Source organism: Phoenix dactylifera, chromosome 8 (assembly GCF_009389715.1).
Source record: "Phoenix dactylifera cultivar Barhee BC4 chromosome 8, palm_55x_up_171113_PBpolish2nd_filt_p, whole genome shotgun sequence".
NCBI lineage: Eukaryota > Viridiplantae > Streptophyta > Magnoliopsida > Arecales > Arecaceae > Phoenix > Phoenix dactylifera.
Window position 1 is genome coordinate 8,521,065 of NC_052399.1, and position 109,215 is coordinate 8,630,279.

Here is a 109,215-nt window from a genome sequence, read left to right on the forward strand (position 1 = left end):
GAATTGTATATGACTCATAAAATAACATATAGAAAAACCCTATGCTCCATAGTATAATCCTATACTTAATCCTGACTCACCCTATTGCTCTGACAGGACTCTTCTTAACCTTTGCTCTGATACCAAGCTTTGTCACGACCCCCGCCCCGTTCCCGGCGGGCCGCCGCGACGGTCCTAGGGTGCGGGTAGGCATAAGGCCACCAGCCACCGCGTAGAACCCTACTACCTATCAATCATCAATAAATCTTGAAAATTTTGGCATGATACATGCACAAAATGATCACCTTTCCTATGGTGACCTGTCAGGATTATCTCATTACATACAACAATGCTACCTGTCAGAGCAGCAATCACATAATCTGTCACATAATAAACCTGGACAATATATAGCAATACATTATCACAGGCACACAACTGATCTGCACACATATATATATACCTGCTTCCCAATCCATCCATGGTCAAACCCATATCCACAACAGGATCTATGACTGTAACTATGCACTATATACAATAGAAGGTTTATAATACACCAAAAGGTATAAACCTCTATTTACATTATACTATACTATACTATGGAGCGGCACAGCTAGCAGGCAATCTCTAACCCTGCTCTTCTCTATACAATACCTGCCCTGCAATCAAAAACACAAAACTGGGGAGTGAGTATATAAATACTCAGTGAGTGGAGTAGAGAGTACTATGCACATGAGACAGAATATAATCATGGCTCGAGATGAAATCTCAAGATCAATAACAAGATGAACATGATCTCAACATAGAGAATATGGAGTAAATCATCAATATCACCACAATCAATATCAACTCATCTGAAGCATATATGGAATAATCAAGTAAACATATATGCTACTCATGAATATGCTCAACAGATCATAATGCTGGAACATACAAATCAGGTGTCAATATGCTGAAATCATCACTAGACAGCTATCGGGAGGTGGGTTTTACGCCCCAGGCGAACCAGCAACAACTCCCTACTGCCATATGCATATATCGAATATGACACCACACCAATATGTAAATCATCACTAGACAGCTGTCGGGAGGTGGGTTTTACGCCCCAGGCGAACCAGCAACAACTCCCCACTGTCACATGCATATGCAGGATAAGACACCATATCGATAATGTAAATGCTAGACAGCTATCGGGAGGTGGGTTTTACGCCCCAGGCGAACCAGCAACAACTCCCTACTGTCACATGCATATGCAGGATAAGATACCACACTGATCATGTAAATGCTGGCCAGTATCCAGAACAGAAATCCATCTCACATCTACATACTAAACGGCACCTCGCGGGAATTCTACATCCGCGGAAAGCCATACTGCACCTCGCGGGGTCTTACTATGCCCGGCGGCAAGCAGAATATAAGTCGTAGGACCGGCCGATCCTACGCCTAGGGCCGTGTCCCCCCCTAGGAAGGGACTGGGCTCCGCCCACCCAGAAGGCTACTATGTGCACAAAGGCCGATGTTCAACCCCCATCGACTATAGGTGTCCTGCAGATACTGCCAAGCCATGCATAAATGCCATAATGCACCCTCCCAATACTCTACTAAAAAGGAGTATAATCAAGATTACCACTCACTCGATCATGACCCAATCATAAACTAACATCAGGGTTGGGAGTGAGGAATCACGGGAGTACAATGCAACTCAATATACCATGAGAAGGGCTGTACAAGTCTTTGAAATAGAGGAAATGAAATCAATTTACAAAAGAAATCATTTCACAATTCAGATCCAATTTCATTACTCATAAAGGAGTATAATCAAGCTACGACTCACAAGTCTTTAAAATAGAGGAAATGAAATCAATTTACAAAAGAAATCATTTCACAATTCGGAATCAATTTGATTACTCATCAACCCCTCGTAATTTCTCTCAATGTTCCCTCAAATGCGTGCACAAGATAATCAAGTATGGAGAAACAAAATTATAGAGGAATCTACTACAATATCAATCAATATGCTCAAGTGGAATCAATTCACACTTGGCGACATTCATGAAAATGAATTAAGGATGCTCATGGTGCAAAGTACATGACTCCCACTCACCTGTCAATCCGGCACGGCCTCGATACGCCTCTAGAATTTTACAGTAGGCAGCAGGGGACTTCTTCCTCTTGTTCCCTAGCTTCTTGCCCAACTGTGACATGCATTTACAATACATTTAGTCTTGTATCAAGGGCTATAATCTACGTGCCAATTATAACATAGAGAACTTTAATTGATTCAACTCCCCTGTTCCCTAAATCTTTTCTTTTCTTTCTTCTTTTTCTTTTTAATTAATTAACTCACCATTTATATGTATTAGGGACTCCTTTGCATGAGTACAAGGTCCCTTTTAGCTTGATCTAGGCTTAATACTCTATTATAGCATGAAATCCCCTATTTTCCACCCGGATGAACAGTAACCCGAACTGACAGTGGGTTACTTCATCCCCGGTTTTGATCTACTTTCAGGACTCCAAAATTGATGAAATTTTTACCTAGCATTCTACACTCATAGAGGATTCCAAAGAGATAACATGCATCATCATCGGAGGCCGTTTGACCCCCTAAATAATTCGTCGAAGTTGGGACTTTGACACAGTTTTTCCGTAGTGCCGGAAAAATTTGTCAAAATCCGATTCTTCTTCTTTTAACCACCTCTACAACCCTTATCCGACCCCTCTAGACTATATCCACCCTTTGTATAGCCTAATGTCATCAAAAGACTAGATAGGGATGGATATTTACCTTTTTCTTTTTGGAAATCGAGGTCCTTGCGTAGAGGGGAAGGAGATCTACGTTTTTTCCTTCAGCTGGAAGTGCAACCGGGATCCCTTTCCTCCTTGAATCCCCTTCCTCTTCTTCTTTCTTCTTCTTCTTCTTCTCTTTTTCTTTCTTTCTTTCCTCTGTTTCACGCCTGAGAACCCCCTCCCTCTTTCTCTCGGTTTCACCAGCTCAAACCCTCCAATTAAATCACATCAAAACACTATTCACCCTTTGTTTTAATATTATTAAATTCCCATTTTGCCCCTAACACTTCAACATATCTACCGTTATGCCATTAACTTTTGATTCCTTCCAATTTTACCCTTACCACTTCAATGCATCTACAACTATGCCATTATCTTTTTGATTCCTTCCAATTTTACCCCTTATATCAATTTTAAAGGACTATTCTATCCCTTTTTATATATATAAAAAAAATTTAGGGTTATTACACGATGCTTCCAGCAGACCGAGCCGAGTTCCGGAACTTGCCGCTGGAAGAGATTGTCGACGGTACCTACCGCAATACCGCTCGGGTAAGCTACTTTCCCAATTTTCCTTAGGCTACTGGCGAACATGTTATATGTTTTTCAACTCGTAATCGCTTTACCCTTTTTCTCTTGCAGCACATCCACGAAGTCGACACCCTGGTATTCATTGCCCAAGGGTGTCAAGAAGAGACTCGGCAGCTCAGCCAGCAATTAGAGCCGACTAAGAAGAGAATTGCCGAGTTGGAGGCGGCGCTGGCCGAGGCCGAGGCGCGGAGGGAGGCGACGGAGGCCGGGCGACTAGCAATGGTCGAGGTGCTCGAGGAAGAAAGGGCTGCCCATTCCCTGGCCAAGTTAGCCCTGCGCGCTTCGGAGGCGCGCCTGGGGGAGGTTCAGTCCGAGGTCGCGGGCCTCAAGTACGAGGGCGGGGTCTTGCGCCTCAAGGTTGAACAACTGGAGGCCCGGAAAAGGAGGGCGCTCGAGCGAGCCGAACATGACGTGGACTCCTTCAAGGAATCGGAGGAGTTTCGCGACATGCTGGAGGAGGAAACCGTTGATGGGTTCCTCCGGGGCTTCGAGAACTTCCGGAGGCAGATGGCCCGGTTCTGCCCCCAGCTCGATCTTTCAACGGTTCGTCCGAGGTTGAGGCTGGGCTATAACTCTGACTCCGACGACGATCCCGCCGCCCTGGTGTCCGAGGGGGATTCGGCCGAGCTAGATGCAGCCGAGCCGGCGGTGGCGGAGCCCCTCCCTCGTGAAATCAACGAGGGCGTTTCCGTGGCGCCCGCCGAGGCCCCTGCCGTAGACCCCGAGCCCGCATCCGCTGAAGACCCTCCGGTCATCGCCATAGATGACACCGAGGGTGACGCCGACGCGACCGCCGCTCCTTAGGACTTAGATTTATTTCTTCTTTTTATTGTAATCGAGGTCGGCCTTCAAATTTTTGAATGGTCGACCTCCAACTCTGTACTTAGCCTCTTGGCATTTCATTAATGAAAAAATTCTTTTTGCCATCCCGCGTTTACCTTTCTCTTTATCTTCCTTTGTTGTAAACAAGGCCGGGACTTTAACTTATTGTTTTATTGACCCTCAACTTTGTATCCTAGCTTTCGAGCTGCTTAATAGAGGCATGTTTTTTGGCTATGTTTTGCTTTCCTGAGTTCTGATTACGCTAACTAGAGGGAGCTCCGAGCTTAGATTCTAGGAAACTTTTCTAAGTCCTGTAGCTCGGGCTTGAAGATCGCAGAGGTCGCCGTATTTGGCTTTTAGATTTTTGAGGCACCGGGCTCGGGCCTCAGACCTCCGAGCGGGGCCGTGCTAGACTTGCATAGGCCGCTATCTGGGGGTTTTAGCCAAGCTTTCGAGCTCGACTTTCGGACCGTAGGTTTATAAAAAGGTTAGTGCTGTCCCCCGAAGGGGAGCATGAGCCAATAATCAAATCGTCGCCAGGGCTTTCATAGTTATCGCCCTCGGACCCTGCCGAGGTTTCGGCGAGCAGGGTCGGAATCTGTAGAGAATACCTCGGCCTTCTTGAGCTCGATCAGTACGCCCGCGGTCGAGGTCATCTTCATAGGTCGACGTTGGAGTCTCTGTGTATGGGGGCCGAATTGGGCCCTTATGCATGAGGGTTTACATGAGTTGTCGTGGAGGTTATTAGTGGACGGAGCATGCATGAGGTCAGTGGGAGATTAGTCTTAAACTGACTTGTAGGAGCAATCCGACTTCGGCCGAAATAAGGTCCCAATTTCAATCGGGATTTCGCTGGCAATACGTAGATAAATATAACAAGGCGAGCATCAAGTGGGATGTACCTTTTGCATTTCCGAAATCGCGCACCTCGTAGCGGAGTGGGTTGCCTTATTTCCTCGCCGGCTTTCGAAGTCATTTTTTGACTTTTGGAGAGCTTGGGCTTCTTATGAACCCGATGGCGCCCGCCGAGGTTGAGGGGGTTTGGGGATGCTCCATCAATCTGCGACACTTTCCGAGGTCGAGGGAGTTTGGGACTCTAAGGTCGACCCTCGGGGCATCCCGACCTTAGTCGAGGAATCGTGTGCCAGGTTGACGGATCTGGGGACGCTTTATCGACCCGCAATGCTTCCCGAGGTCGAGGGAGTTTGGGACTCTATGGTCGAACCTCGGGGCATCCCGACCTTAGCCGAGGAATCTTGCGTCAGGTCGATGGGTCTGGGAACGCTTTATCGACCTGCGATGCATCCCGAGGTCGAGGGAGTTTGGGACTCTACGGTCGAACCTCGGGGCATCCCGACCTTAGTCGAGGAATCGTGCGCCAGGTCGATGGGTCTGTGAATGCTCTATCGACCTGCGATGCCTCCCGAGGTCGAGGGAGTTTGGGACTCGACGGTCGAACCTCGGGGCATCCCGACCTTAGTCGAGGAATCGTGCGCCAGGTCGATGAGTCTGGGAACGCTCTATCGACCTGCGACGCTTCCCGAGGTCGAGGGAGTTTGGGACCTACGGTCGAACCTCGGGGCATCCCGACCTTAGTCGAGGAATCGTGCGCCAGGCGATGGGTCTGGGAACGCTCTATCGACCTGCGACGCTTTCCGAGGTCGAGGAAGTTTGGGACTCTACGGTCGAACCTCGGGGCATCCCGACCTTGTTGAGGAATCTTGCGTCAAGTCGATGCTCTATCGTCCTGCGACACTTTCCGAGGTCGAGTGAGTTTGGGACTCTACGGTCGAGCCTCGAGGCATCCCGACCTTAGTCGAGAAATATGAGGATCACAAACGACCCGACATTAGAAGAGATAATCATAATCATTGAAAAGGGACGAATCATTATAAAGAGGAGACTGAGTCCATGTTCCTGATTGCCTAGGACCCCTAGGGGTTTCATTGGTAATACATCCGTAGATTCTCGGAGTTCCAGCTTCGCGGAATTGGAGTCCCTTCGAGAGATTTTAACTTGTATGCTCCGGGTCGTTGTACTCGGGTGATTTGATATGGCCCTTCCCAGTTTGGGGCGAGCTTTCCCCGCTCCGTTGGCTGAAAAGCCTCGGCTCTCCTGAGGACGAGGTCCCCCACTTTGAAGAGTTTGGGCTTGACTCTGAAGTTGTAGTATTGGGCCGTTTTCTGTTGGTACCTTGCCATGCGGACCCGGGCGACCTCTCGTGTCTCTTCAACGAGATCCAGATTATTTCTGAGTCGGGAAGAGTTGGAGTCGGGGTCGTAGCGCTCCACCCTTGAAGAAGGGAGGCCAATTTCCAGCGGGATGACAGCCTCTGTGCCATATGATAGGTTGAAGGGGGTCTCTCCTGTGGGTAATCGGAACGTAGTCCGGTATGCCCAGAGGACGTTGTACAAGTCCTCGACCCATTGTCCTTTTGATCGATCAAGCCTAGCCTTGAGTCCCTGCAAAATGGTACGATTAGTTACCTCAGTTTTTCCGTTTGTCTGGGGATAGGCGACCGAGGTGAAGCGGTGGTCGATGCCGAGCTCGGAGCAAAATTCTCTGAAGTGGACGTTGTCGAACTGCCGGCCATTGTCAGATATAAGGATACGGGGGAGTCCGAATCTGCAGATTATGGACTTCCACACAAAGTCCCGCATCTTTTGCTCGGAAATTCGGGCTACAGGTTCAGCTTCAACCCATTTGGTGAAGTAGTCGATGGAGACGACCAAAAATTTTCTTTGCCCGGTGGCCAGAGGAAAGGGCCCCAGAATGTCGATCCTCCACCGGGCAAACGGCCAGGGGGCGATGATTGAAGTTAGCAGGGCCGAAGGTCGGCGTTGGATGTTGGCGTTCCGTTGGCATCGGTCACACTTCCGAACAAAATCCGTCGCATCCTTCTAGAGTGTGGGCCAGAAATATCCTTGCCGCAGGATCTTATGGGCTAGCGCCCGACCTCCCAGGTGATTTCCGCAAATTCCTTCATGGACCTCTCGGAGGGCATAGTCCGCCTCCGAGGGACGGAGACATCTGAGGAGAGGAGAAGTGAATGATCGACGATAGAGCCTGTTCTCATATAGGACATACCGGAAAGCTTGGCGCCTGATCCGGCGAGCCTCTATCTCATCATGAGGGAGGGTTCCGTCCTGGAGATAGCGGACGAACCCGTCGATCCAGCTCGGCTCGAAGTCGATACACATGGTTGGTTCGGGTTCCTCCGTGCTGGGTGTCCGTAGATACTCGAGCGTTGTCTCCTTAGAAAGCTCGCTCATGCGGGAGGTCGCCAGTTTAGACAATTGGTCCGTCCTGAGATTCTTCGCTCTGGGAATGTGCTGGATGCTGAAAGAGCCTAAGGCGGACGTGAGTTTCCGCACTTTTTGGAGATATTTCCGCATCGATGGCTCTTTTGCTTCAAAGTCTCCCTGGACCTGGCTCACTATCAGCTGGGAGTCGCTGAAGGCCTTCAGATTTTCCACTTTCAGTTTCTTCGCCAATTTGAGCCCAGCAATGAGCGCCTCATACTCTGCCTCGTTGTTTGAGGCCGAGAACTCGAGGCGTAGGGCTTGCTCGGCCACCACTCCATCCGGGCTGGTGAGGATGAGTCCAGCTCCGCTACCCCCCGAAGTTGAGGACCCGTCCGAATATAGGACCCATGGTAGCCTCGGGGTTCCCTCCATAGATGCAGACGGTAGCTCGGGGTCGTCTGGCAAGGTACATTCCACGAGGAAGTCGGCGAGTATTTGAGCTTTAATGGCCGGCCTGGGCCGATATTCGAGGTCGAACTCCCCGAGCTCGACCGCCCACTTGGCGATCCTCTCCGCACGATCTGACCTTTGCAATATTTGCTTCATAGGCTGGTCGGTCAGTATGACTATTGTATGTGCTTGAAAATAAGGCCGGAGTCTCCGAGCTGAGATGATAAGGGCAAAAATTGTCTTCTCAAGTTTAGAATATCGGGTCTCAGCATCCCTGAGAACCCGGCTGATGTAGTAGACCGGCTTTTGGAGCTTGTCCTCTTCCCGGACCAGGACTGAGTTTACTGCGACCGGGGAGACGGCCAGGTATACTAGGGTCTTCTGAAAATAATTACGGCGCACTACTATACGATGTTCTATTTTTCCATAGAAATGTGTTCGCTCAAGAAAAGCTCCAGAAGATGTTAAAGAACTTCGTCCCGCTGAGGCTTTGTGAGTAGCGGGGGAGAGGCCAGAAGGCGCTTGAGCTCTTCAAAGGCCGGCTGGCATTCTTCTGACCACAGGAAGTCCTTTGGCCGCTTAAAGATCTTGAAGAATGGGAGGCAGTGCTCAGCCGATCGGGAGACAAATCTCCCCAAGGCGGCAACCCGTCCGGTAAGCCGCTGCACTTCTTTGACTGTCTTTGGAGGCGTCATCTCTTGCAGCGCTCGGGATTTTCTCGGGGTTGGCTTCAACTCCGCACTGGGTCACTATGAAACCCAGGAATTTGTCTGAGATAACTCCGAACGCGCACTTTGCTGGGTTGAGCTTCATTCGATACCTCCTGAGCTTGGAGAATATTTCGTTGAGGTCAGCTACATGGTGCTCCGCCGTTCGGCTCTTCACCAGCATGTCATCCACATAGACTTCCATATTTCGGCCGATCTGGTCCTCAAAAATTTGGCTGACCAGCCTCTGATATGTGGCTCCAGCGTTCTTCAGACCGAAAGGCATCACCTTGTAGCAATAGGTGCCCTTGTCGGTGATGAAGGCCGTCTTCTCCTCGTCTTCTGGCGCCATTCGGATTTGACTGTATCCTGAGAAGGCGTCCATGAAGGTCAGCAATTGATGTCCTGAGGTGGAATCGACGAGCTGGTCAATGCTCGGAAGGGAGAAACTATCCTTCGGGCAGGCCTTGTTCAGGTCAGTGTAGTCCACGCACATGCGCCATTTCCCATTAGCCTTCTTCACGAGGACTATATTGGCGAGCCAGTCTGGGTAGGAGACCTCCCGGATGAAGCTAGCTTCAAGGAGTTTATCCACTTTCTCGGCTGCAGCTCGTTGTCGTTCCGGGGCAGAGCCCCCTTTTTTCTGCTTTATAGGTCTGCTGGTCGGCTTCACCTGGAGTCGATGGACCATGACCTCAGGGTCAATTCCTGGTACGTCGGCGGGCGACCAGGCGAAGACATCAGCATTGTCCCGCAGGAAGCTGATGAGATGATTCCTCTCGCAGACGCCAAGGCCGGAGCCGACCTGCACAGTTAGCTCGAAAAAAAATTTTCGTAGAGAAACTTGAACGAGAAGCTCACCGGGCTCTACTTGCTTCTTCCAGAGGTCGTCCCTTGTGTCCAGGGTTTCTATGGGTAGCGAGGGGCCCATTGCCTGAATCGGCGCCTCGGTTGGTTGCTTCACTCTGCGAGTCGCCATGTAGCACTGCTTGGCAACCAGCTGATCCCCGCGGACCTCGCCTACTCCTTGGCCGGTGGGGAATCGCATGAGTAGGTGGCGGGTTGAGACCACGGCTCAGAGGGCATTTAGCCCTGGCCGCCCAAGGATAGCGTTGTAGGCTGAGGGTAGACGGACCACAAGAAAGTCCGTCCTCACAGTGCTTTCCTGGGGAGCGAGGCCGACCGTAACAAGAAAGCTGACCTCGCCCTCGACTGGGACCGAGTCTCCGGTAAACCCGACCAGTGGGGTATTAATTTTCCGGAGCTGTCCTTCTGGTAACCCCATTTTTTGGTAGGCATAGTAGTACAAAACGTTGGCTGAACTTTCATTGTCAACTAGGACACGTTTTACATCAAATTTATTTACAATCATGAAGATGACCACAGCGTCATCGTGGGGGGTCTCAACCCCTTTCAAGTTCTCGTCCGAGAACGAAATGACTTCAGCAGTATGCGGGCGCTTCGGAGAGATTCCTTCTCGGGCTGATCCTCCTGCCGAGGCTTCTCCGATTACATTGATGGTGCCGGCGATAGGCCTGTTGTCATCCGGATTTTCGGACGGTGTGGCGTTTTCCGCTGGCCTCCTTTCCTCACGTCGGTTCCTTACGAACCGATTGAGTACTCCGCGGCGAATAAGCGTCTCTATCTCGTCCCGGAGCTGAAAGCAATCCTCCGTGTCGTGCCCGCGGTCTCGGTGGAAGCGGCAGTACTTCCTGGGATTGCGGGAAACTCCCGTATCCCGCATAGGAGGCGGAGGTCGGAAGAAGTCCCGACCTTCGATTTCCACCAAAATTTCAGCCCGGGGAGCATTGATAGGGGTGTAATTCTCGTACCTCCTCGGGTGTGTCCGAGGCCGCGGTGGGGACCTAGGTTGAGGCGGGGTCCTCCGTTGAGGTTGTCCCCGCTATCGAGGCGGGCTTCTCAGTCGGGGGAGGTTCTTCTCTCGGCGGGGGGATCGGCTTCTTTGGCGGCCGCGCTCCTCACGGCGTTTCTTCTGCTTCCTTGAGGCAGGTTCAATCGCACCCCGCCTGGAGGCGATAGCCTCCTCGGCCTTAGCGTACTTCCGGGCTCGGGCCAACATCTCGGTGAAGTCGGCCGGAAAGCTCTTCTCGATAGAGAAGAGGAATCGATAAGAGCGAGCCCCAGTCTTTAGAGCCGACATGGCTATTGACTGGTCCAGCTCGCAGACTTCCCACGTGGCGGCGGTAAAGCGGTCTAGATACTCCTTGAGGGATTCCCCCTCCTTCTGTTTGATATCCAGGAGGGAGTCCGACGTCCGCCGTTGGCGTCGGCTGGCAGCAAAATTGGTAGCAAACTGCCTGCCGAGTTGCTCGAAGGAAGATACCGTGCTCGGCTTTAGCCCAGAAAACCAAAGCCGAGCTATCCCTCGAAGAGTCGTCGGGAAGGCCTTACAAAATACGGCCTCCGAGGATCCTTGCAGGGCCATGAGAGCCCGGTAGCTCTCCAAATGGTCGAGGGGGTCGGTGACTCCGCTGTAGGGCTCCACTTGAGGCATCTTGAACCTCGCGGGGACCGGCTCATCCTCGATCTGGCGGAAGAAGGGGGACTTTGTGGTAAATTCAAAATCCCCCTCTTGTCTTGCCTTCTTGCTGTGGAGCGCTTCGATCTGGCGCTCCAAGTGCTCGACTTTCCTGTCGAGCTCCCCAACCCGAGGAATCGTCACCGTGGTTTGCTCCGGCTCACGGTGGTCTGGGGCTGACTCGGCTTCAGAGGGTTGGGGTCTTCTGTTGAGACCTTCCCCCGGCAGCTCTCTCTGGGGGGAGGCCCGCCCTTCGTTGTTGGCCCTGGAGGAGCCATGAAGATTCTGGCCTTGGAGAATCGGGCCGTTGGGAGAAAACTCCGGCAAGATCTGGGCCTGCGGGGGGAGCGTTGGTAAGGCCTCCTCGCGCCGCAGGCCTTGGACGGTAGCGGCCAGGGCCTGGACTTGCTGCACCAGGGCACTGAATTGCTCCGGCTGGACCTGAGGAACTGGGTCAGCCGGAGTAGGTGAATTCTGGACGGAGTGTTCAGGACTCTGTGGGGGACGCCGGGAGATGTTGGAGGCTCCCTTACTTCTCAACTTCATGATCGCGACTCGGGCCCTTCCTCTAGCGCCAACTGTTGCTGGAAATTGGACCTGGGGGCGGTCGTCGGTTGAGGAGGGGGAGCGGTCGGTGGACACAGGAGAGTGGCGGTCCGTCGGCGAGCGGCGTCCTCCGTCGGGGTGCCTGCAGAAAAGCCGGTGGCCGGGTTTTCCGGCGCCGGCCCTCCGATGCTTAAGTCAGAGGGGGGGAAACTGCGTTTAAAGGAGAAAGGAGAGAAGTTTTTCAGAGTTTCCTGTGTTCAACCCCCCTTGAGAAGCAAGGGTCCCCTTTTTATAGGGGGGTCGGATTACCTGTGATGTGATTGGGCGAGACCGTCGTACGGCTCGGCACGTTGCTTGGACTGGCACACGATCAGGTGAATCATTGCATTGATGTCGGAGGTGAGGCCGGGGTCAGAGACTTATCACGGCTGACAGGACCCTGCTGAGCTGATTTGCCGTGGAGAGTTGAGGATCCGTAGATAATAGGAGCCATGCGCATTAATTGTTGAGTAAGCCGGAGATGCGCATTAATTGTTGAGTAAGCCGGAGATGCGCATTAATTGTTGAGTAAGTCGGAGACGTGCATTAATTGTTGAGTGAACCGTGGGTTTGCGGAGATCATGCGTAATAAATGCTGGGGCAGTGGCAGGATATGGCCCTCGGCCGGACCTCGGAAGGGTACGGCTGTGGTAGGTGGGCGACAAGGACGGACCTCCGAGGTCGGGAACTCTCTAGGTCGGACGTTCTGAGGTCGGACGTTCCGAGGTCGGGCGCCGACCTTGGTCGTCCAAGATCGGCAGACATGCAGTCTTCTAGTGGCGAGGTTGCTATGTTCTGGGGAAAACCGCATTCCCCCAACAATCACCATGTAAATACACAGAGTTCTAGAGTTGATAATAGGCATGGCTTGGGCGCAAAAAAATATCAACTTTAAATATATCCAGCCTAAAATTTGTCTAAAAATGAATATAGTTTACACTCAAGGCTCGGATTATGATCAACTCTAATCTAGATCATTTGTCTTTGAGACTTCTTAAGAATCTAATGACAGGTATGACATTTACCATGCGAAGAACTCTCTCAAGCCTCTCTCAGTACATTCAATCCAACATAAATGAATATAAAAATAAATATGCAGATACTAATCGCTTATCGCAAACAGCTTCTTAGGTAGCCAGTCCATGGATCTCATTGCAAATATACTTTTATTTATGTAAATTTGCTCCCAAGCATTCAAATGTCCATAATTTACTACCAAAGGGAGCACTCGATACAATTATCAAACTTATTTAATAATTTTAGTAGGTGAGATCATAACCATTTTTTTAAAATAAATAATATGTTAGCGGAATCCCGTCGAGCGAGATGTTCCCATAAGGGTATTTTCGTCATCTAAAAAGCTCGTGCCTTGCCAACCGAGTTCGTCCACTTTAAACGAGATCACAACCGTCGTTTTCTGATCCAACGTATCAGACGGTCGAAACCATCTCGCTATCAGCGATACAGCGAATCCCGATTTCGAACCGAACCCCCTTCGCCATTTATAACCTCCTTCCCGGGCAAGCCACAGCTTAAACACACACACACACACACACACACACACACACACACACACACACACACACACACACACACACACACACACAGACGATAAGGGCTCACCGCCTCTCCAAAGGGGGAAGAATTCGGAGGGAGACGAGAAGATCTGATCCAAACGCCGTCGATTTGGCGATCGGACGGTCAGTATCACCTAATTCTTGGAATCGTCGGCGCGTTCTTCATGGTTTCTTGATCCGATCTCCAGGTTCGATCACGATTCAAGAAATTCTCCCAAAGTTTCCCCGATTTTTCATTTCAGGAAATCGTTTTTGATGGTATATTTTGTGGAAATTGACTCGATCTTTTCCTAATTCTTTAGCAATCTAGATGTTACCGAGCTTTATTGTAATCATCTGCTACATAAGATTAGTTCTTTTTTTTTTAGCACATCACAAGATTAGTTTCCTGAAAGAGATTAGAGCATAAAGATGCTGATATTTCTCTCTGATTCAAAGAAATATTCTGAAAATTTGAAAGGAAAATCGGAAAACGATCTGGAAATCGAGGTTTGGTTTTAATTTGTTGGGAATGTTGTTCTGGTGCTCTCGCGTTCTCCCCTGAATGCCCTCAAATGCTAGGTAACATCCTCTCTTCTATTTCTTGAATAGGTGAAAAATAACAAAAGGAAGAAAAGACCATCAACTGAAGAAAACCCTCGCTCTTATCTTTAAATTATAACCTTTCATTGAATTTATTTTTTATTTTTTCATTTTTTGTGAATTCGATCATGCAGTGTACAGTATCTGGCACTTTGAGTTCATTTGGAGTTGCTGCATATATTTCTTGGGTTCTGAATTGATTTGAGTCTTTTCAGCAGATGGTGGTTTGATATCAACTGTTATAAGTTCTTGTCCTCAATTTAATAATGAATTCTGAGAAGCCTTTTGCAGTGCATCAGAGCATGATTTTTTTAGACATGACCGCAGAATATACAATCTATAAAAACTTGAACACTTTCAGGATTGTTGCATATTTTTCTTGGGCTGTTGATTAATTTTGAGTAATGTCAGTTTCCTTCTTCCCCTTGTTGAGCATTGATAGAAAGCTAAGGCAATAGATTTTAATGAGTTGGAGGCAAGTGAAGGACTTTGAAGTGTGGATTGCAATATTATGGTGTTGAAATCATTCCTTAATCACACTCATGATCCGACTCCTAGTGCTGTTCGCTGTGGCACTTTGAAATGTAAGAAACGTAAAATTTTTCCTTCATTGAACCTTGAAGCTTCTACTAGTCTTGTTTCTGGCTTCTCAGATTAACTGATAATGGATGTCATCGCTGTAGTGTTTTTTTGTGGTGACTCCTAGGTTGTATATAAGACCAATATTTATATTTATCTAGGAGCTTGCTCATTGTTTATATTGTTTATTAGCCATTCTTGAAGGAGATGAGTGCTCTAGATTTTTTTTTTGATCGTCTAAGATCTAAAGGTGTATGTAATTTCTCAATAAATAGTTGAGATATTATGTTTAACAATTTGTAAGTTTCTTTTTACCGATAGTGTTCACACTATTCTCTCCTAATTAATCATGTATTATTTTTTAATCATTGAAAATGTGGCGGAACATGAATATAAGCATATTTGTGACGGTAATGGTCTAATTCCTGTTAGAATCTTGCAGTATCTAAATTGACAGAAACATAAAGCTTTTAGGTTTGATCAGTTGAATGCTTTTGTTTGTGTTGTCATGATAGAGGTCCTTTGCAAGACAATTATATCAGTATCTGTGATCTCGTTACAAGGTAATCATCAATAAATTTTGTTGAGTCTAGACACATGAAATTTCAAACTGACAGTATAATTGTTCTTCCCAAGATTTTTTTAATCTGCACAGTATGCAAACTGGCACTGCTTCCTGTATTATTTCTCTTGGTTTATGTATCCCTTTTGCCCGCTTTCCTATTGAGTATGTAGAAAACCAAATTTTGTCAAGTGGCCAAATCTGGTCTTTGGTATGGTGTAAACACTATATGAGATATTTGATGGTCTCTAGCCCATATATCAAATTTTATACTATCTCCTCCATGTAAAGGAAAAAATACTGTTCTAGAGAGTTCTCTTGTGTCAACCAGTGGTCCATCAGCACTGACATTTCATCAGCTAAGAGGCAGTTTGTACTTTTATTGGTAAATGAAGATTTGTAAAAGCTGATCCCAGAAAGTAGTGTTAGGTTCGTGACTTTAGCATTTAGCACTGTCTCACTAAGGGATATTTAAGACAAATTTTTATAGCTGGGCTGTAGGTCTGTGAGTTCTCATATCCAAATCTATGCCCTTATTGACTGAGTAAGGTGGTTGATAAGGTCTAAAACAGAGGGCTGAATGCCAGTATGTTTTGAAGCAATAATCATCAGGCTTTTAACATTGTGTTGTGTCATATTTTGGGCACATCTAGGGTTTACTCTCAAGTACTGAACATGAGGTCTGTGATTAGCGCTTCTTTTCTAATACTTATTTTGTTTCTTTTTAGCAATGGAAGCCAGAACTTCTGCTGAGATTTCAGACCATGTCTATAAGAATCATTTCCATTTTAGATAGCATTTGCTAGATTTGCTTAAGTGGGTAGCGTAGCAAGCTGAACACAATCCAAGCTTATTCATTATAGAGCAAAAGGATAATGTAAAATTAACCAATTATTCAGGACATCTCTAGGGGAAAATAATTGAACATCTGTACTCTTGTCCCATCTTTATTATTGTGAAAAATGCATTATTTTTGCAGTGTTTTTTTTAAGCTATGATTTTGATGTACTATCCTCTCAAAAAAAAAAAAAAAATGAAGCACTACGTATGATGCCAGGAACTTACTGTAGTCAATTATAATCCATACATAGATCTGCTAAATACTTACTGTAGTCAATTATAATCCATACATAGATCTGCTAAATAAGTTACATATCTTATTGGCTATTGGAACAAGGAATAATTAATCTTGGACACAATGCAGGGAGATGTAGTTCATATTAATGTTGTAGCATGAATTTGAGTAGGGAAGGTTTATTTTTGTCAACAGGAGTGATCCCCTCTAGCACCCTAGAGTTAGTGTATTGTGTTGTATGCTGCTTCATAGTTATTGGAAATTCCTTTAGAAAGGGATGTTCATTATTTTACGTCTGAGTTATATGTCATCTGAAGTGTGGTTCTGCCTTCAAATGTGTTGTAGAGTGACTTGCATGATGTTTGGCATTCTACTAGAGGTTCTGCAAATTTTAGGACATGGGAGATTTGCAGTATTTTTGCCAGATTTGAAGAATTATCACTCATGTACTGGTTATGTTAATCATCTGTCAGGTGGATCTACGACATTTTTCACAAAAATAAACTGTTTTTATAAAAATCGCTTCAGTAGATGGTTTGGGTTAGCTGCATTATTGCATGATCAGTTTATATATAAATTATGAAGCCGTGAGTAATATTTTCTTATCATGTGCAATGTGTCGCATAAGCTCAAGAGAACAATATGCGTGTATTTTGGGTTTGTCTTCCTACAACACTATTATGATAAACAAAAGACTGCTAACTTCATTTATTACGTTTTGGTTTCCAGTTCTCTTCTCAAGCTTCGTCTACTCTTCTCTTAACATTCTTATCCACTGTTGTTGCGTTACCATTAAAATTTTAGCAATTTGTACAATCTGCTGTTTTTTCTTGAATTTTCTTCTCCATTTTGTTAGAAAAAAATACAGGCAATAAATCTAGGAATCAAATCGAATTGGCACTCCAAAATTCAATGAACCGATTCAGTTATTTTTCTGTTTCTATTTTTCTTTAAGTTTGAAATTTAAATTATCGCTTCTTTTTGGGTCTTTGTTAAAACTTGTGAATTTCTGACAGGGAGGAGGCCATTCAGGCAAGCAGGAGGGTAATTCGGTCATTTCAGATGCTTATTATCACGTCCCCTGGCTAACCAACTCGTCGTCTCGTCCTAAGTACACATATAAAGGGCATTGACGTGATTTGAAGTGAAGCGTCCCGCGGGGGAAGTATAGAGTCGATGACGGAGAGATACGTCTCCATGAACGTGGGCAGCAGCACCGGCACCGATCAGACGGCCAGCAGTGGCGGATCCGTATCGTGGCTGGACTCATCTGCCGCCCGGCTGCCGCGCTTCTCCTCCCCGACCTCCAACGCATTCCTCACCCCGGCCTTCAACGCCTGCGCCGCGAACCCCAAGTCCACCGGCTCCCCCGACGTCGACCCCTCCCTCCTCCGGTACACCCGCTCCCGCCTCCCCCTCTCCGTCTCCTCCTCCTCCGCCTCCAACTCCCCCGGCCCCCACTCCACGGCCCGGAAGCGCCTCCACCGCCTCCTCTACCTCCGCTCCTCCCTCAGCTCCCTTTCGTCATCATCGCCGCTTTCTCCCATCGAGAACCTTCCTTCGGCGCTCGCGAGGTCGCCGAAGATGTACAAGACGCCGGTGAAGGTGGAGGTGGAGGAGGACGTGCTGGTCATGGACGGGGTCCTCGTCACCGATTCCGAATCGGCCCGGCCGAGGTCGTCGGTCTCCGAGTTCGGATCGACCGGGTCGTCATCGTCCTCGTCTTCAGCCAATGATGGCGGCGGCAATAGTCTCTACAAGACGGAGATCTGCCGGTCGTGGGACGAATTGGGGTTCTGCCGTTACGGTTCCAAGTGCCAGGTTGGTCTCTCTCTCTCTCTCTCCCCCCCAAAATGGATATAATCTTGCTATCCTTGACAGGCCTCATCATAATATGGGACGCTTGACCAATTCTCTTGGTTTCAAATTTTGTAGTATGCTCACGGGAAGGAGGAACTGCGCGGCACTCGCAGTACGAGGCCAAAATCAGAGGTAATTTTAAATCTCATCTTCGTTGATGTTGCATGTTGCATAAATATTGATTTACTCGCTGTGTTCCTCTACAGCCGCTGAATTTAGAAATGAACTTTTTTCACTTTATAAAACTGCACATCTCAATAGGATAAAAAAATGTACGCGTAATGCAGTTGTAACCGATACGAAATATTCTGCACCAAATTTGAAGTGCATCTCCGAGTCAGTCCTTGCAGCAATCATGGAAACCAAAGGCAATACTAAAGTTTTTTTTTTTTTTTCTCCCGTTCCTTTAATTTAAACTATAAAGGTAGATTTTAGCTTTTAGCCATAATGAATTTATAAATTTATCCTAATAAAGAATTGCGTTTGATCCTTTTAAATTTTAAAAAGATAATGGAAATCTCTATTCAAGGTTTTTAGCTGTCCTTGTACAAGTGGTGGAATGACATTGACTTTGTCTATAAAAAAATCATGAAATCCTGATTAAACTATAGTTTTAGTGAAAAATACACTTCACACCTCATCACTGCCAGTTAGGAGCTATTGGCCGAGGGTTCCAGATCAACGAAACTGGTGCCAAAAGTCACTTCACGAAGTGAAGGCCAATAGTGCAAGCTGCTCTCCATGTGCCAATATAATAATTCCAAGTTATATAATTAGGCGCTAAGTAAAAATATGCAGGTAGCTATAGCATCGGTCTTTGTTTAAAAGAAAATGTTATTTTAAGACGAAAGTCAAAATTGAACAGCCGATCATTTGTAATTGATGGTAAAATAGCTACCATTTTGTTATTGTGTTACTTTATAAATGATGTCTGGTTTGTGTATTGACTTCATATTATCTAATTGGATGATAATTTTTCAATGCGAGTTTGTTACTTCTGCTTCACAGCGGTATAATAAATCCAAAATCATGCCTTTTTTGTTATCCAAAACCATGTATTAGAAAATGTTTTTGGTACGCACCCACTAATGTGTTATTTGTTTAATAATATTTTCATCACCTCCTATGTTGATTCTGCAATTGTAAGGAGGCACTAAAGTTGGTGCAGAATCATACCGGTTTATTTATCAATAAATAAATTGCTGATTTTGTTCATAACTAGTTCATAGTCTGGAAGAGCTTGAAGATAAAGTATGAAGATGGTACTTACACAGTTGAGAATGATTTATTTAGTACTCATCTTAGTGTATTTTAGAGCTATTTATTATTTTTAATATCTTTTATTTAAGTAATCCATGAGAATATTAGTTGAAAAACTGGTGCTTTCATGCGTCTTCGCTTGGCAGCGGGCTAAACCGGTTTTGGCGTGGATCAGTTTACTCTCTAGCGGGTCAACGTGCAAAATATATTGGGCATTATAAGCATGGCATAACGTATATTTTTTTATTTTTGTTTTTTGTTTTCCCTCCTCGCTTGCCAACGAAGTTATAATCCGTATCCTTTGTATAATGTTACAGGTGGGCGGGCAGAGCGGCAAATCGGTGCCAATTGCTGGGTCGTACGCGTACCGGAACCGATTCCGCTATCACCCCTCGGCGTTTTCGTCGTCGGCGTCGGCGACCACCAGAGCTATCGCCGCTCCCGCGGCCAAGGCCACCATAATGAGGGCGGAGGTGGGCTCCACGGCCGTGGCGGCTCCTACAGTCTCTCCAAGGCGATCATTATCAGAGCCGTCGTTTATCTGGCCGCCGACCCAAGAGGAGGAGGCGTACATAAACCAGGTGCTCTACGGCCCCAGCCAGCGCCGGAGGCTGCCCGTCTTCTGTGAGATCTGCCCACAGTGAGTGATGTTTTGCCGCGCCCCTCCATATATTGCTGCCGTGATGTCTCTCGAGTCTCTTCTCCTCACATGCACCTGGGATGTGGTGGTAAACTACACACCATCAAAAACCGCGAACCTTTTACTACTGTTGATAACCACAGTAGGTTACTCTCTCTTTATCTCGTTTTATTTCTCCATGCTCGATAAAAGAATACGACAGATTACTAGGTCTTCTGACTGTTTCCATGAAATTGTGCTATCTCTGTAAAGTGAGCTGAGTTCTATCATTGCACGTAGCGGAAGATCACGCACTCTATCAGTATCTGTTCCTTCACTTGTGCAATGCATGTCCGGTATTTTCTGTTTCAATTTCTTCCCTCGTTTTGGAGCTGTCGATTCCACCAAAACTTATCATACTGCTTAATTGTCAGGTAAAGAAAATCAGCAAGTAGCCCAGCTTTAATGTTTGATTTATAGTTGGACAAGCTGGGCTGCAGCCCAGTAGTTGCAACCCTTGTATGGACTCTTATACAGGTACCGTAGCTGGGCTGTAGCCCAGTTTGATCCCTGACTTCAAACCAGGCTCAATATTGTTTTTTTCGGGGGGTAAAGGCTCCTTATTGTCATTCACTGGCAGATTTCACATACTCTTGCAAGCTTGGATTTCCAACGCCACTCTTGCTTCGTTCTTCATTCTTCTTTCTGGTTCTAATTTGACTTTTGAGCTCATACTCTCGAAAATTTCCTGTTCTTCTTCAGTTTGGTCACCGCGTGACATTTCGTGTTTCGTGTCATGGTGCGAGCCTATCCAAGATAAATTTGATACACTATTACAAGTTTTTTTAAATCCTAATTGTACTTCCTATTCTAGAGTGGTTTCACATTCCATTGCAGCAGAAAAGAAAAAGAGTAATTTCACTCCAATTTGAAATACACGAGCCATTTCCGTGAAGAAGAAAAGGTCTCCTGATGCAACTCTCTCCCCCTTTTCACAAAAGTCCACAAGCACATCAAACCACAGAATCAATCTGTTTTTAGAATAAATTGATTGTGTTAGCAAAAGGAAAAAGAATAATCTGATTGAAAGATGAGAAAAGCCACAAGAACCATCAAAAATTACCCTCACATGCTTTATTTGAATAAAGAAACCACTGAGACAAGACTCAAACGTACACTTCCTCAAAAAGTAGTACTAACACACTACAGTACAATACTGACAGAATTAAGAAACTTCCTTGCAATAAAAAAAAATGATCAATAATACCGGACTAAAACAAACACCTTAGACAGAAAAGTACACTCCGCATTGAGAGTAATCAAACTGAGAGAATAAAAGATCGTTATTGAAGGACTCCTATTAACATACCAGACAAGCAAATATAGCTACCTCGAAAATGATGTAATTGCAAGTAGAAACAAACCATTTCAGCCAGCTCTTACAAACACATACTACAAATACAAACCACATTAAGGACAATCTATTTGAAAGGAAAGAACCATCGGAGCTAATTCCTACAAACACATTCAGCTACAAATTTATATCTAACAATCGATTTAAAGCTCTGCATCCGGGTCTCCTTCCGGCCTGGAGACGGTCCTCTTAACCTTCTCTTTGGTCTTATGCATGGCTTCCCCTGCCACCTTAGCTGCTGACTCTGCTGTATGCGCTACCGTCTCTTTGCTTTTCTCAAAGCTTCTCGTGGCAGCCTCCTTCACCACTTCCCCTGCGCTTGAGTCTCTCCTACGGTACCTTTTTTTTCCAATGCAACAGACAAACGATTCAGCTACTGCAAAACTTTCCCAGTATAAACTTAAGGAAGACGGAGAATACTTCACAAAAAAGCTCTGGAAGAATGTTAAGGAAGAATTCCGAGCTATACAAGAAAATTGCCGCTTTACTTGCACTTTTTTTATGTAATGTATTATCGAATGAAGGAATCATTGAGAAGGAAAAATTATCAGAACATATTTAGTATGTAATGAAAAACAATAAGTTGAATGTAATTCATGGCATTTATAGGTGCAGCCCTTAACACCATGCACATCTCACTTAAATTCCGGACAGCTCATGCATAAGCAAGTCGATGTTCATCAAGTCACTGAAAAATACTGCAATTATTCATGATGTTTTCAAAAATTGAAGGATAGCTTAGCTTAATTTGATGAAATTAGTTAAATAATCTCCATGATTTATTAATCCACAATTTCACGTAATTATTCATGATGTTCTCATAAGGTGCTTCCGAAACATTTCAAACTATCCAAAAATTATTATGCTGCTGCGGCTCATGCATTATGCTATAGCGATTTATCCTTTCTTTTCCCCCTAAATTCACTTACGTTGTGTTGAATGTCCTGCAGAAAGCAGAATGACCGAATTTTCTTTCTCCATTAGAAATTATGATTCTATACCACTCGCTGTTTGGCTTGTGTCATAATTCAAAAATCCTAAAAACATAAAATCCAATATTTCGACTCATTCTGTAACTCTTGATCCCTAATCTCTTGGAATTTTCCACAATTAAACTTCTTTCAGAGCCAAAGACCTTCAAAAGGCTCGATTTTATGCCCCCAAAAAATGCTCAACCTCCAAGCTAGAAATTTCCATATCAAGAAAATACTGCATTACTTACATTATAATCTTCCATAAGCAGCCATTCCATACTCAATTCCTAAATATTCCATCGTTCTTCACGATCAAATAGTCACCCATAACTATGATAAACGAAACGAGCCCAAGAACAATTCAGCAATTAAAAGCCTAGCCCTGAGCCATCTAAAAAGCGTTTGTTAACCTTGGTATGACCACAAACAAATGTAACGATCCCACCCAATCCTTGCGTAGGATAAGCAAATACGCATGCATGAGAGGGGATATATATTAATTGGAAGCAAGAACTAACTGACCAGGATTCAGGTGGCCGGAAATTCATCCAGGCAAGTTTGGCCCAGGTTCTGATGGCATCCCACCGGCTCGTGAGCGCGGTCATGCCGATGGCCCTCTCGGCGGGGTCTGGCTCCTGCTTCTCTCCCAACTCTTTGTCGACTCTCCCATCCCCGCTCCCTCTATCTCCATCTCCATGGTGGTCTCCTCGGACTGGGGATAGGATAAGAGGAGAGAGAACAAGGAATGATAGTGATAGGAGAAGAAGTATCGAAGAGAGAGAGTAGCTTGGGGTGGCGGGGGGTCTTCGTCCTCCTCCCACTCCGTTAGCCATGCCTGGTCCTCAGCCTGGGCGGCATGGAAACCAGCAGGTCCATAGCCGGTTTATTAGAACTGGATTTGCGCGAAGGACAGTTTCCTCGTAGCACGTGACACGTGGCTTGAGACGTGTCATATAGCCTCGCTCTCTCCACATTCCACAATCGTGTCGTGTGGGATCGTGCGTTGTTTTTATTTTTATTATTATTTGTATCTTTACTGCTATTATTTTTTTAAACAAATCTAGCGGGGCAAATTCCCGTCCGCTTCCTTGTATCCACGCATGCAAGGTTCAAATGCCTCGTGCGCTACCATTTGTTAATCAAGGGTCGAAGTGAGAGTCGAAGCAAATCCTGCAACTATAATTCAGCCATTCATGATTGTTTGGATAAGCTAGACTTGTATTTAAACGTGGGGAATGATTTGCTTTGCTGCACAAGAATATATATATATATATATATATATATTGGTGACCTTAGATGTGTAAACATATGGGATGTATTTGATTCATCAGAATTGGAATCGAAATTAGATTGGATCAAAATCGAAATCGAAATGGCCATAATGCCCCACATTTTTTGTTAGTAATTAGAGTCATAATTGGAATCGAAATAGGATATGATACTAAAGAAGAATGGGGATTGGGTTTGGAAGGGTTGGAACCTCCTACAATCGAAATAGGAATAAAACTCCTTCCAACCAAATGGCTAGAATAAGAGATACACATTTTCATTCCAAAGTCCAACTTCCTCCAAGCAAACATGCCCATAAATCTCTATGAAGAGAGTGAGTTTCTACTTTATATTTTTACTTTTTTCTATAATAACATAAAGAGGGTGGCGAAGACCAATGACCTCAATTACCTAGTCCAATCCAAATAATCAAATTTGGGTCGAAACTGCGAGTAGTGTTAGTTATGGAGCTGAATTATAGTATGGCTGATCTAATAGAGAAAATATTGGACATTCAACTCCAATAATGCATGGCAATCAAATTTCTTACATGGCTAATCAAGCAATAGAGCTTTAGGATATAATGTAAATGATAATATAGGGCATGTATAGAAATTTCTATGAAACCTATACAATTATTTGACAACGAGAGAAAAATCCTTATAAGAGTCTATTTAGATAATCTAGCAGAAAATTTTGGTCCAACATGAATTTTGTTGAATTTGTGGATTAGGTAGCTCACATGGGCAATCTACACAGCCCAACCTCCACCCTCCCTCCCAGCTAGTATCCTGGAGAGGCAAAAAAAAAAAAAAAACCTCTATGAGTTTTTTTTCTCTCTCTTTTTTCTCTTCTTTCCTTCTCTTTACAATCCCTCTCTCCCCAATTCCTGCAAGATATTCCTACAGGAATACCTAAACATGCCTTAAATAGGATTATTACTCTCTATATCTAATTTAATCTTATCAAAAATCTATTTCACCCGTTCTTATCATATTTCATGGCAAATCTATGTCACTTATTTTAAGAATTATTTATGTAATGGAATTGCCTGTTGGCTCAAGAAGAGAGGATGCCAAGCTGCTGCCGGACCCAATTCTATATTTTAATACATAAAGTAAGTGACACAACTCTTGCCAAAACCTAAAACCAGGAAAGTCATTCTAAGTGATTGTTACACTTATATGGGGATATCCAATCATTCTATATAAATTTTTGCAGGGCTTCTCTTGTGAGTTTTAACCAATAAGACGTTATCCCTACTGGTATAGCATGAAAACATTGGAGGTGTGACCTCACCTTAATCGACTAAAATTTCTTGACTATTGTTCTCCATCTATATGGACCCTGGCCCTTGTAAATTTTTATTTTCTTTTATCCCTTCCTATCTTAGTGGCTCAGGTGCATCATACATGTAGAACTTCTATACTTGCTAACTAATGTTAAGAGAATGAGAATTATTTTAATTTTGCATTAAAACGAGGCCTGACCTACTGATTTGTATCTTGAGCTAATTTAATAAGACTTTGAACTCAGCTGATGTCACTGTGGGTTGGTTCGTGTTGTTCTTGGTGTTGTACTGGCCAAGGTGAGGTTGGACCGAGTAAATTCGAGTGTGATGGTTGGCATAATCAAGAAAATATGAAAGGTAAGTTTTGAAGAGTTCATAAAATGTCCAAACAAACTCCGTCAAGCTATACTGATGTACGAAGAGATCACAATAAGAACGAATCAGATCGACTCGACTAATATGACAGATAGAATGGGTAGATAGTTGAGGTTATATTGTATTGATTTAGTTTGGACTTTGTCTCATTTTTGTTATCTTCCGCCGTAGATGGATTACCAATGGGAGCTAAGTCGAAGATCTCGGTTGTCGTCGTAGGTGGTTGATAAACTACGATTGCAGTTTGATTTAGGAAATCCTAACATTGTGAGGCTTAATGGACAAAGAAAACGATAGAGACTTCTGGATATATGCTTGGCATTTTAATAATTTTTACTAGAAGTTCCATTCAGTTTTATCTTCCAAAATTTTGGAAGGTAGGCATAAAGAAAGTCCATCTAAAATTATACTAGGCATGCTTATGTTCAAATGTAACTGGATTTTGTGAAGCGCCTGAGGGAAAGGGATAACATTTGCCTAGATATAACCTAGTTCTTTTTATCATACTTCAGTTGGCATAAATTGTTTGTCATAAATTGTTTTGGCTGTGGTGTGGCTTAGGTTAATCTTTTAGTCGATCACAGAAAAATTAATCTCAATTCAGAACAAGTAGGTTTGCACATGGGTTTAGTTAACATAAGCTCTCCGTGGCTTCAACTCATCAGTGGGGCCTAAACCGACATAGTTATTCAGGCCCTAATTCAAGTCTAGGTCTAAATAATGACTTGCCTACGAAATTGGATTAGGCTTAGATCGTATTTTCATCTATCCATATCAGTTTGGTCCGACTCAGCAGATATTAGGGGTCATAGCGGTAAAATATTAATCTGACTTAAATCTTCCAATCTAACTTAATTCAAAAATCCATAATTTAACAAAAATATGACTTTAAAATCCCTAACCTCCCTATAAGCCAACTTCTTGCTACCTTTGGGTTTGTATATTGAGTATTGAAGTTATTAGTTATAGATTGCATGCTTAATTGAAGTAGAACCGTGTCTCCATTATATATTAGCACTTTCTTTCAATTATCTTCATTATCATATATACTATTATCTCTTTATCTTCGAGAGGCAAAGGAATACATAATTTTACAATCTTACATGGATTACGGTTGACTCGATTAACCTATACAGACGACCGATGAATCGATCCAATCTGGCCTAACTAGCCGATGATGAGCCTGAATTTAAAACCGTGATTCGAGAGAAAACCAGATCCACATCAAGAAACACTCTCACTTAAATCCTCCTTTTTTTAAAAAAGATTAGGTCCCAAGCCATGTGGTTCCACCACCTCCCAAAAGGGGTGGATGGTTAGGTGCACCAGAAAGTAGGTGCCCAATCTGGCATAAGGGGAATGTGGAGAGTGGGTGCAAAGAGTATTGCTATCGTCCTCCATGGGAATTTGGAAACTGGATACCCTGAGAAGCTTCCCGCTGCCCTCTTCGCAAGAATTTCCGGTTAGAAGAGCTGGCGTGGAGATGGAACGCGGAAGGGTGCCGACTTGGGATTCTGCGGAGATTCCTATACCCTCCAACGCTGCACGACGCGGTTCCGTCGGACGCCGTCTTGGCTGCTTTCGCCGCTCGCCCTCCTACGCTGTCATCTCTCTCTCTCTCTCTCTCTCTCTCTCTCTCGGCTTAACTCATCGGCTACGGCTAGGACTGCTACGTTTCTTTTTCGTCATATTAGTACTTGGTCAAGGCCTGGGAGCCTTGCTGCAAGCGTAAAACAAACTCTTTTCCTTTTAATTTGTACGATTTTAGAGCATTCATTACATCGTAGAGTTAAACCATGGCTGCTAATAAAATGAACATTCACCCATTGCAAGTTACGCACCAACCATATCTCGTAAGGGTACATCGATTTTTTATTTTTCGTTTTTTACTTCGATTGATGTGATATCTGCCCACAAGAAAATTATTTGTTAGTCATGGTCTCAAGATCCACCAAATTTTGTATAAAATTTATATTACCGCTAAAAATCCGACCCGATGGACGAGTCATCCTCCTTGATTGTATTGTAGGAGCATAACATGTCATTGGAGCTATTCTGTAACTATAGAAAATGATTGAAAAATCATTGGAATGTGTCCAATTAGAAATATTTCAATGCTTCAAGCAGACAGAGCTCCGAGAATAAATATGAGATATGAAAGAGAGATAAAAGTATAAGGGTATGATATTCAGATTTCTTTTTGTGCTTTCAGGATCCCTCTATATCTGATATTTATAGAGGAGAGGATGTGAATCGTGTGATTTGGATCGCACAATTCGCGATGAGCAGTTAAGCTCTTTCCATATCTGTTGATCGGGCTAGTTAAGATATTTCTTTGTAGATGCACTATGAACGGGCGCTTTTGTTATTTGCTGTCCGGTTACGATATTCCTTTTCGGTCACGTTGAGATTGCGTCAAGCTGTTACCAATCACGCTGATTGTTCGGAGATTTGAAATTTTGCTAAACGAGTATCATCGCCTGATTGGTGGGCTGAGCTGTTAGGCGAGATTTTAGGCGTGATGAATTCGATCCACATCAATTTACAATGTCTTAACTTGTAGAGACTGCAAGCACCATGAAATATATGCGTTGTTCTAAGTCTTGGCAACACTTTAATCATTGCATCACCAAAGGTCATTTATTTAAAATCTCATGCTACATCCGCAGCCTACTAGGAGAGTGTGACTCCTACCAGGCCCCGCATATTTACAGGGAGGCAAACTGTATCGTTGACTGAGTTGCTTCTTTTGCTGCTTATCACTCTAGAGGATTTATTTGAATGGACCACAAGTCTGCGCCAGAGCCCCTGTATAAACTTTTGTTTTCTGACCTTTTAGGCCGCATGCACACACATAGGGTGTGAGCCGCCATTGTACCCAAAAAAAAAGAAAAGAAATATATGTGCTAGGATGGTGAAGCTCCCATTTTTATCAATCCTGAATTCAACGATACGTGGTGTTCATTTAAAAGGAATAGTGAGAGTTACAGTCATTTGTGCAACTTCTTTGCATTAGTTATGGCATGAGCTATTATTAATAAATTCCGAAGAATCTTATTATAGTTATAATCTGCTTATGCTTCACCATAGACTTAAAGATTTATGAAAAGCATCTGATGATAATTTTTATAATCTTAACGTCCATCATGAATCCCACTTAAACCCATTAAAACTCCTGGGCACGAGTTATTTCTACAAAATTCAGAAGAATTTTATCATAGTTATAATATGCTTGCGCTTCAAGACCAGACTTTAAGAGTAATGAAAGCATAGGATGGTAATCTTTATAATCTCAACATCGGTCACGAATCCCACTTAACCCTATTAAAACTCCTTTGCTGCACAACAAAACTATAGCATTGCCAGTATATTTGTCGTAGTTAATAGTCATAGAGCCAATAGATTAAAATAACCTTACCTTCTTATAATTGCCATGGGAAACTATCAAGATGGTAAATCAAATACATATGTATATCTATAATAACATGTTTAGTTTTTCAATATTAATATCTTATCATTATGGAGTAGCATATTAAGGCTTTTCTCTTACTATACGTAAAGCATTATCTCGTTATATGGTAACATAAATTATTTATAGCTTGTTGAAGATGCTAATCAACATAAATTATTCTGTTCTTGGTTTAGTGCCGGAGGGCTATGCATTGGTTAAATCCTAAAACTTATTTTTTGAAATATATATATATATATATATATATATATATATATATATTTGGTACAAATATATATGTATGTATGTATGTATATTATTTTCATAGCCAACCAATAGCATGCCAATGGACTGCAATGATGTTTGCTGTTCTAACTAGAACAGGGCTTTATCTTGCCCTTGGCCTGGTGGAGCCCAAGCCGATCCGAGCCAAGCTATATAAGCCGTTGTTTTCCGCTGGCCAAGTCCACACCGCCCTCCTGCCAGTCCAACGGCTACCATGCCAGCTCATCATGCAAATAAACCCCCAAGAAATGGTAAAAAAAAGACTATCATCCTTATAAATAAAAACCGACCGTTGGAGTACTCCAAGCACGGAGAAACCTGAGGAAGAGAACAGAGAAGAAGAGCAGCAAAACCCGTAAAATTCTCATCCAAATGCCTTCTCCGGCCAATTCGATCGCCGGCGCTGGTCCCATCGGCTGCTGCGTCTTCCTCCGCTGGCCATCCTCTTCGTCGCGGCTCGGCTACCGCGCTCTCCCGCCGGTCGATGGCTACAACGGGGAGGAGGATTCAACGGTGAGGGTGGTAGTGGGGAAGGAGAGGAGGGTGTTCCTGGTGGACCCTTTCGTTCTAGACATGGCCCCCTTCCGGATTCTGCTGGAGATGGTGAGGAAAGAGAGGAAGGGGAGGGAGTCGAAGAGGAAAGATTCGATCTTTGTCGACATCGACGCCATTCTCTTCGAGCACATGCTGTGGTTGGTCTACAATGACTGCTCCTCCTCCTCTGCATCCATGCTCCAGCTCAACTTGAAGGAGATCATAGAGTTCTATTCCCAGGATAATTGATGAGGTTAAGAGGTTCTCTAAAAGTGTTATCTTTTAGCCTTTAATCTGATTTTATTAAGCAGTGTTGTTCTTTTGGGTGATAAGGGCTCATGGTTGTTTAATTCTTATTGCCATGAGGATGTACATTTAAAGGGTGAACAGAGGTTCTGTTTTCTAGTCAGTAAATAGATAAATAAGTTGCGAAATTGATGTAATTATTGTTTCTTCAAAATATCCCTCTCTCTTTGGTCAGTTAAAAAGAAAAGAAAAGAAAAGAAAAGCCAACGGTCTATTCGGAAATTGGAATCTGGATTATAGTCCGCATAATTATAATTGAAGATGTTATGCTTTAATCCATATCTTCTTTCTTGGATTAGATGGCAGATATCGCTGATTTTCTCATGTTTTTTTGGTAATTATAAGCAGAAGGGATGATTCTATTACATCATTTTAGTTGGATTCTCGGTTTAAATTTGATTGACATCTATCAGTTGAATGAAGATTCACATTTTAAGGAAAAAAACAAATTTAAGAATTTATATCCTTGATTAGAACCAATATTTTCATCTTTCGATGATAGATTATCAATCATTCTCTCATTTTTATTTGGTAAAATTGGAAGGGAAAGTGCCTATATTATTTCCTGGTAATTATGTAATTGTAATAATAATTGCTATTTGAAGTCCCAATATGATCTACAGTTATATATTCTTTGATCCCAATTTGCTTCATGTAAGCATATTGATGTCATCATTTAGACAAAAGAGTAAGATAAATCTAACATCCTGCTTTCATTAGGCAAAAAAAAAAACATAGTATATATGCATCTAAATCTACTTTGTTATTGCTGCCAACCTGTCTCATAACTAAGTTTGATTAGATCGAAGTTTTTGTGAACTAATATTATCTAACACATGTTCATAATGAATTCATGAGTACAAATATTTTACAATGATATCAATAAAACTATCTTCTGATACTCTGAAAGTAATTAGCAGTAATGTATTCTTGAGGCATCAAGCTCTCTCTCTCTCTCTCTCTCTCTCTGTCTCTCTCTCTCTCCCTCCTTCTCTAGGAGAAAGGAGGCATCAAGATCTGTTATCATATAGGTGGTTGAAAGATCCATACCAAACTACAAAATTCTAAACACGCATTATTCATATGAATGCATAGATGGATGTATTTATTAACCAAAAATTAGGTTATTAATTTAGCCTAATTAGAAATTCCACACAAAACAAGAGTGGGATCCATATTTGCTAACTATTTTGGCTGCATTCTTGCAGAATGATACCTAGATTTTTTTCCTGAGCAAAATATAGAGGACCTAGAGTTGCCTACATAGAGGGATACCTTGTTGCTGTCCTATTATTAAGATTCTAACAGAGCTCGATCTCAAACTTAGGTTCTTTATGAAAAGTTGTGTGCTTACCAACCTAAAGAAGCCAAGTTGCAGACGACACCGTCAAAAAACTTCATTGAGTCCTAATCTTCAAAATTTTGATAAGTGTAGGTGCTTCTATCACGAATAAAATAAGGCCTCTCACCCTTCAACTTGTATTGGAAGTCCAAAACCCACACCATTTGGCGACACTGAGAAGGCAGGCCAATTACCAAAGTAGTTTTCAGAGATTGACTTACAAAGCTTGAAAGTGACGATTCAGAAATTTCAACTTCGGTACATACATCAAGGAGGGTGCCAAATAGTTGAGTTAATGCCATATCGTTTGGATATCTATCGATGACTTAAGTTTGATCTTGCCATCACTCAGAAATTTTGATATAGCTTGATGGTGCCAATTAGTTGAGTTGATTTCATTTGGCTTGTGTGCATGAGAAAGAGAGAGAGAGAGAGAGAGAGAGAAGAAGTGGTGACCATTCAGAATTTTTGACATAGCTACATCCAGAAAGGTGCCAACTAGTTGAGTTGATATTAAGTTTCATCATGGCGAGTCTCAAAGGCAAAAGAAGTATTTGGATCAGATATCGATGACTTGAGTTTGATCTTGCCATCACTCAGATTTTGTCCAGACTTCCTCCCATCCTTCTGTGGATGAGAGAGAGAAGAGGAAGATCGCATCAATATTGCAAAAGCAAAACCATACCCTGATTGAGTTGGCAGGGTTGTTGAATTAATTTCGAACTTAAGGCTGGACTGAAACGGGAGGTGATTGTGCTGAAGTTCACCTCTGATTCTTCAATTCCTATTGGACTGTGTTTAAGTTAATATGGTAGATCAGTCTAACCGGCCAAATGGTGCGGCGATACCTTTTTTTTTTTTTTTGGTACACCGGCTCCTCACACCACACGCATATAAGTACAGTCAAAAAAATAAGAAAAAAAAGCTGACCCAGCAAGTAGAAAACATCCACCTGGTTCACCCGAAAAAAATCTCTCAAGTGATGTACCGCGTAGAAGGCCATCCAGTCAACAGCTATATACAGCGATGCCTTCGGAGACTACATGTAGGATTTTGGGTTGTACATTCAGACACTCCAATGGTGGTAGTCATTTGTTCAAATAATAATAATAATAAAAGAAATGTGCCAAAATAAGATAAAAAACATCAGCTTATCTGTTTCCATAATCTGTCAAACATATTAGTGGCAGCTTCCAGATTCCATACATGACCTGCCAGATATTAACAAAACTCAAACTCTACATAACCAAAAATAAAAAGTAAAGATTTAAGAAGCTGATTCAACAAGAGATGCACCCTCCAAGGAGCAGCAGAAAAGGACTATAGTTGACTATCAAATTACACAGCCAAAGAAACAAGCAATACATTTCGATGGAAACATCTCCATCTTCTCTTAGATTCATTAGCCTTGCAAACTGATGATAATTGTCTTGCTTGTTTGATCTTCGGAGCAGTGCCACAACTGGCATTATAGACAAAGACCTACATATCGATGTGAGGGCTTAAAACTAGTCTTTCAATGGTCTTGCCTCCAACCCCCCTTCCTGGCGGGCGACCAAGGCGTAGGGCATGCGAGTGCCCAATATGTTGTCCCAAATAGAAAAGAAAGGCTGAGAGTAATTATACTTTGTGCCTTGAAGCTGATGGTGGATGTCATGGTAGGCAGTGTTGTTCTGGAAGAAAATGTGAAAGATATTACCAGGCAGCCAGAGGCCGCAGTGATCATCAATAGTCTTTATCACCGCAAAGCAGAAGAAAAAAACAGATGTTCGTGCCGTCATCCCTGAGATCAGGAATGACATGGCCCCACCCAAGGTGTCCAGAAGGAGACCCTCCAAGGGATGGTTGTAGAGGGCTCCAATTGCATAAGGAACTACCAAACGGTGATGTTGGGAGTGAATATGGCGGTAAAGGAACTTGTTCTGATGCATGTATCGGTGCACAAAATATTGCCATGTGTCCATCACTAGCATTGCCACAAAGATCTGGATCAGTTGAACTAATATGGATGGCTGAATTGGAGTCCCTGTTGAACTTGAAGTTACCTGAAATAAGAAATGGAAAAAGAATTATATAAACGCAATACAAAGTTCATATCAGCATCTGTTGCTGGCAATATCTTCGAAAAATGTTAATGCTGGTGCCTAACGCAAGAAAAGAGCCATAAAGCATGCATGTCAATCATATAATATTGAAACTCTATGTTGAAAAATACCACTTTCTCAAAGTTTGAATTCATTAACAGGAAGGATGCAACCCCGACACTCCTTGGATACAACAGAGAGGAGAGAAAATTGAGGAGAGAAAAGAAGAGGAGAAAATAAACTCTTGTTTGGATGCATGAGAGAGAGAGAGAGAGAGGAAATTTATTTGAACTGTCCAGTTTAGGGGCAAAGGCAGAATAAAAGAAAACTAATATTGAGCATCTGGTTTCTTTTCTCTCCGAATCTCTCCACTTAGGGGTAAAAGAAATTTGTAGCTTTGGGAGGAAAAACTTCTCTCTGTTTCTCTTCTTTTCTCTCCACTTTTGTGGCTTTGCGAGAAATAACTTCTCACTATTTTTCTTCTTTTCTCTCCGCTTCTTCCCTTATTTTTCTAATCAAACAAGAGAAAACTTGATCTCTCCTCATTTTCACCTCTCCATTTCTCTCAATCCAAACATGCTGCACATGTTTCAAAATTCTCATGCTTCGAGAACCACAACCTAAGGAGCATCACCTAAATTGTGACTTCTAGAGCCCAACAGGTCCATTAGTCCAAATTTGAGCACTTCTGTTGCGCGTTACTTGATTTTGGCTTCTGTAAGATCTACCATGTTTTTTTAACTCAAGGCTGATCATATGCCACAACTGCTGTATGTAGACATGACTATCATTGGAGATGATACATTGCACCAAAGGGCAATTGTCATGACACACCTATTTACTAATGATGAATCTCTATCTAAAATGTGCTTCCTCCAAACATTACCAAAACAATCTTGTCTTCTCATCACCTTACAGTGTGCATTTCATTCACGTGTTCTCAAATTCTGAGCTTTGTCACAACATTCTTCTTTGTTCATTCCCCGATACCTTTGGAGATCATTACTTGCCTACTCTCCAGTATACCCTCTTCACAAACCCCACAGACTTGAACCTAAGCATAATGAAGTAAAATCCTACAAAAAAGAACTCGTGTTTAGGAATCTATCCTCAATAAATAGCCTTTTATTATTTCCTTCTCTGCAATTGCAATGGCAAGTAAAGCTTCACTTGCACCACATTCATCATCAAGTTCCTCAAATAAGGAAGAAATGCCCAAGAAAGTTACCTTCTATCTAAGCTTCCTATGCTTAATATAACATTGCAAACAACCCAACATCTGGGGGACATGGCAGGTGCTTCTGATCCCTCTAGAGTTGAAGATTTCTTACTCATTACTTTCTAGTGACAAAATCTTTGCTGACAAAAACTTCTATACCCTATATTTATTTTAATCTAGTACCAAAGCCCATTCTTCATCCATTCTACACAATAAACTCATTTAACTGGCAAAATTACTTTTCTCCTACATATGACTGCCACAAAAATGTTTTCCCATATCTGAGGGTAAGAGAAACCTGGGCTATTGTGCAAAGGCCCTTATGTTTATTTCACTCTTTGCAACATATGCACCCTGCATTTCATGCATGGAACAGAATGTACACCCAAAGATCAATTGTCAGAAACAAGTATCAAAACCCCCACAGTATGTACAACAACAGACCAATCATAAAATTCAAGTTATAATAGGATAGCACCCTACTCTACATGCATTGTAACATATTGTTCCGATGGAACCTTCTACGGGGGATTGACCGTTGATACACGACCCAAACCATTAATTTCTTTTAATTACTTATTTTTTACCACATTACTTCATCGTGGGCGGATAGCGGGGATCGAACCAAAACAGCATGTCGTAATAAAATATTATAATTTTATTATTTAATTTATTATTTAATTAAATATTATTTAATTAAAGTAGAACTTTGAGTTTATCCTTACCGGATCGTTACAAATTTTTTTTTCGGAACTTACCCGACAAGGAATTTCGCTACCTTAGGACCGTTATAGTTACGGCCGCCGTTCACCGGGAATGTTTAGGACAGTAAAATTTAACTATAACCATCAGGTGTTGTCCCAACTATTTAATTCAGCTCTGTAACTCCAACAAACATTCCTAACAAGGTCCAGGGGTTAAGCCATCATACTTTATGGGGCCACGCCATCCAGTACATACCATGGTGAAGAGGTATGAGCATGGCAGAGTTAGGTACCTCGTAGCATTTACGTTGATCCATGACAGTGCATACTGGTACCTCATACATGGGAACAGACTATTTACTTTCCTATGTACCGTCACAGGGTGACAAAGCACCAGGCACATTCACTGCACAGCAGGGAGCATTATGGTACCTTTCCATATTACCATGCCACCCCATGACAAGCATGGGTTGGGTCCACCAATCTGTATCGTTACCTCCAAACATGGCACAGATCTATTTTCTTTGCTATGTGCCTTGACATAGTAACACATATTCAGGCACATAAAAAGCACGATATATTTCAACATGCTGTACAGGTCATGCTAGTCCATGATGAATACATCACCCAGTAGTAAAATCCTTGATTAAGGGCTACCTTTCGTGTGTCATTGCAAGCTTTGCAAATCCATTCCCAACAACTTCCGTCCATGTTTAGTTAGGCATTTCTCTATGCTTTCCTGACTTTCAATATATATGCTTTAATTGTTTTGAATGATGAGGAAGTCCTTGTCAAATACATACAAACACTAATTCAAGACCGAGTGTAGGACTTCAGTCTCACTAAAACTTGGATATGAATCATTTTGCAGTCTAAATCAACAAATATGAATATCAAGTGATGCTCTCAGGCGCTCGATACACAATCCCTTCTTTGACGCATAAATTCTTATGCATGTGCATATGGTTGCACACGTACATTCTAGATGATAACAAAGTGACGAGATCATGCTTCTATGTTCAATGAAATAATGGGTGAAAATAATTTCCAATGAAGGAAATATACATATAAATGTGCAGGCCAACAACATGTAAAAATTGAAAATAGCAATACTTTCTTAAAATATTGGGAGTGGAACCTTTTGGTCCAAAAAATAGATTACAACAAAATCTATACTTTATCAAAAATCAGGTCCTAAGTTGTCAATACGTGCACAATTCCTCCTCTCTTTGTCTCTATCTCCCTCCCCACCCCCCTCCCTCCCTCCCTCCCTCCCTATTCCCCCACCCCAATCCAAAAAAGTAAAAAGAAAAACCTCCACCCTAATCCAAACAAAGTAAAAAGAAAAACCTGCCACAACCCATGGGGCATGAAATTTAAGACTTTCTGTCCATCTTTGTTAAGGTTGATATCAAACTATCCAAATTGCACCCTCAACTAGCATGAGAAGATCAAATGCAAAAACGTGTCATCATCATAAACTCCACATAACATCATCAATAAGATAAACCTTCGCATTCTGATCGCACAGCATGTGTTGTCAACATTGTCGTCCTCTTGATGGTTTATCAGGGTCTAGAGTCTTCTGAGCACTAAATAATCCCCAACTCTGATTCTGATGCTAGCAGTGTGTTATATTGGTGGCAATCCAAGAGTAAAAACAAAATAATGTTAGGTGATTGAACCCTTAACATGCGTGTATGTATGGTCATGTTTGCACACATACTTCTCAATATTGCCACTGTTTGGGTTGTGACTTCCCCAAGCGGCAATCTCTAGCCTGCTTAATGTAGTTGCACTATGAAGTGATAAATGTATTCTCGTTTGAGAGATGAACTTCCCTATCTTTTTATCACTATAGATCATGTTTGGCTTGGGGATAGTGCAGAAAGAACCCCATTTATTATATTTTTATTCTATTTTATGACTCCAAATAACACTTTCTGCTCTGGAATAAAGTCGGGGGAGGGACATAACAAGGTTTCAAAGAAACTTGTTAGCCATTTATTCCTCTTAACACAGATAAAAGTATTCTCAAACTAAACAAGGCCTTAAACATATTATGAGGAGAAATAATAACGGAGAGTGTATACAACATAATTGGGGCATAGTCAGAACGCCTTTAATCTATTACTAACAGAAAAGCTTCCAATGGCATCCATTTACTTGAAGTAGACCTGGACATTGATTGAGTCGGGATAGTCAAGAGCCAACATGCTATTTGTAGCATGGCCCAGCCTAATCTTTGACAAAGAGCCTTTAGCTGGAGGCTGATCCACTAGATAAAATTGAGGCCCAGGGCAAACCCAGCCTAACCTGATGAACATAGGGACAATTTAATCCCCTTTCATGACTGCATTTTAGTGGGGGAGGGGGGAGGGAGGTGATGGCAGTGATGAAATGATGGTGGCTATCATGAACAAGGATGTTGACAATGAGTAGTTGGCAAGGAGCCAGGAAGAGGGAGAAAAAGAGGGGTAAAGCAAACCTGATCCAGTATTTTGTCTTCCAGTTGTGCTGGAGTTGGGAGAGAGGAAGAAAGAGAAAGAAGTGTAGGGGGTGGAGGCATGGAAGTGGGGCAATGGAAATGGGATGGTAGAAAGAGTTTTATCAAAAGAAGAGTGTAGGGGATTTTTTATTTGGATTTCAAGAAAGAAAAGGAAGGGTTTGAATAAGATTGAACTGGGTAAATATTTAATATATTAATTGATGTATATAGTTTACTAGATAAGTACTCTAATGTTCTTAAAATTTCAGGTTGGGACAAGCAAGGTTAATACAGCTTTTAGCCAGCCTGGACCCAGCCTAAAATCAGGCTTGACCTAATTTACAGAGGTTCAATTTGATGTTAGATGCTCTGCATAAAACCAAGCAACATGTGCATTTCACTATGCCCATAGCAATATACAAAAATCAGATCAACATTCCTATAGCTCAAAAATACAGCACGAACCTTCCAACACTATAAGAAACCCAAAATTACATGGCAATGCTATTTTAAAGTATAGAGAAAAACTGAGGCGCAAACTAACCGAGCTAAGGCAATTAATGAAATTCTCAAGTTTAGTTGAACTTGGATATAGCTTGAATCTAGCTCGAGCCTATCCCAAGCTTAAGTAAGATGCTCAAGGTTGCTTTGCCTATATATTTTGTAAAGTTTTCAAGTTTGTCCTCAAGCCTTAGTGATTTATTTATGTAGTCTCATCCAGCTTCTATTATATGCTAGACTCTAGCACTTCTAACTTTAGTAGTAAGATTAGTAATCACAAGGCTAAGGCCAACTCCAAAACTAACTCAATTCTTCATCATAGTCCAATGATTTTAAATGTCCTACCATTTACATTTAAAGAGTTCTGGAGCAATTTCTTGAGGTATTATGTTACTGCAGTTGAACCTAACTGTCCTCAAGCCAAATCCAACAGAGCTTAGTGTTGGTAACTAACTGAGCTTAAAAGTTAAAACTTAAGTTTAAGCTTGGATTATTTAATTATTCAATGAGTTCAAACAAGCTTCTCAAGAAGCCAAGCTCAAGCTATTCATAAACAGCGTAGTTAGTTTGCAGCTTTAGGACTAGTTGGCTAACTATGAGTATCATATATTGGACCATTACTGACTAGCATTGCCTTCATAATTCTGAAAAAGCCACAAAGCCCCACATATCAACATAGACCTAGAACAAGATATTCAACATGTAGATTTATATATTACTAACACTATGTTGTATCTATGTCTAGGAAAAGCTTTTGTTAAATAGTAGAATATCATGGTGAAACACTATCACATCACAAACCATGTGAATACCATTTATGTTTGTTTTAGTGCCTACAATATAAAAACGTTGGCAAGCCTAGCATACCATACTAAGAGAGAATTTTGCATAAGAAGAACGGACAATGCATCAGAGACAAAGTCCTACAAGAGGAAGGAGGAAACCGAAGATTGATATAAGAATATAGACTATCTCCTATGCACAAGCAATCTCAAAACTCCAAATGAACTAGAGTAGTCTTCATGCTGTTTGCATGGGAAAAGGAGAAACACTCGAACAAATCATGCTAAAAGTAAAAATGGTTGTCATTGCATCTCATATCAGGTAGCCTAAGCAACACCATTGAGATCAGGCATCAAGATATAAGTCTGTCTAAAACCATTTGTAAACTAATCACACTTAATCATTAAGCCAACAAATTTTTTTTATAAACATTCAAAGTTAAGCCTCGAAAAGACAAGTAGAACTGCTCAATCTAAAGTCTAAGCATGTTTCCTAAGCCAATTCATGTCAAGTGATCCATAATGCCAAAATAAAGCAAAGGACAAAATAACAAATATGGAAGTTTCAGTCACTGCTTCAATTATGGTTTTCAACTAGATTTACAAGTAGGCCACCTAAGTTAGAGGACAGAATATTCTTCTAATCTACCCACCAATTCATATTGTAAAAATGAGCAAACATGAAAGAGCATCCAGCTGTGCACACTATTATTACATTTTTGCTTGGCAAAATTATTTCCAAGATTAGCAGGCCATTATCAAGTAGTATCAAGTGATTCATGCGCAAGCTCATAATCATATTGAAGAATTAACTAAGAAATACACCAAAACAAAATGCAAGTTTTAATTATTCTAACTAGCAAGCAAGAAAAATGGATCAAAGGAAATTCTAATGGTGGTCTAAACCAAAATCAGAATGCTTCAACTTAACAAGCATGTATTATGAGGCCAGCAGAGGTCGCCCACAAACTAACACAGGATCAACAGAAAACAGACTTCAAGCTATTAGAAAATCAACATCATGAGGTTTTAAGAGAAAAAAACACTATAATATTGCATAATAGTGATTGAGAGAAAAATAGACATATAGAGAAATCTTATTCAATTGCTGTAAATAAGCAGCCAAAGTGGTTATCTTTATAGGCTATTGAGGTCTACCTTACTTCTAGAAGGACCCCTTACTCCTAGAATCCACAGGCATGGCTGAGAGAATTGAGCTACCCCAAGCCCAAGCCTAGCCAAAAATGGTTGATCTAGGTCCGTATATAATAACACAAGTTAGATTAAGCCCATCTTCTGATCAAGAAGGCAAGGCTTAAGCCCAATATGGGCTACCACAAGAGGAAAGAGAAAAGGAGAGAGAAAGGTTGGGTTGTAGGCGTAGTAGGTTTTCTGAAGGCTAGGAAGAGTGGAACTTGAGCATAGGTGCCTCACATAGTAGTTATAATGGTCAAGCGTAGGTAAAAACATGGCAAGCATAGTTGCTGAAGATGGGCAGGCTTTGGGTGCAAGAATTGTAAGTATAGTGGCCGGAGATGAGTATTGTGGTGGGTTTGCAGATTAAGTTTCAATATACAATAATATGAAGGAAGTGGCTTAAGAGGTGTGAGCCTCAAGTGTAGGCATTGTAAATGTGACAACTAGAGAGTGGTGGAGTGGTAGGGCTGCAAAGATGTGATAGGAGGGTGGGAGGGTGAAGGAAGAGAAGAGGAGAGGAGGATTGGGTAGGGAGATGGGAAGAGATGAGAAGACAAGGGTAGAAGAGAAGAGGGGAGGATGAGCATGATATGGATTAGGAAGAAGAGGGAGATTGACTAGGTTAGGGCTAGTTACAGGTTAGGGTAATATTATAATGCTATATATTTTTTATAAATACTTGATAATATAATGAAATCTAGGCTTTAAGCTAGGGTTGCGCCAAATCACACTATGCTTGAGCCTAGTATGAAGCCCTTTTTTGGTTGCCCAATCCAAGTCCATTAGCAGCTTTACTCACAAAAGAGTCTTGAGAGAATGCCTAAAAAATAAAGATTACTAAATGAAAGGACATAAAAATTAACTTCACACCTACATTCCTACATTAGTGAAAAACTTATAATCTTTGACACTTTTGACCAAGGTTCTCAATCTTGATACTGGACTGCATATCGATAGAAAATCGGTGTGATATAGTACTGTACCATACCAGTACACTAAAAAATATATTTTTATTTTCAAGTTTTAATATTTTTTATTTAGTTTTGATTGAAAAATAGGATTTTGTGAATTCATTTTGTATGTTTAAATATAATATTGTTTGATTTTTTGTGTTACATACCCTTGCAATCTCTCCCCCTCTTTCTCCTCCTCTCTTTCTCCCATCTTTATCCTCTCTTACCTTGAAACAGAAGAAGAAAAGGGTATTGGATCTCTTTCTCCCCAAATTATTGAGGTCCCGAAATACGTTTGGGGCCCTTACTGAGCCAAACCGCTCATACCCAAGCGGTTCCAGACGATTCGGCCCGGTAGGACCAGTTCGCACTAGTTTAGGCAAAATCCTATACTGAGATGGCAAACCGCCTTGATTCATGGTCTATATGGTACGATATCGACTATACCGGGTGGTTTGATATGATAACTCTTTGATGTACATATTTTCTTTGTTTCAACTTTGTTTCACATTTTATCATTGAAAAGCTTGCTTGTATACACTAGTCTCAGCTTCTGACTCATCACATATTTATTGAGGAAGTTATACTAGAGTTGTTACTTTTGGTTGACTAAATGTGGTCTTTGGTATCGCTTGTCTTCAATTACCATTCTTGCTTGCTGTGTTAGATGTGTAGTTTGCTAGAATTGGATCATAAGATATTTTGACCCAAAAATCATAAACTATAGTAACTTATGACTAATGCTAACTGCCTGACTTGTTATGTGTCAAACCCAAATCCTTTTCGAACATGATAACTAATGCATCTAGGCTAACTTTGGTCTAACGAATTGACTGGCCATCACCAAAGAAGCATCCATAGCTCCAAGGTGACATAAAAATGATAGGGTGGATGATGCAGTGCCAAAAAATAGTCATCTGAGCTTTTTGACAGTTTACAATCCACTCTCATTCCGGCATCAGCACATGTTAGCCTCCAAGTGAAACATTACTTGGGGCTAGTTTGGTTCGCGGGAAGCATTTTCTCTCCTAGGAATATGATTTCTGAGAAACAGATTCGTAGGAAGAAAATGTCTGAGAAAGTACTTTTGGCATGTTTAGTTGACTATGGAAAAGTGACAGATTTTCAGAATGTTTATATTTGGTTGACCATCTACTTTCCTGAAAAAGTTATGTGTAATTCCTATTATACCCTTAATAAAAATTAGGTCTTTAATGTCTCCTTAATGCTAAAAGGCCTCTTTGGGAAAAAATAAAAAATGAGTGATTTCCGGCTCATGGGAAAGTAACTTTTCCATGTTTCTCATCGAAAAGACTTTTCCATGAAAGGTGGAAATCATATTCTCATCAGAATATAACTTTTCCGTCTCTCCTTTGAAAACTCAAACCAAACAAGAGGCATCTCATTACTTTTCCGTTGACCACACTTTCTCCTCTTCTTTTCCCGCGAACCAAACGAGCCCTTGATGTCATTTTGATGAACAATATGGAAGTTGGACTGACCAATTCTATATTGCACAACATGCACCCTAACATCCATGAGTAAACTAGATATGTCAATGTAAGGTTTTGAATGCCATAGGCTTATGTTCTTTCAGGAACCTTTGCATGACACAAGTATCAAGGTCACATTGAACACAGATCTATACAATGATAATGATAACAGCTATGGATTACCTGTCTTACCTGGCTCATCTCTTTCTAGACCCAATAGTTTCATCATAATCTTGATATAAAACTTTGGCAAAGCACAAATCTTTGTGGTTCTCCATAATATTTTTCAAAGCGATCATATCACAAACAGAACCAATAATCAACCAGCCATTCTATTGAAATGAAACAATTATTTAACTACATTAATTTGCCGATATACACACATACTTTCCTCTAGCATAACTTGTGGGACATATGACTCAAATTTGTTTTTCAAAACCAAAAGAAAAATGAATGTGGATGCCAACAGGATGCTCATTTCCATGAGAAGAATGCCTTGAAGAACTCTATGCACCTGTCGACCTTTTCTCATATCGTTTGCATCCACAAATTCTAACTTTGTACCTATTCTATGTAAAACAAAGCCAAAATTTTCTCCAACCTATGGTTAAAGACTTAGAAGCCATACTATTTAGAAGCCAATTTCACAAATAACTGCTTTTCCAAGTCAATTCCTTAACTATAAGCAAGCTGCTATTCACATTTAACAGAGGCAAAATAGAAATGTGGCGCTGCTTCAAAACTTAAAATTTAAAAAGAAGGAAGTTCTCAATTCTCACCAGGAAAAGAACTTGCGCAACAGTGGCTTGAACAAGCTGCTGAAGTAGAACACCCTTAACCACCGACGACAAGGGCACCAAGTTCTTCTGCTCTTCTTCTTTTCTAGTGTGCAATCGGTAACGATCCAATGGGGGCAACAGCTGATACATGCCAGCGTAGAGCCAATAAACAACAATGGGGGCAAACGTGCCCATCAGCTCATCACTGACATAGCCTTCCCACAGAACCATCCTACCAAGAAAGAAAGCACCCAAAGGAATGCTTACAAGAAGAGATTAGTAGCCCATCAAGCAAAAGGAAGGATTTTGATTCAAAACAACGACACAGTGAAAAAAAGATCGCTTTTTTTCCCACAAGAAATCAAAATCCTCGCTCTATCTCGTACTCTCGTTACAGATCTAAAAACTAAGGCAGACTCGGGTTCTATTGGGCGTTTTGGAAGAAGAATACACAGCTAACGAACAGAGCACGGGGGAGAACTTGGAAAGATCGAAAACAACTCAGAAATCCAGTGGAGGCATTAGAAATCGGCAGAAAGATCGAATCTTCGAGGGTTTGAAGATAAAAATTGGTGCTCGCGATTATAATCTCAAGATTCTATCAAGATACAGGGTTCCGGGATCAAAATCAGAAGTTTGGAACGGCTTTGAGTCAAGAGGAATAAATCCGAACAAAACCCTTGAGATACCTCATTAGGGTTGCGGATGTGGAAGAGATTGGAGGAGATATTTTTTAGGATCGGGGTACACGGATGACCACAAAGGCTATGCGCTTTTTCCTACTTGCCCTGTTCTCTTCTTTTTCCGGATGGAGGAATTTATTTAGAGGCGTCTCCGTCTTGGAGACTTGGACAGGTATACCTTTCTTTGGACTTCCCTTCTGGAACTATTTTTTGGGAGAAAGCTCCACGTTTGTGAATCGTATGTTGATATTTTATATCTGGACCCCACGGTGACCGGGCGTGACTTTTTGGGCTTGACCTGTAAGGATCCCACGTCCATTGCGCCACTTTCTTTGGAGTCATATGCTTTTAGATTTTTTTCCTTTTTTTTTTTTGGGGGGGGGGGGGGGGATGGGATTAAAGGACACACTGGTTAATCTGGCGCGAGTGCAACCAAGTTTTTAGACCCTCTTTAGAGTCATCAGTGAGATTATGACTCTTTTCCAATGTCTTTTTGCGAGTACAATTCTCTCATTCTAGACATTGGGCACCATGCCCTTCGGGTTAAAAACTTTGTAAATTATATACACATGCATGAAATGAGCCAGAAGTCTCAAAACTGCTATTATTGTAGACTTTGCAGCCAATAATAGTGTCAATGAGGGATTCCTATCTGCAAAGGATTGTAGGATCTTGGTTTCGGATGTGTAAATGCATGGTAAGAAGTACCGATCATCGATTCTCTACTTTGGGATTGAATTTGAGAGGTCTAGTCCAAGATACAAACATGTATCCACTAGAATTCTAGTGCATTTTTCTGATATATCATGTAGGTCCTATCCAATCACTGGCTGTCATTTGGGGTCTCCGATTTGCAAGAGAAAGTTTGTGTTTATGTAGCATATCTTTTGTTGCTTTGGTAGTTTATACACAGCTGCATCATATAGGTTGCTTCAATGAGTACAGTTGAGTAATATGAACTTGGTGTATAAGTTAGACCTCCTTTTATTATTATTATTTGGTAGGTATAAATTAGGCCACCTTTGCTACCCTATTGTTTTGTCTGAAATTCACCATTGCTAACGGTGAACTTGGTTGGATTTGGATGATTGTGGCTGAAGGATCTGGCCATCGGAAGTTCATGTGTTCAGTTCGACCTGGTTAAATCATGAAGCTGCATGATTAGGATTATAAACTTACATTCAGTCCATGATCTAAGTAGAAGTGATTGAATTAAAATCAAGTATCAATAAATTTGGGTCCGTTTGATATTGCTTTTGTTTTCAAAAATCTAAGAAGAAAATTCAGCTAGATTGAGCAAATATGTATAATAAAACCCTTTTGTTCTTTAAATTGTTTGTAAAACTTTCAAACTAAAAGGAAAGAAGGGCAGAAGTTTTAGGCAAATGGTAGTTTCAGCATCAATCCCTATACTGAAGTCTACTAATTTATAGGGAAATAAAAACACAAAAATAACAACAATGCTAAACAGGCTTTTGTCTTTCCTTAGCTGCAACTAATCAAGAACCCCCGCATGACCCATCCAAGGTTATCTGATTGTAAGTAGCTAATCGAACTATTAAACATGTGGGAAGAAGATTCATTCTTCATATGATCTTCAACCTCTCCAATCCCTCCCTTTCCATTGCTTCTGTAGTCTTTCCAACTTAGCTGTTTCGATCTCTCCCCAACCAACAAAATAACGGACCTCTTCTTCCTCGTTTTTCTCCATGATCCAGTGGTCTGAGCAAAAATTGTCTGTAACTCGGAGAGCTCATTCATTCACCCAGATCCTTGTTGCATGGATATAGAGTCTGTCTTAACTGCCCTCATGGCCTATTTTGTGATAAAAGTGGGTGGGAGATTCATGGTTATGGTCATAGTGAGCAGCATCTTCTCATTTATTTGAAAGAAAAAAAAGAAAGCATAAGCTTACATGACATACAAATAATCAACATGCCAGAGCAATGAAGCAAATGCAATGGCCTGTTGTTCTGAATTATTCTATTACACCCAAATCACAATTACAGTGACAATTTAAAGTAACACATGCATACCAGAACCAAATACAAACACAACAAGCCTCACAATGGATGAGAGAGTTTTAAGGCTTTTCAGCTCAGAAGCTCAGTCAGAGCCCATTGCATCAAGGCACCAAATTTGAGTCTCCCCAGCAGATGCAAGTATAGACAGAAACAACAAACTCACAGCAGCTAGCTAGACACTTCAATTACAATGAACACTCCAAAACATACAAAGGACGCATGATACTATTAATCTATTCTCCTTTCTTCCTTCCCAATACATACTTCAAAGGATCGATCCACATGAGCAGAGTTCACACCAGCCCACCATCCACAGCATTCTTGAAGCTTCCTCTAAGCAGAGACATCAGGTTCCCACCATGCACCCTTCCCTCGGGGATCATAAGCCTAGAGCTCTTTGTCAGGCTTCCCACAGTCATTGATGCTGATGAAGAAGATGGGGACTTCATAGAGACGGGAACCAGCACCTGCGGAGGAATAAGAAGCTGTTGCTGTCCATCCACCGGTGACTCGGTGCAATCCGAAACAGAACTTGCCCCTGAAGTGGAGTATGAAGTGGAGTAATCCTTGTCCGTGCTGCTTCCTGCCATTGCGGACAAGGACACAATCCCTTGGAAGAGGCCTGGTCCGATCATGCTCCCACTCTTCACAGCCTCGCTCTCCTGTCGTGCCTTCATGCTACCATGAGCTGCGCACAGCCTGCACCTTCCCCTCGCAAACTTGTCGCACCCTAAGCCCCATGTGCACCGCTTCCCTCCACCATGTGCCTTGCAGAAATCTGTGCTCCCCTGTGCGCTCTTCCCGCACTCCTCAAAGTGGCACCGCTTTCCACCGCCATGCCTCACACAGTGATCAGTACGGCCACGGGCACTTTTGGTGCATCCGAGCATTGTGCACCGCTTCCCGCCTCCATGGGCCACGCAGAAATTAGTCCCTCCATGGACGCTCTTTGGGCAGACCCCGCCACTTTCGAAGAGGCACCTTTTTCCTCCACCGTGCCCTTTGCACAGGGGTGTGCTCCCCTCGGCCCCTTTGGTGCATCCCTCAAAGGTGCACCGTTTCCCCCCACCATGGGCCTTGCAATACTTGGTGCTCCCCTGTGCACCCTTTCCGCAACTGGGGAATTGGCATCGACGGCCCCCTCCATGAGAGATGCAGAGCCCCGCCTGGCCCTCGGCACTTTGGCTGCATCCCTCTACGGCGCACCTCTTCCCGCCACCATGCCTGATGCACAGCCCTGATTTCCCACGGGCTGCTTTACTGCACCCTAGATGACCACACCGTCGCCCTCCTCCATGGGCAATGCAGAATTCCGTCTTTCCCTCGGCGCTTTTGGTGCATCCGAGCATCTGGCATCGCCTCCCTCCTCCATGGGCCTTGCAAAAAGCTGTCCGGCTCTCAGCGCCTTTGTTGCACCCAGGTTTTTGGCAGCGTTGCCCACCTCCATGGGTTATGCAGAGCCGGGAAGCTCCCCTAGCACCTTTCGAACACCCGTCGAACATGCATTTCTTAAGATGATGACAAGTCCTCCGACCAAAAGGAGGGCAGCCAGAGGCAACATCCACCGAAGAATCAGCTGCAGCTATAGGCTCAGGACTGACTTGAAGCTCATGTTGAAGATGGTGATAATGATGACTAGCATTTACATCGCTTCCAAGGTCTAATAGATTACGGGTCTCTGGCAAACCTTCAGTGCAGCCTGCATCATCCAGCCCTGGAGCAAAAAGGAGAGCAGGCATGTGCCCCCCTGAATTTCTGTTGGCTGAAGTTGAATTCTCATCAACAACAGGAATCAGCAAATGCTTTTTAATGAGAGGTGACTGATTTTGGGGATAACAAAGATTTGGACTGCCATCCACCTTGGCCATCGGTTCCGCATGCCCCCTCGAGAGCCCAAGTTCTAACATTTCAGAATCTGATTCAGACCCCCAGCTTTGGCTTGTAAAAGTAGCAGATTCTTTAGTTTTACTAACTCCAGCTGCGCTATAACCTGAAAAACAGGCAGTTGGAGTTGGACCCAATCCGAGGACCAACCGACAGCCATCATCTTGTGCAGAAAGATCATTGTTGTTCAGAGGATATACTGTTTTATTAGTCTTGCTGGTGTCATAGTCCGAGCAGCTCAGATGCAATGCAATGTCTCCGAAACCATCGGTATTGCCATGCGTTGAGTTATGTGCTGATCCTGTGACTGTAGAACTCATCAGAGGTCTCTTTCCAAGTGACAGAAGATTTGTCATCATAAAATCCATTCTATGTCCAAAATAAGAGGCAACAGATGCAATAAAGGTTTGGAAGGACTTGGCAGCAGTAAGAGGGCTTGACGGCAGATGAGGTCCGCTAAATCTTTCTAGTGCTTCTTTCTTAAGCCTTTGTCGTTTAAAACAATGGAGTAAGTGAAATGGAAATACGCATGGAATGTTAAATTGCAACCTCCACTGCTAACAAAGCCTGATGTGTCTGCCCTGTCCATGTCTGCCGTTTTGATGACAAATTAACTTTGGACAAAATGTGATCGGTTTCTGCAGATATCTGATTATGTTTTGAGGATAAAAGCCTTGGAGAATAACTGATAAGGCTGCAAAGTGAGAAAGGTTTCCACGAAGCAGCACACTGGTTGGAGAGTCCTCAAACTTCATTACTCTGCAATGAAGAAAAAGTAATCCAACAGAATAACCTTGAAAAACAAATTTAATAGAATATTGTTTAATAGGCACAAGCAAGCTCACCATATCTAGGTAGCAAAATTGTCATCAATTCAGGCAATTTAAATCTGCACATGAGATTAGTTATTTAATTCCACAGGACAAAAGAAAAAAAATCACCAAGAAGATGATTTATTGAAATCAAGTTTCAAATATGACGATAATTTAATTTAGGATTTTGTGCTTGTAAAACACATTGCGGTTGCACAAAAGGATTGGCTTTGACAGCACTCTGCACCCTACAAAAGAACAACCAAACGAATGCAGAATCATATAAACAAAGAGACGATTCGTTATCTGATGCTGGTATCAAAGGTTCAGCTCCAATAACCAGGGCATGCATGATTGATGACCCAATCTGACAAATGAAAGGTGTTTAAACAAGCACAAAATAAACGACTATAACCACAAACAAACAATTTTTTTCCAGATTTTGGGGTCCAGTATGAGTCTTCCTTGAAGTATATTCCTGATAAATAGATCACCAGCCGTCAGTTCTCCTTTTAAAAAATCCTCTCATATAACTTCATTCCCTAGATTTAGATTTTCCTTCAAAGCTCTTCTCTTACTGACAAAGAAAAGGAAAAATCAGACCTCCTATCCTGATGAAGCTACTTTTTATTCATTAGACAAAGCCTACGGCATAATTATCATATCTCCAGCAAATAACTTGCTGCAACCACATATTCCTCCTGATACTCAGTTCTCACCATAACCTTTCAAAATTTACCACAGCCACCTCATTGTTATACGATCTTATGTACTTTGACCCTTCTTATTAACCAATATACAGATCCAAATAGATTGCGCAAAAGGTTCTACCCAGGAACCAAAACTTGACATGGTTGAGATACCACAACGCTGGCTAGTACATTGCGAATCTTATTTGAGTGCACCAGTCCTCATCATAATCATAGCAAGTAGGCCTCGTTTTAACCGTCTGTGTTCAAAAATATGAATAATACTTAACCTATCATCTTTGTTGGGTTTATTTTTGGCTCAAAAAATATTTAATTAAATTAGAAAAAGGAAATCGAGAAATTCTAAACAAATAGCACAACATGTTAAAAATGCATGAACGATTTATTTTCTATGGCATGCAACATATATGAAATCTTTCTTAAACACATTCTAGCTTATTGTTTACTAAAGCTTAAGAAATTGTACATGTTGAAGACGACATATGCATGATAACGAATAATTTTTAAAAAAACAAAAATTGTAAAATATTATTCAATGCTCGATCATAATCAACATGCTTGTTTGCTATGCTAAGTGAATTTCTAGAAATTTAAAGATACATTTAGCGAAACTTCATGCATCTGGAAATGTGTTTTTACATATGAATAATAAGAAAATAGCATGCCTCCATGGACCCAAGAATTTACCCAAATGGTTTTAAGTTTCATGTTAGAGGGCGGGCCTTGGCACAACAATTCAAAATTGCTCAATTGTGACCTAGGTGTCACTAGTTCAAATCATGGAAACAGCCTCTCTGCACTGAGAGGCAAGGCTGCGTAAATCTGACGCTCCTCAGATACCCTTTTTTTATGAGTTTTATGTTAAATATCACTTCTCTTTTTTCCTTCCATCCCTTTTTTCCTCTCTTCTTTTCTTTCTTTTGTAGTTTTATTATTGAAATAAGAGAGAAAAACACAATCTGTGTGATTTGAAACTTAGGTTTACCTACCCAGCAACCAGCTCAAGGCCCCAGAACAAGTTAAATCAGACCAAATCAAGTCAATGGGCCAATCTGATTCACCAGTATATTTTGAACAGTACTGTGCTTCTGAAATAGACCATCATAGCCATAAAGAACAAGCTTTATTCAAGCTATTAAGGAATGGCAATTGCACAAAATGCAGGCATATAATCATCATCGATATAATATTCAAAAGCATAATCAGATGAAAAAAGAGCTCTTCTGCAATTCATTCATGAGGGGCCAGATCAAACCACCAGGAGTAAGTCTGTCATTAGTCACATCTGAACTGTAATGCCTTGTCCCAACTACATTGGTTCGGCAACTGCATCAAGAAATATTGAGTAAATCATATCTTACATCATATGATAAAACATAACCATATGAATCAAGTTAATTTCCAATGCAAATACAGGGGCCATATCCAGTCGCCAAGTCAAGCTTAATTCACCATCAAATTTGGAAAGTAGTACGATCATTCTTAGATGCAAATTGACAGAGCACTACCATAAGAAACCATCACAGGCAAATCTTACTCAAAGAAGCTCCTCTCCATTTTATCAAGTTACTCATATATGTTAGATATGTGAGATTTCTTAGGCTATATCTGCATTTTTTTTCATTATAGAGCAAAGCCAGAATAATTGTTTCTGTGGGGTATTTGTTGATCATCATTTTGGTCTTAGGCCAGTTGATTCCAGTTGTTGGCAAAATATATATATTCTGGTCAAGATCAAGTGACTTATAGACCATTTTAGTTTGAACATAATTTTCACATACTAATCTATCACCGTCCAATCAGTTATCACAATTTCCATAAACTGCAACACCTCTTCCTGAATATTAACTGTAAGTTCATCTTAACAGGTGCAAAGAAATATGAACTATTAGAATATTAGTATAAGGTCATCATAAGAATCACTTGACTCAGCACTACTATTGCTAGCACTAGTAATATTTTCTTAACGGTTTATCCACTGGCCTGCCATTATTCCTTGATGTCCTCCAACTTACCCTCTTTTGTATGCTGCTGCATCCTTATTGTTTCTAAATCCATTTTCACTACTTCCATGAAGACGATTTTAGGCGTCCCTTCCCCTGCACCTGTTCTACACCAATTAAGCATTTTACTGCTAAGGCTTTCTTAACTCGTCATGTATCATCTAAGTTTGGTTCTCCACCATTTCATTTTCAATCATGTGCCTCTTATTCTTAAAATAATGCATCAATCATTTATCCTATTCTTGTTGGTTTTATTATATATCCACATCAATGTTCCTACCATGTGACACTCATCTACATGTCCGAGAACTCTTTTTTGATAAAGATTTTGATCCACATAAATTTGTAAAGTCCATTTCTATAATTTCAATCAAAACAAAAGATTTTAATTACCAAAGATCCCGGAGGCCCATCCCCTTCATCCAGTTTCTGTTAGTTCAATAAGATACACAATCTTCTATCATGCCATTCTCCTAGCTCTGATCTATTATTATCATGAAAATAATCACTAAAGAGTATATCTTAAGACTCAACGTTAGTGAACACCATCTTTTGATTCTTATTCCCAGTAAAACTGCATTTTCACACAGTCCACCACAGTTCTGCAGATTTCAAACTCTTCCACTCCAAAATTTTCCTCCATGATACTTATTTAAGCATTCAATCAAATACTTATATCAGCAACTAGGGTGGTATCACTTATAAGTAACATGCAGTTAGAATCTCATTGTGCATATCAGTGATAAAAGTTACAGCGCAAGGAGATTACATATTAACATTGACCTTGGTATAGAAAACTCACCTATGAAACCTCACTATCTCACTTGTCACACAATAGACCCTTTATGAAACTTTTGATGACAAGCACATCATCTAATTCACAATGAAAGAGATCTGAAACATGCGATTTTTTATGGACCCAGTAGTTCATTGTATGAAAATGTTTGTAATCAATCTTTTTGATGTAGAGTTGTAAAAATAATATATAAAACTAAACATCACATCATAGATAAGGATAAAGGTTAAGCCAAGTAGAACATATTTTTCTTTATATGGTTTTTTCCATTAAAAGATTCATTTGTTTTAAGTATCTGCAGCAAAAAAATTATTGTCACTTTGCTTAACTGTTCAACCAGGAAAAAGGCAATCAATCAACTTTATTCAAAATATCATTGCAATTGAAACTCAATGCAAGATACAGTTCTAATTGAAGTAGAAGATTCAGATTGCTTCATTTGTTACTGTATACAATTTTAATGTAATTTACCAGGTTAAAATGTGGAGAAAGAAAATGCTTGTTATAACTTACAGATGTTTTCAAAATTTAAATATCAACACCAAAAATATAAAAGTGCATATGCCTTGCATCCCACCACATGGATATAGATGCCAATACTAATTCTTCATAATATCCAAGAAGAGGTGGATAGAAAATAAAAAAGGAAATTTGTTGAATTAATATTTACAAGCAAAAATATAAGCTTTTATGTATACCATGTGAACCTACAGGAAATTAAGATTTGATAAAGCTTCTTATATTTGCCCATAACATTCTGAAGTTGCTAGCAAGACATACACACATGCACACCATGTAAAAGAAGAAGATCTCAGACAACCACATTTTTTCTCTTGCTTTTTCTTTTAACACATGAGAAATTAGACAGATCTAATTAGCATATACATGAAAGCCTAGCAGGCAAATTAAAAGTACTAAAATTTTTTGACAATCAATCACAATCACTTAAATACTCTGAGATTTGAGGTATAAAACATTCAACCACACAGCACAACTCAAATAAAAGGCAACAAATATATCATGATCGCCTCGAAAGAACAGAAGGAGAAGTATTCTTTTTAAACAAGAAAGGCAGATTTTTAAGCATTTAATACCCATGTAATCAAGCAGATTTAAGCATGTCTAGTCCATTCAAAACCTTTAAAATCATCGCCCAACAAAAGGTGTTCTATCAGAACCCCTTTCTACCATCACAAACCATATGGTCGGTACTTTAAAATTCTTCGTTTGAAGAGATAAAGTAACAAAAAAAAAGAAAAAGAAAAAAGATTTTTTTTCTTTCAGAAGAAGATCTTAGAAGTCTCGCAAAAAAAAATTCCATCGCTCGGAATAAGCCAATCCCTGACAGTGAACCAAAGCCGCAGAGATACATATCACCGTTCTAAAACATTAAAAAGAAAATTCAAAGTGAAAGAAATAAACACGAATCAAACAAAAACACCGGATTTCCACCATCAACACAGCTCCAGAAACACTCAACAATCTCCCAAATAGATAAATCCAACAGAAGATGCAACATTCAGAGCATTCGATCACAAATCCTAGCATTAATTATAGGAAGACTAGTATAAAATAAGAAAAGAAACAAACTTGAACGAAATAGGCCGGGAAACCCTAGCACCAAAACACAGCGCTACTCTCCACCATCGAACAAGAGTTCCACGAAAAAATTAACACGCAGGGAGACGAGAAGAGAGACGGAGAAAGAGAGTACCTCTGAGACCTTGATGAGATAGAGAGTAGAGACGGCGAAAAATCTCGACTTTCCCATGGAGATCAGAACTGAGAAGACACGAGCCCGCGATTTATAACGGCGACAGGGATCTAAAACCAGAGAGAGGGAGAGAGGAGACGCGGGGTGGTGGATGGAGAAAAACGACGAAATTTCTTTGAAATAAAAAAAATGCTGTTGGATTCTTAGGATGGTGGAGGGATGACGGCGGGTGCTGAGCTGGCAGACGTCACCTGCGGCATCCGGCGATCTGTGACGCGATGCGCCGTTATATTCCAAGCCTAAATGCGGCGGGGCCCACAGCGGAGTTTGACGGACGGATGCCGTTGCGTCCGTCAGCCTCCGTGTCGCGATATCGGGCGGCGCCTGGCGGCCGTTAGCCTCGCCGGTAGTTGGATCTTTCTGCCGCTGAGCGTCGCCTGTATGACGCCCAGGTAGCCTTAAGGGAAGAGAGAGAGAGAGAGCAGACAGCTGTTACCATATCAGAGCCAGTGTCTTGTTTCTCTAAACTCGGTGCCCAATAAATTACGTTTGTTTTTATTGCCCAAAAGAAACAAGTCAAACGTTAGATGTTTCGATTCCTGGTGAGAGTTGGGAGCCGTTTAAGCAGACCTTTGACATGTCCGACTAAACTTGCAAGCTCGCTTAGTCATTCTAAAAGATGATTCGGCCATAATTATCAATTGAATCTAAAAATATCCAAGAGTACGGATGATGTCCACCCTCTGCTTCGTTATATCTGAACTATGATAAGAAATAGAATGGTCTTTCTGACCAAGCGTGAAGCTAATGGAGCTGCGGATTGCATGGCCGCCTATGTGATCAGCCATACAGATAGTACTGTATGGATTGGGGATGGAGAGCTGCCTCGGGCACTTTGAAATATTTTGTTTTGTGATTTTATTGGGCGTATTCGTACTCGTCGGAAATGAATCGTCTATCCTAACAAAAAAAAAAAAAAACACATAGACGTGTTAGGGTGTAATTATGTTGAGCTCAATCAAGTGTAGATCTGATGCAATCAAACTTGGTTGAATCATGTAAATTTTGGGCTTTGTTTGAAATTAATGTTGAGCCTGTCAACTTGGTTGAAGTATGGTTTAATTAACAAAATCGAGCATGGTTTGAGCTTGTTTTATGTTGAGCTCCAGATCAATTGGTAATCTTAGATGTGTATCATGTATCACAAAGGGGCAACAGGTAGAGTTTCAATTATTATATAGCTAAGCTCAAAATAATTTATATTATAATAGTATGAATGAGCTTAATATATTATTATCTCTATCTTTGCACTGCCTTCTCCAAAATTCATAAAAAAAATGTAAAAAAATTAAATATGTCACATCATGAATTCCGAGCTAAGTAGACTCTTCTTTCCAAATTCCACCATGAAAAGGCATATATTTTCTAAAATTCTCTAAACATAAAAAATGTCTAATTTACCTTCTTAATTAGAAATTTCACTTATCCAAAATTCTTTTTGATTAGAACGAAACTTCAAAAATGAAAAAAAAATCATTGAGTAACAAATATAAATTAATATATATTATTATTAAAGTAAAAATATTTTATATAAAAATTCTTTTCTTTGTATGTGCATCATACGTGCAGAGCATTAGAAATCATTAGTCTACTCGGATTTTGTATTTTTGTTATCCACAAATATTATAGAAGATATATCTCTTATCTTATATCATAAATCCTTTCTATCTCAATCTAAAAAATTGCCATTGTCCATTTAGAGCTGCCCTATACACATTCCTCGTTTAATATAAATGAATATTGCTTAATTTAACCCTTGCTCAAGTTTGAAAAATAGGAGGAGCGCACCAAATAAAATGAGGATATTCTATTAACAAAAGATCATAGCTATCCACTCTCTCGTTCACAAGCATTGCACATATATAATACTAGTAAACATCGAAGTTAAAAAAGAAAGGAACTTCAAAGATCAGAAGAGGGTTTAGGTCCCATATCTCGATAATTTAATGATATGAAACTACTTCTCGAAAAAGATATGAAAATTGTCTTCTTATTTTATCATATTCAAGCACAACATAATGGATTCTTGTATAAATAAGGATCCTTTTATGCTATTATGCAATATTTGTTTTTTTTTTTTTTTTTTTTTGTTGAAAGAACGCCAGTTGAAGTAAGAGGAGTGTCTCCACTAGAAATAGGAGCAGCTATAGGTGATATGAGGGCAGAGATATAGGAACTCGTAATTGAACATCTAACCAAGAAGTTTATGCTTTATAATGATGAAGAAACACAAGTTCAAGTTAAATTGGAATACACATGAATAGCATCTGTCAATTTGATCGATGACTTGTCTAAGATATTGTTGTCCAATCAGGTTATGCTACACTATAATGAAAATTTCTTGGTTCTTCACATGTAAACACACTACCGTTCATAAAAAAATATTATGTATTTCTGTGTGCGCACATCCTTTTCACATAATCTTTTTCTTGGTCATGCTTGAGAAGAGCAGTGCATGCGCACACGAAAATACATAATATTTGTGTTAGGTTCCGGAAAATAAACCGGAATACCGACCAGCTCAAGCCGAGCCGAGACATCCATAGGGTTCGGCTTCTGCTGCGTTTCCACGGATGCCGAGTCGCACCGAAGTCTCTTCCACGTCCACGTGGCTGGATTATGCTTACTGTCTCTCTTCCATGTGGAGTAAAATATTCGTTATTGCTCCTACGTGGCGATCCGGCCGCCGTCGAAGTTCTGTGGAACTGCCGTCCCGCTGCTGCCCCACTCGGTCGCGTCGGCGCTTTCCAGGACGGAGCGCATGGACACGTATCAACTTATGATTGCTTCATAGAAGGGCGTCAACTTCGGCACTCAATTTGCGACGCCCCAACCGTCGTCGCCGGAATCTAATGTGAAATGACGATAATGACCTCCTAGAGTGCACTATCTACATGTTTTGTTGTATCTATGATACATAGTAGAGTGGTTCATAAAAGATTTTATAAGATAAATCCCGAGTCAAAATCGTGTATATAGGGTGATGGAGGGATTAATAATTTTATTTAAGTTCAAATTTCTGTATTTTAATGTTCAATTTAGTATATGATTTTAGTGGGCTAACTAGCTAGGGTTTAACAATTTTCAAAAGTAATAGTAAACTTGTGGCAAATCGCGGTGAGAAAGGGATGCAATATGGGAAGTAAATGACCAAATTTGTAAAAAAAATATCTGATTACTTTAGTAATAATTTTAAATTTATATTTATATTTACTTGGAATAAAATGTAGTCAAAATTATTTCAGCATTGATATAGTAATGGGTGCGAGAGTTAACGAGAGCATGCATGAGAAAAAAAGTATAACTTCAAATAAGAAAAAAGAAATTTGCACAAGACATCTAACCAATTTTTTTTCTATTCCTTTATTTGTATGTACTTCATATATAGTTCGTGTATCTATTTTTAGATTTTCTGATTTTAGTTATACCATAGTTCAATCCGATAAGAAATTAGATCTTATATATATAAAGAATCAGATCTTGATCTAATAAGATCATCAAAAACTTAATTTGCTCCATACCCGATCATGCTAAAACAATAGGTTGGATTATCAAGTTCTTCGGTAGCATTTACACCCTTGCTTGGTCGCAATATCCGGGTATTATATTTGGTTTTTGTTAGTAGTACTTTATATAATATGTTTTAAGTTGTTAATTATTATATGTCATTCATTGGATAAGATACTTTCATCTTTGAAGTAACCAATCAGAATTAATAATACTAGTCTTCTATTTACATCAATCGCAATTAGATTGGTAACCAAATAAAAAATAAAATATGTTTATCACCAACTTGAGATAATGGATTAAAATTTATGATACCATGTGAATTCTTCTTAAGATTAGCCCTTTTAAATCAAATGTGAGAAAAAACTATTTCTCTTGTTTAAATATCAAAAGTTTATAAATTATTATTTTTTTCAAGTTTTTGTTGGTACTTATGACCTTTCAAATCACATGAGCCATTCTCTTCATGTGCTCCAAATTTGGGTCATAATAAACATTTTAAAGAGAATAGAGATAATTTTTCCTCACTTCAATTGAAAGTGATATATGTGTAACTTTCTTGAATGCATTCGTGTTATCAATTCTTTTAATCTCATTCATACTTAAAGTTTGCAAAAACCAATAACAGCAGGATATTCAAGAATTTTAGCCAATAATAAATTATTAGGAAGTGTGTGCATGATTGGTTAATCAATACTTAGATTTATTGATAAAGGTCATTTGCATGGTATGCATTCAATAATTAAAGTTCTTGGTATGAATTATATACATATGCAAATTATTCTATTCATTTTAGACCCTTGCTTTTATTGAATCAATTTCACTAATTCATACTACTTGTCCATTGTATTTTTAAATAAATTTGTTCCATGGTGCTCTTTATTATACAATATGTCAGCAAATGAACAGCTAAGTAGTTACCACAAAAAAAAAAGAGAGAGAGGCTAAGTGACTCTTTGATACCCATTGGGGCTGCCTCATTGAATGTCAACATGCTCTTCTTCAAAAGAGTTGACTTGCTTTTCTCCAAAAGAGTTTTATATTGAAGGCACATTATGCATAATTTTATTGTTCAAATGAATGCATAAACTTTGCAAAAAGGTGCAAATGCACGAATGCAGAACTGACTATTAAGTAACTATTAAGCATGGTTACATCATTGATGAAAATAAATATGAGATTTGCTACGCTACTCAAAAACTTATCGTTTAGCTAGCAAACAATTAGCTTCTTAGTCTCCACCTCAACTCTAGCCCGTATGTCGATTCAACAAAGTAATTAATAAAACCAAAGACTTCATGATAGAATAGAGATAAAATTTGCAGCTGAGTATAATTCCAGTAAGAACTTCAACAAAGTTGTATAGAAGAATTTGAAGGTGCCTTCAGTTCTCACTGTGGAATAAAGGGTACAGAAAACTTGATGTATTAGGAATAATGGGTATTCCGTCTTTTTAATCGTCAATAGCCACACGTTCACGTCCAGGGTCCCACCCGCAAAAGGTGCTCAGGTCATCAAGTCCAAAACCATCAACGAGATTCTATTAGGGCTCGTTTGGTTCACGGGAAAAAGAAGGAAAAAAGTATCGTCAACGGAAAAGTAATGAGATGCTTCTTGTTTGGTTGGAGTTTTCAAAAAAAAGAGAAGAAAAAGTTGAATTCCCATGAGAATATGATTCCCATATTTTATGGGAAAGTCTTTTCCATGAGAAACATGGGAAAGTTACTTTCCCATGAGGCAGGAATTACTCCATTTTTACTTTTTTCCAAAAAGTCCCTTCAGCATTAAAGAAGCATTAAAGAGACATTAAAAATCTAATTTTTATTAAGGGCATAATAGGAATTATACATAATTTTTCTAGAAAAGTGGCTGGCCAACCAAACATAAGCACTTTGAAAATTTGTCACTTTTTTATGGTCAATCAAATATGCCAAAAATATTTTTTTAAATATTTTTTTTCTAAAAATTTGTTCCTCAAAAATTATATTTTTAGGAAGGAGAATGCTTCCCGCGAACCAAACGAGGCTTAATAAGAACAAGGCTTCGACGGGCCGCCTGCCATCTCGTAGTTCTGGGAATTGAATCGCCATCACCAGGCTTTTAGAAAGCAGACACGGTTGTGTCCTGGGTCCCACCGCCATGCCGACCACCGGAGCGCGAGAAAGAGTACATCTATATTTACAAGTCGGAATCTTGTACTAAAGCGTAGCATTATAAACAAGAGAGAGTTTGGTAATCCACTGGATATATAATATCAATCTTGATGATAAAGAGAATCTGAGTATTTTATTATGATTTCTTTTTTAAAAAAATATAACTTCTAATAAATTTAATATTTCATTTCAAACTTTTTTTTCCTTTCTTTTGGTGGTCCTACCATGGTCGTTACAACAAAAAAAAAGTCACGTTATCCAAGAAAAATCTTAATCATGTCAAGGTGACTTGCAGTGCATGAGCATTGTCTGCCTACCAAATTTAGTCAAAGTGGTGTCACATCCTCAACTTATCTTCCGGGTCGGCCACATGAATCCTATAACGTTATCTCTTTGGTCATACAAAAACTAAGATGAATAATTTTTAATATAAATTTAAATTATCAATTAGTAGTCAATTAATTCAACTAAATAAAATTATTATTATTAAATAAAAAATTAATTATAAAATTTTTAAATATTTATTGGTATCAGAAAATAAACTAGTTAACTAACTCATGATTCTAATGCTCGAACTCTATATCCACATTTCCCATGCTATATGTCCTGGGGATCAGGAAAAAAAAGAGAAGGGATAGTATGAGCTTTAGTTAATATAGATAAAATATATTTAAAATAAAAATTAACTATAAATTATATCAAAATATAGGTAAAAATCATAAAATCTCATATCGATTATTCAATATAGCTCGATAAAATCTATATAAACAAGCATCCATAAATATATGCCATCAAACATATAACCCATTTCAAAAAATATGTAAAATATTATCATACAGTGATTTTATATTTTTAATCTTCCATCTTTATCCAGATTTGTGATCAAGCAATATTTTTCTGATTTGAACTATTCATGGTCACGCTTTGGCCCATGAATGGTAAACCATAATTCCACGCTTCGGTCTGGGTAGCAAACCAAAATATTCATACTTCAGTCCGCGGTAGTAAACCAAAATATTCGTACTTCGATTTATGGTGGCAAACCAATGTATCATGATTTGGCCCATGACTGACAATCTATCCTTTGGTTCATCAATCAAATCATTCAATTTTATCCATATCAGAAAAAATTATAGTTTCATATTATATTTCATGCCCAAATTCCAAAATAATCAACATCATATTCATATAGATGATTATGTACAAGACTTTTTACCTCTACTGATGACAGATTCAAACACTAGGTACATTGATCCTCTCTTTGATCTACGAACTCATAGACAAAGTGATTTGCTCAATATCTTCTTGCCCAGATGATTGTCCCACAATAATATTAGATCTAATCATCAGAGTGGCTACAATAACCACGATCAATGGTATAAAATTATGGAAGAAATGGTATTAAATTTTAAGATTACTTGCTTGGACCCCCGGTGACCCTCTCTCTTGGTGTCCACCTGGTCAACCATAATTTACCTTGATATCTAGACCCCCTATTGATTCATAAAATATCTAGAGAGAGAGAGATAAAGAGAAAGAAAAGAGGAGAGAGAGAGCAAGAGAGAGAAAAGAGAGAGAAGGCAAGAGAGAAACAATAGGGGGGAGACAAAGCCATGGCCGGCCACCCTAATGGCAGCGACCCCCCGACTCCAAATAAGGTGGAACGAAGACTAGAAGACCGAAGAAGAGGAAGAGAAGAGATCTATAGGCCATACCTTAGCTTCTAGTGAGATATCTGATCCTTTTTTCGAACGGATGGTGGCTCATTGGAATGATTGATGGAAAAATCAAGAAAATCCCATAGATTTCACAAGCGATCGACAGGGGTTTGGGTGAGATGGTTAGAGGGGAAAGGAGAAGCATGAATTTAGGGCTCCGGCAGGCCCTACACCTTGTGCTCATCGGGTCCGGGAAGAAGTCGGACTTATGGAAGGAGTCAACTTCTGTCTCATGTGGCATAAACAATATTTTTTATTTCTTTATTTGCTTTGAAATTTGTGCGGGGCAGAGATTGGGCCTATGTGGGTCTTTTGGGCCGGTCAATGGACTGGCCCTTACATAAGGTGGTCCAGATTTTAGGTATTATGAAGCCGATGTGTTTAAAGAAAAAGAAAACCGATTGCGAAAGGGGGGAGATCAGAGGGATACTGCAGATACCAGAGCAGGAGGGGGCGCTCACCTACCTAGGCGTTCCTATTACTGGCCGGAGGCTACGGGTGGCAGAGTGCTCGGGTTTGGTGCAGCGAGTCCAGAGCAGGTTGGAGGGATGGAGGGCGTCCTCCCTATCCATGATGGGGAGAGTGACACTTGTTAGAGCGGTATTGGGATCTATACCGGTGTATCTTATGGCCAACACATTGGTTCCGAAAACGATTCTGTGAGGATCGAGCGCCTTCTTCAGAGCTTCTTGTGGGGGTCATACGGTGGAGGTCACAGAGTGCACCTGGTGGCATGGGAGCAGGTTTGCCTTCCTACTGGCGAGGGTGGCTTGGGGGTGCAGTCCCTCATAGTGAGGCGCGAGGCGCTCCTTGCTCGGCACGCGGCTCGGTTCCTGTTAGAGCCACATGGCCTCTGGAGTCAGGTGATGGCAGCTAGATATGGTCGGGGGGTTTCAGTGGCGGCGGGGGGGGGGGGTCGTCGAGTCTCCTTCATGTGGCGCGAGATCAGGAGGTACATGCCATCTGTATTGGCACATACTAGGTGTTTGATTGGAGACGGCCAGAGTATTGATGTGACCGGCAATTCATGGGTGGACTCCCTTCCCTTGAGTTGCTGGCCGACTATGGTTGATACCGAGGCAGTGGAGGGACTACGGGTGTGTGACCTCCTAGTCCCAGGAGGGGCAGAGTGGGATGAGGCCAGACTCAGGTTGTTGTTCGAGGCACACCTAGCTGCGAGGATTCGGTCCCTTCCGTTACCTGAATGTGGGGGGCCGGACGTCAGGGTGTGGGGTACCTCGAGCCGGGCCAGTGTCAGACTGGGAGATCTTTCCCGCATTATTCAGGCGGAGCATGAGCCGGGGCTGGACTGCACCTAGACTTGGAGGTCGGGACTTCACCCGAGGGTAGCTTTCTTCCTATGGAAGATATGCTGGGACCGCCTTCCAACGAGAGCAGAGCTAAGCAGGCGAGGCGGGGGGTCCCGGTAGAGTGTGAGACGTGTGGAGCTGAGGAGTCAGTGGACCATGTGCTCTTCCAGTGCACATGGGTGAGGGCGACATGGCAGTGGACTGGGATCCCGCAGGGAGCGCGGAGTGCGCGACTACAATTTCTCAGGGTGATACGACAGTGGTTAGCCAGTTCACAGACTCGCGAGGAGGGTATCAGAGCGACTTGCACAGCATATCAGATTTGGTTGGCTAGGAACGCTCGTACTCTTGGCGAGCGTAGGATGTCACCGAGGTTTGTGGCAGAGCTTGCTAGGGCACATGCCACAGAGATCAGGCCTACCCTATCTACAGACAGACCTTTGACAGCTTGGAACACCTGGGGTTCCCCTCTTGCTTCGGCAGCTCCTCGGATGGTGTTTTTCACCTGGGAGCCCCCACCCCCGAGCTTCCTCAAGGTCAACTTCGATGGGTCGGTTTTGGATGGCGGCATGCGTGGCGGTGCAGGTTTTGTCATACGGGACTCGCACGCTAGGGCGGTAGCCGTAGGTGGCTGCCAGTTGTTTGATACATCGGTCCCTGGAGCAGAGCTGTGGGCAGCCTGGGCAAGCCTTCGTCATGCACGGATTGTGTTGCGGACCAGCTCGATTATGTTGGAGGGCGACTCGACCACTGTCATCGGGTGGATTCAGAGGGGGTTGAGGGGTGAGGGCACAAACCACCCCTTGATCCGCGATATTGTGGTGATAATGAGAGATGGGATGGCCATCCAGGCCAAGCATGTATTCAGGGAGGCCAACGGGGCAGCCGATTGGGTAGCTGCCTATGTGGCCCACCATTCGGGGTATGCCCTTTGGTCGGAGGAGGGGGAGTTGCCATTGACACTCCGTGAGTTACTGTATTTTGATCGTATTGGGTGTATTCACACACGTACTGTATGAAGCACCTGGTTTAAGCAAAAAAAAAATGGGAGGGGGGGGGGAGATGTCAAACGAGCAATATAAAATTAGTTTCATTAATTTTTAACATAATTCTTTTTAATTCATTAAGGTAAAAATCTAGAATATCCCCTTCCTTCCGATGGAACCTTAGTTTAAATCGGGATAATTTTTTTTTTGAAAAAAAATGAAACTTTTGCCGGCAGCAACCATAAGTTAATTTCTTTTTTTCTTTTTTGGAAAACAAATTAATTTCTTTTAAGGGAATTGATTTCCTTAGAGGGTTTTCTTGGAAATTAAAATCATTCAGTGTTGGTGATGATTTCTTTCTCTGGAAAAAGAATAACATCAGAAAAATCCTTTTATCTAGTAAATTTTTTTTAGAAAAATTCCCTATGATATCATTTCACACTTTATTTCTTCCTCCATAATTTTCTTTGGTACAAATAATGGCAAGTTCAGAGAAAGAACAACCCATACAAAATCCCTTTAAAAAAAAAAAAAAAAAACACCTCCCGGTATTCAGTTTGGAGTGTCATTGATGACGAAATATCGAAAAGCCCGTCGTCCGGATTGTGAGATCTAATTGTTGGTACGCGCTAGTATTGATAGAATTTTATAAATACAACCTCTTCTTTCACATAATTATCATGTTCCTCTCACCAATATGATTGCATAATGCAAGGTTGCCTTGCATTACCTTCTTTGTTGGTATTGATTGTGATAAATTCCTCACAACTTTCGTTGAGTTTCCAGTCTCTAAAGTATTTGTGACGCAGTTTGAAAGACACCAGAAGATCCAAAGTTCGCTCTTGTATCCCTGAAGGCACTTGCTCGTGTAAATCCACCTGATTTAATGTTGCATTGCTGATCTTGTTCTTTCCTTTCAACAACCTTGCTTGTCATGTAATTCGGCTGTAACTCTTCTTTTCTCCCTTCTACAAAATAAGAACAAAAAGAAATCGCCACCTTAGCAGAAAAAATAATAGACGGTTTCCTCACCAGTGGTGGGGTTAGTCTTCTTTTTTTCTTTTTCTACAAAAAAAAAGCTTTTAAATGCGGAATATGAATACTTTAGGAAGAACCATGACAATAAGAACAGGATGCATACCTACATCATAATACCTTAGAGGTATTCAGGAAATGGTGGGAAGAACCTATACGTTAAAACATGCAAGGAAAGCATTAGAAAGCATTAGAACATCAAGGACTATTTATGAACTGGTCTAGAGTAATTTTGCACTACTTTCTCTATAATATCTATAAATAATTGCTGCTTAATCGTTTTAACTTCTGTTATATACATAATAGCATCAAGCAACACAAATCATTGTAGAGAATGCACTTTCTGATGTCTGTGACCCCAACGATTACGATATGTGAAATTTCTCCACTGACTTGCAAGTAATGATCCCGAAGACATAGGCGTTAGAACGTCCAGTCTATGTAGCAATTTTGGTTCTAGTACTATGGTTACACCTGACTGCCCTTTCCCCCTAGCCCTTCTTGTACGTCTCATACAAATTAGAGGCCTTTCAAGGGATGATGATGATGATATCAACTAGGAGAATTAAAACGACCTTGTATTTAAGCGGACGCAAGGCTCAAGCCTTGATCCAGGGCTCTATCATTCTCCCCACATTGAATGTTTCAAGCAACAGTCAGGGTGCAATGGAAGTAGCTAGGTTGATGGTGTGAAAGAATTTGCCATGCAAAGTGAGAGGTGAAAAGATACATAATTCTGCTGGTAATTGATTCCACCATATGTATGTATGATTTTATTTGAACATTTGTGTGTACTATGTACATATGTAAGCTTTTCATGGTTAATTACAAAGATGATCTTTAACTTTGTCCCAGGGTCATGACATGAATCATTTCCAGCGCTTCGCATTCTTCAATCCTTTAGATTTTGCCTTTGCTTGCTGAAAAGCCTTCATCTTCTGCTTCTTCCTGGCTTCTTTCTCTTCCTGTATACAAGCCAAACGGTGACACAGTAAGATTGTCGTTACGTCGTTCTGTTGACCCAAGTCTTTAGAAATACATACAGCACAGATTGAGGTGCAAGTACCTTTGACATTTTAGATTTAGCCTTTATTTTTGGAGCTTTCTCCTCGAGCTCAGCCTCACGGTCAAGTTCTCTTTGTCTAGCATCAAGGTTCTTTTCAAGATAATACTGTCGAAATAATCAAGGAGAAACTAAATTATTATACCATAACTAAGAAGATGAAGGTAACTGTAAAAACAAAATACAAATGAAAGAATATAACCTTAATAATACTCCTACCAAACTTTATGTACAGAGGGAATAAACAACAAAACAGAACCCAGGGAAGAGACCCTGAGTCCAGTAGTGATCATGCTTGGATATATCAGGGAATACTTTGTGGCACCAAATTACTGGAACAATGCAACTTTATTCAATTTGATTTGTTCTCAGTCATCCAAAAATATTTCATAAAATCTAACAAGAAATGATTAACTACCATCATCCTTTTGATATATCTCCATTATTTAGACAGTATAGAGAGACAAATATTAAACACCTTACACAAATTGCAAGCCCAATTACATAAAAGAATCATATGCAAGCTTCACGTGCCAAGCAGTTATTATTCTCCCAACTAGATGGGACAATACTGATGGACTGCATCACTGATACAGCAATTATTGCAGGAAATATATTTGTTTAAGTTCAAAAATGAGTTCAATGCTCGGGTGTTACAAATGTGAGCAGAAACGTTCAGATGCAATTCCACATTACACACAATAATGAAACTGCCAAGGATTAAGCTAACTTTGGAGATCGATAACTCATGCTTTCATAGCAAATATAACTTTTTTAGAACATTCCTTTTACAAGCCCATGTTTTTAAAATTATTTACACTTCGCACGTTTTACTTCCTCATAGGGTCTTGAAACTAATGGAGAAACTTACATTGTAATCTCCTGCATAGTCTTGTAGGCCTTTGTCTTTCACTTCTATTACTCTGTTAACAATTTGCCTTATGAAGTATCGGTCATGAGAAACAGCAATGACAGTGCCCTTGTACTCTGATATAGCCTCCTGTTTGAATATGACAGTATTTCCAGAATAAAAAGTTTCAGCTTATGCAAGCAATGCACTATAGACGCATATGAATTGCACCTAGATGAGATGAAAAATGGACCAGCATACCTCCAGCATCTCTTTTGATGGTATATCCAAATGGTTGGTTGGTTCATCCAAAACTAACAAAGTAGATGGCTTCACCATAAATTTACAAAAAGCAAGTCGTGCCTGCACCAAAATGTGAGCTGTAAGTTAAAAGTGTCATATACGAAAATTATGGACCTTAACCCGACTACAGAAAATGCAGATTCACTAAAGCGCTTGGATGGCTATCACACAACTCACTCCATCAATACTACTCTTATAAACAATCGAAACAGAAAATAAGGATATATATAATTTTAAATCAGTAAGGAAAAGTTTATGTAGCATTAAGCTGCTTCGTTTTACATTTCAGTTGCAGGTCTGATAGTTGTGCCTTGTACACAAGAAGCCAGTAGCATGTAATCATACAGCATGTGCAATATATGAGAATGAGATAAGAGGAAATGTTGTGATGGACAGTTGTGATCTATCAGACATGTTTCCTCATGCTTCTGTACATATTTGGGCACCTGTCCTTACCAAGCCTGGCCAAATCCTCATACATAAGAGTACCGATCAAACTGGCTTTGCACAACTATTTACTCCAGAAGAACTCAAAGGTTCTGTTAAGAGTATACATTTTAAATCTATTTTTCTCAATCTTGCTACAAATTCAAAGAACACTATCAGCCTTTTTTGTCCTTCCTTTCTCATCGATGAAGTGATTAAGCGAGAATAAGACAATCTAAAAGCACATGCTGATTGATTTCATCCATACTAATTCAACTGGAGGTGCATTCATTTCTGCAACCTTCAGTAAAATATGTTCGAGATAGCCAAAATAAAGCACCTAAGATTCTTAACAGTCATAAACCATGATATGCATTATCTTCAACAATTTTATCATTATCTTCAACAATTCTAATTTCTTCCAATATCATCATATGCTCACTTTAGTAATAGCAATTTGGATTTCACCTTATTTAGTACTATTGAGTAGTGTTACACAAATAGCTTAACATAATGGAGCATTCTGATGCATATCAGTTGTAAGTACACCAAGGCCTGCTTGCAATTTAATTCCCAGACTTGTTTTTGCTCCCAAATATATCATTGACGTCATCAATGTTGGCTGTCTATGCACACCCCTTTTCCTAAGCAACGACAAATTACCCCTCATAAAACTTAATCAGAATTATGTTGACTGACTATTTGACATCTAATGACCAATTTTTTAAGCAAGAAAGCATCCCTGATGGCTGATTTGTTTCTGGAGTGAAGTCAAATTTGTTACTAGATGCCACTATCATTTGCAATCACTGCATGTCAACACATCTCATGTACCAAATTTACTAAAGAGTCTTTACATACCCAATTAAGAGAATTAAACTGTTTTTTCACAATTATTGACCATACGAATTATATTTAAAAATTTTGCCTGTGTGGGCCAATAAGCCAATAATGTATGAAATAAAAACAATGGAATAGTAAAGACATGTTGGAAATTTAAAATGGCCTCCTATTGCTTCAAATGTTAATTGAGTAATGATATATACAAGGATATCAGCCCTGCTGATACCTAGAGCTATCATTAAGGACTGAGGCCTCGAACCACGTCAAGACCCTACTATACTCAATTCAAGCCCATAGACCTATGGGGCAGGCATGGGCCAAGCACCAAAGTTAGATGAATAAATTTTTTTTGGTCCAGGTCCAGGTCTAGCCATATGTGTCTCAACCTGAATGCAGAATACTCTAGGGTATGGGACTGATTTTTATGAACCTGACCCAGATTCAGACCCGGACCAGATCAAGATCCCATAGTTTACTTCGTATATAATGCATAAGATTACTCGTATACCCTTTGCACTTCTTAAACAATTATCAACTATACTTGGCTATGTCACTTACAAATTATTGTGAGGGTGTGAAGGAATTTAGCTTACTAAATAGTGGAAACCGCTCAGGACCAGAACTAGACTTGATTCACACCTAAAAAACTCCCAATGAATGTCAAGTAGGGTATGGCCCTAACATACCATGAGCTACAGACACAATGGGTCATACAAATTTTATCCCACTCAAATTGGACCTCGCCTGAATCTTACTTGGATAGTGTTTGGGTAAAATTTTAGATTTAAACCTTAGATGAGTCTGGCCTAACTGACCTGTTAACATTCCTACTTATACTCCAAAAGCAAATAAAAAAATCAGAATAACATAATAAAAGTAGAATGTCTTTAAAACACAAAAAGCAAATGAATCAGTTGCATTACTTCGATAATTCAAGGCTCAAAAGCAAACTGAGCTTAATAGTTCATTATCTTCTACAAATTCGGAGGAGAAATTTTGGTGGAACAACAAATGCATCAGGAAGGCTGAGAAAACAAATGGGAATAAGAAAACAAGCCCCCAAGGACTTATTCCATACCTTCTCTCCACCACTTAAAAGTGAAACTTTTCTATCAAGCATGTCGGCTTTGAAGTTACAACGGCCAAGAAGACCCTTTATATCATCAATCCTCCAATCTTCTGCAGCTTCTTCCACTGTTTCAAGCACAGTTTTCTCCAAGTCAAGTGCTTCTGCCTGATAGGAAATTGTAACTTTTAGTTCATGATAACTTCAATATAAACATATCATTCAGAAAAATTAACAGCACCAACTGAATTTGTCAAGGTAATTTCAAACAAAAGCTCATCAAAGTTGCATCTCCAAAGTAATATATCAAAACCTTCCAATTTAAAGCAATTTCTAGATGAAGAAGTAAATAAGCATGTATCGGTGCATGACAAAGTGGGCTGTTTACTATAGCCTACCAACAAAATTTATATCTTTTCCTGTTCATTATAGAAGTTATAATTCCAAAGTGACATCAAACATCCTGGTGTTGCATAGATAAAAAGATGTATCATTAGACAAGAAACACAAATGCAACTGAGCAAAATACAGTTACCTGGTTCTGCTCAAAATAATTCGGCAAAACATTATGCTCCCCAGTAGTGATTTCACCTCCTGTAGGCTTCTCCAAACCCATAATCAATTTAAGCAAAGTGCTCTTTCCACATCCATTTGGACCAATAATGGCTATTTTTTCACCCCTTTGAACTAAAAGATTTGCCTTATTAAACAACACCTGGAATTTGAAAGAAAAGATGCTTATTATGACAAGGCATGAAAAAGAATCAGTAATCAGAGCACATGGCGTGTGTTATTTTTTATACGAAAATTACCCATAAAAATAACTCTTGCATTTATAAATTTTGTTGTACTGACCTCATCTCCATATCCAAATTGAAGATTCTTGATCATTAAGACAGTTCTCCCACTCCTTCCACGTTCAGGAAATCTGATCTTCATTTGCTTTCTTTGAAAAGGCTTCTCAACTTGCCCTTCTTCTTGAAGTTTCTCCAATTTCTGTAAAAGTATTGTAATGAACTAAGTGGTAAAATTGTCAAAAAAAAAAATGCAAAGCTTGCAATTTTAGAATTTAAATAATCATGTCAAACTCCAACAAACTGGAAACGTTAGGAGACAAAGCCTACCAATTTTACCACTTTTCTGATACATTTAACATGCACTGATATACACTGATCATAACTAGCATCATCTCATGATGAGATGATCTCATGATCTCATCTACATAGCATCGTCAAGGTTTCACCAGATATAACGGTAATAATTCTTCAACTACCAGTCAACTATTGTTGATCAGCATCCAAACTTGAGTGTCATCAATCAGTATTTTACTTAGTGAATTTATTGATATGGTCTTAAACACAGAAGAAAATATTTTCTCTTGAGAAAGTGGGGGGAAATGCATGTTATATATATCATCATACAGGCTTCAGCATCAAGGAACATAAATAATAAATTACCCTCTTATTTGAAAAGTATGTTTGAGTGTCATCAATTGGTATTTCACTTGGTAAATGTTGTGGATATGCTATTGAAAACAATACAGAAGAGACAAAAGATTTTGTCACTTCCCTATCATGAAACAGCCTTGGTGCAGCGGCTGGAGGTCACGGGTTCAAACCATGGAAACAGCCTCTCCTCATGCGGCCAACCCTGCACTGGCAGAAGCCTCATGCACTTGGTTGCCCTTTTTTTTTACATCAGGATACAAGCTTTTCAATATCAACTGAAATGAATATAAATCAACCTAGTATTTTGAAAAGTATCTTTGCAATCAGCACTGCTTTATGAATTTTCTGTCTCACTCTTACTGCTAAAACTGGGAAAAGTGATCCAAATCGTTGATGAAGAGTATGGAGTGGAATATATGGCAAAGACTAGTCATATTCAGAAAAACCCATCATCTGCATTACAAATTGTAGCTTTACTTTGCTCTATCAGGTAAACTAGTCCCAATCCAACAACCAGAAAATTGCAAAAAGCTGCTAAGGGTGCAACTCTTCAGGACTCCTTTGTCATCTACAATACTTGCTCAACTTCCATGAATCATGAACAAAAGCTCGATGGCCAAAATAGACTTAGGAACATGGTTGGATTCATTGATTTAATACCAAATAGTTTCTTTACCATTACCCCCAAAAGATATCATCGCCAATGTTCTTGAATAACAAGTCACTGCAATTTCAGTCTTCATTTGTTTGCAAAGAAGCAATAAGATTACATAATGGTTTAATAATTACTCAAACTCCTTTGTCCATGATTCATTAGAAGATATCTCCTTTCATGCAAATCTATTGCTTAATATGCTCATCTCACCTTGTTGCAGATTCAGTCTTGGTAATTCATAAAGTAGTCTATTTAAAGCACGTATGGGGTTCATATAGACAGCTAAATAAGGGGAAAATGGCTGTAGGTAATATCCAGGTGCATGCACAAAGTTGACATAACCTAAATTAGCCTGATGAGCTACCTATGTGGTAGAACTAGGAGAGAACTAACGAAGGGCTAGGGTTTGTTTGAAGAGATGAAGAAGAGAAGGGAAAAAGAATAATCAAATTGAAGTTGTAAGGAAGGATATATCTCTGACTGCAAGTTAACCTTTAACTTGACATTGGTGAAGATTGCAGTAGGATTCATGAATCCAAGCTCAGTTGACGGGATCAGGTCATCTATTTATTAATAGCTACATCAATGTGTATCATGCAGTAAGCAGTGAGCAAGTAGGTGAGGTTTGACAATAGTTACATAGAAGATACTACGGAATAGTTCAATACCCTGTAAGACCTGATCATCAAATTACATGCTTCATATACGCATTGTTAAATTAATGTTTCCAGGTCAAAACAGAATGACAAAATACAAATTCTGAACCAATAAAATGTAAATGTGCATCCAACCCGTAATTGAAAAAAAGATTGCGACATTTCCAAGATGTATACTAATATCTATTTGAAGAGGGAAGGGGATGAATGTACCATTCATGTTTCATGACATTAGTCGATCTTGTTTTATGGAATGTTCAAAGAAACACACCTTTTCTTCACTAGATGCACGCCCAGCATTAACTCCAGCACTCAATCTGTTTATTAAGTCCTTTGTATGCTCAATCTCCTTCTGCTGCTTTTCCCATGCTGCATATTGAGCTTCAACCCATGCTGCTTTTGCTAGAACATACTCAGAATAGTTTCCCATAAATACCCTGGATACTCCCATATCTGTTTCAACGATTTTCGTGCATAGTTGATCAAGGAAAGCTCTGTCATGAGATATAATGACCATTGGCACATCTTGCTTGTTAAGATAGCCTTCCAGCCATTCAATTGTGTCCAGGTCAAGATGATTTGTGGGTTCATCAAGAAGAAGCAAATCAGGATCCTGCAAGATACTATATTTTGTATTAAATCAAGTTTAGAGAGAACTGATTATGACAAGAATCCTTAATAAAATATAAAAAATGCATGAATTAAAACCCATCCCAAAAGAAAAAGGAAATTTTTTTTAAAAAAAAGCCAGGGCTATGAATGACTCTTGACCAATTTTTTGCTAATACTGCACAAAAATCCAAAGGGATAGGATAAGGTTTGGTATTAGTCACAGTTCATATCAATCCTGATTCTTTGGAATGATTAGCAACACCCCAGTAAATACCATTACATGCACACTATTTTGAATTGGAAGCATATAAATGAAGAAGATGGCTTTAACAAAGTCAACAAGCACAACAACATGGCAAAACAACAATCACATATAAAAATTTAACAAATAATACATGCCAAGATCTTAGTACACCAACTTGTACTGCCCAAATCCTTCTTTCTGCCTACATGCTTACCTGAATTAACTAAGCAAAAATCAGGACAATGTCAAAAGCCATAATGCGGAGGTACTAAAGTTTAACTAGAGATAGAAACAATGGCAAGCCTTACAATGGGAGTACTAATACAGCAGAGAAAAGGGAAACTACATACTGTAGTTGAATCACAGAACTAATCTTTATGGCTAGTGCCACATAGAAGCCATGCATCTTCACCATGACTATGTATCAGAGTGTTCTGGTCACAGGTGCATATCTCACTTCAACTGACCTTAGTGATTCTGTTTTGTTCCCATCATCATATTTTTATCAAAGGCAAACCACCAATTTCTAGTTGAGAGTATTGGTCAAGTCAGTGATTATAAGTGATCTGGTCCCTTGATCAACATGACTGTGCTGATCATATAATGTAAGTGTATGCAAGAGATATAACATATAAATCAACATAATTCTTCATGATTTTGTCCCATTATAGCTTAAGATGTTTCAATGCTGAGTTGAACATTTTTTCCCTAAAATGAAAATGATAAGGGAGTGGATTCTACTGGGCTTGCATTCATGGAGGCATGCACAAGGACAGACACCATATCGTCGTACCAAATTGCTTTAGACAATCTTTACATCAAGAAATTTGTAACTTGGCTGATAAAAACCTTTTGCCCCTGGATCACTATTTAATAGTAGCAATGATTTTTTTTTAAAAAAAAAAAAAACTGATGGTAAGAAGCAAATATGAAGTAACTGTATGAGCAGTCAACTTATCAATTGATTTTTTTGTTTCTATGCTTGTTTGTCTTTGATAGTTAAGATATTATTCTATCATATTTGGTGTATAAGGCCTTCTCTCTATGTTCCTGTCTGTAACTAGGGAAGACTGATCTCTTTATTTGCATATCTATGAGGCTACTCATCATATGGTAAAAGGTTTAGTGCAATGATAAAAAGCTTGAGCTAATAAGCACAATGGCATGGGCTCAAGTCCTAGGGCAGCCATTTTGTGCACAAAAAAAATAAAAATAAAAATAAAAATAAATCAAAGTTTAGGTTTGTCCCTGGTCTGCGCTCCCAATACCCTGGATTGCCGGGACCATAAATGGGTCTATGGCCCTATGAGGCTGCTAATCACATGACAGATTCTGAAACAATAAGTGGATTTTACCAGGTAACTCCATCATCCAACCCTCAAGAATCAGCAACAATTTTTTTAACTTCAAGTATAAGCCCGATTTTACTTGGAAATGTTAAGTAAAAATACCTGAAGTAGAATTTTCCCAAGAGACATCCTCATCTGCCACCCGCTGCTGAATGATGCCACCAGCCGTTCAGAATCCTCTGGTGCAAAACCTAGCTCAGGCATTAACTTATTAATTTTAACATCCACCACGTCAAGGTTCACATCCTGTGCCCGTCTCTGGAGCAAGTCCAGCTCATCCAGCAGCCTCCCCATCAGCCCTAGATCCTCCACCGAAGTTTCCAAAGCCTTCTGAACCTTCTCCAACCTCTCCGCGATCTCCATCTCCTCCTTGAATGCACTCAAAAACTCCTCCTTTACCGTCCTACTCGGACAAACCTCGAATTCTTGGGTCAAAAAAGCAATTTTCATATTCTCCTTTGCCTTCACCACGTTCCCCGAATCGGGCTCCTCCAAACCAGCAATTATCCTCATCTGGGTGGTCTTCCCAGCACCATTCACCCCTACCAACCCAACCTTCTCACCTTTCTTCACCTCCCAGCTCACATCCTTCAGCAAAATCACTCCTTTAAAGCTCTTGCTGATGTTTTCCAACCTAACCCCCGACGAGACGCTCGAAGCCCCACTGCTCGACTTCTTTTTCCCCTGCCTCTTCGCCCCCTCGTCAACAGAGCTCTCCGAAAAGAGGGATTCTATGTCTGCGGCGGTCTCGGCATCCGTGACGGCCGTTTCGACCGCGGCGCTCGCGGAGATGCTAGGGTTTCTACTTCTAGGATTAGCAAAGCTAGTCTTTTTCGCTAAGGATACATGGATTCGCCAGGTTTGAGGGGGACAAATCCAGACTGGGCGGAACCGCGGCCGGATCCTCGCCTTCCCGGAGTCTAAAAGAGGGGAACCGGAGAGGAATCCCGATCGGAGGTCGATGCCCCGGAGCTTGCTGGACAGATCCATCGACGGCGAACGGAAAAGTGGAATTCGGCCCAAAAATTCCAGAAAAACGTTAAGATTCGTCAAAGAATTGGGAAGCTGGAGAAGAGAATTGGGTGTAATATCATAGAAATAACGGTTAGGAAAAAGATTTGGGGGGGATTGGGGAGAGAGGGCGGGGTTCTCTCGAGCTCTAAGTGGAGAGAACGAGAGAGAACAAAGGTCGAAGTGACCCATCGACACAACTAAATTCTGATTTTAATTTCCATCTTCTTTTGTAAATCCACTCAATCCCCTTACTCTTATGATTAATTACTAAAAGACCATAACTCCTATTGGAGTCAGAATGTAGGTAATGGCATTTTTTGTTATTATTTTGAAATGAATGAATTTTTTTGGTATACAACTTGATATGAATGTTTCATGTGGTTGGGAAATAAGGGCCGATTTTGAGAGGCAGATAACGAGGATTGCGAACGTGAGGGCTGGTAGCGGTCCACGAGTACAGTGATGACTGCCAACCATTTGTGACCTGCCACGTGTTATTCTGATGATCTCCGGGGCCCACAAGTTCCATCAGAGCCTACTTGTGGACCAGCGTGTTGCGTTTGTGCCTCCGGTTTGATTTGTGCTCCAACTGACTTGCGTCGCAACACCAAAATCCAAGTCCAAATCCAAATCTTTTGGCATGAAAGATTTTAACCACATTTGGCTGACTCAGGTGGCTGCATAAATGATGGACCCACGAGTTACATCTAAATTGCACCGGAATGGTTCAAAGTGTGATTAAGGCATCACCGAACACCGTTGCTTTTCTTGTGCATGATTGACTTATGGCCAAATTGCACCAATTCATGTAGAAAAGCAAGCACAGTCAAATATTTAGTAGAGATAAAACTACTTGATTGGTGTCGTATCTAGTTCTCAAAATTTCCAACTTGAGCTGGGCTCGAATTTCTTAAAACTAAAAACAATGTGTTTCATATGGGCCTGGGTTCAAGGTTGATCATAATAAGCTCTAAGTTGTTTGATACGTAGCTGGACATCAACTATTTGCATGCAGATTCTCTTGGGACCCACTATGAGTAAGATTATCCAAATGATTCTCTCTGTGTCACCGAGCTGATTGATGGACAGCCCTGGGATTATAGTAAACCCTCTAGGAATTGGCATTTCCTTCTTGAGTGGTCTTTTTTTTACGACTAATTATTAATATAGAAATAATGAAGTTAGGAAACAGAAGAGTTTGAACCTTCATGAAGCTGTAGATGAAATTATTTGCAATTGAAAACTATATTAGAAAGAAGGGTTTTTTGCATGATTACCCCGCTAAATATCAAATTTTACATGAATACCTTTCTGAAATTAATATTTATACGTATATCATCATAAAATATTTATTTTGCTATTATATTCTTTTTTTTATCCTAATTTTTACATATGTACCTACGCTACCTAACGTCGTTAAAAAATTAACGGTTTTAAATTAAAATAATTAAAATACCCCTAATGGGTAGATGTGCCAAAAAAAAATATTTATAAGACGATCGTGATGGAAGATAAAAAAAGTAATTTCAAAATTTTATTTTATTTTTAATTAAAATAAATAAGGTTTTTAAGAAGGTATTCATCTAAATTTGAATTTTTAGAAGGATATTCATGCAAAAAAATCTTGGAAAGAAATTAATGGGGGCAAAATGGATCGTTCAGCCCACAACAAAAGGGCCATCCAATTTCGGCCCCATAGACACCATGCCGACAGACGTGTCCTCGGTCCAGCTCAGAATCAGCCCGACCTCGGAGTCCGCCGAAAATTTCTTCAACTTTGGATATTCGCCAACTCGCCCGAATAAGTTCGGGGCACCTCCTGTATTTGCCGACTCGTCCAACTAAGTTCGAAGCATCTCATGTATTCACCGACTCGCCCGACCAAATTCGGAACGCCTCCTGTATTCGCCGACTTGCCCCGACCGAGCTCGGGGCGCCCTCTCCAGTAATATGCCCCAACCCTTAAACTCAGGGTGCTCTACCAAGCACACCTCGGAACCCGGGATGCTAGGCTGGCTTCAGCACTCGTCTAGCCGACCTTACCAAATGCTTGATGTAACTTTTCGACGAGCTTGGCCTTGCCAATGGCTGCACCCATGTGCGTGCCTACACCCTCTTACGTGGCCGCATATTGCGACGCCACCACGTCATACTTCACTTACCGGCCCACGACAGCCAAGGACAGTGCCATGTTACTTCGGCCATACCCTGCTACAGCTATCAACGCCTTACCGTTTTCAAGAACGGACTCCATTGCGTGCCACAAGCAAGCTCTACCTGCGCGCCACTCCCACTCATGATGGAAACCGGCCATACCCTGCTATGGCTGTCAATGCCTTACCGTTCCCAAGAATGAACTCCACCACGCGCCATAAGCAAGCTCTGACTGCGCGCCACAAGCAAGCTCTGGCTGCGCGCCACTCCCACTCATGATAGGAACAGACCATACCTCCGCCACCTAAGCGCTTCTATCGGAACTATAAAAAATCCCAAGTAATGCCTAAGAGACTTTTTGGCTGGACCAACTAGACCCCACTCTAACTTAATCGTCGAAGGGCCCTCACCGAAAACACCGATGAGGCTTTGTGCTGGTACATCGCCGATCGCGGCTCCTCCGACTCCTCCGGCGTGGTCACCCTCGGGACAAATTTGAACCACAACAGAAATGATCCTACAATTAGAGCACAAAAGATGAGACTAAGCAGGAAGCTGCAGCAACGTTTGTTTATAAAATGGATGAAACTTGGCTAGCTATCGCTTATCATGTCCAAATGGGCTACAGGCTGGGAGGCAAACGGCCCAGCCCATAGATCCATGAAGGAGGCCATCCTGTTGGCCCACATGGCTGGCCCATGCAGACATCCCTGGCCCACGGGACTTCTGCGACACGCAGAAAATACTTAAGAACTATCCCAATTCCCATCAACCAAGCACTGGCCGTTGATCCTTATGATCAGATATATGTGATTAAGGTAAAAAAAAATGAAAACAATATTGTTGTAGGGATGGATACCTTCATTTTCGGATGCATTTGACGTCCATCATAGAAAAAACAAAGGGAACAACTAGAGTCATGAAAGATATGAGATATCCAGAGTATGTGATTACTGGTTTAAATCACGACTTTGGACATAGACATATCTATCATTGGAAAGCCACCTTCCTCATCCACATAAAGTAGGCTGCTATGAGACAAATAGTGTTCCTAACGAAGCCCGCCTTTAAATGATGAGCTACATCACATGATCCATGTCGCTCCATAAACCATCAATACGATATCTTTTGTCACGTAATAACTAGGCTTATTTATACCACATCAGAATATATGCAGTTGATTTGAAAGATGGAGAAGAAACCAAAGAGGAATTATTCTCCGGCTCTTCTTCAGTCTATCATTCAATGCAACCCACCACCCAACGAGAATATATAAACATGGCAGAATATCTCCTACCATATATGCTTTTGGAACATCTGGAGTGAATAATTGTGTTCGAACTATTTAAATATAGACATATGAACCTTTTTTTTTTAAAGTTGGTGAAGATCAGGTAGGCGAATCGTTCAATTACTTGCAGAGATTTCATCACAAACTCAGAGCTAATACTCAAGCGATTGGAAAAGCATGCATCCAAGACAACATTTAACTTGGTCTGAGGGGTGTGGATGACGACCATACTCTACTTCGTGACATATGGGCCATAACAAGAGATGGATCTGATCTTTCAGGCCAAACTTGTTTTCCATGAAGCCAATAAGATAGTAGATTGGGTGGCCGCCTATATGGCCAGCCATAGGTGGAGAGCTGTCTTTGTTTTCTAATTTTATTGAGTGTATTTGCACTTATCAGATATAAATCATGCTTTCTAGCAGAAAAAAAAACAGCATTTTACTTTTTTAGAGAGGAAAAGGGCGCAAAAAAGTCATTCCAGTGTCATATTAAAGCCAGAAAATGAGGAACTCTTTTACAGCATCGTCTCCTCTCCCAATATCAATCATATGACATCAGTAGTGGTCAAAAAGCCTTGCTCCTCTCTTTCTACCCCCCTGCCTCCCCTTCTCCTCTAAATATTTATGGCAATTTAAGCACGAATTGTTCAAAAACTATTCAAAAAAAAATTATTGGACACAATGCTTTAGCATCAACAACATTCTTCTGTTTAAATATATCAATATTTTAATTCATCATGCTTTTTTTTGCTTTTAATTATATATTTTTTTGAAAACCTTTTTAGATTTCTTATTGGAATGTTTGCAAATTATTAATTATATATAAAATGCATAACGAACATCTTAATAAGGCATGGTGAAGAGTTCTAGAAATCTCCTCCAAAATTTAAATTATCTTTTTTTTGGTAATTTAACACCATATCTTCTAATAATTTCATGCAGGACATATGTCCCACCATCCATATTTCTAACCAAGCATGTATATCTTTTTATCTTACATCTTGAGTAATTACATTTATTTTTCAAGCCAAGGTAATTAAGTTGGCTCGGGCACGCGGTTGTTAATTACAAAATTAAAAGTTCAAATCTTGCTTCTAATATTATTTATTTATTTATTTTTATTAAAAAATTATAAAAAGCACTCGTGCGACACTCAGGCACAGTAAAATTAACAGACATCCCACATTAATTTGGATGGAAATCTATAGGGTGGGGAACATCAAGATTGTGTGGCTTGACTTGGAGACTTAAAAATAACCAACCTCATGAGTCACGACACTCTGTCATTAGCTAATAATTCTTGCCTAATAATTATTTCAACACTTTTTAACGCCCAGGTGGATAACCCCAAGATGGCTTTAATTATTAGATTAGGTTATGACAAAATGTACTACTGGAAGGCACCTAACAAAAAAACAAGGCGTCTTTGTACCCAAAAGCAGGGGACTGGTGGAAGGGACCAATACATGGAGAATCCAGACTCGCTGTTTGGGGTCCACTGCTGATCCCATTCACTCTCATATACAGCTGTAGAACTTGCACGCTTCTGAGAATTATCTAATCATAATCCCAGTAGCTTCCCTTTCCATCGCCGCTTCCAAGAGAGAGAGGGTTGCTTGGTTCCTTGTAGGCCGCTCCTCGGATCGCTTCTGTTTTCCTTTTTGAATAGGAAGAGAAGAAAAGAAACTGCAAAGATTTTTGAAGGGAAGGATGGAGAACCGAAAGGAGGTCAGGACGAAGTTCTCTTTTCTTCTCTTCTTGTTGATTTTGGGGCTTTGATGGTGTTAATGATATCTCTATTGATGAGTTTTTACCTTCTTCTCTTGAGGATTTTTTTTGGGATCTTATATGCTTCCTGCTGGCTGATTTATTCCGTCTTTGTTTGATTTTAAAGGAAGTTGGTTGGATGTTGTTTGATTTTTTTTTTTTATATATAATTTTTTGGGTGCAGCAGCAGAGCACAGGGTGGATGTCGGTGCCGGCGTTCGGGGACTGGGAGCAGAAGAACGGGCTGCCGGACTATTCCATGGACTTCTCGAAGATCCGGGAGATGCGCAAGCAAAACAAGATGGATATCTCCCGTTCCAGCCTCGGCAACGAGGACGACCTCATCCGCCACCAACATCGCCACTCCCAGTCCCACCCGAACCGTCCCCGGAGTCCGATAACCGTCGATCTCCACCGCCCGCATCACGATCACTCCCCCGCCGTGAGTCATCTCATTCTTTCCTTCCCCTCCTTTGTTATCGTCATAATCTTTGGTGTTAAAAAAATTAAAAGAGAAAAAAATAAAAGATCAAATGGTGGCCGTCAGATCAAAATGGGGACGATGCAGGTCCCCCGTGGTCCTGTTATTTTGGCCCTTTTATCTGTGTGCGTGAGAGAGGAAATGGTGAAAACGGGGACATCAGCATCGCGAAATAAGCCTTTGGGAAACGCGTAGAGCACCTGATCATGGGCTAGACCTCGGGCTTAAATTTCATTTATTTTTAATCAAATCTAGGCCAGACTTATGTAACATTTGACATTTTCTGTGCCGCCCGGCCCAGGACGGAAAACGAAAAAAATAGAGCAGCGGTAGTCGGAAAACGAGAAAGGGAAACGATGGGAACCGGGAAACCGAAGGGGACGACACGGGATATTGTGGGGAGTCGGGAAGGAGGAAACGAGAATGGGAATGGTCAAACGATGGGGAAAGGGAATTAAAAAGACGAAAATGAGAAACAATGGTGAACGGGAAACGGGGCGGGAATTCGAAAGGATAACGGCGGCGGGAACGGGAACGATTGGATTGATGCAGGGTCGATGCGGGAAAGGGACCGGGAAACAATGGGAATAGAGAAACGATTGGGAAACGGGCAAGGGGAATCGGGAACTGGAAAGGGCAAAGTTTAAAGTGGGAAGAGGGAAAGGGGACCGGCTGCGGGGAAGCCGCTGTTGCAGACCATTGTTAGGGGGTTGATGAGGACGTTTGTTATATAAATGAAGTTCAAAGCGACGTAACAAACTAATCACGACTATTTGGAAGCCAAAAAAGATGGCATCTCAGCTTGCCGAGAGCTCCATATATGAGTTTGACCTATCATCATTTGCATCAGATCCCTTAGAACATGGGATCTGGATTTCTTAAAGTTTTTCCAACTAAACGGTTGTCCTTTGACGATTTGTTTAAGTAGATTCATACGGATTAAGGTTTTGTAGCGCATCTTGACTTGGTCCAAGATTCTAGAGGCTTCAAGTAATAACTCAATTTTCTTTGGTTTTTTTTATGCAGGGGCGGAAGAAGTTCATGAGCTACTTCCAATGCTGCATAAGAGCATAAAATGCTGGCTTCCACAACCTTTGTAGGAAAAGAGTTTTTATCTACAGGAGCTTGGGAACATGGCCATGGCCTCCACAACTTCAGAGATTTTTGTGGTTCACAAGTGGATTGCCTTCTTTGTTTTTTTTGAGTGATTATTGCTTGAAAAAAACCCAAGTATTATGGACCTCTGTATTTAATCTACCTTGTCGCTTGATTCACGGGTTGCCTGTCCAACACGCAAAAACGTTTGACAGCAGTAGTTCACGTGGGAGGTAATGGTCCAAGAATGAATGGTTCCAAGTTTACCTGATCATGGGCCAGATAGCCGGTCCAACTCAGTTTGGAATTTAGTGGCTTTGAGCACTAAAATTAACCCTGTCGGATAGATATCAACGTAAAAAAAATGTATGAAAAAAACTTAATCTAAAAATTAGGTAGAGCTTGGAAAAAATCAAAACATAGCTCGACCCAACCCACCCTGAGATCATGTACGCATGTATGGATATGCATGAATGCATTATATTATATGTTAATTATATTGACTAATTATATATTATAATGAAATAATAATATATTATATAGTCAATAAGCAAAGTATATCTCACATATATAAATAGATGAGATTCTAACTCTCTAACTTTATATTGTTTGGCTAAAATATACTGTTTTGATGTTATTTTTGCACTATAAATTTGTATTGCACTTAGCCTATTATTATAGTAGGGGGAAAAGAGGAAACCCGGCTTGATGCGTAGGCCCGGGATTGGCTCGAGGTTGGGCCCGGTCTCAGCAAACATGTAAGACCGATGTTCAGCCCACCAGGCTGGGCTCCGGCTGCCAAGTCTGGCCCGGCTGAGCGTTGGATCAAGACTGGTACAACCACGAAAATGTGTTTTGGCATACTACTCCTTGCATTATTATTCATTCATTCATTTGTTGATGGGCAAAAATTTAAAAAATAAATAAATGATGGCTGATCGAAAGCTGGTACGTCTGTCACCAATGGTCCGGCTTGCCTTAATCACCGTCACGTCGCTCCCCTTTCCTCCCCTCTCAGCATCATGTTGGGCTTGTAACTGGCGATCTCCATGTTCTCCTCCTACACCCCTGTTTGATGCAAATGCAGTTGCTTCTCCTCGTAGTTGTCGCCATTGCCGTCATTGTTGTGGCTCCAGAGCAGCTTCCGATCACCTCATGAGACCCATCTCAGGATCCCGCCACAGCCGATAGCTGAGGAGAGCAACCGTCTCCGCCGTTCCCCGACCACCGACAGTTGCTCACGAGGGAGAGGGAGTTGCTTACGCGCTCGTAGGCGCCGGCCCAGGATACCACCAACGAGGGCGTTGAATTTCGTAAGGGAGGAGAGGTTGATCTAGTGGAGGTCTCGACAGTCTTGGAGGGAGCCTTTTTGGGACCCAATAAGGTTAGGGCTGTCACAACTCAATATTATTGTTTGGGTTTCTAAGTCCTATATAAGTACCTAAGATCTACCCACGACTAAACATATACCCATATGGATCTTTACAAACTTTTCTCGTTTAAGTCCTAGCATTCTCACAAGCACTATGATCAACCTATTATCAGTCCTAATAGACTCGTGTTGCGGTATCCTCTAGTCCACAGAGGCCATAAGCTGAGTGCAATATGATACTACTTCTGTCATGCCTCGAACTCGTCCCTTGGGTCAACCAAGTGACACGATCGTATAGAAAAAAATTAGAGATAGGGATGAAAGAAAAAAAGAAATTATGCTAGAAGAAAATCCTAGAGATCTTACCAGTGCTTGGGGTTCTTCGAAAGAGGGATTAGGGAGGTTCCGAGTGATGAGAAGAGAGGATCGACTCGGCAAGAACGGAGTTCTCATCTCCGACCAACGCCGCCAGAGTAGACACGATGCTTTCATTGATCAAAGCCAACGAAATGAAGAAGAGACGACACCTTTGTCCGACCGCAGGGGAATTTATAAGGGGCCATGGCAGTAGGCAGTTCTTGCGCCAACCAAGGCAAGAGGGAGAGGAAGGGAGGGGAACGAGAGAGTAAGAGGGTGGAGGGAATGCTTTTAAAACCGGATCGGACGGCGAACGGGCTAGCTTTTCCGGTTTTCGGGTCAACCGGTCCAAAGTGAAACTCACGAGGGACATCACCGCTAGGGGTGACAAATTATGACCCGGCCCGTGTTTGACCTGCCATAAACAGATTTGGATTTGGCCTAAACAGGTTCAGATCGTAAACAAGTTGATCCGTTTAACCTGTTTATTAATTAGGTCGGATACATATTTTAGATGTCTGACCCGTTTAACCCGTTAAACTGATAGATAAGGGCCATAACCCACAAGACAAGGCCCAAGGCCGGCCCAACTCCCCGCCTCCGCCCGATTTCACCCCGAGTTCACCGTCCGCAACTTCTCCTTAGGGTTAGGGTTTGTCCAATGGCGCCACCTAAGCTCTCTTTCCCTCTCCCCTCTCCTCTCCTCCGGATTCTTCACCTCCCGAGCTCTTTTCTTTGCCTGTCCCTCTTCCCCTCTCCTCCGGACCTTCGCCTCTGCCCTCTCCTCCCCCTTGCCGACTACTTCCGCCTCCCCGTCGAAGGCCGCCTAAGGAGACCATCTTTATCACCGCCAAGAACTTCCTATCTCTTTACCTCACTCACTTCGCTCGCCGGAACCCTAGCTAGCTTTGTGGTCTCCTCTCCGATGGGCACGCCATGAGGAGAGAGGCGAATCTCGTGGTGGCTCGGATGGAGGCAGGGGCGGATGAGGTGATTAAGGATGTTGGGGAGAGCTCGTCGCTGCCGAGGGGGCTCGGCATCGCCAGCGGAGGAGGGATTACGGCATCCGACATGAAGAACGAAATCTTCGCACGGCTGGTAGAGAACGGAATTGAGGAAGTCGTCTCCAATCCCCACTGCAAGGACCAGCTCAATGCCCACTTTAGCCGCTTGCCCCCAGGTGATGTCGAACTCGCCGGGTTCTTGATGGCTTCTTGGGTTTGTTTGCTAGGGTTCTTGATGCGGATTTGGTGCTGGTTTTCAGGTATTATCTTATTTGAGCTTGGGTTTGGTGTTGAAATTGGATGCCTTTTGTTTTCATTTTATTTCCTCAATGAAGTTAGTTGTCCATTAGTGGAATTCTTGAGATCTTTGTGGGTCGTAGCAGTTCTTGTTGGTTCTTGGACTTCAGATGTAGATCGGACGATGGATTACTCTCTCGCCCTATCTGATCGAGTATCTTGACCGATCACTTGTTCTTTTCTTTCTTGGTCTTGTTTCTTCTTTAAATTTTTGTGTGGAATCTTGTTCTGTGATGTCACTAGGTCAAAATATGACCCGACCCGTGTTTATTAAATAGGTTAAACGGGTCGGGTTAGGTTACCTATTTATTAAACATGACAGGTTTAGATTGTAATTTCTGACCTGTTTAATAAATAGGTCAGGTTTAGATTTATGATTTTCTGACCCGACCCGTTTATGTCTAACCCGACCCGATTGCCACCCCTAAATTCACAGCACCAGATGATGTTGTTATGACCTTCATAAGGTTGGAACTGATCATAACCGTAATGGGTTTTCCTATTACGCATGTCTAGGTTTGACAAGTTTTGGATTGCAGAGCAGACCTAGGCCTAATTTTTTTCAAAAATTCAACCCGGGCTCAAAATCGAGCTAGACGAGATGTCCAAAGAGGCCCAAATTTGATTTAGGCTTACTGGAGGGGCAAGACGTGAAAAATTTATTGCTCCATTTTGCTCCTCTTTATTTTCCTCCATGTATATGTTGATTTGTAGTTCGACTGGTCCACCACTAAGCTGGTGGAACTGATCCAACCCATTATTTCTTTGAGGCATGGGGGCCAGCATGGCTCGTGAGGGATGAGAGAGAGATAGGGTCGACCATTAAGCTGGTCCATAACAAGGGAGGTGCAAGTACTTAAGGAAACCCAAGACGCAACCGCTAGCCAATTGTGGGAAAATCTTAAAAATGGGAAGCAACTAAACTCTTTTTTTTTTTTTTTTTTTTTTTTTTGGATACAACGGCTTACACACTACAAATGTGAATACGGCCAACAAAATCAAAAAAGAAAAAATTACGTAAAAGCCTACTATCCACCAAGATGAAACTACCAAAGTGGTAGGCCGTATAGAAAACCACCCGATCAATAATCCTATTTGCCCCTCCTGTAGACTTATGAGGCCTAGTAAAAGTTGCACTCCCCATTAATCTACAGATCTCATGGATCAACAGTCGATCCTTAATTGTGCATCTCCATCCCCAGATCCACTCAACCACCATAGCCAAATCGTCCTTAAGAATAATACGGTCCGCACCCAGTGTTCGCCTCGCATAGTAGATACCCTCCCCGTCCCCAGATCCCTAAACTTTTCATGGATGATAATTGACCCACGATCCCAAACTAGACCATTACACAAATAAAAACCCAATCACCTGACCCGGCTGCCGAACTAGATTAGGCCCTAAGGTCGTGTTGTACATACAGTATCTTCAAAAAATCACGTACCTGGTCCTTTGACAGACAATGAACGCATGTAACATTCAAAATTTTCTTTGATGGGTATCCATGTAACATTCTACCCATTGTTTTCCCATTAACTCTATAAATTATAGAGAGTGCAGCCACGAGGAAAGGGTCAGTTTACAAAGACCATTGATCTTGGAGTACAGTGAAGTACAGGAGAAACACTAGTGCAACAGGAACTCATCTAGACTAAGCCACACTGCACAGCTAATCACTAAACCTATTACTCTCAGTTTTGTTTTACCTCTCCATGCTCGAAGCCACCATTTGAGATCCCCTCGAGTGATATATTTTTAACATTGATTAGACCTTCTTTATAATTTGAACAACATCTTCATCTTCAAGCTCGTGTTCCTGCAAGACATTGGCAAAAGTTTATGTTAGGGGCAGCTGACCCTATACAAAGATCACGCACAGCCAAACCAAAAATTAAGGCACCTTCCCAACTCTCTGGGGCTTATGCTTCACGCTTGAACCCCAAACCAATGCACTGCATATATCGATCGGCAAAGCTTTAGTGAAGGAGCAGCACATAATGATCATGAACTCGTACAAATTCACAAAGGATCAAACAGTAACACGAGGACACTCACTATTTGAATTGTTTCACCATGTCTTTGTGGATTTTAGTGCAGAAGTCTTCAACGGTCCTCTTCTTGGATGACAGGATCACAGGGTCCTCGTAATCTGGGTTCATTCCCTTTGGCTTTGTGTAAACGCGAGTCAGATCAAGATACTCCCAGATCTTTTCAAGAAGGCCATCGAGATTCCATTCCAGGTGAGCACTTTAACAAATGCACCAAAAGGAATATGGAATCGGTCAACAAACTAGGACGCATTCATATTGATAGGGAAAAGAAGTTTTATTTGTTTTCAGCCAAAATTACCAAGTCTTGGTAGAATCCACAAGAAAACGCGGTTAATGAGTACCTGATAGGGCAGTAGTGGGGAAGTTTGTCTAGGATTTCCAGCTCTTCCAGTGTAATTTGGTCGATCTTGTTCACAACATAGATGCACGGCGTATAGACTCTGCTTCCCTCAATAACATCTATGAGATCATCAGCTGTGGCATCATATCGAAGAGAAATATCAGCATTATGTATCCTGTATTCACTACAAATTGCCTTCACCGTTTCAAGGTCCAAGTGGGTGTTTGCGGCTGTTGATGTGAAGTTGATGCCCCCCTTGTCCTTTTTTCTGAAGGTTAAGTTAGGGGGTTCCTTATTTAACCTGCCATTATAACAAAGAAGGTATACATTACACGATCAACTTAAATATTAATAAAAATAACAGGAGAATCAATTTGGAATATTGCTCAGGAAGAAATAAAATGACAATCTGCAAACTCCAATTTGAGACTGAACATCAATGCAGCAAAATTGGGAAGTCAATTATGCAATATGGATCTCCACAGAAGCAATCTGAATCCCCTTTGCATAATTCAAATTTGTTAAAATCCAAATTGCAACATTACCCGGAAAGGATTATAATCGAAATTTATAAAAAAATTACCATCTGAAATCAAGAAAAACAATGGGATACAGATAGCAACAGGAACACTATTAGGTTTTGCACACATGTTTGAGTTCATGTGATGAATTGGGCTGCAGAGGGCATTGGTTATACATCAGAATTCTCACTGAAAAATATATGCATCGAGGATATCTTGGTCTCATTAGTAGGACAGAATAGCAAGAGCTGTAGTACGTTACTACCGTTAGCCATGCATCACAAGCACGGCCGCTAAAATAGACCAAGTGCAAGGAAATTCAGAGCCAGAATGATGGGATAAATATATATAATACAACGACTACGACGATGATAACAACAAATAAAAAAAAATTAACTGGGTTAATGACACAGTTCAATCCTTAGCTTCACAGACGTAAACCATGAATTTACTAGGAGGTCATAACAAAAAGTGGTCAACAGCTAAGGTTTATATATAATCAGAAGCTTGATTGTGATTCAGAGTTTCAATGGTTATATGTGCTTTACTAGTTGTCAATATTGAAAATAAATGATTTCATTCAATTATTTAAGCTTGTTTATGAAGTTTTACATTTCATGCAGTAATCCACAGATAGAAGTGGATGTGATCAAGCACCAAGCACATGGATACTCGGGCTTTCATCTCATAGAGATAAAAGATTGCTTGGAAGAAGTATATTTAACTGCTGCTAGAAGCCTTTTGGTAAACATAATTTTGACTGAAACTACAACAATCAAGGTAAATGATTCCCTTTGCATGTAGGCGCCTCCTACCAAAAACAACAAAAAAATGGAGATGCATTCTTTATTAGAATAAAAGCTATCAACTATCTCCATTTTTTTTAACATAACATTGACAATTATCTTCCTTTCATTCTCAGACACCAAGCTCCGGATAATATGTAATCAAGGTTAAAAAAGGGTGTGTGATACAATCAATTATCATACACCATAACATAAAGTTAAGACATGGAGAAAGAGGATAGTCAATATTTACCATCACTAAAGCTTAGTAACTGCATAAGCATAACCATGAAGAACACAGACAATTATCTTCCTTTCAATATCAGACACCAAGTTCAACATAATATGTAAACAAGTTTAAAAAAGGATGTTTGTTACAAGAAATTATCATACACCATATCATAAATTTTAGACATGAAGAAAGAGCACAGTCAATATTCACCATTAGTGAAGTTTAGTAACTGTATAAGCATAACCATGAATGATAAGCTTTGCCCCATCTAAATGGTGTTAATGCAAAGTTCCTTGTCAAATTACCTTAAACAAACTTTGTATACTAAAAGATAGCATTGATTGAATTACCTTATGCCAAATCCCTCGAGCTCTTTCTCAATAATCCTCTTGTGAGTTATCGGTTTTATTGCATCAAGAACAATCAAAATACAATTGCATGTCCTAGCAGTGCTGATTACCTGGAAAATAACAACTTGAACATTTAATTTGAGTAATATCAAAAATATAATTTTGCGGCCATGACTAATTATCAAGCTTAACTTAAAACCCGAAATGGAACATAAAACATTTACACTGAACAGATGAACTGTGTTTTGCCACTCTTGTCTAGGCCACCATGTGAAACTTCATGTCCATCTCAATTATATAATCTTAGTAGGAAAAAAATGAAATTATATAAAAACACTAAAATGAACTTAAACATGATGCACTTCATAATTCTTACTAATTTCTAACTACAACTTTGCCCATAAGTGACATACACACACCGACAATATACCTACATATATAAATAAATGCATGCATGTGTTTTATTCAGCATGACCTAAAGTCAAGGTTGTTACATTACATAGTATATGGACTGTAAGTTTAGTGAGAATAGAAATCAAGATGTGACATCAATCAAGACTGATGACCAAGAGATGCAACAAAGTGCCCAATTTCATTACTTAGGATCTATTATATAAAATAATGGAAGATAGATGAAGGTATATATATATAAAATAGAATTAGAGCTGGTTGGATGACATAGAGTGTGACATCTGAAATATCATGTGGTTGGCGTGTACCTTGAAGACAAGGAAAAATTTTAGAACAATAGTAAAGTATGCCATGATATATGGCTCAAAGTATTAGGCAATAAAAGTACATATATAAACAAGTTGAAAGTAACAAAAATAAGAATGTTCAGATAGGTGTGTCGTAAATCTAGAAAGGATAAAATATAAGAAATGGACACACTAGAGGAGCTGTTGAAGTTGCACAAATTAAGGACAAAACAATGAAAAATTGATTGAGATGGTATAGATATGTACAACAAAGATATGATGAGATACAAGCAAAGAGAGGTACTTTGAATTGTATTGAAGGTGCTAAGATAATATGGATGGAGCCTGTGAGAAGGATACGGACAAACTTGAAATCAAGGTACGTTGTTCCGGTACCGGTAGGCGTACCAATCGCCTATCGGATCGGTACGGTTCCGGTTCGGACCGATTTGAACTGGTACCGAACCGGCCAACGTGCATTGCGCGCGGAAAAACGCGCGTGGACGTGCGTCTGCCACGTTAAACGCAGAGTGGCATTAAACACATTCGCGTGGGCGTGCTGCCTCGAGTAATTGCACCCAAAACCTAAGGCGGGCACGGTTCCCTGCGTGGGAAACCGCGCGCGGGCGCGCTGCCCCGAGGAACTGTGCGGGCGCGCTGCCCTGAGGGCGGGTACCGGTGCTTACCAGTCCGGTACGGGCTGAACTGGCCGGTACAGACCGCTTCAGCATACCATGCTTGGAATAATATCAAAAGTGGCTGTAAATGAAAATACTTGGAATATGAGGATATGTAATTTCATGCTTGATGATTATGATTTAAGAAAGAAAGGGGCTACATAAGGTAATATCCAACAATCTAGACTCAATATACAAGAAGCACATCTAAACACTCCAAATTAAGATTGGATCATCTAATCATACATGTAAAATAAAACACTCAAAACTAAAAAAATTAAGCCTAACATGCTGGAGGAAAAAATAAAAAAAGAAAAAATGCAGCACTCAGAGGTCAAAAATCTGCAGGTACTAGTGCCAATCATCAATATAACAACCATAACATAGCAAATATACTGATACTAACCTTTCGAAGTAAATCACAAGCATGAACACAACATCCTCACACGAAAGAAATAAATAATATGAGGCCTTATTGCTTTGGGAATGCCCATATTAAAAGTTTTTTCATAATGTATTGAAGTTAAAAACCTTCCAGAAACTATTTGATGAATCAAGTGGATGAGGCCATGCCTAAATTCTCTTCACATGCACCTAATCGAGGTTTGCTTGCAGAACCATACTGTTATATAAATTATAAAGTTTCATTGACAGAAAGCTATGCTGCCACCACCACTACATGTGTGACTAGACTTTTTGCAACCATAAGATCACAAATTTAACTACAAATTCATGTGCAAATATACATTGTATATTCTCAAAAATATTTAGGAGCATTCTTTTATTGATCAAGCATGATAAAGATTTCGAGGGTTTGAACTTTTTCTTATTTCCACAACTATATTGTTCCCATGCTTTTACTTGAGTAAAAATATCATTGATGGATTATAGAGATAAAAGACCATGTGAACTATATCTGATTATTTTCTACACTGATACAAACAACTAAAATAACATTCGAGATGCGCTCAGCACAAGCTTCAAGTCTATAAAGTGATGCTTGAAAACTACCATAATCAAATTGAGAATGATTTAGAAACTTAAAATAACATTGAAAATCCATAAGCAATAATTAATAGCTCAGTGACAGGAAAACGAACTAGTAGAAAAGCTTAAGCAGTAGCAGCAGAGAAAACCAATTCTCTTTATCTTCATTTTATAGATGGGTTAGAAACAACTGAAAGTTAAGAATTAGAAGAATAAGCGGAACATTACTTGCATCACAAAATAATTGCAAATTTAGAAATTATTAGACAGTACCCAATCAAAATAAAGTTCAATAAATTGGAAGAAACAAAGAAGAAGCCAAAAAACTTCATGCTCACGATTATATGTATTAAGATAACTAACAATGTTTATAGTAGACAGGGCTGAAAATGTATCGTTTGTGACTACACTCAAACATGATTCAGACCTCATTAGGGTCAACACAAGATAAAAACATTCAGCAACCAGAGAAGAAGTTGTTTTTGTGTTGGTTTCATTGATATTACTTTGCATCTGGCCAACTCTCACATACAGGAGCAACTAGTCCTAACCCAGCAGAGCTCGAATATCAAACACTGTCGACTAAGAGATTACCTAACAGCTCTTCTCATATGCAATTAAGAATTTATTGGGTTCAATTTTATGTCAAACCAATAATTTATTTTTGCAGCAAAAACAGGAGACATGTCAACTTCAAGAACAACAATGACAATAATATTAACATTGATAGATCCCCTGCTGAAGAAACAATTATTGAGTATGCAGCAAGTCGATTCCAAATTCCTAAGACATGTCAATTCTCCAGAAAAAAAACATGCCTCTTTTATATGGTAAAATTGCACGTAGTAGAATCTAACAGCATACCTGTGTAACATAGTATTTCAATTTTCAAGTTACATATCAAATCATAAATAAAATGTTTTATCAGTGATTCAGTACAATGCTAACTTTTTGAAGATGGTTGTAGTCTTTAGGTTGTAGAAAATCTTGGGCCATTTTTGGCAGGTCAAGATTGTTAAAGATGGACAAAAGCATGGGAGCATAGTTTAACACGACTAACAAAGAATTAATTCCATGATCCATAGTTGGATTGACTATTCAAGGCCTGTTCCTTTACCTGCCTTCCTCTACCCTTCCCATCCTTTGCACCCTCAATAATCCCTGGAAGATCCAATAACTGAAAGGGAAAAGTAAAGAGTGTCAAAAGAAACCATCTGGCACACAGACCTCAAAAAGAAAAAAATGTAACATACAAAGTAAAGTTTATATTTGTTTATTAATTCGAGGAAATTAATCAATCATATTAAATAAATTCAATTAACATGACCAAAATAGATAAATTATTTGGAGTGCACATCTGGATCAAACTCTGGGCAAACCCAACAAAGCCAATGTTAGTTGTTTAATCAAATTCTTGCATTTAACTCCCATTATCTTCTCAGAAGTGCAGGGATTAAAATCAGTCCCAATTTTTCAGGTCAGAAACGTATTAAAAAATTCTGGAATGTAAAAATGGACTGAATTCACCATGGGCAAACCCAAAACAAACACACTATAAGTTCTCTATCAAATAACTGTAAAAGTTCATTTGAATCTTGTGATAAACATGCAATGATGCCAATATATGATTTGGAGTCAAAAATCACTTAATAGGATTGCTATCTCTCCTCAACATTTGGTTTTCATTTTCTTACAAAATAAAAATATAGTTAATTTTAAAAATTTAGAATGTTTTCACACACAGATATATATATATAGAGAGAGAGAGAGAAGCATATGAAATAGCCATACTTATGGCATACATCAAAAATGCCAGCATAAATGACAATCTAGGAATTTAGGTTGGTAAGTATCATCAGTTACCAAAAAGATTCAGATAAAGCAATTGCACCATGGAAGCCAGAAATACATGCTTGAAGATGCCTAAGAAGTTAAGAACCTTATAATCAACAGATATTACCTGAATCTTAGCACCTTTATACATGATCACACCTGGAATACAAGTCAAGGTTGTAAATTCATAAGAAGCAACCTGTCAAATAACAAAAACATAATGATATGACAATACGTAAAGATGCCAACAAGAAAAAGATCCTGGAACTAGAACAGCCAAAAACATCACGAGAATTGCTTCTATAATACTAACTATAAACTAATGATGTAGAAGTTCTGCAAATTTATGAGCTACAGCAACTTTAATGTTCTATAATTAGATGTTATGACATGCCTACTGCAGCAGCAAGCAAGCATGCAGGTGGAGGGAGCTGGATCTTATTTAAGGGTTGAATCTAATCCATAAGGAAAAGCCATGAACTTTCATATGTCGAAATTACAAATATAATCCGTTAAAAACATGATCTAGAATTCATCCTGGCAATCATTCATGATTTTTTTTGCTGGTTTGCTAAATACCGTCTACGATGTAAAAACCAATTTTTTTTAAGGTTTAGTATTTGTGTTTGAAGATTTTGCAGGGAAATGCAACAATCTGATAGGATGTTCTAGGCCAGAAATAATAAGCATTCCATATATTGCATATGTTCGTCAAAAATGTTTGACAGTTGGAACTCATTTGATACACATTCGCAAGTTCTACTGTAAATTCATCTGCACGATCATCTTACAAAATTTTAACTCATCAAGACTCAAAAATGCAATTAAGCTGCCAAATCAGGATGATGAACAATGTCAAGTTTTGTCATGCCCCAAATTATGAGTTCCTCCTTCTGGTAAAATGATCGTAACCTTTTGTTTAGTTGCCAGGAAAAGAAAGAAAAGTAAAGAAGGGAACGAAAGGAAAGAAAAATAACTGCAAATTTTCTCGAGTTTGGTTTAATCAAGAATATCGTGAAGGAAGTTGTGCAGAAAGTAGTCATGAGCAGCTTAAGTTACATTGAGCCATTTTCCATTTTAGGGGAGAAAAATTTAGGTGCACTTGAGAAACTTTTGGCTTATTAATTTCTCTTGTTTTTTGTCTCTTTGAATTTACTTTCAAGAACCAAGTAATGGAAAAAAAGATTCTTATATAACAAAAGTTCTCTTTCTTTTCAGTTATAAATGTTTGAATGGACAAGTTCCAAAGCTTTTCATTATTGATATGCTTCAATAAGACCATACTGTCATCTCTTTGATAACATTAATATAGTACATCCATAGTTATCATGTTTTCCATAATTTTATGTGGAAATCTATCTTGCTTTCTTAAAGTTTGAAATTCTTATATATCTCCATACATTGAATACTTTACCTCACTAAATTAGTGGCCTAATATCATTCATTTTTATGCTTTTAAAGACTGAAAAGCCTCAATTTCCACCAAGGGTACATTTGCATTGCATGTAAATGGAGCTAAAGCTTATACTAGCAACCCATATCCAAGTGCCTGAATGTGTAACTCAACAATGCAACTCACTTGCATATTTACCTATCATATATGCAAAGTGACTTCATTTTTGTAAAAGAAAAAGAAGAAGATTCTGATTCACTACTCATAGATAAAGATCTACAATATCCAAACTTTTCTTGCTATGTTTGCATAAGAGGGGCCAACTTTGACCAATATCAACATATGGTCAGTCATAGATGATTGTGTCTAATCATGGTTAACCATGATTTATCATGTAATTTTAATACCTTCCAAAGGTTCAAAACTATCATGTTAAATAGATGGAACTATAATTTATCTTTAAGTAATTTACTTCCCTGTGCTGAAATCCAGAACTTCTCAAAATTACATGCAACCAAACTGATGCTAGAAGAAATAATTTCCGTTCAATGATAACCGTTCAAACTTTCTCCTAGTAATACATAAATTCCTTAGATTTACATTTTCTTATCCATTATGAGTGACTTGCTTAATACAAATGATGAACATTTTCATGTTAGCTTGTTATAAATTCAGATTCTGCTTGTGCTGCCAATCTGATTTCAGCAAGATCTCTCTTCTACTTCAGATATCATCATTTTAAATCAAGCTTCCTCTCTCATCTTGTAAAGTGGCTTGGTTTTGGCATAAGCCAAGCATAGTATAGTGCAAAGGAATAAATTTGTTTTTTATTCAGTGGCATTGCAAAGAAACAAGTTTATTCATCTCTACCTTCCTTTATTTTACTAAAGGAACTTTACCATCCTATGTACCTGCAGCACCTTAGATACAGTTATCATTATTTTAAAAAATAAGCACGAACAAATTTCAGACTTTCAGATTTACTTTCTAACCCTACTCAAAAAAGTTTATCCCATCTACTTAATGACAGCTTTCAGGATCAAGTTGCCCAGAATTTGTGATGAACAACACTCAACCACAGGTCAATACTCTAACACCATTACCACTGGACTTTGTCCTTATTTCCTTAGGGTTGGCTGTATGAAGCCTTATTCATAAAACATTCATTTTATTCCTAATAGGGTTATTCTGGTCTTATGAAAAGCTTTAACCATATCCTTTCTCACAACCTCCAGTGTCAAATCTCTGAACTAGTGTCTTGTTAGTTCTAACCATGGTGATTTAGGCACCATGCGGGTTTGCCATGAAACCTAAAAAAAATATGGGGGTAGAGTACCTACTTTGAGGATTAAGCAATCTAAGCTTATGCAATCAAAAGCCACCCAACAATCTTCCCTTAACATGGAAAGGATCTAAAGAAGAGGAAAGTTTTAGAAGAGGTAATTGCATTTCATTTGTAAAACAGATATTCTGAAATTTTGAGTATTGATGCTTCTGGCAAAGAATATGTTGAAGCATCTTCAGCAGCATAAACAATAAGGAAAATGGGGGAATAAATCAAGGTTTCATATTTCTCCAAAACAACGATCTTTGTCCCCCAACAATGACAGTTATCACCCCTAAATCCTACCCGCCCAGAACTTGAGGCAGAAAAATTTGTGGATTGTAAGTTTACAGCCATGGTTTCTCCTAATTGTTAAACAAATTGTCCTATTTATGGCCATACAATGGAACAAGCACATTAAATCACATGCTTGAACATGGTCAGTCCACTACAAAGAACATCAAGCAGACTTGGAACATACTGCAGATTCACATGGATCCAACAATCAGTCCATGGTTTAGAGACTTGCATAGATTTGATGCACTCCCACCTGGATTCAGGCATTTGGAAATGAATGCATATTAGATCCTTGACACCAGGGCTAGCTCATATTTCTAGGCATCTAGATGTATGGGACCACTACAAATCAAGCAATGAGTGCAACGTTGCTTCCAGATAGTTCGTCTGTTATTTAGAACAGATCACTGAACGCCACATGAAGCCTCCACTTAGTTTGTAGCATCATATCAAATCTAAGTTTCTCAAACAGCTTGCTACTCTATTGTGAAAGACTTAAGTTAAATCCTGCAAATTGAGGTGTCATTTAAATCAGAAGGTGCAAGAAAACAAGAAATATTAGGATACGAGGGTGGGGGAAAAGGTCATAAATGTATTTATGGTAGGAAAAGTATCTCATAACCTAGTTGTGAACAAGCATTGACAAGTGGGGTTTCACAGAAACTAGAATTCAAGATATTGATCTTACAAACATATGGAGTTGTATAAATTAGGGTTATTTTTGTAATTCCAAAGGCAAGGATTCACTAAGTCAATACTCAATGTACTGAAAAAATAATGCCTTGTGGAAAAATAGGCAACATATTTATATGTTGAATACCCTCAATTAGCATGTTTTGAGGCTTCAATGGCATAAAAAGGACTATAGGGTATATGAACAGAAACAATAACATGAATCACTGCTGATGAACATGAAGAAAAAGATTCAAGCAACAAGGAGCCATAAACATCTAATATATCAGAGTATAACAAGTTAAATCATGGAGACTAACAATATGAGTAATCATTTGTTTCTCAATAAAATGTTGGTAGAAAGCTTCTATAAAAGAAAACTATGTAATAAACATCAGTAGTCTTCAGCAAAAGAGTTTCCAGAAAATGGTGTACCTCTGAAAAAGTGCCGGTTAACTTGTTAAGCAGTGTTGATTTTCCAACAGAGGGAAACCCAACTAGACCTACACGGGAATCTCCACTCTTAGTGACATCAAAGCCTTCACCAGCACCACCACCACCACCTTTAGATGGAGGTGCCAAGAGCTCCCGACGTAACTTTGCAAGTTTAGCCTTGTACCAGAAATAATCATCAACTCAATACAGATAATCTTAAAAAAGGGATTGATGAGAGATAAAAGGAAAAATAAGGGATTGATGGAATAATCATTTATAATAGTTCATTCTTTGCATGAGAAAGTAGTTAATTTTATGTGCACTTTATTATTCGATATTGCATTATATTTTTTATATGGTTATATTTTTATTTTAGGATTTCGTTATATATTTTCAGTTCATTAAATATATGTATATTTTAATTACTTTAAAGAAGCAGTAGTTGCAAGAACGTAGCTAAACAATTTTAATTACACTCAGACAAGTGACAAAAAACTCAGATCAATTTCTTGCACTACCTTTAAATCCAAGCTTGGACTAATACCAGCTCAGTGGAGGATGAGTGAAAAGGTGAAGATGATTATGAGATTAGAGAAAAACTTATGAATGATAAAAAATGCCAAAACATTACACGACTTCTCACATGGAAAATCTAGTTTACTCCTTCACAATATAATAGACATTTCTTCACCCTAGAGATCAAGACCACGTCAGTGATAACATTGTTGGAGCCCATGCAGTAACTTACAACGTTTGTTCATCAAAGATCTCCGTACATGAGCATGCCTTGCAAGTGACAAACCTAACCTTCCTCACTTTACAATAATAGTTTATGCTAATATATTACAATAAGAGAACTTCTCAGAAAAGAAAGTAACTATTGGAAAAGAAAAAATGGAAAAACGCGAGGAGGAGATAAACTTCAAGCCGTGTAAAATAAAGATCAATGCTCTAGCTTGTAACCACTTCTACCAGAGTGGGTGATAAGTAATAAAACATACCTTAAGCAGACCAAGATGGTGTGCTGTAGCTTTATTTTTTTGTGTCCTCGCCATCTGCCAAAAGAAAATAGATAGTATCATTAAGTCTCAAATTATAAAGTCAAATAAACTTTACAGAGAAAGCAAACGATAATAATATATGTAAAACAAGTGAACAGTCAGAGATTATCAAAATCAGCCAGGTTCAAGCTATCAGGGCCACTTTCTCTACCACATCCCTTTTCCACTCCATTTGGAGACACTCTATCCTTCTCTTAATACTAAATCAGTTCCACCTGCTTGCAAGTTTGCTTGTGCCCCAACAATCATATAACATCAAGATTCCGATTCTCCATATTTGAAGCTAGATAACCACTCCATGTTCTAAGACTACTATTTATCCAAGGGCAAGAAATAAATCGGCGATCCTTTCTAAAAGCCTCGATCTTTTTAAAAGGCACGGATGCTAGAAAAATACCTAGTAATTAGTTTTCATTCAAATCGAAATATTAGCAGCAAGAAAACATTCAAAACAACTAGTTCCACGGGTATTTGAATCTTTAAAGAGAAATTTCTATGGAGAACTCATTGAGCTAGAGGTAGGCAATATATTTATTTCATTGGAACTGAAACCCTAGGAAAAGGTTTCGTTGGGAGCAGTCGATTTCATCTCAGGAGGTAGTATAAGTCGCCGGAAAGCCGCCGGAGATGATCGCTCGATCGAATGAACAAGAAAGAAGCTAGGGTTTCCCGACAGGATAGGGTTCTTTGGAAAGGGGAGAGGAAGGGTACCTCGTCTTCAATGTCTTTAATCTTCTGCATCACGGTTGCCATTGTTGCTGTGCTGGGATCTGGAAGCTGGGGCGCTCGCCTTCTCCTTTGGTCTCGAGATTTCGGTTCAGTCGCGACCCCACGGGCCGGGGCGGAGAGGTATATATAGACAGGTCCAGGTTATCGCAATTGCAGAACCATCAGTAGAAGTTAGGCCGGTCCTGCCCCATTTTAGACGGGCCCGGAAAGGAGTTTCTAGGGCCGTCGAGTTAAGCCGGGTCTGAAACCTTGATCAATTTTTGGGTCAGGCTCGGACTAGAATATATATTTAGCAGCCCAGTCTGAGATGGAAGCTAAATAAATAGCATAATACTAGCAAATGCACATTGGATGAATTTTTTTGGTTTTGGTATACCGACGACTCACAGCGTACGCACGTGAGTGCACCCAAAGAGATCAAAATGAAGGATGCGACAAAGGGAGTACGAGATAGACTCAGTATCCTCCAAAAGAAAGGCATCCGAATGAGGTGCACCAAAAGAGACAACCCAGTTGGCTGTAAGGTTTGTCTTCTGAAATACATGAGAAATCCGAAACGAGGCAAGCCCCTCCACAAGGTGATGCTAAATAGTATATTATAATCTCTCTATTTTTTTCTCTCGTGTTATGATATAGGTATGCTAAATCAATCTGGATCTAGAATAGAGAGAGAGAGAGCGGATATGAAAGCTTATCTCTTTAACAAGATAGCAATAAGATACCTACATTTTGACAAAAATAATAGTAATGAAAGTAATATAATGGATTAGTTATGATATCATATTCTGTTTTCACTTAGAATAAATGTAGAAACAAAAATAAAAAGATAAACTAACAAATAAAAGATCCAATACACATATTTGACAAAATAAAATAAATAAGATTAAGATTAAAACGTTATAACATAGAATACAACATAAAATCAACTAAGAAAATATGACAAAGAAATAAAAATAGATTACTCACAAAATTTTGAAAAAATGATTAAAAAATAAAATAAAGATGATAATATAAATATAAATAATGAAGGTGACTTAAAAAGTAAGTTCAAAAAAGTACAAACATAACCAAAAACAAAAAAAATATCAAAAAAATAAATACCCAAAATATAAACAAAATTTGAAAGAGCAATAAAAATAAAAATAACTCAAAGATAATGTAAAAAAATTGAAATTAGAAAAATAAGTTAAAAATAAATAGTCTAATATAATTTAAAATATTAAGCTTTTAAATTGATGTGTTTATAGTAGAGGATAAAGTTAAATAAAATTTTTAAAAAAAATGTGAATAAGGAAATAAATAAAACATAAAATATTGCAATGAAAAATAAATGAAACAATATGATACATAATAGAAGAATGAAAAAGGGTTGATTGAAAAATATAAGAAATGACAAAATATAAAAGGTAAAATATAAAAATTAGCAAACATGTAAAAATACATATGTATTTAATGAACTATAAATACATAACAAAATCCTAAAAAAATATAATCATATAAAAAATATGATGCAATATCAATAAAAAAGTGCACTAAAATTAAACCAACTGATGTAAGGAAAAAGCAAAAATTATAGATAAAAATCTAATATGTTAAAATTAAGAATATATCCAGGTCTTATATAGAAAGATTGAGATTAGGATTGATGAGGATAGAAAAAAAGAAGCTAGATATATGGGGCATAAAGGAAAGAATGAGTTTTGGAAGGGCTTGGGTAGAAAGAAAAAGATAAGAATTGGCAAAGAAAGTGACGGAGAGAGAGAAAGCAACGCAAAAGGGGTCGGAGCTGGAAATTTTTTTTTTTCAATTAAAGTTTTAGTTATTTTGATTTTGAGATTGACTTAAATCCGACATCATAAAGGAAAAGGATGGGAGAAAGGGATAAGTAATGGTCTGATTTGACTGGGAGAGAGAGCAATAGCACAAGGAAGAGATCTTGAGATAACCATCATATTTTTGAGATATATGAAATGATATTTTTTGGTAAAAAATTTTAACTATCGAAATATATATATATATATATATATATATATATATATATATATATATATGATTTCAAAACTTGTTTTTCTATATCTAACATAGATATTAGCATTATTATAAAAGAATTATATATATATATATATATATATATATATATATATATGATTTCAAAACTTGTTTTTCTATATCTAACATAGATATTAGCATTATTATAAAAGAATTTTGTTAGTAACAATTTTTGAACTTAATTGTCAATTTAAATATCTTTTTTCTAGATTTGTTGTTCCCTCTGGTTCCAGCCTCCATGTCTCCAAAGTATATTTCTAGTTCCATCAATATGCAGGATTATTAAGCATAGATTATTTTGGTCCAAATAATTTGGGACCCAGAGCTTAGATCAAGATCTTTAAAATTTTAAGATATCAGTTCATCAAGATTGCGATGAACTGAGATTTCTATGTATTTCATTTGATATATAAACACCGGAAAAATTAGATTTTTTTGGGGTTTTTAATTGATATTTTAGGGTTGAGATCTTAGCAATATTACAAATATGGGATTAACATCTATATATTTAGACATCCATTTAAAATATTGATTAATTGGAAAATTATTTAGTAAAGTATAATGATAATTGAAAATACTGGTTGGTTTATTATATGGTCCCGGATAACGTGTCAACATTTGCCGGTTTATGTTGCTTGAGATATTAGGATCTAATATTTTTTATACGATACAAAAATCTTGGCTCGAACTTAGAACCCCTCAAGGGGGTGAAGGGTAAGAGTACTGCATCATTGTCTAAAGGTTCAAGTTGGCAACAAATGAGTTCAATAGCTAAAATGTTCCCCAGCATTCTTGAATAAATCTTCTTTTCGATGAAGCAAATTCTTGATTAAACCCTGCAATTGTTTTTGAAAACTCATGAAATATGTCATACTCTCATCTAAATATGGCCTATCAGATGATATGGATAGTTTTGATATATCGATGATCAGCATTCATATACTCCCTTCAGGTCATGTATTTGTGTTAGATACAAGTAAATCATCTCTAAGGCTCATTTGACTATCCGCAACAATGGTCGTGATCATGCATCAACATGCATGAGACATATCACTTGATATTAGGGCCATCTAGAGATGCATTCGATGGTGCATCTTTATTTTTATTTTTTGAGCAAAAATGAAAGAGACCTACCTGAATTATAAATTACAACTATTCTTCAAATACACAAAAATGCACTTTTCTAAGCTTGAACCCGAAACCTCTAATTGTCAAACAAAAGAATGTTATCAATAGGATATGCTCCGATGCACCTCAATATTAGACCAAAAGATTTTCTACTTCCAAAATCACCCCATTCCCATTTGAAAATTAGTCTTCTGCGGCAATTAAGGGTTACATGGGATAAACTAAAAGCGACAATTCACGATCAACTAACCTGATCCAAAATTGACCCTAGATAAGCAAGTCTGGGCAAACATAACCGAATCAGCAAGGGATCTATTTGACTTAACCCATCTAATAAATGGGTGTAGTTCAAGTTTGAGATCTGACAAATTTACCCAATTAATAATTAAGTCGAGTTTATATAATTGAAATTAATTAATTTAAGATATCTCCAACTTATATAATTTAATTCATTTTTTATTAAATAGATTATGGGGGTCAGATGGAATTACATATTTAAGAAAATAGTCATATTTGGTATTAAAATTTTTATCTATTTAATAAATAAATCAATTAGGGGTTGACAAATATTGGACCTGCTGGACCTGACCCATTTGCCACTCAAGGCCTGTTCAAAGCATTTTCCATGTGACGAGGTGTGGCCCAGCAGCATACCAACTTGTCTTTGCTAGGTTGATGATAGAGCCTTTTTACTGCAAAAGATGGGATGGTTTCCGACACCGAGGCTGTCCCGAACAAAAATCATATAGGGCGCATACCATACTGGATCGTATGGTATACGCTCCTACTTCGGCCACGTCCAAGAGATGGGGTCGGTGATGGGGTTCGTGGAGCGAAGCCTTTCTTTAACTCAAGTTCACTTTCTTTTGCTTCATTTTTTTTTTTGACGTGACGCTTGAGGCCACCGCCGAGCTAGCTGTCATTTTTTATTCCTAATGGAAGTCCATCAATATCTAACATTGATGCTTGCCAATCGAAGTGTTAGTATTAAAACTACAAAATAAATTTAGGTTTTAACTTACATTTATACTAAAAATTATTATTTTCATGTTCAAGTATAATTTTTGGAACAAATATCTATCAGAATTACTTGGCAAGTCGGAGATAAAGAAGTGGCGATTGGAATTTATATCGAATTGTCCATTATAGGCACCAAGGTAATGCTTAGCATAATTAGTACTTTTATTACATTTGATAATATGTGTTTCATTGCTTAGTCGTTAATTATCATATTATTGCAATTCCTATGATTGCGGAATTTTTGTTCTCAAATATATAGAACGAATATTGGATAGAGCATCACCCTCAATTAAAAGGTTTCTACCCTCTTCCTAAATTTATTTATCTTTATATTATATTGTTCTAATACTTAGATGTATTTTTTTTCGTGCAAAATTTGTGTTTTAGATATTGCAACATCCAAATTCATTGACTACAAAGAAAAAGTTGGTTGATTGATGCACAAGAATTATCATTATAGTTGTGATTGTGCGGCATCGTCTATTTTACAAGATGTAAAGTTTTGACAGTTTAGATATGAACATTGATCTATATATATAATGGTTAACACTCTTCTTAGGTTTTTATTCAATTTGTTATCTATTTCAAGGAATGTAAAAGTTTTGCATCTCTTTTGAAGTAATACATTATATGACCAAATGATACACATTAGAAAAATGACCATCTAAGTTTCAATACATACCTTTAAGTATATCGATACAAAGTTTCGACAACTCGGTGTTCACCAGTACACACCACATGGCTAAGTGATACACACTCATCGGCTTCTTGATACACACTTTAAGCTTTGCTAATACATACTAAGCATCGATCCAATACATACCTTTAGGTATATCGATACATACTTTCCAGATCATGGTGTTCAACAATACACACTGCATGGCCAAATGATACACACTAGGAAAATGGCCATCCAAGTTTCAATATATACCTTTAATTATATCGATACACAATTTCGACAACTTGATGTTCACAAGTACACACCCAATGGCTAAATGATACACACTCATCGGCTTCTTGATACACACTTTAAGCTTTACTAATACATACTAAGCATCGATCCAATATATACTTTTAGGTATATCGATGCATACTTTTCAGATTATGGTATTCAGCAGTACACACTGCATGGCCAAATGATACACACCAAGCAGAAGGGCCATCCAAGTTTCAATACATACCTTTAAGTATATCGATATATAGTTCCGACAACTTGGTGTTCACCAGTACATACCACATGACTAAGTGATACACACTCATCAGCTTCTTGATACACATTTTAAGCTATTGTAATGCACATTAGCAGCTAAGCATCAATCCAATACATACCTTTAGGTATATCGATACATACTTTCCAGATCATAATGTTCAGCAGTATGCACTGCATGGCCAAATGATACATACCTAGCAGAATGGCCATCCAAGTTTCAATACATACCTTTAAGTATATCGATATATAGTTCCGACAACTTGATGTTCACCAGTACACACTACATGGCTAAGTGATACACACTCATCGGCTTCTTGATACACACTTTAAGCTATTGCGATACACATTAGCAGCAACCTAATACATACCTTCAGGTATGTTGATACATAATTTTCAGAATATGATATTTAAAACATGGTATTCGCCAATACATACTATATAATTTTTTGATACATTATCTATAGTCAGAATATGTCAACTCTCGAAATTTTCAATTATTGAATGGTACATTCATCTCACATTAATGCATATAAAAGTGCCAAAAATGGAGAGATGTTTACAACTAAAAGTTTCTAATGAACAAAAAATAGGTACCCATAATCCAAGCGGCAACCTCTTTCCAATCAATTATCTGCAATGCAATAAAAACTTGATGAGCTCCAGTAGATATGTTCACTAGATCTTTTAAAACTTTGAAATGAAATATGAATAGTAATATTAAGTAAAGACTTCTAGTTAAAATACCCATACCTTTTCTCAAAGTTTAGCTTGCGAGGCACCAACTGTTGTTGACTTGGAACCACGTAATACTGCAAAATATAAATACATCTATTATCATGATATATATTAATGAGAGATATCAACTAATACTAAAAATGTTGTTAACTTGTACCATGTGCGGGTTGAGATGATAAGGCACCGAAGAATTTGGATATGGATATGGGCATGTTTGAGGAGTCCAATTAACTAAATGATTCATATTTCCTTGCATTATTGAATCTCGAACATTGATGGAGCATCCATGATAAGGTGTTATGTGCTCTTGTGAAAGAATAGATGATTCTCGAGAAGGAACAACATCATCAGATCCTCCTAGCACATATTTGTTAATAATAAATTGTCACACACAACAAGTTATAATATTCAATTGACATATTAAGTATTATAATTCATAGATTATCAATTAGCATCACATACTTGTATCTCCTTTCGTTATAGCTTCTCTATTCTTTTTCCTTCTTTTTTCAAGTGCACTCTTCATCCTTTTAGTGCTTGGACCTTTCTTAATAGGTGGGGGCTTGATTGTTATATAATTGCTAGGTATCTCCATATGACATATTTCTAATACAACATTTTTTTCTTTTCTATTGTCAACATTATTTATATTCATTTGATGTAGCATCCCTTCGACCTTCGTAATCAATTTATCAAGTCCATTTTCAATGATATTTAAAATATCACTTGAAATAGCACCTTTGACTGCAACAGCGATTGCCTTTTGACATACTCTGGTATAATAAGAAGCCAATGTTTCCTTGCCATCTGAATGGACCCCTAGTTGATGATTATTTGAGAATGCTCCATCTTTTGCATACTTAGTCCATCATTTTAATATATATTTAGACAGCAAATGAAGAATATTATTATGATGAAGAACCTTCAGTGTATGCAAACATAAAATGCCCATACTCTCAAATTTTAATCAGCTACATTTAATTGAGATATCAAGCGAATTAAATTCAACAAAACCAGGATAACAACCATTTGATGGAGTAATCTTATAAGTATATTTGCCATCCTCACATCCTGTACATTCACAAAGACATGCAAGTTGGCTCTTGAACTCCTCTTCGAAATCACTATAAACATGTCTTGTATATTTTTCAGCTGTTTTAATTAACATAAGCAGTCCGCAAACATAAACAACTGGTTTTGTTTGTCTTTATTTAAAATCTTCATACAATTCCTTCTCTCGAAATAGACCTACTGTTTTCTGATACCTTTCTATAAACATTGAAAGAGATAATTTTTTGCAAAAGAAGCTTTTGAAGTGACCATATCTACTCTCACTTTGTTGTGTCATTGTTATATCCGCACAAAAGGACTCTCGACAATATACTAAAGCCCATTTCTCAAGTAATTCATACAATTCATTCATCCATCGATTTTTCTTGAGTTTATATTTGTTAACTAAGCTTTTCCATTGTGATTGAAAATACTCCACAGTGCGGCATTCATATATGCAAGCTTTGAACTCGACTTGAAATCTAGGATTACTAGAATATATATGAGAAAGATTTTTTGCAGCATTTTGAAATATATGCCATAAACATAGACGGTGGCATGTATTGGGTAGGGTTATTTTGATCGCCCTAAACATGGCGGCACATTGATCTGTGAAAATTGTTTTAGGTTGTTTTCCTGACATGGCAGTTAAAAACGTTCTAAACAACCAGACAAATGAATCAATTGTTTCATCAAATAATAAAGCTACCCCAAACACAATCGTTTGCTTATGATGATTAATACCAAGAAGTGCAGCAAAGGGCATTTCATATTTATTTGTCTTAAAAGTAATATCAAATGAAACCACATCCCCAAAATATGCATAGTCCATAATTAATCTCCCATTTGCCCAAAAGAAACTAGCCAATTGCCCTATTTCATTGACCTGTATAGCATAATAAAATGAAGGATCTTCTAACTGTCGACTCTTCAAATAATCTAAGAGAATTTGTGCATCTCCAACATTAAGTAGTCTCGTTCTCTTTGTACGCAAATAGTTAGAGTAATCAACTCTTGTAAAGCCGACATATTCAACACCTTGGGATCCTTCGGCAAAAAAATTGTAAGCTTGTGAAGGATTCACTCCAGCTTTTTCCATCTGACCAATAACTATCATATGAACAGGAAGTAGTTTGCGATGCGACCTTAACATATATGCCTTGTCAGGACTTGTTAGAGGATGATTATGATCAATGATAATTTTACTCACAATCCATAAATTTTTACGATCAATTTTAAATTCAACACGAGCCATGCAATTAGTTCTCTCGATCGCTCGTGGTTTCTTAGTTATATGTGTAGGATGAGAACCACAAGTACCTTCTTTATTGCACAAAAATGTTCTACTCTGTATGTTTCCATCCTTTCTGATCCTACGGTGACCCTTGCGAACACTAAAACCAACTCTCTTCGCATATGAGTTATAAAATTCATATGCTTCTTCTGATGAAGTAAACAATATACCAACTTTTGGGTTTGAATCTGAACCAACAACTATCTTTTGCAATGAACTTTCATTTTGAATAGATATCTATGAACATCAAATAATACAAAAAAAATAATATGTCATATTCTTCAAGATAAAAAATAACTATGGTGATGCATTCAAAAGTAGTACATCAATAATTATAGCATTGCAAATAAGAGATGAAACAAAGAAATTAATTTTAACTAATACCATAGCTTTTGGTGAGGAGAGCTTGGTATCCCGAATGGGACTTGTACTAGAACTTAAAATCTCATCTCTTGAGTACTCTTCCAACTTTTTCCTAGCATAATTTATGAAAAGAAGAGAAGAAAAAAATTAACAAAATGATAAAAAAAAATTATTTTTTTCTAAAATAAAAAATTATATACATGCCATTCCTTAGATTCCATGAACTCTTAGATACAAAGATCTTAAAAAAGAGAGAAATTTGGAGGAGAAAGGAAATCGAGGAGAGAAGGATGGGAGAACAGGGTTGGAGAGATGGCTTGATGAAGAATTGGATAGAAGGAAAAGCTTGACGAAGAAGAAAGAGGATATGAATAGTCTCTCTTCTTGATACAGCGACACGAGAAAGAAAGAGGATACGGTGGTATAATTATTTCTCTCAACGTTAGATATTGACGGACTCCTATTAAGAATAAAAAATGACAGCTAGCTCGGCGGCAGCCCCAAGCATCGCGTCAAAGAAAAAACGAAGCGAAAGAAAGCGAACGTGAGTTAAAGGAAGGCCCCGCTCCCCGAACTCCATCACCGACCCTCTTCTGGAGTCTAGGGAGCGGGGCCTTCCTTTAACTCGTGTTCGCTTTCTTTCACTTCATTTTTTCTTTGACGCGATGCTTGGGGCCGCCGCCGAGCTAGCTATCATTTTTTATTCCTAACGGGAGTCCGTCAATATCTAACGTTGAGAGAAATAATTATACCACCGTATCTTCTTTCTTCCTCGTGTCGCCGTATCAAGAAGAGAGACTATTCATATCCTCTTTCTTCTTCGTCATGCTTCTCCTTCTATCCAATTCTTCATCAAGCCATCTCTCCAACCCATCTCTCCCATCCTTCTCTCCTCGAGTTCCTTTCTCCTCCAAATTTCTCTCTTTTTTTAAATCTTTGTATCTAAGAGTTCATGAAATCTAAGGAATAGTATGTATAT

General features: G+C 39.6%; 8 protein-coding genes across 16 annotated transcripts; 3 read left to right on the top strand and 5 right to left on the bottom strand.

Annotated features, from left to right (window-relative positions):
• The first annotated feature begins 13,274 nt into the window (after positions 1-13,274).
• LOC103722702 (zinc finger CCCH domain-containing protein 9-like) lies at positions 13,275-20,191 on the top strand. Of its 2 annotated transcripts, none has more exons than XM_008813351.3 (4): positions 13,275-13,470; positions 17,097-17,901; positions 18,016-18,072; positions 19,518-20,191. In XM_008813351.3, the coding sequence occupies exons 2-4, from the start codon at positions 17,257-17,259 to the stop codon at positions 19,842-19,844; spliced, it is 1,029 nt and encodes a 342-aa protein (XP_008811573.1). In that variant the 5' UTR covers positions 13,275-13,470; positions 17,097-17,256; the 3' UTR covers positions 19,845-20,191. The 2 variants fall into 2 exon arrangements, with proteins under 2 accessions (XP_008811573.1, XP_008811574.1); XM_008813352.4 differs by lacking the exon at positions 13,275-13,470 and adding an exon at positions 13,533-13,843.
• A 737-nt stretch (positions 20,192-20,928) lies between these two features.
• Positions 20,929-23,080, bottom strand: LOC103722703. Its single transcript, XM_008813353.2, has 2 exons — positions 22,730-23,080; positions 20,929-21,572 (listed from the first exon to the last, which is right to left on the bottom strand). Exons 1-2 carry the CDS (start codon positions 23,038-23,040, stop codon positions 21,377-21,379), a joined length of 507 nt encoding a protein of 168 aa, XP_008811575.1. The 5' UTR covers positions 23,041-23,080; the 3' UTR covers positions 20,929-21,376.
• Positions 23,081-29,193: 6,113 nt separating this feature from the next.
• LOC103722704 (auxin-responsive protein SAUR77) lies at positions 29,194-29,849 on the top strand. Its single transcript, XM_008813354.4, has one exon. It carries the CDS (start codon positions 29,248-29,250, stop codon positions 29,656-29,658), a length of 411 nt encoding a protein of 136 aa, XP_008811576.1. The 5' UTR covers positions 29,194-29,247; the 3' UTR covers positions 29,659-29,849.
• A 2,321-nt stretch (positions 29,850-32,170) lies between these two features.
• On the bottom strand, positions 32,171-44,153 carry LOC103722705 (very-long-chain aldehyde decarbonylase GL1-9-like). The gene is made up of 2 exons (XM_008813355.4): positions 43,258-44,153; positions 32,171-33,102 (listed from the first exon to the last, which is right to left on the bottom strand). Exons 1-2 carry the CDS (start codon positions 43,486-43,488, stop codon positions 32,566-32,568), a joined length of 768 nt encoding a protein of 255 aa, XP_008811577.1. The 5' UTR covers positions 43,489-44,153; the 3' UTR covers positions 32,171-32,565.
• A 1,640-nt stretch (positions 44,154-45,793) lies between these two features.
• On the bottom strand, positions 45,794-54,314 carry LOC103722706. Of its 7 annotated transcripts, none has more exons than XM_039128862.1 (3): positions 53,884-54,314; positions 48,694-48,737; positions 45,794-48,607 (listed from the first exon to the last, which is right to left on the bottom strand). In XM_039128862.1, the coding sequence occupies exon 3, from the start codon at positions 48,214-48,216 to the stop codon at positions 46,258-46,260; it is 1,959 nt and encodes a 652-aa protein (XP_038984790.1). In that variant the 5' UTR covers positions 48,217-48,607; positions 48,694-48,737; positions 53,884-54,314; the 3' UTR covers positions 45,794-46,257. The 7 variants fall into 7 exon arrangements, with proteins under 7 accessions (XP_038984790.1, XP_026666415.2, XP_038984789.1 ...); XM_026810614.2 differs by lacking the exon at positions 48,694-48,737 and adding an exon at positions 50,629-50,696; XM_039128861.1 differs by lacking the exon at positions 48,694-48,737 and adding an exon at positions 50,626-50,696.
• An 11,055-nt stretch (positions 54,315-65,369) lies between these two features.
• On the bottom strand, positions 65,370-75,358 carry LOC103722707 (ABC transporter F family member 5). Its single transcript, XM_008813358.4, has 9 exons — positions 74,270-75,358; positions 72,234-72,575; positions 70,059-70,199; positions 69,739-69,918; positions 69,216-69,371; positions 66,827-66,928; positions 66,587-66,715; positions 65,719-65,823; positions 65,370-65,617 (listed from the first exon to the last, which is right to left on the bottom strand). Exons 1-9 carry the CDS (start codon positions 75,155-75,157, stop codon positions 65,522-65,524), a joined length of 2,139 nt encoding a protein of 712 aa, XP_008811580.2. The 5' UTR covers positions 75,158-75,358; the 3' UTR covers positions 65,370-65,521.
• Positions 75,359-80,060: 4,702 nt separating this feature from the next.
• On the top strand, positions 80,061-82,185 carry LOC103722708. Of its 2 annotated transcripts, none has more exons than XM_008813359.3 (3): positions 80,061-80,356; positions 80,580-80,837; positions 81,903-82,185. In XM_008813359.3, exons 1-3 carry the CDS (start codon positions 80,339-80,341, stop codon positions 81,948-81,950), a joined length of 324 nt encoding a protein of 107 aa, XP_008811581.2. In that variant the 5' UTR covers positions 80,061-80,338; the 3' UTR covers positions 81,951-82,185. The 2 variants fall into 2 exon arrangements, with proteins under 2 accessions (XP_008811581.2, XP_008811582.2); XM_008813360.3 differs by having other exon boundaries at positions 80,172-80,356; positions 80,583-80,837.
• Positions 82,186-86,475: 4,290 nt separating this feature from the next.
• LOC103722709 (developmentally-regulated G-protein 3) lies at positions 86,476-99,576 on the bottom strand. The gene is made up of 10 exons (XM_008813361.4): positions 99,370-99,576; positions 98,599-98,652; positions 97,598-97,774; positions 93,604-93,675; positions 92,761-92,820; positions 89,282-89,391; positions 87,395-87,694; positions 87,058-87,249; positions 86,903-86,954; positions 86,476-86,818 (listed from the first exon to the last, which is right to left on the bottom strand). Exons 1-10 carry the CDS (start codon positions 99,409-99,411, stop codon positions 86,768-86,770), a joined length of 1,110 nt encoding a protein of 369 aa, XP_008811583.2. The 5' UTR covers positions 99,412-99,576; the 3' UTR covers positions 86,476-86,767.
• Positions 99,577-109,215: the final 9,639 nt, after the last annotated feature.

What these genes read in the sequence shown, in the direction of transcription:
- LOC103722702 (XM_008813351.3), top strand. Translation starts at nt 17,257, where the DNA reads ATGACGGAGAGATACGTCTCCATGAACGTGGGCAGCAGCACCGGCACC. An exon ending in GTTACGGTTCCAAGTGCCAG is followed by an intron (nt 17,902 to 18,015) that starts GTTGGTCTCTCT and finishes CAAATTTTGTAG; the next exon opens with TATGCTCACGGGAAGGAGGA. An exon ending in GTACGAGGCCAAAATCAGAG is followed by an intron (nt 18,073 to 19,517) that starts GTAATTTTAAAT and finishes ATAATGTTACAG; the next exon opens with GTGGGCGGGCAGAGCGGCAA.
- LOC103722703 (XM_008813353.2), bottom strand. Translation starts at nt 23,040, where the DNA reads ATGGCTAACGGAGTGGGAGGAGGACGAAGACCCCCCGCCACCCCAAGC. An exon ending in TTCCGGCCACCTGAATCCTG is followed by an intron (nt 21,573 to 22,729) that starts GTCAGTTAGTTC and finishes TGGAAAAAAAAG; the next exon opens with GTACCGTAGGAGAGACTCAA.
- LOC103722704 (XM_008813354.4), top strand. Translation starts at nt 29,248, where the DNA reads ATGCCTTCTCCGGCCAATTCGATCGCCGGCGCTGGTCCCATCGGCTGC.
- LOC103722705 (XM_008813355.4), bottom strand. Translation starts at nt 43,488, where the DNA reads ATGGTTCTGTGGGAAGGCTATGTCAGTGATGAGCTGATGGGCACGTTT. An exon ending in TTGCGCAAGTTCTTTTCCTG is followed by an intron (nt 33,103 to 43,257) that starts GTGAGAATTGAG and finishes TTCTTATTTCAG; the next exon opens with GTAACTTCAAGTTCAACAGG.
- LOC103722706 (XM_008813357.4), bottom strand. Translation starts at nt 48,216, where the DNA reads ATGGATTTTATGATGACAAATCTTCTGTCACTTGGAAAGAGACCTCTG.
- LOC103722707 (XM_008813358.4), bottom strand. Translation starts at nt 75,157, where the DNA reads ATGGATCTGTCCAGCAAGCTCCGGGGCATCGACCTCCGATCGGGATTC. An exon ending in ATTATTTTGAGCAGAACCAG is followed by an intron (nt 69,372 to 69,738) that starts GTAACTGTATTT and finishes ATTTCCTATCAG; the next exon opens with GCAGAAGCACTTGACTTGGA. An exon ending in TTTTAAGTGGTGGAGAGAAG is followed by an intron (nt 66,929 to 69,215) that starts GTATGGAATAAG and finishes ATTTTGGTGCAG; the next exon opens with GCACGACTTGCTTTTTGTAA.
- LOC103722708 (XM_008813359.3), top strand. An exon ending in ATCACGATCACTCCCCCGCC is followed by an intron (nt 80,838 to 81,902) that starts GTGAGTCATCTC and finishes TTTTTTATGCAG; the next exon opens with GGGCGGAAGAAGTTCATGAG.
- LOC103722709 (XM_008813361.4), bottom strand. Translation starts at nt 99,411, where the DNA reads ATGGCAACCGTGATGCAGAAGATTAAAGACATTGAAGACGAG. An exon ending in GGAAGGGTAGAGGAAGGCAG is followed by an intron (nt 89,392 to 92,760) that starts GTAAAGGAACAG and finishes GTTATTTTCCAG; the next exon opens with GTAATCAGCACTGCTAGGAC. An exon ending in CCCCACTACTGCCCTATCAG is followed by an intron (nt 87,250 to 87,394) that starts GTACTCATTAAC and finishes CATTTGTTAAAG; the next exon opens with TGCTCACCTGGAATGGAATC.